The sequence below is a fragment of the Lepisosteus oculatus genome, chromosome 14 (genome assembly GCF_040954835.1).
Source record: "Lepisosteus oculatus isolate fLepOcu1 chromosome 14, fLepOcu1.hap2, whole genome shotgun sequence".
In the NCBI taxonomy this organism is placed as follows: Eukaryota; Metazoa; Chordata; class Actinopteri; order Semionotiformes; family Lepisosteidae; genus Lepisosteus; species Lepisosteus oculatus.
This window is the reverse complement of record NC_090709.1, coordinates 55,621,353-55,741,575: the sequence shown is the minus strand read 5'-3', so window position 1 is coordinate 55,741,575 and position 120,223 is coordinate 55,621,353. Positions and strand designations below refer to the sequence as shown.

Below are 120,223 nucleotides of genomic sequence, written 5' to 3'. Positions count from 1 at the left end.
TCAGAGCATTACCCACCTTCTTTTTCTTCTGTCTCACAGGAGGTGGTGATTGGACCTCCTCCAGCTGGAGTCCAAAGAGGGAGAGAGGGGGCAGGAGAGGGACAGCACAGGGAGAGAAAGAGAGAGACAGGTGAGTCAAGTGTCCCAAGAGCACAGAGACTCTGCTGAGATCACACTCGCAGTGAGCCTGGGTGTAGCCCACTAATACTGACCCACTGGAAACCACAGGACAGAGAGGAGGAGAGAGACACACTGAGGACAGAGAGGAGGAGGAGAGAGACACTGACAGACAGGGCTGAAAGAGAGAGAGACAGAGAGGCAGGGACAGGCAGACAGCAGGACGAGAGAGACACTGACAGACAGGGCTGAAAGAGAGAGAGACACTGAGACCCAGGGACAGACAAGACGGCAAAACTCCACCACAGACAGGACAGGGGGCAGGGTGGGACCAGGACTGACCTCCTTCCTCTCTCCTGCCGGAAGAGCTGTCTCCACCTCCTCTTCATCCTGCAAGTTAAGAGACAGGCTGAGAGAGAGACGGGCTGGCGGGACATCGGCGAACAGAGCTGAAGTCAGAGAGCAGAGGAGACAGGCCCAGCTGGGACAACGCAGGACAGACAGAGAGACAGACAGGGAGACACACGGAGAGACACAGGGAGAGAGACCCAGCTGGGACAACGCAGGACATACAGAGAGCAGGGAGACACACGGAGAGAGAGAGGAGGGAGGGAGACCTAGCTGGGACAACGCAGGACAGACAGAGAGACAGGCAGGGAGACACACGGAGAGACACAGGGAGAGAGACCTGGCTGGGACAACGCAGGACAGACAGAGAGCAGGGAGACACACGGAGAGACACAGGGAGAGAGGCCCAGCTGGGACAACGCAGGACAGACAGAGAGCAGGGAGACACACGGAGAGACACAGGGAGAGAGACCCAGCTGGGACAACGCAGGACAGACAGAGAGCAGGGAGACACACGGAGAGAGAGAGGAGGGAGGGAGACCTAGCTGGGACAACGCAGGACAGACAGAGAGACAGGCAGGGAGACACACGGAGAGACACAGGGAGAGAGACCCGGCTGGGACAACGCAGGACAGACAGAGAGCAGGGGGACACACGGAGAGACACAGGGAGACAGACCCAGCTGGGACAACGCAGGACAGACAGAGAGCAGGGAGACATGGAAAGACACAGGGAGAGAGACAGGGAGAGAGGGACAGACACAGAGAAAAAGAGAGACTCAGACAGAAGGACAGAAAGACAGAAAGAGAGAAGTACAGATGGACAAAAAGACAGAGAAAAGGACAGAAAGACAGAAAAGGACAGAAAGACAGATGGACAGAAGGACAGATGGACAGAGAAAAGGATAGATAGAGTGATGGATAGAAAGACAGAAAAAGACAGAAAGACAGATGGACAGAAGGACAGAGAAAAGAACAGAAAGACAGAAGGACAGAAGGACAGAGAAAAGGACAGAAGGACAGGACAGAGAAAAGGACAGATGGACAGAGGGACAGATGGACTGAAGGATAGACGGACAGAAGGACAGATGGGCGGACAGACTCTGCCCCACTTGCCTCGTCAGACATCTCCGCCTCTCTCCTTGCCCTCCGCACCGGGGAGCCCCAGGCGGGGCCTGGCGGGGCCGGGCGGGCGATGGGGGGCAGGACGGGTGGGGGCAGGGGCAGGGGCACCGCCCCAGGCAGCAGGGGGGGCTCGAGGGGCATGGCGGCGAGGAAGGGGGGGCGGCGGGGCGGGGCGGGCAGGGGCCTGAGGGGGCCGGAGGGGGGGGCGGGGGGCAGGGAGCGGAGGGGGCTCTCGGGCGAGGAGGGGGGGGACACCGAGCGGAACGAGTTGGGCGAGCTCGAGCGGGACGAGCTGGGTGACCCCGGGAGCTCCAGCTGCAGCTCGGCCGCCCTCTCCAGCTTCTGGACGAGCTCGGGGAAACAGGAAGACACCACAGGATTCTGTCCAGCGGGGAGAGGGGGAGACACAACGCAGGGGGGATGAGGAGCAGAGATTACGCCTGGACAGGTGAGTGTGTACAGTGTGTCCAGTGAGAGTGTGGACAGGTGAGTGTGTACAGTGTGTCCAGTAAGAGTCTGGACAGGCGAGTGTGTCCAGTGTGTCCAGTAAGAGTCTGGACAGGCGAGTGTGTCCAGTGTGTCCAGTAAGAGTCCGGACAGGTGAGTGTGTCCAGTGTGTCCAGTAAGAGTCCGGACAGGCGAGTGTGTCCAGTGTGTCCAGTAAGAGTGTGGACAGGTGTGTCCAACAGTAAGAAGCTGTCTTACCCTGTAACCCAGCTCAGGGGTGTTAGGGGGTGCTCTGTCTCCTCCCCAGATCTCACCTTCAGGTCGTGTGAAATGCCGGACCACTAGGAGACGCTGGAAACGAGGACACAAGACAAAGGTCAGGTCCACAGAGCTCACTCAATCACTACAGCAAGCAGAGACCTCTCGGCCATCAGGACTGTGGGGCTCAGTGTGGGGAGCTGTAGGGTATCGGGAGTTTAGGGGTCAGTGTGGGGAGCTGTAGGGTAACGGGAGTTTAGGGGTCAGTGTGGGGGGCTGTAGGGTATCAGGAGTTTAGGGGTCAGAGTGGAGAGCTGTAGGGTATCGGGAGTTTAGGGGTCAGTGTGGGGAGCTGTAGGGTATCGGGAGTTAAGGGGTCAGTGTGGGGAGCTGTAGGGTATCGGGAGTTTAGGGGTCAGTGGGGGGAGCTGTAGGGTAGATGTGGGGCACCGGGCCCACCACAGGGCGGCCGGTCCAGTCTCGCGGATGGCGATCGGGTCAGACTTACGGAAAAGCACCGGGACTTGGGCCGGGACCTCTCCCGCTGCCAGTCTGGGTTCGGCCTGACCGGTGTGACCTGTGAAGACGCCAAACAGCCCATCTCCGAGACAGCTCTGACCACATAGCCCAGCCCAGTCGTGTCGAGACTAGGGGCCTTGGGCAGTCTCTACAGTGTGTCCGGTGAGAGTGTGGACAGGTGAGTGTGTACAGTGTGTCCAGTGAGAGTGTGTACAGGTGAGTGTGTACAGTGTGTCCAGTGAGAGTCTGGACAGGTGAGTCTCTACAGTGTGTCCAGTAAGAGTCTGGGACGTTCAGAGGCAATCTGTGCTCTCAGAAGGCTATAATGGACCTGAGACCCTGTCTCTTGAGCCGAGGCGTGTCCTCAGTCAAGATCACCACTGGAAGTGTCTCTCCTCGTCTGGAGGTGTTACCGTGAGACCTGGTCTGTCAAGCACTTTGCGCTGCTATGTGTATGAAAGGTGCTCTATCAGTGAAGTTTATTATTATTATTATTATAATACAGCGAGCGCTGCTGGGGGCGGAGAGGCCAGTCGGAGGAGGGCTGGACACTGGACACTGGACGGCGGGCGGGAGGGGTGGACTTACGACGCCTCGCCGGGCCCGGGTCCTGCTGCGACCGCGCACGGCCGTGCGGCATCTCTGTCGGTCCATCGTCCTGCCGAGACAAGCAGAGTCACAGAGCGGAGGGGAGGGGGCGGAGCCACACAGCTGGGCGGCTTGTTCCCCACCCCCGCCCCCCTCTGTGTACAGAAGAGCCTCCTGTCCTGACTGGAGGACCTCACCCAGCTGTGTCCTGAGAGAAGCCAGGGTATCAGCTTTGTTCCGCACCCCCGCCACTCTCTGTGTACAGTAGAGCCTCCTGTCCTGACTGGAGGAGCTCACCCAGCTGTGTCTGGAGAGAAGCCAGGGTATTGGCTTTGTTCCCCACCCCCACCACTCTGTGTGTAGAGGTGCACCTCCTCTCAATATCTTTTTACAGCACGATCACACCCATAAGAGTTGAGTAACGGTAAAAAAAACGTATTATTATTTCTCCACTTATTTTGTTATTTCTCACCAGCGGCACTTTTGACTGACTTACCGATTTCACGGGGATTCTGAAAAGCGATTCTGAAGATGAAACTAACGATCTAAGTCGAAGTAACTTTATTGGAAGAAACACGTGTTTAGAAAAGACTATATAGCGCTTTCCTCCTCTTCTCTCTTCACTCCTCTGAGCTCATGGGGCTCCGGCGCCGCCCCCCGCTAGAATCCGCCGCTCTGTGACGTCAGGCGGCTCATTGTGACGCCCCCGTGACGTCGCCCCCGACGCGCTCACGGCTCGGCCGCGAAACAAAAATGGCCGACATTTTTCACGGTTGCTGTTTTTTTTTGGGTGGACATTTTATTTTTCCAACTGTCGGTGGCCAGCCGGGTGTCCCTGTACGACCCCGGTAGTCGCCACCTCGGACAGGCAGGGGAAACGGGTCCAGCTGTTTCCGGCCCAAGGGTTACAAAAGCTGCACTTGAATTTAAAGACAACATCACGTCGAGGGCGCATTCAGCACCCCCACGTCCAACACGGGTTTCCGTGGGGTTTGGTTCAGTGAAATTAGACCCCCCCCCCCAAATCAAAGAAAGACCAACCTCCACCCCCCTCTAGCGCCCAAGGGCGGACATTTCGGGCCACGCCACTTCCAAAAAACACGGGTACACCCCTGTCCTGCGGGGAAAAGAAACGCCATTTTCTTTTCCGAGCGCTGCGTGGGACCTCACGACCCCCCCCCCCCCCCAAAAAAAAAAACGGGCTTCGCAGACGAGGAAGACCAGGCACGTCGACCTCTCTACAACACCACCCGGTTGTTTCTGTTTCAGACCGTGGGAAAAAAATAAATAAAATTTCGCCCCTCACCGACCGCTGCGCAAAAAAACACAACTTCACGCTACAGAAACGGCCTGTGTGAGGGGGGGCACGGGAAAAAAATAAAACCTGCGTGTTTTCGGCAGAGTAAGCTCAGCGGGGAAACTCCCTGAATCTCGGGGTTGCTTCTTGAACCCCGAAAACGACCTTTTTTCTCTCTCTCGTTTTCTTGGTGTCTGGGACGTTCACGAACTCCGCCGCGTCGGTGCGATTCCCAGCGGGACTTGAACATAACCCCCCCCCCGTGGAGCCACAGCGCCCCCGTGTGGCCGAGAGGACCACCACCCGCAGGGCTGAGCTTTTACTGCCGTGTCCCGCTTTCACTCTGGCGATGAAGGAGGGAATCAAGGAGGAGAATTAATATTGTGATCCACCAGTCCATCACAGTACACACACACACCCTGGACAGGACAGCAGTCCATCACAGGACACACACACACTCACACACCCTGGACAGGACACCAGCCCATCACAGGACACACACAGACTCACACACCCTGGACAGGACAGCAGTCCATCACAGGACACACACACACTCACACACCCTGGACAGGACACCAGTCCATCACAGGATGTTCAGTGCCTCTCTCTAATAAAGTAGAAACGCAACATTAAACTCCGTTCAAAACGGGAGAAGTCACCAGGACACGATACACCTTGCTCCGGCCGAAGGGAGAAGACCTGTACCTTCATGAGTCCGGGTTGTGAAAACTTCTTCTGGCAGTTCAAAACGTTTCGAAGAGACTACAGCGCTACCCTGTTTCCATTTCTATTGTGTATTATTATACAGTCATAAGTATCTGTACTGATCACAGAGTCCCCCTCTCACTGCCAGGACTGAAGCCCAGTGCAGCACGAATAATAATAATAATTAATAAGTCTGGACCCTCCCCTCAGAGCTCTTCCCAGGTCAGGGGGATCCCCTCCAGCCCCCCCAGTGTGCAGCCCCCACCTGGATGATGCTCCAGTCCGCTCAGCACACAGCAGCTCTCAGTGGGGAGGAGAGCAGAGGGATGGAGCCAGTTCAGAGAGGGGGGGTGATTAGGAGGCCATGATGGGTCAAGACCAGGGGGGGAATCAGGCCAGGACACTGGGGTAACACCCCTACTCTTCTCCAGAGACACCCCGGGATTGTTAACGAGCACAGAGAGTTGGTTTGACGTCTCATCCGAAGGACGGCGCCTGTTTACAGTCCAGTGTCCCCCGTCACTATACTGGGGCATCAGGACCCACACAGACCGCAGGGTGAGAGCGCCCCCTGCTGGCCCCACTCACACCTCTCCCAGCAGCAGCCTTGGGGGGGGGGGGGGGAGGGAAAAAACCAAAAGCTAAACAGATTTTTTTTAATTTTTTTTTTATTGATCCTTAACAAAAGAATAAAAATTACAAGCTTCAGTCCAGTCCAGTCTGGTGTCTCTCAGCTCCAGTCCAGTCTGGTGTCCCTCAGCTCCAGTGCAGTCCAGACTGGGGTCCCTCAGCTTCGGTCCAGACTGGGGTCCCTCAGCTTCGGTCCAGCACAGTCTGGGGTCCCTCAGCTCCAGTCCAGTCCAGTCTGGGGCCCCTCAGCTCCAGTCCAGTCCAGTCTGGTGTCCCTCAGCTTCAGTCCAGTCCAGTCTGGGGTCCCTCAGCTTCGGTCCAGCACAGACTGGGGTCCCTCAGCTTCGGTCCAGCACAGTCTGGTGTCCCTCAGCTTCGGTCCAGACTGGGGTCCCTCAGCTTCGGTCCAGCACAGTTTGGGGTCCCTCAGCTTCGGTCCAGCAAAGACTGGGGTCCCTCAGCTTCGGTCCAGCACAGTCTGGTGTCCCTCAGCTTCAGTCCAGACTGGGGTCCCTCAGCTTCGGTCCAGCACAGTCTGGGGTCCCTCAGCTCCAGTCCAGTCCAGTCTGGTGTCTCTCAGCTCCGGTCCAGTCCAGTCTGGTGTCCCTAGGCTCCTGTCCAGTCCCGTCTGGTGTCCCTCAGCTCCAGTCCAGTCCAGTCCAGTCCAGTCCAGTCCAGTCCAGATCTTAGCCGGCACAGAACCAGGAAAGGAACCTGGAAAGAATATTGTTATTGCAGGTGTGAGGGACACAGACACAGACGTCACCATGACATCAAACAGCAAGAGGAGACTCCTCCTTGAATCACAGACACGACCAGGCGGCGCCCCCCTGTCTGCTCACCTGCACCTCCTCTTCCTCCTCTTGTCCTTCCCGGCAGCCAGCTCCTCCTCTCCCTCGCTCTTCCTCTCCTGAGCTACGGTCGCCACCTCCATCGGCTCGTCCTGGTCTTCTGTCTCCACCGACACGCAGCTCAGGGACTTTAAAAAGGCGCATCGGCGCTTCTGAAGCAGAGACAGGAGAGTCACGTTAAGAGTCGGACTGGACACTCCAGTACATGAACACTGCACTGAGAGAGAGAGGGGTTCATACAGACACACTGACTGGACACTCCAGGACATGAACACTGCACTGAGAGAGAGAGGGGTTCATACAGACACACTGACTGGACACTCCAGTACATTAACACTGCACAGAGAGAGAGAGAGGGGTTCACACAGACACACTGACTGGACACTCCAGTACATGAACACTGCACTGAGAGAGAGAGGGGTTCATACAGACACACTGACTGGACACTCCAGTACATGAACACTGCACTGAGAGAGAGAGAGGGGTTCATACAGACACACTGACTGGACACTCCAGGACATGAACACTGCACTGAGAGAGAGGAGTTCATACAGACACACTGACTGGACACTCCAGGACATGAACACTGCACTGAGAGAGAGAGAGAGGGGTTCATACAGACACACTGACTGGACACTCCAGTACATGAACACTGCACTGAGAGAGAGAGGGGTTCATACAGACACACTGACTGGACACTCCAGTACATGAACACTGCACTGAGAGAGAGGGGTTCACACAGACACACTGACTGACTGGACACTCCAGTACATGAACACTGCACTGAGAGAGAGAGGGGTTCATACAGACACACTGACTGGACACTCCAGTACATGAACACTGCACTGAGAGAGAGAGGGGTTCATACACACACACTGACTGGACACTCCAGTACATGAACACTGCACTGAGAGAGAGAGAGAGAGAGGGGTTCACACAGACACACTGACTGGACACTCCAGGACATGAACACTGCACTGAGAGAGAGAGGGGTTCACACAGACACACTGACTGGACACTCCAGTACATGAACACTGCACTGAGAGAGAGAGAGAGGGGTTCACACAGACACACTGACTGGACACTCCAGTACATGAACACTGCACTGAGAGAAAGAGGGGTTCATACACACACACTGACTGGACACTCCAGGACATGAACACTGCACTGAGAGAGAGAGAGGGGTTCATACAGACACACTGACTGGACACTCCAGTACATGAACACTGCACTGAGAGAGAGAGAGAGGGGTTCATACAGACACACTGACTGGACACTCCAGGACATGAACACTGCACTGAGAGAGAGAGGGGTTCATACAGACACACTGACTGGACACTCCAGGACATGAACACTGCACTGAGAGAGAGAGGGGTTCATACAGACACACTGACTGGACACTCCAGGACATGAACACTGCACTGAGAGAGAGAGGGGTTCATACAGACACACCGACTGGACACTCCAGGACATGAACACTGCACTGAGAGAGAGAGAAGGGTTCATACAGACACTGGACACTGGACAGGAGTAAAGAGAGGATCAGAGCATCACCCACCTTCTTTTTCTTCTGTCTCACAGGAGGTGGTGATTGGACCTCCTCCAGCTGGAGTCCGAGGAGGGAGAGAGGGGGCAGGAGAGGGACAGCACAGGGAGAGAAAGACAGAGACGGGTGAGTCAAGTGTCCCAAGAGTACAGAGACTCTGCTGAGATCACACTCGCAGGGAGTGAGCCTGGGTGTAGCCCACTAATACCGACCCACTGGACACCACAGGACAGAGAGGAGGAGGAGGAGAGAGACACACTGCCTGGACACCACAGGACAGAGAGGAGGAGGAGGAGAGAGACACACTGCCTGGACACCACAGGACAGAGAGGAGGAGGAGGAGAGAGACACACTGCCTGGACACCACAGGACAGAGAGGAGGAGGAGAGAGACACACTGAGGACAGAGAGGAGGAGGAGAGAGACACTGACAGACAGGGCTGAAAGAGAGAGAGACAGAGAGGCAGGGACAGGCAGACAGCAGGCCGAGAGAGACACTGACAGACAGGGCTGAAAGAGAGAGAGACAGAGAGGCAGGGACAGGCAGACAGCAGGCCGAGAGAGACACTGACAGACAGGGCTGAAAGAGAGAGAGACAGAGAGGCAGGAACAGACAGACAGCAGGCCGAGAGAGAGACACTGACAGACAGGGCTGAAAGAGAGAGAGACACTGAGACCCAGGGACAGACAAGACGGCGAAACTCCACCACAGACAGGACAGGGGGCAGGGTGGGACCAGCACTGACCTCCTTCCTCTCTCCTGCCGGAGGAGCTGTCTCCACCTCCTCTTCCTCCTGCAAGTCAAGAGACAGGCTGAGAGAGAGACGGGCTGGCGGGACATCGGCAAACAGAGCTGAAGGCAGAGAGCCGTGGAGACAGGCCCAGCTGGGACAACGCAGGACTGACAGAGAGCAGGGAGACACAGGGAGGGAGACCCAGCTGGGACAACGCAGGACAGACAGAGAGCAGGGAGACACACGGAGAGACACAGGGAGAGAGACAGGGAGAGAGGGACAAACACAGAGACTCAGACAGAAGGACAGAAAGACAGAAAGAGAGAAGTACAGACGGACAAAAAGACAGAGAAAAGGACAGATGGACTGATGGACAGAAAGAGAGAAAAGGACAGAAAGACAGATGGACTGAAGGACAGATGGACAGAGAAAAGAACAGAAAGTCAGAAGGACAGATGGACAGAGAAAAGAACAGAAAGACAGAAGGACAGTGAAAGGGACAGATGGACAGAAGGAAAGATGGACAGAGAAAAGGACAGAAGGACAGAGGGACAGACGGACAGACAGACAGATGGACGGACAGACAGATGGACAGAGAAAAGAACAGAAAGTCAGAAGGACAGATGGACAGAGAAAAGAACAGAAAGACAGAAGGACAGTGAAAGGGACAGATGGACAGAAGGAAAGATGGACAGAGAAAAGGACAGCAGGACAGATGGACAGAAGGACAGACAGACAGACAGACGGATGGACAGACAGACAGACAGACGGACAGACGGACAGACAGACAGACAGACAGATGGACAGACAGACGGACAGACAGACAGACAGACAGACAGACAGACAGATGGACGGACAGACAGACGGACAGAAGGACAGACGGACAGACTCTGCCCCACTTGCCTCGTCAGACATCTCCGCCTCTCTCCTTGCCCTCCGCACCGGGGAGCCCCAGGCGGGGCCTGGCGGGGCCGGGCGGGCGATGGGGGGCAGGACGGGTGGGGGCAGGGGCAGGGGCACCGCCCCGGGCAGCAGGGGGGGCTCGAGGGGCATGGCGGCGAGGAAGGGGGGGCGGCGGGGCGGGGCGGTCAGGGGCCGGAGGGGGGGGCCGGGGGCGGGGGGCGGAGGGGGCTCTCGGGCGAGGACGGGGGGGACACCGAGCGGAACAAGCCGGGCGAGCCCGAGCGGGACGAGCCGGGCGACTCTGGGAGCTCCAGATGCAGCTCGGCCGCCCTCTCCAGCTTCTGGACGAGCTCGGGGATACACGAAGACACCTCTGGATTCTGTCCAGCGGGGAGAGGGGGAGACACAACGCAGGGGGGATGAGACTACGCCTGGACAGGTGAGTGTGGACAGTGAGAGTCTGGACAGGTGAGTGTGGACAGTGTGTCCAGTGAGAGTCTGGACAGGTGAGTGTGGACAGTGTGTCCAGTGAGAGTCTGGACAGGTGAGTGTGGACAGTGTGTCCAGTAAGAGTCTGGACAGGTGGGTGTGTCTCTACAGTGTGTCCATTAAGAGTCTGGACAGGCGAGTGTGTCCAGTGTGTCCAGTAAGAGTGTGGACAGGTGTGTCCAACAGTAAGAAGCTGTCTTACCCTGTAACCCAGCTCAGGGGTGTTAGGGGGTGCTCTGTCTCCTCCCCAGATCTCACCTTTAGGCCTGCTGAAATGCCGGACCACTAGGAGACGCTGGAAACGAGGACACAAGACAGAGGTCAGGTCCACAGAGCTCACTCAATCACTACAGCAAGCAGAGACCTCTCGGCCATCAGGACTGTGGGGGTCAGTGTGGGGAGCTGTAGGGTATCGGGAGTTTAGGGGTCAGTGTGGAGCTGTAGGGTATCGGGAGTTTAGGGGTCAGTGTGGGGAGCTGTAGGGTATCGGGAGTTTAGGGGTCAGAGTGGGGAGCTGTAGGGTATCGGGAGTTTAGGGGTCAGTGTGGGGAGCTGTAGGGTATCGGGAGTTTAGGGGTCAGAGTGGGGAGCTGTAGGGTATCGGGAGTTTAGGGGTCAGTGTGGGGAGCTGTAGGGTATCGGGAGTTTAGGGGTCAGTGTGGGGAGCTGTAGGGTATCGGGAGTTTAGGGGTCAGTGTGGGGAGCTGTGGGGTATCGGGAGTTTAGGGGTCAGTGTGGGGAGCTGTAGGGTAGATGTGGGGCACCGGGCCCACCACAGGGCGGCCGGTCCAGTCTCGCGGAAGGCGACCGGGTCAGACTTACGGAAAAGCACCGGGACTTGGGCCGGGACCTCTCCCGCTGCCAGTCCGGGTTCGGCCTGACCGGTGTGACCTGTGAAGACGCCAGACAGCCCATCTCTGAGACAGCTCTAACCACACAGCCCAGCCCAGTCGTGTCGAGACTAGGGGCCTTGGGCAGTCTCTACAGTGTGTCCAGTGAGAGTGTGGACAGGTGAGTGTGTACAGTGTGTCCAGTGAGAGTGTGGACAGGTGAGTGTGTACAGTGTGTCCAGTGAGAGTCTGGACAGATGAGTGTGTCTCTACAGTGTGTCCAGTAAGAGTCTGGACAGGTGAGTGTGTACAGTGTGTCCAGTGAGAGTCTGGACAGGTGAGTCTCTACAGTGTGTCCAGTGAGAGTCTGGACAGGTGAGTGTGTCCAGTGTGTCCAGTGAGAGTCTGGACAGGCGAGTGTGTCCAGTGTGTCCAGTAAAAGTCTGGACAGGCGAGTGTGTCCAGTGTGTCCAGTAAGAGTCTGGACAGGTGAGTCTCTACAGTGTGTCCAGTGAGAGTCTGGACAGGTGAGTGTGTCCAGTGAGAGTCTGGACAGGTGAGTGTGTCCAGTGAGAGTCTGGACAGGTGAGTGTGTACAGTGTGTCCAGTAAGAGTCTGGACAGGCGAGTGTGTCCAGTGTGTCCAGTGAGAGTCTGGACAGGTGAGTGTGTCCAGTGTGTCCAGTGAGAGTCTGGACAGGTGAGTGTGTACAGTGTGTCCAGTAAGAGTCTGGACAGGCGAGTGTGTCCAGTGTGTCCAGTGAGAGTCTGGACAGGTGAGTGTGTACAGTGTGTCCAGTGAGAGTCATGACAGGTGAGTGTGTACAGTGTGTCCAGTGAAAGTCTGGACAGGTGAGTCTCTACAGTGTGTCCAGGAAGAGTCTGGACAGGTGAGTGTGTCCAGTGTGTCCAGGAAGAGTCTGGGACGTCCAGAGGCAATCTGTGCTCTCAGAAGGCCATAATGGACCTGCAGCTTGGTGTTCCTCGGACCCGCGACCCTGTCTCTTGAGCCGAGGCGTGTCCTCAGTCAAGATCACCACTGGAAGTGTCTCTCCTCGTCTGGAGGTGCTACCGTGAGACCTGGTCTGTCAAGCGCTTTGCGCTGCTATGTGTGTGAAAGGTGCTCTATCAGTGAAGTTTATTATTATTATTATTATTATAATACAGCGAGCGCTGCTGGGGGCGGAGAGGCCAGTCGGAGGAGGGCTGGACGCTGGACGCTGGACGCTGGACGCTGGACGGCGGGCGGGAGGGGAGGACTTACGACGCCTCGCCGGGCCCGGGTCCTGCTGCGACCGCGCACGGCCGTGCGGCATCTCTGTCGGTCCATCGTCCTGCCGAGACAAGCAGAGTCACAGAGGGGAGGGGAGGGGGCGGAGCCACACCGCTGGGCGGCTTGTTCCCCACCCCCGCCCCCCTCTGTGTACAGAAGAGCCCCCTGTCCTGACTGGAGGAGCTCACCCAGCTGTGTCTGGAGAGAAGCCAGGGTATCGGCTTCAACCACACGGACTGGGCGGCCTGTTCCCCACCCCCACCACCCTCTGTGTAGAGGTGCAGCTCCTCTCAATATCTTTTTACAGCACGATCACACCCATAAGAGTGGAGTAACGGTAAAAAAAAAACAACTTATTTCTCCACTTATTTTGTTATTTCTTGCCAGCGGCGCTTTTGACTGACTTACCGATTTCACGGGGATTCTGAAGAGCGATTCTGTTTATTAAGCGCTATATAGTTCTTTCCTCCTCCTCTCTCTTCACTCCTCTGAGCTCACGGGGCTCCGGCGCCGCCCCCCACTAGAATCCGACGCTCTGTGACGTCAGGCGGCTCATTGTGACGCCCCCGTGACGTCGCCCCCGACGCGCTCACGGCTCGGCCGCGAAACAAAAATGGCCGCCATTTTTCGCGGTTGTTTTTTTTGGGGGGGCGGACATTTTATTTTTCCAACTCTCAGCGGCCAGCCGGGTGTCCCTGTACGACCCCGGTAGTCGCCACCTCGGACAGGCAGGGGAAACGGGTCCAGCTGTTTCCGGCCCAAGGGTGACAAAAGCTGCACTTGAATTTAAAGACAAAATCACGTCGAGGGCGCATTCAGCACCCCCACGTCCAACACGGGTTTCCGTGGGGTGGGGTTCAGTGAAAGTAGCACCCCCCCCGACCCCCAAGTCAAAGAAAGACCAACCTCCACCCCCCTTTAGCGCCCAAGGGCGGACATTTCGGGCCACGCCACGTCCAAAAAACACGGGTCCCCCCCGTCCTGCGGGGAAAAGAGACGCCATTTTCTTTTCCGAGCGCTGCGTGGGACCTCACGAGCCCCCCCCAAAAAAAAAACGGGCTTCGCAGACGAGGAAACCCAGGCACGTCGACCTCTCTACAACACCACCCGGCCGTTTCTGTTTCAGACCGTGGGAAAAAAATAAATAAAATTTCGCCCCTCACCGACTGCCGCGCAAAAAAACACAACTTCACGCTACAGAAACGGCCTGTGTGAGGGGGGGCACGGGAAAAAAATAAAACCTGCGTGTTTTCGGCAGAGTAAGCTCAGCGGGGAAACTCCCTGAATCTCGGGGTTGCTTCTTGAACCCCGAAAACGACCTTTTTTCTCTCTCTCGTTTTCTTGGTGTCTGGGACGTTCACGAACTCCGCTGCGTCGGTGCGATTCCCAGCGGGACTTGAACATAACCCCCCCGTGGGGCCACAGCGCCCCCGTGTGGCCGAGAGGACCACCACCCGCAGGGCTGAGCTTTTACTGCCGTGTCCCGCTTTCACTCTGGCGATGAAGGAGGGAATCAAGGAGGAGAATTAATATTGTGATCCACCAGTCCATCACAGGACACACACACACCCTGGACAGGACAGCAGTCCTTCACAGGATATAAGTCCATTACAGTACACACACACACCCTGGACAGGACACCAGTCCATCACAGGACACACACACCCTGGACAGAACACCAGTCCATCAAAGGACACACATACAAACCCTGGACAGGACAGCAGTCCATCACAGGACACACACACACTCACACACCCTGGACAGGACACCAGTCCATCACAGGACACACACACACTCACACATCCTGGACAGGACACCAGTCCATCACAGGACACACACACCCTGGATAGAACACCAGTCCATCACAGGACACCAGTCCATCACAGGACACACACACCCTGGACAGGACACCAGTACATCACAGGACACACACACCCTGGATAGAACACCAGTCCATCACAGGACACCAGTCCATCACAGGACACACATACAAACCCTGGACAGGACAGCAGTCCATCACAGGACACACACACACACTCACCCACCCTGGACAGGACACCAGTCCATCACAGGACACACACACACACTCACACACCCTGGACAGGGCAGCAGTCCATCACAGGACACACACACACACTCACCCACCCTGGACAGGACACCAGTCCATCACAGGACACACACACACACTCACACACCCTGGACAGGACACCAGTCCATCACAGGACACACACACACTCACACACCCTGGACAGGCCACCAGTCCATCACAGGACACACACACACTCACACAACCTGGACAGGACACCAGTCCATCACAGGATGTTCAGTGCCTCTCTCTAATAAAGTAGAAACGCGACATTGGACTCCGTTCGAAACGGGAGAAATCACCAGGACACGATACACCTTGCTCCGGACGATGGGAGAAGACCTGTACCTTCACGAGTCCGGGTTGTGAAAACTTCTTCTGGCAGTTCAAAACGTTTCGAAGAGACTACAGCGCTACCCTGTTTCCATTTCTATCGTGTGTTATTATACAGTCATAAGTATCTGTCCTGATCACAGAGTCCCCCTCTCACTGCCAGGACTGAAGCCCAGTGCAGCACGAATAATAATAATAATTAATAAGTCTGGACTCTCCCCTCAGAGCTCTTCCCAGGTCAGGGGGATCCCCTCCAGTCCCCCCAGTGTGCAGCCCCCACCTGGATGATGCTCCAGTCCGCTCAGCACACAGCAGCTCTCAGTGGGGAGGAGAGCAGAGGGATGGAGCCAGTTCAGAGAGAGGGGTGATTAGGAGGCCATGATGGGTCAAGACCAGGGGGGGAATCAGGCCAGGACACTGGGGTAACACCCCTACTCTTCTCCAGAGACACCCCGGGATTGTTAATGAGCACAGAGAGTCAGGACCTCGGTTTGACGGCGCCTGTTTACAGTCCAGTGTCCCCCGTCACTATACTGGGGCATCAGGACCCACACAGACCGCAGGGTGAGAGCGCCCCCTGCTGGCCCCACTCACACCTCTCCCAGCAGCAGCCTTGGGGGGGGGGGGGAGGGAAAAAACCAAAAGCTAAACAGATTTTTTTTTATTTTATTTTTATTGATCCTTAACAAAAGAATAAAAATTACAAGCTTCAGTCCAGTCCAGTCTGGTGTCTCTCAGCTCCAGTCCAGTCTGGTGTCTCTCAGCTCCGGTCCAGTCCAGTCTGGGGCCCCTCAGCTCCAGTCCAGTCTGGTGTCTCTCAGCTCCAGTCCAGTCTGGTGTCCCTCAGCTCCAGTGCAGTCCAGACTGGGGTCCCTCAGCTTCGGTCCAGCACAGACTGGGGTCCCTCAGCTTCGGTCCAGACTGGGGTCCCTCAGCTTTGGTCCAGCACAGTCTGGGGTCCCTCAGCTTCGGTCCAGCACAGACTGGGGTCCCTCAGCTTCGGTCCAGCACAGTCTGGTGTCCCTAAGCTTCGGCCCAGCACAGACTGGGGTCCCTCAGCTTCGGTCCAGCACAGTCTGGGGTCCCTCAGCTTCGGTCCAGACTGGGGTCCCTCAGCTTCGGTCCAGCACAGTCTGGGGTCCCTCAGCTCCAGTCCAGTCCAGTCTGGTGTCTCTCAGCTCCGGTCCAGTCCAGTCTGGTGTCCCTAGGCTCCTGTCCAGTTCCGTCTGGTGTCCCTCAGCTCCAGTCCAGTCCAGTCCAGTCCAGTCCAGTCCAGATCTTAGCCGGCACAGAACCAGGAAAGGAACCTGGAAAGAATATTGTTATTGCAGGTGTGAGGGACACAGACACAGACGTCACCATGACATCAAACAGCAAGAGGAGACTCCTCCTTGAATCACAGACACGACCAGGCGGCGCCCCCCTGTCTGCTCACCTGCACCTCCTCTTCCTCCTCTTGTCCTTCCCGGCAGCCAGCTCCTCCTCTCCCTCGCTCTTCCTCTCCTGAGCTACGGTCTCCATCGGCTCGTCCTGGTCTTGTGGCTCCACCGACACGCAGCTCAGGGAGTTAAGAAGGGCGCACCAGCGCTTCTGAAGCAGAGACAGGAGAGTCACGTTAAGAGTCGGACTGGACACTCCAGTACATGAACACTGCACTGAGAGAGAGAGGGGTTCACACAGACACACTGACTGGACACTCCAGTACATGAACACTGCACTGAGAGAGAGAGGGGTTCACACAGACACACTGACTGGACACTCCAGTACATGAACACTGCACTGAGAGAGAGAGGGGTTCATACAGACACACTGACTGGACACTCCAGGACATGAACACTGCACTGAGAGAGAGAGAGAGGGGTTCATACAGACACACTGACTGGACACTCCAGGACATGAACACTGCACTGAGAGAGAGAGGGGTTCATACAGACACACTGACTGGACACTCCAGGACATGAACACTGCACTGAGAGAGAGAGGGGTTCATACACACACACTGATTGGACACTGGACAGGAGTAAAGAGAGGATCAGAGCATCACCCACCTTCTTTTTCTTCTGTCTCACAGGAGGTGGTGATTGGACCTCCTCCAGCTGGAGTCCGAAGAGAGAGAGAGGGGGCAGGAGAGGGACAGCACAGGGAGAGAAAGAGAGAGACAGGTGAGTCAAGTGTCCCAAGAGCACAGAGACTCTGCTGAGATCACACTCGCAGGGAGTGAGCCTGGGTGTAGCCCACTAATACTGACCCACTGGACACCACAGGACAGAGAGGAGGAGGAGGAGAGAGACATACTGCCTGGACACCACAGGACAGAGAGGAGGAGGAGGAGAGAGACACACTGCCTGGACACCACAGGACAGAGAGGAGGAGGAGACAGACACACTGAGGACAGAGAGGAGGAGGAGAGAGACACTGACAGACAGGGCTGAAAGAGAGAGAGACACTGAGACCCAGGGACAGGGAGACAGCAGGCCGAGAGAAAGACACTGACAGACAGGGCTGAAAGAGAGAGAGACAGAGAGGCAGGGACAGACAGACAGCAGGCCGAGAGAGAGACACTGACAGACAGGGCTGAAAGAGAGAGAGACACTGAGACCCAGGGACAGACAAGACGGCGAAACTCCACCACAGACAGGACAGGGGGCAGGGTGGGACCAGCACTGACCTCCTTCCTCTCTCCTGCCGGAAGAGCTGTCTCCACCTCCTCTTCCTCCTGCAAGTCAAGAGACAGGCTGAGAGAGAGACGGGCTGGCGGGACATCGGCGAACAGAGCTGAAGGCAGAGAGCCGGGGAGACAGGCCCAGCTGGGACAACTCAGGACAGACAGAGAGCAGGGAGACACAGGGAGAGAGACCCAGCTGGGACAACGCAGGACAGACAGAGAGCAGGGAGACACAGGGAGAGAGACAGGGAGAGAGGGACAAACACAGAGACTCAGACAGAAGGACAGAAAGACAGAAAGAGCGAAGTACAGACGGACAAAAAGACAGAGAAAAGGACAGATGGACTGATGGACAGAAAGAGAGAAAAGGACAGAAAGACAGATGGACTGAAGGACAGATGGACAGAGAAAAGAACAGAAAGTCAGAAGGACAGATGGACAGAGAAAAGAACAGAAAGACAGAAGGACAGTGAAAGGGACAGATGGACAGAAGGAAAGATGGACAGAGAAAAGGACAGAAGGACAGACGGACAGAAAGACAGACGGACAGAAAGAGATGGACAGAAGGACAGATGGACAGAGAAAAGAACAGAAAGTCAGAAGGACAGATGGACAGAGAAAAGAACAGAAAGACAGAAGGACAGTGAAAGGGACAGATGGACAGAAGGAAAGATGGACAGAGAAAAGGACAGAAGGACAGACGGACAGATGGACAGACAGACAGATGGACGGACAGACAGATGGACAGAGAAAAGAACAGAAAGTCAGAAGGACAGATGGAAAGAGAAAAGAACAGAAAGACAGAAGGACAGTGAAAGGGACAGATGGACAGAAGGAAAGATAGACAGAGAAAAGGACAGCAGGACAGATGGACAGACAGACAGACAGATGGACAGACGGACAGACAGACAGACAGACAGACAGACGGATGGACAGACAGACAGACAGACAGACAGACGGACAGACGGACAGATGGACAGACAGACAGACAGACGGACAGACGGACAGACGGACAGACGGACAGACAGACGGATGGACAGACAGACAGACAGACAGACAGACGGACAGATGGACAGACAGACAAACAGACAGACAGACGGATGGACAGACAGACGGACAGACGGACAGAAGGACAGATGGACAGACAGACAGACGGACGGACAGAAGGACAGAAGCACAGACGGATGGACAGACAGACAGACAGACAGACAGACAGACAGACAGACAGACAGACAGATGGACAGACAGACAGACAGACAGACAGACAGACAGATGGACGGACAGACAGACAGACAGACAGACGGACAGACTCTGCCCCACTTGCCTCGTCAGACATCTCCGCCTCTCTCCTTGCCCTCCGCACCGGGGAGCCCCAGGCGGGGTCTGGCGGGGCCGGGCGGGCGATGGGGGGCAGGACGGGCGGGGGCAGGGGCAGGGGCCGGAGGGGGCCGGAGGGGGGGGCCGGGGGCGGGGGGCGGAGGGGGCTCTCGGGCGAGGACGGGGGGGACACCGAGCGGAACGAGCCGGGCGAGCCCGAGCGGGACGAGCCGGGCGACTCTGGGAGATCCAGATGCAGCTCGGCCGCCCTCTCCAGCTTCTGGACAAGCTCGGGGAGACACGAAGACACCTCGGGATTCTGTCCAGCGGGGAGAGGGGGAGACACAACGCAGGGGGGATGAGACTACGCCTGGACAGGTGAGTGTGGACAGTGAGAGTGTGGACAGGTGAGTGTAGACAGTGTGTCCAGTGAGAGTGTGGACAGGTGAGTGTGTACAGTGTGTCCAGTAAGAGTCTGGACAGGTGAGTGTGTCCAGTGTGTCCAGTGAGAGTGTGGACAGGTGAGTGTGTCCAGTAAGAGTCTGGACAGGTGAGTGTGTCCAGTGTGTCCAGTGAGAGTCTGGACAGGTGAGTGTGTCCAGTGTGTCCAGTGAGAGTCTGGACAGGTGAGTGTGTACAGTGTGTCCAGTGAGAGTGTGGACAGGCGAGTCTGTACAGTGTGTCCAGTGAGAGTGTGGACAGGTGAGTGTGGACAGTAAGAGTCTGGACAGGTGAGTGTGTACAGTGTGTCCAGCAAGAGTCTGGACAGGTGAGTGTGTCCAGTGTGTCCAGTAAGAGTCCGGACAGGCGAGTGTGGACAGTGTGTCCAGTAAGAGTGTGGACAGGTGTGTCCAACAGTAAGAAGCTGTCTTACCCTGTAACCCAGCTCAGGGGTGTTAGGGGGTGCTCTGTCTCCTCCCCAGATCTCACCTTCAGGTCTTGAGAAATGACGGACCACTAGGAGACGCTGGAAACGAGGACACAAGACAGAGGTCAGGTCCACAGAGCTCACTCAATCACTACAGCAAGCAGAGACCTCTCGGCCATCAGGACTGTGGGGGTCAGAGTGTGGAGCTGTAGGGTATCGGGAGTTTAGGGGTCAGTGTGGGGAGCTGTAGGGTATCGGGAGTTTAGGGGTCAGTGTGGGGAGCTGTAGGGTATCGGGAGTTTAGGGGTCAGTGTGGGGAGCTGTAGGGTATCGGGAGTTTAGGGGTCAGTGTGGGGAGCTGTAGGGTAGATGTGGGGCACCGGGCCCACCACAGGGCGGCCGGTCCAGTCTCGCGGAAGGCGACCGGGTCAGACTTACGGAAAAGCACCGGGATTTGGGCCGGGACCTCTCCCGCTGCCAGTCCGGGTTCGGCCTGACCGGTGTGACCTGTGAAGACGCCAAACAGCCCATCTCCGAGACAGCTCTGACCACATAGCCCAGCCCAGTCGTGTCGAGACTAGAGGCCTTGGGCAGTCTCTACAGTGTGTCCAGTGAGAGTGTGGACAGGTGAGTGTGTACAGTGTGTCCAGTGAGAGTCTGGACAGGTGAGTCTCTACAGTCTGTCCAGTGAGAGTGTGGACAGGTGAGTGTGTACAGTGTGTCCAGTGAGAGTGTGGACAGGTGAGTGTGTACAGTGTGTCCAGTGAGAGTCTGGACAGGTGAGTGTGTACAGTGTGTCCAGTGAGAGTGTGGACAGGTGAGTGTGTACAGTGTGTCCAGTGAGAGTCTGGACAGGTGAGTGTGTCCAGTGTGTCCAGAAAGAGTCTGGACAGGTGAGTCTCTACAGTCTGTCCAGTGAGAGTCTGGACAGGTGAGTGTGTACAGTGTGTCCAGTGAAAGTGTGGACAGGTGAGTGTGTACAGTGTGTCCAGTGAGAGTGTGGACAGGTGAGTGTGTACAGTGTGTCCAGTGAGAGTCTGGACAGGTGAGTCTCTACAGTGTGTCCAGGAAGAGTGTGGGACGTCCAGAGGCAATCTGTGCTCTCAGAAGGCCATAATGGACCTGCAGCTTGGTTTTCCTCGGACCCGCGACCCTGTCTCTTGAGCCGAGACGTGTCCTCAGTCAAGATCACCACTGGAAGTGTCTCTCCTCGTCTAGAGGTGTTACCGTGAGACCTGGTCTGTCAAGCGCTTTGCGCTACTATGTGTGTGAAAGGTGCTCTATCAGTGAAGTTTATTATTATTAATATTATTATAATACAGCTAGCACTGCTGGGGGCGGAGAGGCCAGTCGGAGGAGGGCTGGACGCTGGACGCTGGACGGCGGGCGGGAGGGGTGGACTTACGACGCCTCGCCGGGCCCGGGTCCTGCTGCGACCGCGCACGGCCGTGCGGCATCTCTGTCGGTCCATCGTCCTGCCGAGACAAGCAGAGTCACAGAGGGGAGGGGAGGGGGCGGAGCCACACAGCTGGGCGGCTTGTTCCCCACCCCCGCCCCCCTCTGTGTATAGAAGAGCCTCCTGTCCTGACTGGAGGACCTCACCCAGCTGTGGCTGGAGAGAAGCCAGGGTATCGGCTTCAACCACAGGGCTGGGCGGCTTGTTCCCCACCCCCACCACCCTCTGTGTACAGTAGAGCCTCCTGTCCTGACAGGAGGAGCTCACCCAGCTGTGTCTGGAGAGGAGCCAGGTTATCAGCTTTGTTCCACAGCCCCGCCACCCTCTGTGTAGAGAAGAGCCTCCTGTCCTGACTGGAGGAGCTCACACAGCTCTGTCTGGAGAGGAGCCAGGGTATCAGCTTTGTTCCACACCCCCGCCACCCTCTGTGTACAGAAGAGCCTCCTGTCCTGACTGGAGGAGCTCACCCAGCTGTGTCTGGAGAGAAGCCAGGGTATCGGCTTCAACCACAGGGCTGGGCAGCTTGTTCCCCACCCCCACCACTCTCTGAGTAGAGGTGCACCTCCTCTCAATATCTTTTTACAGCACGATCACACCCATAAGAGTTGAGTAACGGTAAAAAAAACAACGTATTTCTCCACTTATTTTGTTATTTCTCACTTTTGACTGACTTACCGATTTCACGGGGATTCTGAAGAGCGTTTCTGAAGTTGAAACTAACAATCTAAGTCGAAGTAACTTTATTGGAAGAAACACGTGTTTAGAAAGGACTATATAGCGCTTTCCTCCTCCTCTTCTCTCTTCACTCCTCTGAGCTCATGGGGCTCCGGCGCCGCCCCCCCGCTAGAATCCGCCGCTCTGTGACGTCAGGCGGCTCATTGTGACGCCACCGTGACGTCACCCCCGACGCGCTCACGGCTCGGCCGCGAAACAAAAATGGCCGTCATTTTTCACGGTTGTTGTTTTTTTTGGGTGGACATTTTATTTTTCCCAACTCTCGGCGGCCAGCCGGGTGTCCCTGTACGACCCCGGTAGTCGCCACCTCGGACAGGCAGGGGAAACGGGTCCAGCTGTTTCCGGCCCAAGGCTTACAAAAGCTGCACTTGAATTTAAAGACAAAATCACGTCGAGGGCGCATTCAGCACCCCCACGTCCAACACGGGTTTCCGTGGGGTTTGGTTCAGTGAAATTAGACCCCCCCCGCCGACCCCCAAATCAAAGAAAGACCAAACTCCACCCCCCTCTAGCGCCCAAGGGCGGAAATTTCGGGCCACGCCACGTCCAAAAAACACGGGTTCCCCCCCCCCCGTCCTGCGGGGAAAAGAAACGTCATTTTCTTTTCCGAGCGCTGCGTGGGACCTCACGACCCCCCCCCCCCCCCAAAAAAAAAAAAAACGGGCTTCGCAGACGAGGAAAACCAGGCACGTCGACCTCTCTACAACACCACCCGGCTGTTTCTGTTTCAAACCGTGAGAAAAAAATAAATTAAATTTCGCCCCTCACCGACCGCCGCGCAAAAAAACACAACTTCACGCTACAGAAACGGCCTGTGTGAGGGGGGGCACGGGAAAAAAATAAAACCTGCGTGTTTTCGGCAGAGTAAGCTCAGCGGGGAAACTCCCTGAATCTCGGGGTTGCTTCTTGAACCCCGAAAACGACCTTTTTTCTCTCTCTCGTTTTCTTGGTGTCTGGGACGTTCACGAACTCCGCCGCGTCGGTGCGATTCCCAGCGGGACTTGAACATAACGCCCCCCGTGGAGCCACAGCGCCCCCGTGTGGCCGAGAGGACCACCACCCGCAGGGCTGAGCTTTTACTGCCGTGTCCCGCTTTCACTCTGGCGATGAAGGAGGGAATCAAGGAGGAGAATTAATATTGTGATCCACCAGTCCATCACAGGACACACACACACCCTGGACAGGACAGCAGTCCATCACTGGACACACACACCCTCACACACCCTGGACAGGACACCAGTCCATCACTGGATGTTCAGGGTCGAGCTCTGTCGGCTCAAAAGCAGCGCAGGACCTGCAAGAACAACAGAAAGATTAGCATCCAGCGGGGGCCTCTTAGTGAGCCCAAGAGCTCATCAAGAATCGGCTCCAGCAACAGGGCTGGGCGCATTGTTCCATTCTCCGCCCACTCTCGGTGTAAACAAGTCCCTCCTGGTCTCTGCTTGAAATGCACTTTCCTGCGTTTGCTTTGGTGTAACTGGCTTCCCCTGCATGGGCGAATGTGAAGAAGATCCTTAGTAAGTCATTGAAGAAAACCGAGAAGAGGTCGGAGTGGCCTCTGTCGTTCATCAACGATCCAGTCAGGCAGTACTCCTCTGTAAAGCGCCGTTCGTTCACATCGATTGGCTTTTTTTTTGCCTTCATTCGTGCGAGTAGTAAAAGCGGACGCCCTTATTCTGCCGTGACCCGGATTCGAACCGGGGTTGTTGCGGCCACAACGCAAAGTACTGACCACTATACGATCACAGCGAGTTACCGAGACACACGCGGCAGGGCGGAAAGGGCTGTGCTCTCTTCGTGTGACATAATTCGGAAAAATCCTGACGTTGCATTTCAACTGAGCCCCAGTATACATCGACCCTTCGACACTCTGAGTGACAACTCTCTTGCGTGTTTTCTCATATTTATGTAGTTTGCTTGCATGATGCCGGTGAAGTGGAAATCTAATAAGTAAATTGATTCTTAAAAATGTAGAGAGCTTTGAAAAAATATATTGGTGCTTTTAGATAATATATTTCAAGGATGTAACTGCTGTGCTACAGTGCGTGCAGAATTTTAGAAAACAGTTCGTCAACAAAGTACACTGTTTAGGTTAGTTTAGAAGACAATGTACCAAAACAATATATGCTGTCTGGGTCATTAGAATTAGCTGAAAGTAACTGATAAGCTTTGAATAACAAATCTAGTTTTTCTTCTCTCGCTCTATGATGTAATCTGTTTTCTCTTAGAGAAAGGGGAAGTTTTAGAAGGGACCAAGTGCTGAACTTTTTTACAGCGCAACGTCTTATAAAAACCCTGTACTGCTTGTAACAAATTGAGTCTCTGGTTGCACTTTGCAGGGCTCCCAATATTGCAATATTGAAATAAAGACCTTACTCAGGTGAGAACTCTCTCTTGTGGCTTCCTTGATAGTTATATTTCCATGACAATTTGGGGGCTCGTCCGGGATCACAAACCTGAGCGCGAACGGCTGCTGAAACTCCATCCGGACCCGGACAATTTTAGCAAATTGGACGAACCTCGGAGGATAAACTGTTTATCCTTCCAGAGACGCGTCTGGAGAATTGGCAGCTGTCTGACGTCAGTAAGTGATCCTTTAAAATTAATAGTTATATTTCCATGACAAGAGAAAAACCATCAACACCCCTACCACCTCCACCAATCCTAACCTTGTTTTTACTATACCCTCTGACCTTTCCCTTTCACCCCTTTGCATCCTCAGCTAACATATTTTAAAATTACAATAGACTGTATAGTATTTATGTTTAAAATTAAGGTAAATATGTCAAAATATCAAAATCCAACTGCACAGTGCTATTGTAAGAATGCTTGTCAAGTTCTCAAACAAACCTGCATTGTATTTTTAAAATATTTCAGCAGAGGATTCAACTGGAGTGTAAATGAAGATTCGACGATAATTTTTTTTGAGTGAATATGGTTTTCTGGGGAGTTGCAATGTTGGGCATTATTGGACATTTCCCGGTGACCCTGACACGTGTTAAACACTCGCATTTCCTGCAAATATTAAAATGGTTAAGGTTTCGCTGAGAAATCCAATCGACTGAAGACAATGTTTATATCGCAAATGAACCCCGTCCCTGGGTGGACTCGAACCACCAACCTTTCGGTTAACAGCCGAACGCGCTAACCGATTGCGCCACAGAGACTGATTGGTAAGGTCATTTCTCGAATCACAAGTTTTCGGTTAAAAAAAAATCTCTTCCCGTTTATTTTGCCTCCTGTAATATTTCTTCTGCACTGATAACCAAGAATTGAATTTCATTTTTCGCAAGCTGTGTGAATTTCATCAAAAACAAGTTTTCCAGAAAGGAAATGAACACATGCATTTAACGAAATCAAGCCCTTTGTGATTGCCCGAAATGAAACGTTCTGTACTACAAGATAGGAAGAAAGACACGGCTGGGATTTGAATCTCGGTTCTTTTGTTTAATAGAGAAGCGCTTTAACCAACTAGGCTACGGTGACAGGACAACCTTCACCTTTTACAGCCGCTTGGACACACCGCTCTGAGACATCTGCGTTCAGTAAGCGCTGAACCTGCTCTCAGAGCAAATTGCCTCTTTTACATAGCAGCCCCGACACTGAGAAACGAAGAGAACTGGCTTTTATCTGCCATTTTCATGTCCAATGCGTTTGACATCTCCCAAGGGCGACAGAGTTCTTTTGCGACACTATTTCTTCTTCTTTTTTATTTCTGTACGCTTTGATAAAAAACGAGAAATCGTGCAACGGAAAAATGTCTTTTTTTTCATAGAGAAAACGTGCACCAGGAAATGTTGTGTTGAGAAGAAATGATTTAACATGATACGTGACCTAATTTATCGGAGCAATTGCTCGACCAGCAAGATCTGGAGAGGTTGGAGAGTCTGGTGGATGTGATAATTATACGGTGTTGTGGAAGAAAACAGTCTTTCTTTGAATTCTCAGTCAATCGGAATTTCAGTGCGAAACATAAACCCCTTGTCTGATTTAAAGAGATTATATTTTAAAACTCATAAAAATTCAGAAAACACATGTTTCTCACTTTGAAATTTTAGACGGAGCGGTGCATTACTAGTAGCGGCGCTGAGCACACTATGGGGGAATTCGGGTCATGTGAAATGCCAGCAGTTTAATAAACAACGCGTCTGATTTCAGATCATAAGATTGTAGGTTCGACTTCGACCTGGCTCGTGTAAATTTTATTCAAGCTCCTCAGTAATAGATGTATATTATGTAATGAACCGCACCTGAAAGCAAACGTTGGGTCTGTTTCCTTTGTTTTCCAGCATGAAATAGCAAATCGTTACAAAAAGCACCTGCTAATGTCCAATAGCGGGCTTTGTTTTCAAATTACAGTTTCAGGCTTCAGGCACTTTTTAATAAAACAAAAGTGTCCGGAAACTCATTAACTTTCAGGTTTGCTTGAACCTGTATTAAAAAAAGTTATCTGAAACTTCGGGGATTCCATTATCTGATGTAGCTGTCTCTAAAGTTGGGCGTGATGTTAAGCAGATGTGAACTGTGCCTTTTCTCTTAAAAAAAAAAAAGTTATTTTTTCCCCTCCACTCCAATGCTGGAGACTGTAAGCCTGTGTGAGCTCCACACTGCGTGTCCTGTACTGCTCTATTTTGTTTTGATTATCTATGTGGTGTACAGATAGAATTCAACTGCATGGGGTGAATTCCGTGTTCAGGACCAGCAGAACCTGAAAAAGTAACAGCTGACCTCGACATGATTTGAACACGCAGCCTTCTGATCTGGAGTCAGGCACGCTAACATTGCGCCACGAAGTCACGGTTGTCAGTGCTGTTGAATTTCCCAAAGGAGACAAATCAGCTTCACAAAAAAAAAAATCTCCTGTGAAGAGCGCAGCTCTCCGAAGAGAGTCTCTTCTTCACAGACCACATTTTATTCTTCCTGCGCAGCTCTTGTGCAGGTGTTGTTCTCAATTACAGATCCAGGAACACTGATTTTTTTTCTATTTTTTTTTTAATTAAGTACCCCATGGTGCAACGGTAGCACGTCTGACTCTAAATCCCCAAGTTCATTTTCAAAGTATATCGGAGTCAACTGATACTGATCAGGTTCTGCTGCTACTGAACCCGCAGTCTTCACCTTAAGGTTCAATTCCTCAAGCCTTTTGACCTTATATGTCCATCCCTTCTCGTCAAAACTCGTATTTTCACAGAGTACCCTTCAGAAATCGCAGTATAGAATGAAAAAACTCCAGTAGATCTCGGCCGCTGTTGGTGATTTTCCTTTAAAAATAAATGAATCTCTGGAAATTTTACGGAGTGTATCACTTTCACTGAGACCGAGAAGTGTTAAGCTGTACATGAGTCTTTATGGTTCGGTTGTTAACCAAAAGGGTGGTGGTTTGAGCCCTCCCAGGGACACTATGAGCCTTTTAATGTACACACCCGTCTCACTTTATCTCCACGGCCGGTCTTGTACCGCAATCAAATACAGAGCCCGTAGGAGGCAGTAAGCTCGCATATATAGCTCACTGTGTATATAATGAAGAAGCAGAGGTTAGTTTCTCATCTGCGCGTTACAGAGCCTTACGCAACTCGTACTGTACCAACAGTTAGGGTTTGATCCCTGCACGGGCTATTAGTTGAAAAGCCATTGTAAATGACGTGTAAGAGATTTATAGATACTGTAGATCAGTAGTTCTCAAACTGTGGTACGCGTACCGGCAGTGGTACGTGGAATGCCACCAGGTGGTACGCCAAATGACCCTGGAACTGTGTAGTGTGCACTGAAAAATCGGGACGGGTTTTCATATTTTGTATTTTAATACTTGTCGAATACGCAGGCTACATACTACGATACAGTGCGTGCTAATACTTCAGTGGACACAAGAGATACTCTGTAATTCTATACCACTCTATAGGAATGCGTGCTACGGATGCAAGTGACCAATTGTATTTAAAAAAAGCTATTGTATCTCCAGCAAATAGGGAGAAAGGAGAATTAGCGTGATTTTGGAACAATGCCAACATTGTAAACACAGGAATGCATAGAAATACGTGCTACGAACGCAGGCAATCTTGTGAGCACACGAAAGCGTGATAGAAAAATATTTAAGAACTGTTCGAATTTGAGAAAAATACACCGAGCGTCTCTGTGTTTCGCTCCCATGCGCATGAAATAAAAACTTTAAATAAATACGGAAATAAAAACGGAAACGCGGAAAAAGCTTGCGGATTGCTAAAGCAGGTAAGCTACACTATTTTTGAAGAACCTTATTTACCGTTGGCAAAAGAGCTGACACGTATTATGTGTGGAAAAAAAGCTGCTAAACAGCTCGACCTGCTGCCCCCCTCCCCCTGAAAGACACAGTCATTCTAAGAATTATTGAAATGAAGGATTATATCAAACGTACACTGATAGAGCGCGTTAAGATGAGCAGATGTTTTTCACTGCAATTAGATGAGTCTGTAGTTGATTTGGCCAATTTGCTCGTTTACGTTAGATACGAGTTTGAGGGTATGTCCCATGAAGACTTTCTGTTCTGTAAACCGCTACCAACAGGAACTACAGGAGAGCACATATTTCAGCTTCTGAATGAATTTATCGAAGAGAATGACCTCGACTTGATAAAATGCGTCTGAGTTTGTACAGACGGTGCTAGAGCAATGACAAGCCGACATAACGGTGCAGTTGCACGAATTAGAGAGGTTGCTCCAGAAATTAATGTACGCATTATAACATCCACCGCGAGACCTTTGCCGTCAAGAAAATGCCTGACGATTTAATATCTGTTAGACTCTGTTGTGAATTGTATCAAGGCTTGAAAAATTAATTCACATCTCCTTTGCTCAACTAAATAGGCTCACTCCTCTCACTGAAATGGTGCTTTTTTATTAGTTGTTGTTAATGTTTTTTTTTCTGTAAAATACTTTGAGAAGCCACCTTTAAAGGCGCTATATCAAATAAAGTTCATTATTATAATATTTATTATATGTATGTGTGAGTATGTGCACGTACACTCATGTTGGTCATTGAGAATTTCTGGGGTTCCTATGAGATGATGACTTGTAGGTGGTACTTGGATGCTTTGGTTGGATTAGGGATGGTACTTGGTCCAAAAAGTTTGAGAACCACTGCTGTAGATACTTTATTGATCCCATGAGGGAAATTAATAAAGCTTATCCAGCTGGCTTTTATGTTTCACACTAAATTGCGATCTTGAAACCAAAATAATTAGAAATATGGAACACAACCATTGTTCTCCAAGAAGGAAAGCTGTTTAACACTGACGTCACTCCTTTTTATTTAACCCAGATTGTGAAGACAACTCCACCCTATCAAAGGAAAATGTTGCACAAAAGTTGGAAAGGACACTCTGAATCCATCTGTACTCTATATTTGATTTCCGCGATCCGTTCAAGGCTGCTTGGTGCTTCGCAAGCAAGTCATGTTCAGGGAAGAAACTCAGCTTAGAGAACTACTGGTGCATTTTCACTCATTGAATTTGATCTTTGTACTCTCTTTTCATTCTCAGCTATAATATTTCAAAATTACAGTTTGGATTTGTTGGAAAACTTCACAGGCATTATTAAGTTAGGACTGTACAATTGTATTTTAATATCTTGGTATATTAACCTTCATTTTAATATGGATGTAACCATAAATGTTGTACTTTTGTCGTACATTTTAACTGAGGACGCACGACGACTATTATACCTTGTGATACATGCAAGACATCTGTAAACGAAGATGTAATTAGTCAAATTGGCAATTAACAGAAAACCACAATTGTATAATATTATTTCTCTATGTCGATGATCAGTTGAAGGATTTGAAGAAACTATATATTATTCCTCGATATCGATGATCAGTTGAAGGATTTGAAGAAACAGCAGCGATAGCAGGTGATTTTGGTTTTGAACCCATCTTTACACCTCAATAATCCATTTGTCCTCGAAAAAAGAAAAGACAGGCATGTTTTGAGTCTCATAATGATCATCTTCTCGATCCAAAGAAACATATAAATTTGATTCCTTCCGTAGTATTTTGGATTTTCTTACGAAGATCTCACGAAGTATTGCCAGGATCTATATTTAGCGTTCGGTAGTGATAACACTGCTGATATTGATTGAGTAGAAATCTATGATGTATTGACAACTTTATCTGAAGCGAGAAGTCCTAGAACGCTGTCTATGAAGTGTTAGGATTCATACCAAGATATGCTTTTTGTTTTCAACCCAAAATGCTGCTATTGCATTAATCATTATATGAACTATACCCGTTTTGGTAGCTTCTCTGCATGATTTTTCAAAACTGAAACTAATTACAAAATTATTTAAGATCAACCATGACAAAAAATTATAAATCAGGACTAATATTAATATCAACTGATGTTACTACAGAAAAAAAGATTTAACTGAAATATTAATAAGACTATTTGTGATTATGTCACTTCTCTGCTTCAGCAAGGTCAATATAAGACTCTGAAAGTAGTAAAGCAAAACTGAACTCAAAATCATATTAGGAATTCTGAGTGATATCTCCATACAGGTAATCCAACAGAACATTGAAATATTTGAATATCATCTCTCTGTATATTGCGCTGCTTTTAACCTAGAGTAAAACTATTGGATTGAAGGAATGCTAACCGCTGGGTTGAAATGTATAGTTGTTATTTGGAGAAATCTGTAAACTCGTGATCTTATATGTTTTAAAAGACAGCACAGGAAAAAACAGTGCTGATTATTTTCCGGAGACGGAGCACTGATGACCTATCCGAGCTTATCGATAAAACCCACCCAGTGGATACTCTAGCAGAACGTCAAAGAACATTCACCTTTGTATCCAAAGAAACCACAGGAACAACATCAGGTAGCACAATCAATTCCCCTTTTAAATCTTTCCTGTAAGGTATGCTATGTGAATTCATGAAGTTAATCCTCTGATCTCTTTTGAGCACGAACAAAGTATTTCTGATGGAGCGCTCTGTTCAAAGATAAGCTATTACCCCTGCCAACGATTCGGCGTGAAGAATTAAAAGTTTCACAGACAAAAGCAGCTCACCACCACAGCCAATATTAAATTTACTTGCTGGTACACTATCATGTGCACTGCCTCAAAAGTGATCTCGGCAGATGTTGTTCCCTACATAAAGCTGAACGTGCCAAAAATAATTTTTGTTGAGAAAACAAAATATTTTTTCTGCCTTGATGTTAAGCCTGTCTTTTAGAAAGTCTATCTCTAAACACCTCCCGCAGCCTAACAAAAAGTGGTTTTACTGATCGTATTGCAGGTCTTAAAACACTAACATTTGGCAGCGGTGGGATTCGAACCCACGCCCCCAGAGAGACTGGAGCCTAAATCCAGCGCCTTAGCCTGCTCGGCCACGCTACCTTCCTCCATGCCCATCTTCCTCACATTCCTGGCTTGGAAAATGCCGGGGGCTTCAGCTCTTGTCGTCGGATCTAATGATATCATGACATGTGGATGTGACTGCACCTTCATCTTCCGAGATGCTTTCAATAGGACAAACGCTACTTTCACCGGCACAAACATAGCAATAACGAAAGAGGTGGGTTTCATCCTTTGTGCTGTTTGTAGGGGCGCAACTCTACGTCGATCTACTGACTTGAAGAGCAAAAATCAAAATCCTCTGCTATTACTGTTGCTTTTTTCATAGTTTCTTTAAATCCTTCATTTGAACATAGATTTTGAAGGATATTGATGATAATACCACTTAAATTGTGGTTTTCTTGTGATCGCCAATTTTTTTCAAATACCAGCCTTTTTTACAGTTCCTTGCGTGTTTCACAAGGTATAATAGTCCCCCTCACATCCTCAGCTAACATATTTTAAAATTACAATAGATTAAGCATGCATGTTTACATTTATATTAAAATTAAAGTAAATATACCAGAATACATACAGTGCTAACCCAATAATTCTTGTCAGGTTCTCCAACAAATCTGCGTTGTTATTTTAACATGTTTCAGCTGAGGGTGCAACAGGAGTATAAATGAATTTTCCCGCCAGCCGTTCAAAGACCAAATTCCATGAGTGAACATTATTTTCTCAGAAGTTGCCGGTATTGGACTTTGCCGGTGGTAATGAATTATATCCACAACTGTTGTAGTAGTTCCTTCTTGAAATTCGACACGTGCAAAGCACTCGTAATATCATAGGTGTTAAAGTTCGCTGAGTCTATTCGAGTCATGGTGTGTATCCCTGCCTATCATTGGGAGACGGGTAGCTTTTTTACACTCAGATTCCAATTTTCAATGCTTTGTGTGAGAGCTTACATAACTTTCATTTTCTCACATTTTCTGACGACTGTTCCAAAGGGGGACCCTGTCAATTCCGAATACTTTTCAAAAATCTGCCTGCATGTTTGATTATTGTCATTTCATTTCGAAAAAGTTCAATATTGATTATAACTAAAGAAAATAATGATCACGAACAAAAAAGGGATAAAGATGCGAGTCGATCTTGAATCACAGCTGGGTGACACGGTCTTCTGTTCTGATATGGTTGTACGAGAAACAGGAGGAATCGCCAATCTCCTATAGAACATGAGTTGAATCAGGAGTGAGACATTTCGTATACTCGTGCATATGTCAACGCCTGACCTACATCGTAAAACTAACATTAAGTTGTCAGAGACATTCATTTATATACAAACAAGAGACAGACCAAGTAATAATTCTACATTAGTTCAGGTGGGTAAACCTGAACTAACTAACTAATAAGCCTATTAATAATTCTACATTAACGTGTCCTACACTGATCAGACTGATTGACATGGTCTGATTCAGAGCCTGTGCAGTTCGTGCTAATTACAACAAGGACAGTTCTGAACCCTCATCACCAAACTGAGCACAAGTTCAGCTGTTCTCCAGTTTTGTTACGCATGGTTTTTCATTGCAATTGAGTTCAGAGCTGGAGCTGAACTCCAGACAGTACAGTGTTTTGGGTAAGTTGTCGAAATTCGCATGAGGCTGCAGACAACTTACCTAAAGTGTGTTCTATAGCTTTCAGGTGGAGTTCATTTATATAAAAGAATGTAAGTGGTATAAACGAAACAAGCCAGACGGCAGTCCAACCTACAGTATAATTTTCTGATGGAAGTCCTGACGTGTTATTCATTACGCCACTGACCCTGCTATTGTAGTGCTAAAATAAAACACGTTTTCTACATTTATATCTGTTTAAAAATCACTATCTAAAAAAGACAAAGGGTTTGTGTGTCAAGCTAAAATTCCGCTTCATTTCGAATGCAAATAAAAACCATTTTGTTCCAAGAAATCATAAATTTGTCACATCCTTCATACTACTAATAAGTATACGAATAAATACTCGGAAGAAGCCGCTCAGGTATTAGAGAGATTTAAAATCGGATCGGAGGATTTAGAGTCCAGACTGCAAACCAACAGCTGACACAGGTCTTTTATAGAACCGTTTTGATTTCCTCTACTTTGTCCCCGTGACGTCATTGTCCTGCTCACAGCCGAGCCCGACACACGTCTGGTTTCTGTCGCTGGGCACATACCCTGCGGTCCATGCGGGTCCTGATACCCCAGTACAATGACGGGGACACTAAACTGTAAACAGGTGCCGTCCTTCGGCTGAGACGTAAAACCGAGGTCCTGTGATCATTCAGGAGAATGGTGGTGGTGGAAGGGAGTCCCCATTACCTGTAAAGCGCATTGAGTGGAGTATCCAGAACAGCGCTATATAAGTGTAAGCAATGATGATGATGATTATTATTATTATAATGTAAAATGCAATAAAAAAATCAAACTTTGATTCAAAATAGATTAATTTAAAAACTGATAAAGCTAATGCTTTTTTCAGGGCTATATCTACTTTTTTTTTTAAAAGCGAAGTCTGTCGCGATTGTGAAAGTTAGAGAATGTATTCCGGCGGGTGCTTTCATATCATGATCGTCAGTCTCGCCCGTAGCTGCGAGAAGGTTAAAAGCGCACAAGTGATCTGTAGACGATGTTCGGGGAAGAAATAATTCTGTTTTCAGCACAGGGAGTGAGAATGAGCTCAGCCCGGCTCCCAGCAGAATCCATTCTGGTTTGGTTACTGTTAGACTGTGCGTCTGAGGCTCTTTGGATCGCAACGTAAAAAAAAACAATTGCTCACATCGTGTGACTTTCACGACAGGAAGGAAAGATATCACTTTAAAAAATCAGAACTGAAGATTTGGATCCTGGGCCTCAACTTAAAAATAAACAGAGTTTAACGACAGGAAATTGATTCCAGTTGTCAGATCACGTATACGCATACCTTAGCTTTGTGCAACAACCTGAAACTTTCAGGTACCATAAATAATATTATTGCTAAACATATGCCATTCTAATCTGCAAGCGACCAGAATATAGAATACAAATTTTTGTATAAAAATGCATTAAGTCCTGTTCTACACCTGCATGCTTTGGAAGCGCTGGCCTACCTGTATCAAAATATCAGATTGTGTTTCTGCAACATTTCGCGCATAGTACGCCATTTTATCTAAAACAGTCACAACGAGGGCTTTACATGCAGTCTGGGGTATTTTCCCCTTTTATATTTTTGCCACTTTATATCGAACCTGTTATACTCCCAGAAGTGCACAGTAGCTTGTACTTAATAAAAATGTACAATTCACCGCTGGTATAAACAGATGTGTGCCGTCTTTGCCTTTGTAAGCATTTGTTTAAAAAATAAGTTCACAATACGATAAAAACACAGAAAGCACAAACTTTATAATACAAGGATACAAAATCAATACCAAATCATTATGCCAATTAAGTAACTATCCTTTGAAAACAGAGAACACCTTTATATCTACAAAAACTTGACATTTGTATGTATTTTTGAATTACAAAGCAGACAGTGTAGTCCCTTAATTCAAAGATCAGATCTTGGCCAAAACAAGACAATCAGACGTGGGCTGAATTCCGAACAGGAGCCTTTGCTTAGTCGATTATTGAGCTTTTGATCAATGTCTGAATAAAACAGAGTCGCTTTTTTAACTCTTTGATTAAATTACACGAAAAGCACCTTCCTTCGAGCCGGAATCGAACCAGCGACCTAAGGATTCCCTGTTGACTCCACTACAGTCCCCCACTCTACCAACTGAGCTATCGAAGAGATGCTGTAGCATTGCTCTCTGGCACATACTGCCCAATGAAGTAAAATGTGAAATGGGTGATTTAAATCCCACTTCGACATCAAGTTTCCAACTCGTTTCCTTAGTCTCATTTACCTTGAATTTAAGCCACGAACCAGGATTCTACTGTATAAACTTCCAGGGATATTACAAAATGTTTGATGGGGCATCAATCATTCCAGGCGGAAATTGATTCCTTTTTTTTCTCGAGGGATCATATTAAACATTTCATTAGTATCGAGAGGAGGATCACCATGAGACACAAAACAAACAGTTTCTTTCTGTCTTTATTAGAAAGTAGCGTTTGTGCTACATTAATAATATTTTCGTGGAAATAAAGAAGTTGTAAATTTTAAAAATTTATATTTGAATCGAAATGTGGTTTTGAGTTAAATATTAGCGTGTTCATGTAATTAGTTTGTGTTTGTCATTACTATATATTGCCATGTTACTAGAATTTGTAACTGAAGTTTACTAGTTGTGTTTTTTATGATGATTAGACATTTGAATACAATATTGTATATAATGTATAATTTGAACTACATATTGTTCAGGTGTGAATAATTGTATATTTTAAGAATACATTTCTAAAACAAATCATTGGCTTTATTTACTAGTTTCTACACCTATAAAAATCTTTCTTTTATGTATAATAGACATCAAAGAAAGATGTCTATTATACATCAAAGATGAGCAGTGTGTGTCGTGTTCACAGCTAATAACTAGAAGATGTCTGGAAGAGGCAATGGCGGAAAGGGACTCGGGAAAGGAGGTGCTAAGCGTCACCGTAAGGTTCTCCGCGACAACATCCAGGGAATCACCAAGCCCGCAATCCGCCGCCTGGCTCGCCGTGGGGGAGTGAAGCGGATCTCCAGGCTGAACTACGAGGAGACCCGCGGGGTGCTGAAGGTGTTCCTGGAGAACGTCACCTACACCGAGCACGCCAAGCGGAAGACCGTCACTGCCATGGACGTGGTGTACGCGCTGAAGCGCCAGGGCTGCACCCTGTACGGCTTCGGAGGCTAAACAGGAGCGGAGCTTCACTACCGGACCCTGACGTATAAACCCAAGTGACCCAGTGACATTTGTCACTGCTGAGGTTGCTTTATGGGTCTATTTTCTATACTGTGCTGATCAATTGGAAATCAAATGGCAAAAAAGACCCGTTCCCGCACCTAAGGTCAAATATTAGGAATCAAAACTGCTTGAGTGTATGGAAGCACACAGCTTTATCAAGATTTCCAAGTGCAAGATCTTTTTATTCATAAAAGACCCTATTTATGTTGTATGAGAAATATTAATATTAATACAGAATCCTTTTTCACCAAATAAATGGGGTTCCTGACTTCAGAAAGCCTTCTAGACAAATACTAAAAGAGCAAAAATTCAATTTGGTAAATGAAATGAAAACACATACCCTACCAAACCTTGAGTACAGGCCATTCAGGATGATAATACAAAACCATTTATAATTCAACAAATAAAACCTGTCAACTGGTAATCACCACTTATCATAAAAAAATAAGTAGCAATACACAGTAGGGGACTCTTGGGTGCAAGTTAAATCCATGCAAGAAGGGGTTTAGTGTTATATTTCCAAATCAGATATGCAAATGAGAGATCTGGCCCAGCCAATCTCAAAGCTCCCATGGTATGGAATGGAGCTGCTCCCCTCTTCTAGTTATTCACACTGGAGTTAGGTTACATATTAGCACAATTCATCTAACAGTTGAAAAGTATGAGGCCCCGGATCCAAATCTTCAGTTCTGATTTTTTTAAGTGATATCTTTCCTTCCTGTCGTGGAAGTCACACGATGTGAGCAATTGTTTTTTTTACGTTACGATCCAAAGAGCCTCAGACTCACTGTAACCAAACCAGGATGGATTCTGCTGGGAGCCGGACTGAGCTCATTCTCACTCCCTGTGCTGAAAACAGAATTAGCTCTTCCCCGAACAGAATTAGCTCTTCCCCGAACATCGTCTACAGCTGCTGGATTGTGCTCTGCATCTTACTGCTCCGGCAGTTACTTTGACGAAAGACAAATCACTTGTGCGCTTTTAACCTTCTCGCAGCTACGGGCGAGACTGACGCTCACACCGGGGTAAAGTTAGCTCGAAGTTCGAAAACGATTTTGGCACGCCTGTAGCGCTTTCACGAAATCTCTTAGAGTTACAAAAACACTTGCTTTGTGTATAAAATACATTGTGGATGCTTTCTCATCCTTTACTTTTTCGTTTTTATGACATTTTTTTGACCAAGCACGAATATGCTTTTGTCCATATCTCCGCAATGGAAGCACAGAACGCCTTCAAACCAAAAGCATTTTAAAGACCACGACTTGTGGATATTTCCACAGCCTTTACATCAATCTATCGGTGAGCTAATTATCTTTTTTTAAACCTCCGGTTTTTCATCGATGCATAATTACGCACGAACTGGAACCCGGGGGACCGCTGTGTGCACACATTCACAAAGCAAGAAATACTGTTCAATACGGCTTCATGCGAAAAACCCGTATATGACCATAGGAAGCAGAACAGCGCGGCCTCCAATTACCCAGACTGTAAGCACGGGAATAAAGCTTTGTTTGATTTCTGAAACCCTTCCTTTACGTCCTGTTTTCATTCAGGTAAGGGTCAACTATATTCACAATACTACTGACAGCAGGAAGATTAAAATATTCTTTACTCAGCAGCTTATTAAAAACAGCTCCCATGATGTTCAAACCGATTTTTTACACAGAACACTGACACAGCTTTGTGTTCTGAATCTCTTTTTCTCTTGCTTTTATTTAATGTGGCACAATGCACTGGTTCACAAACCAATAGCATTTAAACCACAGCACCCACAATGCTGAAGGTAAGTGTTTTGCACACTAAGCAGGTCATCTGACTATTCCCAGCTTTGTTTTGGGTTATGGAACCTTTATTTTTTTATGATTTTCTGAAGATAACACTACAGGTGGGATGGGTGGGTTGTCTTCATGGCTCAATAGCATTTCAAATACAGCACCCACACTGCTGAAACCAAGTGTTTTACACACCAGACAGACCCCCGAACCTCATACAACCTTACTGTGGCTGTGGCCCCTTTATTTTGTAATGAGTTTCTGAAGGTAACACTACAGGTAATACACTGGGACGGGTGGGTCGTCTTCATGGCTCAATAGCATTTCAAATACAACAGCCACACTGCTGAAACCAGGTGTTTTACACACCAGACAGCCCCCAGAACCTTATACAACCTTGCTGTGGTTGTGGCCCCTTTCTTTATTTTTTTATGAGTTTTTCAATATGGCACCATTAGACAGGCGGTACATGGGGATAGTACATCGTGCTCTTCACGAGTCAATAGCTCTTCAAGCACAACAGCCACAGTGCTGCAACCAGGTGTCTTACACACCAGACAGCTCCCCTAACTTTATACAACCTCGCTTTGAGTTGTTTAACATTTCTTTCAAATCACTTGGGTTCATCAATCATTTGATCATTTTTCAGCGTGGAATAAACCTATTACTTGTTCCTTGGAGATTACCATCTGCTGATAAGATATGATCGCTATATTGACCATATACAATTTCTTGCATAAGGAATTCATATTTTGCATACACCGATCCCCCCGGAGTCCCAAGTGATTCTGGTTTTGGAAAGCTAAAGGACAATGAGCTTCACGATACCAGGGGGACAGTGGGTGGTCAAGTCTCCCCTAAACAATGGATCTTGTCAGATTATGATGTCAGTGCATTTAATAAATGTTGTTGAACTCTCTTTAGCCCAAATACAGAGGAGCCCAGACCCAGAATGTTACACATACTGACAGAGAGTGATCTCATTATGTGTGTTTGGATTTTAACAACTATTTTTATTGTTTGCTAGAACCAAAACAATCTATGTTAGACATTTTCATCTTCAGCCAAAAATACAAACCTGTGTACGTAGTGTGGTGCAGGTTCTTGTCCCATCCTGCTCTTGGTCCAGGTTGGAGGGTTGCACCGATTCTGAATCTTGTTAGCTGGTATGGATGGGTTTGGGGGTGTTGATACCAGAGTGGTCCAGGAGGGGGATTCAGGTGTCTCGGGGGCATTCTTGTTTTTCTATGAGTTCAGGTTGATTCTGTTGGTTCTGTCATGAATCTCCCTCACGCAGGCAAGCGCTCCCGCATTCCCTCGAGCTCTCCCCATACCAAACGTGCACATGTCAATCAGTCCTCTACTTAAACCCTCATCTGTCCCCCGGTCATTGCTCACTATTGAGATTCTCTCCCGGAGCTTACCTACTAACTACGCTTTTGCCTTACTATGACTTCTCCCCTGGACCTCGACCCCGCTTTTCCGACAACTGCTTTAGCCACTCGATTTTGTACCTTCGCCTGTTTTACGCTTTCTCGGATCCTGACCCCAGCCTGTCTCTTCATTTACGCCTCTGCCTACCGACGCAACTTCTACGCCTTCCCGGACTCGGGCCCCTGCATGTTTACTCCGACTACGACTGCGTCTCGCGTCAACCCTACCAAGGGCACCGCATTGGATCCCTATCCCTAAGCTATTGAAGAGCACCCCCACACCCCCCACCCGTCTCGGTGGAAGTTGCCATGTTCAAAAAATCCTAAAAAGATAATTAAAGTTGCACACAACAAAGCATGACTGTGAAAGGTCAGGAGGCCTGCCTAGTGAGCACAACACTTGATTACAGTCAAAAAAAACATTAAAAAATAAAGAAATGTTCCACAACTCAAAGCGAGGTTGTATAAGGTTAGGGGAAATGTCTGGTGTAAAACACCTGGTTGCAGCACTGTGGCTGTTGTGCTTGAAGAGCTATTGACTCATGAATAGCACCCCCCAATCCCCATGTACCGCCTGTCTAATGGTGCCATATTGAAAAACTAAAATTCTTATTAAAAAAATAAAGAAAGGGGCCACAACCACAGAAAGGTTGTATAAGGTTAGGGGACCTGTGTGGTGTGTAAAACACTTGGTTTCAGCAGTGTGGTTGTTGTATTTGAAATGCTATTGAGCCATGAAGACTACCCACCTATCGCACTGTGTTACCTGTAGTGTTATCTTCAGAAAATCATAAAAATATAAAGAAAGGGGCCACAGCCACAGCAAGGTTGTACGAGGTTCTGGGGCCTGTCTGGTGTGTAAAACACTTGGTTTCAGCAGTGTGGGTGCTGTATTTGAAAAGCTATTGAGCCATGAAGATGACCCACCTGTCCCAGTGTATTACCTGTAGTGTTATCTTCAGAAACTCATTACAAAATAAAGAAAGGAGCCACAGCCACAGTAAGGTTGTACGAGGTTCTGGGGCCTGTCTGGTGTGTAAAACACTTGGTTTCAGCAGTGTGGGTGCTGTATTTGAAATGCTATTGAGCCATGAAGATGACCCACCTGTCCCAGTGTATTACCTGTAGTGTTATCATCAAAAAATCATAAAAAATTAAAGAAAGGGGCCACAGCCACAGCAAGGTTGTACGAGGTCCGGGGGCCTGTCTGGTGTGTAAAACACTTGGTTTCAGCAGTGTGGGTGCTGTATTTGAAATGCTGTTGAGCCATGAAGACGACCCACCTATCCCAGTGTATTACCTGTAGTGTTATCTTCAAAAAATCATAAAAAATTAAAGAAAGGGGCCACAGCCACAGCAAGGTTATATAAAGTTAGGGGGCCTGTCTGGTGTGTAAAACACTTGGTTTCAACAGTGTGGGTGCTGTATTTGAAATGCTATTGAGCCATGAAGATGACCCACCTGTCCCAGTGTATTACCTGTAGTGTTATCTTCAGAAACTTATTACAAAATAAAGAAAGGAGCCACAGCCACAGTAAGGTTGTACGAGGTTCTGGGGCCTGTCTGGTGTGTAAAACACTTGGTTTCAGCAGTGTGGGTGCTGTATTTGAAATGCTATTGAGCCATGAAGACGACCCACCTATCCCAGTGTATTACCTGTAGTGTTATCATCAAAAAATCATAAAAAATTAAAGAAAGGGGCCACAGCCACAGCAAGGTTGTACGAGGTCCGGGGGCCTGTCTGGTGTGTAAAACACTTGGTTTCAGCAGTGTGGGTGCTGTATTTGAAATGCTATTGAGCCATGAAGACGACCCACCTATCCCAGTGTATTACCTGTAGTGTTATCTTCAAAAAATCATAAAAAATTAAAGAAAGGGGCCACAGCCACAGCAAGGTTGTACGAGGTTCTGGGGCCTGTCTGGTGTGTAAAACACTTGGTTTCAGCAGTGTGGGTGCTGTATTTGAAATGCTATTGAGCCATGAAGATGACCCACCTGTCCCAGTGTATTACCTGTAGTGTTATCTTCAGAAACTCATTACAAAATAAAGAAAGGAGCCACAGCCACAGTAAGGTTGTACGAGGTTCTGGGGCCTGTCTGGTGTGTAAAACACTTGGTTTCAGCACTGTGGGTGCTGTATTTGAAATGCTATTGAGCCATGAAGACGACCCACCTATCCCAGTGTATTACCTGTAGTGTTATCTTAAAAAAATCATAAAAAATTAAAGAAAGGGGCCACAGCCACAGCAAGGTTATATAAAGTTAGGGGGCCTGTCTGGTGTGTAAAACACTTGGTTTCAACAGTGTGGGTGCTGTATTTGAAATGCTATTGAGCCATGAAGATGACCCACCTATCCCAGTGTATTACCTGTAGTGTTATCTTCAGAAAATCCTAAAAAATATAAAGAAAGGTTCCACAACCCAAAACAAAGCTGGGAAAAGTCAGAGGACCTGCTTAGTGTGCAAAACACTTGCTGCATTGTGGGTGCTGTGGTTTAAATGGTATTGGTTTGTGAACAGAATACCCCTATCCCAGTGCATTGTGCCATATTAAATAAAAGCATGAGAAAAAGAGATTCAGAATGCAAAGCTGTGTCAGTGTTCTGTGTAAGCAATCGGTTTGAACATCATGGGAGCTGTTTTTAATAAGCTGCTGAGAAAAGAATATTTTAATCTTCTTGCTGTCAGTAGTATTGAGAATATAGTTGACCCTTACCTGAATGAAAACAGGGCGTAAAGGAAGGGTTTCAGAAATCAAACAAAGCTTTATTCCCGTGCTTACAGTCTGGGTAATGGGAGACTGCGCTGTTCTGCTTCCTATGGTCATATACAGGTTTTTCGCATGAAGCCGTATTGAACAGTATTTCTCGCGTTGTGAACGTGTGCACACAGCGGTCCCCCGGGTTCCAGTTCGTGCGTAATTACGCATCGATGAAAAACTGGAGGTTTAAAAAAAGATAATCAGCTCACTGATAGTTTGATAAAAAGGCTGTGGAAATATCCACAAGTCGTGGTCTTTAAAATGCATTTAGTTTGACGGCGTTCTGTGCTTCCATTGCGAAGATATGGACAAAAGAATATTCGTGCATGGTCAAAAAAATGTCATAAAATCGAAAAAGTAAAGGCTGAGAAAGCATCCACAATGTATTTTATACACAAAGCAAGTGTTTTTGTAACTCTAAGAGATTTCGTGAAAGCGCTACAGGCGTGCCAAAATCGTTTTCGAACTTCGAGCTAACTTTACCCCGGTCTTTTTTTCAGCATGGAATAAACCTATTACCTATTCTTATACAGCCTCTTGGACACACCGCTCTGAGACATCTGAGGTCGATGTGCGCTGAGCCTGGTCGCCGAGCAAAATCATGCCCAAGGGGGGAGGCTCTTGTGACGAGGTGGCCGAGTGGTTAAGGCGATGGTTTGCACGCGTGGGTTCGAATCCCATTCTCGTCAGTTTATGTTTTTGACTTGTGATCCGTTTCTAAGTCAGACTTGCTTTCTTTAGCTACTGTAGTAGAGCAGTAATATTTCTAGCGTTGGCTGAACATGGCTTACAGCAGTAGCTGACAGATATAGTCTCTTAATATTTAGGTTAAATTTATGCTTTGTACTGCTTTCACCTGATATTAATAGTAGTCCTGATGAACGATTTAGGGACATGGCGCATCTTGAAAATGTTCTTGTTAATTTCAGTTTGGAAAAGATGCACTCACCAGAAGCAGAAACTGGTCGTATCTGCAAAATGCGCAATGCAATAGCAATGTCTTGCTATGAGTCCTTACCTGTTACAGGAGGCGTTGTAGGACTTTTTTAGTTCAGAAAAAGCTATCAATTCATCTTACATTTCTACTCCATCAATATTAGCAATGCTATCTTTACTAAGCTCTAAATATAGCTCTAAATAAATGCAGATTTTAAAATACATTTTAAAATAAATGCTATTCCATATGTTGTAACTTTGTGGTATTTAGAAATTGTATCTGAGGATGCAAGGGAAAGTATTATACAACTGTGAAAGAGGCTTGTATTTTAATACAATTTTCGATCAAAAGAAAACCAAAGTCCCTATGATATTACCGTCAATATCTCTTGATATCAACGTTCAGTTGAAAGATTTGAAGAAACTCTCAAACAAGCAACTGCAGTAGCAGAGAGTTTTGATTTAAACCGATGCTTGCAGCTCAATACTCCATTCATCCTTGAAAGAAGCAAAGACAGGGATATTTTGAGTGTCTCCATGATCCTCTTCTCAATCCAAAAGAAAGGTTTTATATGATCCTGATCCCACTAGAAAAAGGGTCAATTTCAGCCTGCACTGATGTCCCTTCAAACGTTTTATAAGAACTCTGGACGTTTATACAGTGGAAGCCTGGTCCATTTCTTCTTCTGAACGAGACTATGGGAGTGAGTATTTTGACGTCGAACTGGGATTTAAATAGAGGAACACTACACTACATTGGGCTACACGTGTGACAAAGCGTTTGCTTTCCGACCTCTCGATAGCTCAATTGCTAGATCTTAAGACTATAGACAAAAACAGTGGGCATTTCTTATGTCCCTGGTCTGAATCCAGCTCGAAGGATGGTGTTTTCTTGTTCCTTAATCAAAAGGTGAAAATTGCGAATTTGTCTTTCACTTTGACGTTCACCCGAAAGCTCAGTATATAAAGAAGTAAAGGCTCCTGTTCTGGATCCTAATCCTAATCCTCACGTCTGATTGTTTTGCTTAGACCTTTAAAATGTACACTGTGGACTGTTTGCTCTTCCTAACACAATTAAAAAGCCGCCGACAAACTTATCGATCGGGAGTTTAGTTCAGTGATAGCGCGCACTTAAGACGCTCCCCAGTGGGCAAAAGACGTATAATATACGTCTATCAAACGTATACCTTAGACGTCTAAATGTGGTCTACAATTCGTCTAGAATGAAATTCTAATATACGTCTAAAGTTATACGTCAATTATACGTCTATGTTTAGACGTTCATTATACATAAATGGTTGGAGTTCTATTATACAGATAAATTTAGAGGACTATTATACATATATGGTTGGAGTTCCGGATAACTTTAGAGGTCTATTATACGGATAACTTTAGAGGACTATTATACGTATATGGTTAGAGGTCTATTATACGTATAACTTTAGACGTCTATTATACGTATATGGTTAGAGGTCTATTATACGGATAACTTTAGACGTCTATTATACGTATATGGTTAGAGGTCTATTATACGTATAACTTTAGACGTCTATTATACGTATATGGTTAGAGGTCTATTATACGGATAACATTAGAGGTCTAATATACATCAAAGATAGATTTTATAGGTGTAGAAACAAGTAAACCAAGCCAATGATTAGGTTTAGAAATTTATTCTGAAAATACACATTCACACCTGAAACATACGTATTTCAAATTATACATTGTATACAATCAATCAACAATCAACATATGGGCAATAATCATAAAAAACACAACTAGTCTTAAACTTCAGCTACAAATTCTGGTAACATGGCAATATACAGTATAGTAATGACAAACACAAACTAATTACATTAACACACTAACTCAAAACCACAGTTTGATTCAAATATACATTTTAAAATGTACAACTTCTATATTTCCAAGAAAAAAAATATTACAATGGAAGTTAAGACGATTTTTGTCCACTATTTGCAAACCCTGTCTAATTGTCCTAACAGTTAGAACCAAAAACCTATTATTTTCAGAGTCCAGATCTCCTGGCCCCCTGCCTTGCATATGCATTCTTCAAGTAACACATTGCGTGCTCCTTTATTTCTTTTTCTGTTGATGTAGGGTGGGACTTCAGCACCGCAGCTAGGAGAAAATTATATAATATTACTTCCCAAATAAATGATGATTAATATCTTCTTTAGTATAATCTAAAAAATGAACGGTTTACTAAGCTCAAAGCTGAAATAAATGTATAGAATTTGGCTTGCATCATAGCAGTTGAGCAATAAAGTCTGTCCTAATTACCCAAAGTTTGAAAGTACAACATAGAATAAGAATAAGAGAAACGGCAAAACGATTTTGTGTCATCTTCCCCATTCACACTATTTTATGTGCCATTAAGAACGCACATAATATTAAGAAAGATCTGTATGTATTCAGATAGTATTATTATTGTTCATACTTACTCGTCAAAAGAGGATTGCTGAGATATTTGCAGATATACTTCTACGTTTGAAAAACGTGTCCAAAATGGTGACCAACGAATACTAGCAATGCATTGTGGTATATAACCGGAAAATATGCTGGGTTCGATATTTTCACCGGGGTAAAGTTAGCTCGAAGTTCGAAAACGATTTTGGCACGCCTGTAGCGCTTTCACGAAACCTCTTAGAGTTGCGAGAATGCTTGTTTTGTGTATAAAATACATTGTGGATGCTTTCTCAGCCTTTACTTTGTCGTTTTTATGACATTTTTTTGACCAAGCACGAATATTCTTTTGTCCATATCTTCGCGATGGAAGCACAGAATGCTGTCAAACCAAATGCATTTTAAAGACCACGACTTGTGGATATTTCCACACCCTTTATATCAAACTATCAGTGAGCTAATTATCTTTTTTAAAACCTCCGGTTTTTCATCGATGCGTAATTACGCACGAACTGGAACCCGGGGGACCGCTGTGTGCACACGTTCACAACGCGAGAAATACTGTTCAATACGGCTTCGTGCGAAAAACCCGTATATGACCATAGGAAGCAGAACAGCGCGGTCTCCAATTACCCAGACTGTAAGCACGGGAATAAAGCTTTGTTTGATTTCTGAAACCCTTCCTTTACGTCCTGTTTTCATTCAGGTAAGGGTCAACTATATTCACAATACTACTGACAGCAGGAAGATAAAAATATTCTTTACTCAGCAGCTTATTAAAAACAGCTCCCATGATGTTCATACCGACTTTTTACACAGAACACTGACACAGCTTTGTGTTCTGAATCTCTTTTTCTCTTGCTTTTATTTAATGTGGCACAATGCACTGGGATAGGGGTATTCTGTTCACAAACCAATAGCATTTAAACCACAGCACCCACAATGCTGCAGGTAAGTGTTTTGCACACTAAGCAGGTCATCTGACTATTCCCAGCTTTGTTTTGGGTTTTGGAACCTTTATTTTTTTATGATTTTCTGAAGATAACACTACAGGTGGGATGGGTGGGTTGTCTTCATGGCTCAATAGCATTTCAAATACAGCACCCACACTGCTGAAACCAAGTGTTTTACACACCAGACAGGCCCCCGAACCTCATACAACCTTACTGTGGCTGTGGCCCCTGTCTTTATTTTGTAATGAGTTTCTGAAGATAACACTACAGGTAATACACTGGGACAGGTGGGTCGTCTTCATGGCTCAATAGCATTTCAAATACAGCACCCACTCTGCTGAAACCAAGTGTTTTACACACCAGACAGGCCCCCAAACCTCATACAACCTTACTGTAGCTGTGGCCCCTTTCTTTAATTTTTTATGATTTTCTGAAGATTACACTACAGGTAATACACTGGGACGGGTGGGTCGTCTTCATGGCTCAATAGCATTTCAAATACAGCACCCACTCTGCTGAAACTAAGTGGTTTACACACCAGACAGGCCCCCAAACCTCATACAACCTTACTGTGGCTGTGGCCCCTGTCTTTATTTTGTAATGAGTTTCTGAAGATAACACTACAGGTAATACACTGGGACAGGTGGGTCGTCTTCATGGCTCAATAGCATTTCAAATACAGCACCCACTCTGCTGAAACCAAGTGTTTTACACACCAGACAGGCCCCCAAACCTCATACAACCTTACTGTGGCTGTGGCCCCTGTCTTTATTTTGTAATGAGTTTCTGAAGATAACACTACAGGTAATACACTGGGACAGGTGGGTCGTCTTCATGGCTCAATAGCATTTCAAATACAGCACCCACTCTGCTGAAACCAAGTGTTTTACACACCAGACAGGCCCCCAAACCTCATACAACCTTACTGTGGCTGTGGCCCCTGTCTTTATTTTGTAATGAGTTTCTGAAGATAACACTACAGGTAATACACTGGGACAGGTGGGTCGTCTTCATGGCTCAATAGCATTTCAAATACAGCACCCACACTGCTGAAACCAGGTGTTTTACACACCAGACAGCCCCCAGAACCTTATACAACCTTGCTGTGGTTGTGGCCCCTTTCTTTATTTTTTTATGAGTTTTTCAATATGGCACCATTAGACAGGCGGTACATGGGGATAGTACATCGTGCTCTTCACGAGTCAATAGCTCTTCAAGCACAACAGCCACAGTGCTGCAACCAGGTGTTTTACACACCAGACAGCTCCCCTAACCTTATACAACCTCGCTTTGAGTTGTTTAACATTTCTTTCAAATCACTTGGGTTCATCAATCATTTGATCATTTGTCAGCGTGGAATAAACCTATTACTTGTTCCTTGGAGATTACCATCTGCTGATAAGATATGATCGCTATATTGACCATATACAATTTCTTGCATAAGGAATTCATATTTTGCATACACCGATCCCCCCGGAGTCCCAAGTGATTCTGGTTTTGGAAAGCTAAAGGACAATGAGCTTCACGATACCAGGGGGACAGTGGGTGGTCAAGTCTCCCCTAAACAATGGATCTTGTCAGATTATGATGTCAGTGCATTTAATAAATGTTGTTGAACTCTCTTTAGCCCAAATACAGAGGAGCCCAGACCCAGAATGTTACTGACAGAGAGTGATCTCATTATGTGTGTTTGGATTTTAACAACTATTTTTATTGTTTGCTAGAACCAAAACAATCTATGTTAGACATTTTCATCTTCAGCCAAAAATACAAACCTGTGTACGTAGTGTGGTGCAGGTTCTTGTCCCATCCTGCTCTTGGTCCAGGTTGGAGGGTTGCACCGATTCTGAATCTTGTTAGCTGGTATGGATGGGTTTGGGGGTGTTGATACCAGAGTGGTCCAGGAGGGGGATTCAGGTGTCTCGGGGGCATTCTTGTTTTTCTATGAGTTCAGGTTGATTCTGTTGGTTCTGTCATGAATCTCCCTCACGCAGGCAAGCGCTCCCGCATTCCCTCGAGCTCTCCCCATACCAAACGTGCACATGTCAATCAGTCCTCTACTTAAACCCTCATCTGTCCCCCGGTCATTGCTCACGATTGAGATTCTCTCCCGGAGCTTACCTACTAACTACGCTTTTGCCTTACTATGACTTCTCCCCTGGACCTCGACCCCGCTTTTCCGACAACTGCTTTAGCCACTCGATTTTGTACCTTCGCCTGTTTTACGCTTTCTCGGATCCTGACCCCAGCCTGTCTCTTCATTTACGCCTCTGCCTACCGACGCAACTTCTACGCCTTCCCGGACTCGGGCCCCTGCCTGTTTACTCCGACTACGCCTGCGTCTCGCGCCAACCCTACCAAGGGCACCGCATTGGATCCCTATCCTCAGCAGTCAGCCCCTGCGTGACAGGTTCTGAGTGTCTTGGTTACATCCGTTTGTGTGTATAGATGAAAAAGCTATTGAAGAGCACCCCCACACCCCCCACCCGTCTCGGTGGAAGTTGCCATGTTCAAAAAATCCTAAAAAGATAATTAAAGTTGCACACAACAAAGCATGACTGTGAAAGGTCAGGAGGCCTGCCTAGTGAGCACAACACTTGATTACAGTCAAAAAAAACATTAAAAAATAAAGAAATGTTCCACAACTCAAAGCGAGGTTGTATAAGGTTAGGGGAAATGTCTGGTGTAAAACACCTGGTTGCAGCACTGTGGCTGTTGTGCTTGAAGAGCTATTGACTCATGAATAGCACCCCCCAATCCCCATGTACCGCCTGTCTAATGGTGCCATATTGAAAAACTAAAATTCTTATTAAAAAAATAAATAAAGGGGCCACAACCACAGAAAGGTTGTATAAGGTTAGGGGACCTGTGTGGTGTGTAAAACACTTGGTTTCAGCAGTGTGGTTGTTGTATTTGAAATGCTATTGAGCCATGAAGATGACCCACCTGTCCCAGTGTATTACCTGTAGTGTTATCTTCAGAAACTCATTACAAAATAAAGAAAGGAGCCACAGCCACAGTAAGGTTGTACGAGGTTCTGGGGCCTGTCTGGTGTGTAAAACACTTGGTTTCATCATTGTGGGTGCTGTATTTGAAATGCTATTGAGCCATGAAGATGACCCACCTGTCCCAGTGTATTACCTGTAGTGTTATCTTCAGAAAATCATAAAAAATTAAAGAAAGGGGCCACAGCCACAGCAAGGTTGTACGAGGTCCGGGGGCATGTCTGGTGTGTAAAACACTTGGTTTCAGCAGAGTGGGTGCTGTATTTGAAATGCTATTGAGCCATGAAGATGACCCACCTGTCCCAGTGTATTACCTGTAGTGTTATCTTCAAAAAATCATAAAATATTAAAGAAAGGGGCCACAGCCACAGCAAGGTTATATAAAGTTAGGGGGCCTGTCTGGTGTGTAAAACACTTGGTTTCAACAGTGTGGGTGCTGTATTTGAAATGCTATTGAGCCATGAAGATGACCCACCTATCCCAGTGTATTACCTGTAGTGTTATCTTCAGAATATCATAAAAAATTAAAGAAAGGGGCCACAGCCACAGCAAGGTTGTACGAGGTCCGGGGGCCTGTCTGGTGTGTAAAACACTTGGTTTCAGCAGAGTGGGTGCTGTATTTGAAATGCTATTGAGCCATGAAGATGACCCACCTGTCCCAGTGTATTACCTGTAGTGTTATCTTCAAAAAATCATAAAAAATTAAAGAAAGGGGCCACAGCCACAGCAAGGTTATATAAAGTTAGGGGGCCTGTCTGGTGTGTAAAACACTTGGTTTCAACAGTGTGGGTGCTGTATTTGAAATGCTATTGAGCCATGAAGATGACCCACCTATCCCAGTGTATTACCTGTAGTGTTATCTTCAGAAAATCCTAAAAAATATAAAGAAAGGTTCCACAACCCAAAACAAAGCTGGGAAAAGTCAGAGGACCTGCTTAGTGTGCAAAACACTTGCTGCATTGTGGGTGCTGTGGTTTAAATGCTATTGGTTTGTGAACAGAATACCCCTATCCCAGTGCATTGTGCCATATTAAATAAAAGCATGAGAAAAAGAGATTCAGAATGCAAAGCTGTGTCAGTGTTCTGTGTAAAAAATCGGTTTGAACATCATGGGAGCTGTTTTTAATAAGCTGCTGAGAAAAGAATATTTTAATCTTCCTGCTGTCAGTAGTATTGAGAATATAGTTGACCCTTACCTGAATGAAAACAGGACGTAAAGGAAGGGTTTCAGAAATCAAACAAAGCTTTATTCCCGTGCTTACAGTCTGGGTAATGGGAGACTGCGCTGTTCTGCTTCCTATGGTCATATACGGGTTTTTCGCATGAAGCCGTATTGAACAGTATTTCTCGCGTTGTGAACGTGTGCACACAGCGGTCCCCCGGGTTCCAGTTCGTGCGTAATTACGCATCGATGAAAAACCGGAGGTTTAAAAAAAGATAATTAGCTCACTGATAGTTTGATGTAAAGGCTGTGGAAATATCCACAAGTCGTGGTCTTTAAAATGCATTTGGTTTGACGGCGTTCTGTGCTTCCATTGCGAAGATATGGACAAAAGAATATTCGTGCATGGTCAAAAAAATGTCATAAAATCGAAAAAGTAAAGGCTGAGAAAGCATCCACAATGTATTTTATACACAAAACAAGCATTCTCGCAACTCTAAGAGGTTTCGTGAAAGCGCTACAGGCGTGCCAAAATCGTTTTCGAACTTCGAGCTAACTTTACCCCGGTATATTTTCTCAACGTATGCGTTTATTAATGTTGTCGATATTATGGTTGAAATTTAACATTGATAATACATCGCGGCTATGTGCCCCCTGCTATGAGCTGATGTGCAATTTTAACGCATGCAGTTAGTAAGGATCGGTCACTGTTGTATGGTATTGTATATAATGACATTATGGAATAGGATGGGGACACATCACGGGGGGAGGGGGGAATGTCGCCCCTTCAGTTTTGGGCAAAAAGATTTACCTAACTTAATTTGCGCCCTAAAAAAATAGTTGTACTTTGTCAATGGTCAGACAACACTAAATGACACGAACAGTCACTCAGTCTGTTTGATGGGCAGGAGGGCTATCCGTCCAGGAACTGCACATATCAGTGTCGTTATTGAGTGTCAACATTACGATCCTGTTTGCTCAGGTGGACCGATTCCTTGCAGTAGTTTATCATTATACTTAAAATCGTTATATAACTAGGACTAGTTATAGCAGTCTGTGCTTTCTGTTGGTTTTACAACATTTTTTTCTTAACGATTCAGAACGTCCATGTAGCTGCAAAAATGAACGCTTATGGTACTTTTCGCTCCAGGCAATACAAAACGTGAGAGTGACGAAAAATGTGAAACTGAACTTCATCGCAAATAGCAGATTGCTAGTCGTTATCTTCTATCATGAAGCACTAATCAATGGCATAGCTGCGAGATTTCATTTGGGTAGCTGCACCGTACAGCTCCGTTTCAACCGAAATATCACTCCCCCCTCAGAATTTCAGACGCCCCCCTACAGATTTTTCCCCGGGCACCGCGCACTGATGGGGGACGGGGTGTCCAGGAAATGGTATCAACTTTTGTCAAGAAAATAAAAATAGAAACTCTATAGGCACTCAAACATTTTACTGTTTTTTTTCAGGCAGGTGGCAAGACCCCCTCAGCAAAACCCTTGTATGCCAAGCTGTGGGCATTGATTCGTCGAATATACGTATATGTACGGCGAAATTACGTCTATACGTATATATACGTCGCCTCGACGTATAATCAACGTCGAATTGCAACCGTAAAATTGACGACATGAATAAACGCATATATAACGTCGAAAACACATCTAACACAGTGCCTGAGGCTTTTTACTGTATGTATCGTGTGTGCCGCAACTAGGAGTATACGGCACTCTGCACAGTGCACGAAGTAAATTATTTTGGCAGTAATTCATTTATTATATTTACTATATTTATTATACACGTGTAAATTAATTACTGCCAAAATAATTTACTTCGTGCACTGTGCAGAGTGCCGTATACTCCTAGTTGCGGCACACACGATACATACAGTAAAAAGCCTCAGGCACTGTGTTAGATGTGTTTTCGACGTTATATATGCATTTATTCATGTCGTCGATTTTACGGTTGCAATTCGATGTTGATTATACGTCGAGGCGACGTATATATACGTATAACCGTAATTTCGCCGTAAATATACGTATATTCGACGAATCAATACCCACTGGGTCCGCACGGCAGTCGACTCGACATCAGGAAGCACATTGAAGTGAAAGCAGGAAGCGCTGCGACATGCACTGTGCAGATCCCGCCACACTAAGAGGTGAGTGGGTCTGTTCGATGCACAAAGAACGCTTTGAGAAGCGTCAAAGGCAAGTCATTCCGAGTTGGTCGTTTGTGTTTTCCGTTCAGACGCGAAATGCTGAAATGATCTCTCGGCTCCTCGGTTGTCATTTCTGCTCCGTAAAGGAATCACAGCACGCGTCGGCTTCCAGCACGGTGGGTCGGGACACGATGCCGGGGGTCGGAGAGAGCGATGTCTTCCTCGTTAGTATAGGACCTGTCACCTGTCCCCACCTGTCACGCGGGAGACTGGGGTGCATCAGGACGCGCCTTGAAGTGAAAGCAGGATGCGCTGTGACATGCACTGTGCAGATCCCGCCACACTAAGAGGTGGGTCCAGTGGGTCTGTTCGATCACAGCGCTAGGTGAATCCCCAATCCCCTTTTGTGCCTGGCGACAAAAGATGTCTGTTTCCGCCCGGTTTCGAACCGGGGACCTTTCGCGTGTGAGGCGAACGTGATAACCACTACACTACGGAAACGGTGGTAAGACGTGCCCAGCGGCCCAGCCCTGAGCTTCGCCAATGCGATTCAGCTGCTTCCAGTGCCTTTATTGGAGTGCGCTGATGGACCGTGCTCTCTCTCCAGAGACCAGCACGCCTGTCATGGACGGAGCAGGAAAGGCGGCGCCACATTCTACAGCCCTCTCCACGCAATCGACGAAATCGGGCTACTGAAGTGGAGAAAATCGCCTCTCCAGAAAGTGCAAATATCATCTTGGAGACTCTAAATCCTATTGCCGAAGGTCAGCCCTGTCTACCAGAGTAACCCTCCCACAGCGATGATCAGCTCGTCTCACACGCGAGAAGTTTCGGTTGGAAACAAGCGCCCCCTCTTCTCGCACGTTTTGCACGTTCGAGTAGTTTTAATGCGGCTCTTTCGTACACGGTGCTGATCTTTTGGAAAGCAGGAGGCAAAACCGAGTCGAACCGCCTGGGTGAAAACCAGGAACCCTAACCGCTAGACTATATGGCAGCGAACAACCATGCTGTTCCCGGCATCATGCAAGCAAACTACATAAATATGAGAAAACACGCGAGAGAGTTGTCACTCAGAGTGTCGAAGGGTCGATGTATACTGGGGCTCAGTTGAAATGCAACGTCAGGACTTTTCCGAATTATGTCACACGAAGAGAGCACAGCCCTTTCCGCCCTGCCGCGTGTGTCTCGGTAACTCGCTGTGATCGTATAGTGGTCAGTACTTTGCGTTGTGGCCGCAACAACCCCGGTTCGAATCCGGGTCACGGCAGAATAGGGGCGTCTGCTTTTACTACTCGCACGAATGAAGGCAAAAAAAAGCCAATCGATGTGAACGAACGGCGCTTTACAGAGGAGTACTGCCTGACTGGATCGTTGATGAACGACAGAGGCCACTCCGACCTCTTCTCGGTTTTCTTCAATGACTTACTAAGGATCTTCTTCACATTCGCCCATGCAGGGGAAGCCAGTTACACCAAAGCAAACGCAGGAAAGTGCATTTCAAGCAGAGACCAGGAGGGACTTGTTTACACCGAGAGTGGGCGGAGAATGGAACAATGCGCCCAGCCCTGTTGCTGGAGCCGATTCTTGATGAGCTCTTGGGCTCACTAAGAGGCCCCCGCTGGATGCTAATCTTTCTGTTGTTCTTGCAGGTCCTGCGCTGCTTTTGAGCCGACAGAGCTCGACCTGGTCTGTCGGCACAGCCCAATTGCAAATGATCGGCTCCGCGTACAGAAGGAACGTGCGTTTGGTACAAGAGTGCACGAAGGCACTGGAAATACATTGGGAACAAATGACCGGTCGCTCAAGACCTCTGTGAAGTACAGGAGCGTGCAAAACGAGGCTGTTTCCGCCCGGTCTCGAACCGGGGACCTTTCGCGTGTTAGGCGAACGTGATAGCCGCTACACTACGGAAACCTGTAGGGACTGCTGCTGGTGTCTCGCTTGCGTTTCGGGCTGAGAAAGGGACGCGTCACTTTAGGCAGGTGGCGCTGGAGAGAGGAACAAAGGGCGCGATGAAACAAAGTGCCGAAACCCGGGATCGAACCAGGGACCTTTAGATCTTCAGTCTAACGCTCTCCCAACTGAGCTATTTCATTAGTGCGCAAAGCCCACAGCCCCCTGCTCCAGCCTTCCTGTGTTGTGGCATGAGCGCACCAAGAGTAGCGGGAGAGTGTTGCAGGAACGTCACTCAGAAGGAAAGCCACCCAGCTGCGCCCTCTGAGCTCTGTCCAGCGCATCTTCCTCGCATGGACTCCTGCCTGCGACGGGCAGGAAACAATTAGCAAGAACGGAACGACACCCCATGGGTGTCTCATGACCGCACCTTAGGTTGTGACACGTGCAGGTGTGAGGGGTTGCCGGGCTACTTTGGAGCAGAGCTTGGGCGGAGGGGGGGCGGGAAAGCAGACAAAGAGGTGACACCTCAAGGTCTGCACGATCACAGCTCTCCGCCGCCCCAGGCTTCCGCTCGATAAGCTACTGGACACACCCGCCCCTCCTCACACAAGAGGGCTCGCTCTTCCTCCCAGGAGCTCTTGGACACGACGCCCAGACAGGGCGCGGGGAGCCGCCGCCTGCAAACACGGCTCCAGGCAGGACTCCACTCCGCAGGAGCCGCAGAGCAGAGGAGATGAGGGCAGCTTAGCTCCTGTGCAGAGACCTGAGCTGTTGTTGCTGTGGATGCTGTCTTTTCTGCACTCGGGGTAGGAGTGAATGTTGAGTTGCACTTAGAAATGAAGCAGAGCACTTTTAACGGCACGGGTGTGTGTGTGTGTGCGCCCTGGTGATTCTGGGAGACAGATCGAACCTGGGCTAAAAGAGAGGGGGCTTAGCCCTCTTCCATTTGCTAGTTCAAAGTTGTACAACCCCTTTGTATCTGCTAGGCGGCGCAGTCGTCGTGCACAAAGAACACTTTGAAAAGCGTCAAAGGCAAGTCATTCCGAGTTGGTCGTTTGTGTTTTCCGTTCAGACGCGAAATGCTGACATGATCTCTCGGCTCCTCGGTTGTCATTTCTGCTCCGTAAAGGGATCACAGCACGCGTCGGCTTCCAGCATGCTGGGTCGGGACACGATGCCGGGGGTTGGAGAGAGCGATGTCTTCCTCGTTAGTATAGTGGCAAGTATCCCCGCCTGTCACGCGGGAGACCGGGGTTCGATTCCCCGACGGGGAGTAGCTTTTCTTTCACCTCCTTAGAGAAATGACTGCCTTTCACTTCTCTGTTTTCTTTCACAGCGTCGTGCACCTTTTCATTGCTCTCGCTTTCAGAGCCTCCGCACGGCAGTCGACTCGACATCAGGAAGCACATTGAAGTGAAAGCAGGAAGCGCTGCGACATGCACTGTGCAGATCCCGCCACACTAAGTGGTGAGTGGGTCTGTTCGATGCACAAAGAACGCTTTGAGAAGCGTCAAAGGCAAGTCATTCCGAGTTGGTCGTTTGTGTTTTCCGTTCAGACGCGAAATGCTGAAATGATCTCTCGGCTCCTCGGTTGTCATTTCTGCTCCGTAAAGGAATCACAGCACGCGTCGGCTTCCAGCACGGTGGGTCGGGACACGATGCCGGGGGTCGGAGAGAGCGATGTCTTCCTCGTTAGTATAGGACCTGTCACCTGTCCCCACCTGTCACGCGGGAGACTGGGGTGCATCAGGACGCGCCTTGAAGTGAAAGCAGGATGCGCTGTGACATGCACTGTGCAGATCCCGCCACACTAAGAGGTGGGTCCAGTGGGTCTGTTCGATCACAGCGCTAGGTGAATCCCCAATCCCCTTTTGTGCCTGGCGACAAAAGATGTCTGTTTCCGCCCGGTTTCGAACCGGGGACCTTTCGCGTGTGAGGCGAACGTGATAACCACTACACTACGGAAACGGTGGTAAGACGTGCCCAGCGGCCCAGCCCTGAGCTTCGCCAATGCGATTCAGCTGCTTCCAGTGCCTTTATTGGAGTGCGCTGATGGACCGTGCTCTCTCTCCAGAGACCAGCACGCCTGTCATGGACGGAGCAGGAAAGGCGGCGCCACATTCTACAGCCCTCTCCACGCAATCGACGAAATCGGGCTGCTGAAGTGGAGAAAATCGCCTCTCCAGAAAGTGCAAATATCATCTTGGAGACTATAAATCCTATTGCCGAAGGTCAGCCCTGTCTACCAGAGTAACCCTCCCACAGCGATGATCAGCTCGTCTCACACGCGAGAAGTTTCGGTTGGAAACAAGCGCCCCCTCTTCTCGCACGTTTTGCACGTTCGAGTAGTTTTAATGCGGCTCTTTCGTACACGGTGCTGATCTTTTGGAAAGCAGGAGGCAAAACCGAGTTGAACCGCCTGGGTGAGAACCAGGAACCCTAACCGCTAGACTATATGGCAGCGAACAACCATGCTGTTCCCGGCATCATGCAAGCAAACTACATAAATATGAGAAAACACGCAAGAGAGTTGTCACTCAGAGTGTCGAAGGGTCGATGTATACTGGGGCTCAGTTGAAATGCAACGTCAGGACTTTTCCGAATTATGTCACACGAAGAGAGCACAGCCCTTTCCGCCCTGCCGTGTGTGTCTCGGTAACTCGCTGTGATCGTATAGTGGTCAGTACTTTGCGTTGTGGCCGCAACAACCCCGGTTCGAATCCGGGTCACGGCAGAATAGGGGCGTCTGCTTTTACTACTCGCACGAATGAAGGCAAAAAAAAGCCAATCGACGTGAACGAACGGCGCTTTACAGAGGAGTACTGCCTGACTGGATCGTTGATGAACGACAGAGGCCACTCCGACCTCTTCTCGGTTTTCTTCAATGACTTACTAAGGATCTTCTTCACATTCGCCCATGCAGGGGAAGCCAGTTACACCAAAGCAAACGCAGGAAAGTGCATTTCAAGCAGAGACCAGGAGGGACTTGTTTACACCGAGAGTGGGCGGAGAATGGAACAATGCGCCCAGCCCTGTTGCTGGAGCCGATTCTTGATGAGCTCTTGGGCTCACTAAGAGGCCCCCGCTGGATGCTAATCTTTCTGTTGTTCTTGCAGGTCCTGCGCTGCTTTTGAGCCGACAGAGCTCGACCTGGTCTGTCGGCACAGCCCAATTGCAAATGATCGGCTCCGCGTACAGAAGGAACGTGCGTTTGGTACAAGAGTGCACGAAGGCACCGGAAATACATTGGGAACAAATGACCGGTCGCTCAAGACCTCTGTGAAGTACAGGAGCGTGCAAAACGAGGCTGTTTCCGCCCGGTCTCGAACCGGGGACCTTTCGCGTGTTAGGCGAACGTGATATCCGCTACACTACGGAAACCTGCAGGGACCGCTGCTGGTGTCTCGCTTGCGTTTCGGGCTGAGAAAGGGACGCGTCACTTTAGGCAGGTGGCGCTGGAGAGAGGAACAAAGGGCGCGATGAAACAAAATGCCGAAACCCGGGATCTTTAGATCTTCAGTCTAACGCTCACCCAACTGAGCTATTTCGGCGGTGCGCAAAGCCCACAGCCACCTGCTCCAGCCTTGCTGTGTTGTGGCATGAGCGCACCAAGAGTAGCGGGAGAGTGTTGCAGGAACGTCACTCAGAAGGAAAGCCACCCAGCTGCGCCCTCTGAGCTCTGTCCAGCGCATCTTCCTCGCATGGACTCCTGCCTGCGACGGGCAGGAAACAATTAGCAAGAACAGAACGACACCCCATGGGTGTCTCATGACCGCACCTTAGGTTGTGACACGTGCAGGTGTGAGGGGTTGCCGGGCTACTTTGGAGCAGAGCTTGGGCGGAGGGGGGGCGGGAAAGCAGACAAAGAGGTGACACCTCAAGGTCTGCACGATCACAGCTCTCCGCCGCCCCAGGCTTCCGCTCGATAAGCTACTGGACACACCCGCCCCTCCTCACACAGACCGTGGAAAAGCCCCCGAGTGGGAGGGCTCGCTCTTCCTCCCAGGAGCTCTTGGACACGACGCCCAGACAGGGCGCGGTGAGCCGCCGCCTGCAAACACGGCTCCAGGCAGGACTCCACTCCGCAGGAGCCGCAGAGCAGAGGAGATGAGGGCAGCTTAGCTCCTGTGCAGAGACCTGAGCTGTTGTTGCTGTGGATGCTGTCTTTTCTGCACTCGGGGTAGGAGTGAATGTTGAGTTGCCCTTAGAAATGAAGCAGAGCACTTCAACGGCACGGGTGTGTGTGTGTGTGCGCCCTGGTGATTCTGGGAGACAGATCGAACCTGGGCTAAAAGAGAGGGGGCTTAGCCCTCTTCCATTTGCTAGTTCAAAGTTGTACAACCCTTTTGTATCTGCTAGGCGGCGCAGTCGTCGTGCACAAAGAACACTTTGAGAAGCGTCAAAGGCAAGTCATTCCGAGTTGGTCGTTTGTGTTTTCCGTTCAGACGCGAAATGCTGACATGATCTCTCGGCTCCTCGGTTGTCATTTCTGCTCCGTAAAGGGATCACAGCACGCGTCGGCTTCCAGCATGCTGGGTCGGGACACGATGACGGGGGTTGGAGAGAGCGATGTCTTCCTCGTTAGTATAGTGCCAAGTATCCCCGCCTGTCACGCGGGAGACCGGGGTTCGATTCCCCGACGGGGAGTAGCTTTTCTTTCACCTCCTTAGAGAAATGACTGCCTTTCACTTCTCTGTTTTCTTTCACAGCGTCGTGCACCTTTTCATTGCTCTCGCTTTCAGAGCCTCCGCACGGCAGTCGACTCGACATCAGGAAGCACATTGAAGTGAAAGCAGGAAGCGCTGCGACATGCACTGTGCAGATCCCGCCACACTAAGAGGTGAGTGGGTCTGTTCGATGCACAAAGAACGCTTTGAGAAGCGTCAAAGGCAAGTCATTCCGAGTTGGTCGTTTGTGTTTTCCGTTCAGACGCGAAATGCTGAAATGATCTCTCGGCTCCTCGGTTGTCATTTCTGCTCCGTAAAGGAATCACAGCACGCGTCGGCTTCCAGCACGGTGGGTCGGGACACGATGCCGGGGGTCGGAGAGAGCGATGTCTTCCTCGTTAGTATAGGACCTGTCACCTGTCCCCACCTGTCACGCGGGAGACTGGGGTGCATCAGGACGCGCCTTGAAGTGAAAGCAGGATGCGCTGTGACATGCACTGTGCAGATCCCGCCACACTAAGAGGTGGGTCCAGTGGGTCTGTTCGATCACAGCGCTAGGCGAATCCCCAATCCCCTTTTGTGCCTGGCGACAAAAGATGTCTGTTTCCACCCGGGGACCTTTTGCGTGTGAGGCGAACGTGATAAGCACTACACTACGGAAACGGTGGTAAGACGTGCCCAGCGGCCCAGCGCTGAGCTTCGCTAATGCGATTCAGCTGCTTCCAGTGCCTTTATTGGAGTGCGCTGATGGACCGTGCTCTCTCTCCAGAGACCAGCACGCCTGTCATGGACGGAGCAGGAAAGGCGGCGCCACATTCTACAGCCCTCTCCACGCAATCGACGAAATCGGGCTACTGAAGTGGAGAAAATCGCCTCTCCAGAAAGTGCAAATATCATCTTGGAGACTATAAATCCTATTGCCGAAGGTCAGCCCTGTCTACCAGAGTAACCCTCCCACAGCGATGATCAGCTCGTCTCACACGCGAGAAGTTTCGGTTGGAAACAAGCGCCCCCTCTTCTCGCACGTTTTGCACGTTCGAGTAGTTTTAATGCGGCTCTTTCGTACACGGTGCTGATCTTTTGGAAAGCAGGAGGCAAAACCGAGTTGAACCGCCTGGGTGAAAACCAGGAACCCTAACCGCTAGACTATATGGCAGCGAACAACCATGCTGTTCCCGGCATCATGCAAGCAAACTACATAAATATGAGAAAACACGCAAGAGAGTTGTCACTCAGAGTGTCGAAGGGTCGATGTATACTGGGGCTCAGTTGAAATGCAACGTCAGGACTTTTCCGAATTATGTCACACGAAGAGAGCACAGCCCTTTCCGCCCTGCCGCGTGTGTCTCGGTAACTCGCTGTGATCGTATAGTGGTCAGTACTTTGCGTTGTGGCCGCAACAACCCCGGTTCGAATCCGGGTCACGGCAGAATAGGGGCGTCTGCTTTTACTACTCGCACGAATGAAGGCAAAAAAAAGCCAATCGACGTGAACGAACGGCGCTTTACAGAGGAGTACTGCCTGACTGGATCGTTGATGAACGACAGAGGCCACTCCGACCTCTTCTCGGTTTTCTTCAATGACTTACTAAGGATCTTCTTCACATTCGCCCATGCAGGGGAAGCCAGTTACACCAAAGCAAACGCAGGAAAGTGCATTTCAAGCAGAGACCAGGAGGGACTTGTTTACACCGAGAGTGGGCGGAGAATGGAACAATGCGCCCAGCCCTGTTGCTGGAGCCGATTCTTGATGAGCTCTTGGGCTCACTAAGAGGCCCCCGCTGGATGCTAATCTTTCTGTTGTTCTTGCAGGTCCTGCGCTGCTTTTGAGCCGACAGAGCTCGTCCTGGTCTGTCGGCACAGCCCAATTGCAAATGATCGGCTCCGCGTACAGAAGGAACGTGCGTTTGGTACAAGAGTGCACGAAGGCACCGGAAATACATTGGGAACAAATGACCGGTCGCTCAAGACCTCTGTGAAGTACAGGAGCGTGCAAAACGAGGCTGTTTCCGCCCGGTCTCGAACCGGGGACCTTTCGCGTGTTAGGCGAACATGATAGCCGCTACACTACGGAAACCTGTAGGGACTGCTGCTGGTGTCTCGCTTGCGTTTCGGGCTGAGAAAGGGACGCGTCACTTTAGGCAGGTGGCGCTGGAGAGAGGAACAAAGGGCGCGATGAAACAAAATGCCGAAACCCGGGATCGAACCAGGGACCTTTAGATCTTCAGTCTAACGCTCTCCCAACTGAGCTATTTCGGCAGTGCGCAAAGCCCACAGCCACCTGCTCCAGCCTTCCTGTGTTGTGGCATGAGCGCACCAAGAGTAGCGGGAGAGTGTTGCAGGAACGTCACTCAGAAGGAAAGCCACCCAGCTGCGCCCTCTGAGCTCTGTCCAGCGCATCTTCCTCGCATGGACTCCTGCCTGCGACGGGCAGGAAACAATTAGCAAGAACAGAACGACACCCCATGGGTGTCTCATGACCGCACCTTAGGTTGTGACACGTGCAGGTGTGAGGGGTTGCCGGGCTACTTTGGAGCAGAGCTTGGGCGGAGGGGGGGCGGGAAAGCAGACAAAGAGGTGACACCTCAAGGTCTGCACGATCACAGCTCTCCGCCGCCCCAGGCTTCCGCTCGATAAGCTACTGGACACACCCGCCCCTCCTCACACAGACCGTGGAAAAGCCCCCGAGTGGGAGGGCTCTCTCTTCCTCCCAGGAGCTCTTGGACACGACGCCCAGACAGGGCGCGGGGAGCCGCCGCCTGCAAACACGGCTCCAGGCAGGACTCCACTCCGCAGGAGCCGCAGAGCAGAGGAGATGAGGGCAGCTTAGCTCCCGTGTAGAGACCTGAGCTTTTGTTGCTGTGGATGCTGTCTTTTCTGTTCTCGGGGTAGGACATCAGGAAGCACATTGAAGCGCTGCGACATGCACTGTACAGATCCCGCCACTACTGGGCCCGATTTCCCCGGATCGAAACCGGGCGGACACAGGCCCGTTTCGTTTGTTGCCACGCACACTGTTTGGGGATTCGCCTAGCGCTGTGATCGAACAGACCCACTCACCTCTTAGTGTGGCGGGATCTGCACAGTGGATGTCGCAGCGCATCCTGCTTTCTCTTCAATGCATGTCCTGATGTACCCTGGTCTCCCGCGTGACAGGTGGGGATACTTGCCAGTATACTAACGAGGAAGACATCGCTCTCTTCTTAGTGTGCAAAACACTTACTTGCAGCATTGTGGGTGCTGTGGTTTAAATGCTATTGGTTTGTGAACAGAATACCCCTATTCCAGTGCATTGTGCCACATTAAATAAACACACGAGAAAAAGAGATTCAGAACGCAAAGCTGTGTCAGTGTTCTGTGTAAAAAATCGGTTTGAACATCATGGGAGCTGTTTTTAATAAGCTGCTGAGTAAAGAATATTTTAATCTTCCTGCTGTCAGTAGTATTGTGCATATAGTTGACTCTTACCTGAATGAAAACAGGACGTAAAGGAAGGGTTTCAGAATTCAGACAAAGCTTTATTCCCGTGCTTACAGTCCGAGTAATTGGAGACTGCGCTATTCTGTTGCCTATGGTCATATACGGGTTTTTCGCATGAAGCCGTATTGAACAGCATTTCTCGCGTTGTGAACTTGTGTATACAGCGGTCCCCCGGGTTCCACTTAGTGCGTAATTACGCATCGATGAAAAACCGGAGGTTTAAAAAAAGATAATTAGCTCACTGATACTTTGATGTAGAGGCTGTGGAAATATCCACGTCGTGGTCTTTAAAATGCATTTGGTTTAAAGGCGTTCTGTGCTTCCGTTGCGAAGATATGGACAAAAGAATATTCGTGCTTGGTCCAAAAACTGTAATATAAACGAAAAAGTAAAGGCTGAGAAAGCATTCACAATGTGTTTTATACACAAAGCAAGTATTCTCGCGAATCTAAGAGGTTTCGTGTAAACGCTACAGGCGTGGCAAAATCGTTTTCGAACTTCAAGCTAACTTTACCCCGGTATTTTACGCTGCTCCTTTCTACACTGAACTGGTCATTTGGACACCGTAAGACAAGAGAGACACATTTCTATGTAATCAGGAAACCAGGAATCCTAACCGTTAGCCCCACAGAAAAAAAAAAACGTTTCAGCAAGATAAAATTGCAGGATAAACACATTTTTTTCTTTTTCGTAGCGCTTGTGTTTTGTTTGATTTCGCGAATTTTATACACTTTATTTCTGACACATGAGTTAAAAGGCTGGTAGAGTATATTTAATGCAAGAGCGCTGAACAACAATTTTTATCTACCGTATTGTCATGTTTTTTAAAAAAAGCAAGTTAAATGCATATATAGTAAATGTTTTTTTTTCATATAATAGTGTTTATGGTCTGATAAACGTAATTCATTATTTAACGGACATTTGGTATAATTAAAAAAAAATACTCATTCACGAATGTAAACATTTTTTTACAATAACGTGTTCTATTGTGATCTTGCGCCCCATGCAGCAATATCACCAGACAGTTTAATGGTCTGTCGTCCTTTTACAGTTCTGGGTTTTATTCTGTCTTCAGATGCACCAGATGTATTTTTAAAATACGTAAATAACAATTCTGGTGCAGCAAAGCATTCTGATTAATTCAGATTCACTCTTCACGTGTGTTATAGATATCATATAATGTTTTTGTATCCACGCAAAATCTCGCATGAAGTTGATAAACTTTGCTTGTAACATATTTAACAAGGCACAGTGCCAAACTATTAAAATACATCAGAAAAGAACCCGAACTCATCTAATTGATGTATTTGAAACGAACGGATGGGAGACTTTAATATGGCTTTCTGGAAATTCACTTTTAGGAGTTTTCGGAAGTCTGGACCCAGATATACAGTGAGGGAGGAGTGCTTTGACTTCCTGCTTTCAGCTCGTGCATTGTTTCTACTTGTGACCACCAACAGAGAGAGCTTTACCGGTTCACAGAAACGTCCCAGGAGTTTTCTGGGTTAAGATGGAAGAATAAATTTAATAAATGGAGATGTTATTGCCGCTGGGGAGTATGAAGGCGGTTTAGCGAGGCGGTGGCGTGTGGAGGGAGGAGACGCGCATTCCGCATGGGCAGCGCAGAGCAATGAGTCACACCTGCTGCGCGCTGAGTCCTGTCCTATATAACCGCTGAGCCCGGACACCCACAGCCTCTCCAGCCAGTGCTGGTGTTTTTTTTTTAAATAATACTTCAGAAGGTGCAGAAACGGACTCTTTTGCTCAGTTGAGGCTATAGGAATCTGTGTTTCTTTTCAGGCTGTCAGGAATAGTGCTTATTATATTTTTTTTTCTCAGACTAAACAGTATCATTGGGCTGAATTTCAGTTAAACGCCTAGTTTAGGAAGATCAAGAATGAGTTAGGGAAGACAGAGGTGGAGACTAATGGAAGTTATGAAAGCCATTAATGGGTTGTCTCTGCTTGAGCTTGATTTACACCTTCATAGTGCAAAATCGAGGGGTTAATTGCAACAAACTGAAAGTGAAGTACTAACAGGCGTTCAACCCGTGTTTAGTACGCAGCTGTGGTCTGAAGTTGTGCTCCACCTTAAGTCCAATTGCAACGAACGTTGCTGCTGTGCTTAGTCCAGCACCGTACTAAACCTGTTCTCAATTGCAACGAACACAGAGTAATAGTTGTTGCCCTCTAGAAGTGACTAAACTAGTGAATTATTTTAAACCACCTCTTAATATGGCTTGAGCAACTTAGTACCGTACTTGGTGTAACGAAGAATCGCATTAGAAGGCTCCAGAATATAGGGGAAATAATATCGTTACCACGTACTGAATTTATGCGTCCGTCGCTTGGAAACATTGTAATATTTAATTAAAATTGCTTAACACTCATACCACATTAATCAACTTCGTTATTAATAAATGTGGGTATTTACAAAAGTGACACTTACTTATTATGTTGAATGTTAATCATTACTAGTAGCTGTGAAGTTTAAGGTGCTAGGGAGTGAAGAGAACAGAACTTAAGCTATTATTTATATAAATGTAGCGTGAGGCTTTTATGTGTTCTATAAAATCGAGGAGTCAACTGGATAGATTTGTTAAATATTTTAGTGATGGGTCTCCGTATTTGTGGTTATCGGAGGAAAGCAGGGATGAGGAGGAAATAGGTGGCACCCAAGTATGTTAAAGGAAAAAACTCGGCATCTTAAAAGTGATTTATGATGGTTTACAGTCCCTTTTCTGTCCTGTGGCTGTGATCCAATGACTGTGTTGAAACAGCCAGGGTTGTGCTAGCTCTTGATGGACTGGTATGCAAACCAAATGACAGACAAGCAAAGCGTTGTTTTACAATTCTGAAAGCTCGTTCAATGTGGCTTCTTGTGTTTTTATGACTCCTGTTATAGTGCTGGTCTTGTAATGTTGTTGGATTGTGCACAGGTGTCAGAAGATACCGTTATAAAGGATAAGCATGAGTTAGCAAAACAACACGCCAGCAAGCACTTCCCCACTTTGAAAGGAAGATGCTGGAACTGATTCTGAGAAGGTCAGACGAACAATAATTGTTGTATATATTTGCTCAGGTAGTTTTATAAGTTTAATTTTCAGTTAAGTTCTGTTAAAAATAAATGAATGTCAAATTAATACAGTAGTGTCCTGTCTCAAGCCCACAGCTGCAGTTCTCATTTGTTTTGTGACTTATTGCAATTGAGTATCCCTCATTTGGTGAATTGTAGCCTCAATGCAATTCTTACATTTAAAAACTATATTTAAACTAAATTTCTTGACTAATTTTAAACAAGAGACAAAGTAATTAGCGTGGCCTATGAATTAACCTACTAATCAGATGCAATGTTCTGATGCACAGTCCCCTGCAATTCGGGCTAAATAGTACAACAACAATGCTGAGCCCTGTGAACTGGATTAAGCACAAGATGAGCTGAGCTCCAACTTGGTTCTAAATGTTTATTAAGCACAAGTTGAGCTGAACTGAAAGGAAGACATTGGAACTGACTAAAAAATAACTTAATTTGAAATGTACGCTCCTACTGATACAGGAGAGAGAGAAAATCAAAGTTCTGAAAAGTAAGCACAAGGCACACCCTGCTAAAGAAATGTATTGCCTTAAAAAAAAAAATGCTTAGGTCAGAGGAACAATTGTTTTTTTTTGCACAAGTTTAATTTCCAGTTCTGTTAAAAATTAAACTTAACTTTACTGGTTATTAGTCGGTGTGTTTTGTAATGATTTAGCTATAACGATGTGTCCACTTATTCATCTGGAGTGTTAAACAAAATTAATGCTGCAATAATACAGTAGTGTTTAATTTCAAATGCACAGCTGCGGTTCTCATTTGTTTCATGACTAATTACAATTGGGTATCTCATTTAATAATGACGTAGCCTCATCAGGTGAATTGTAGCCTAAATGCAATTCTTAAATTAAAAACTAACTGATTTGTCAGGAAATTTAGTTTGAATATAAAGAAGAAACAGAAAAGTAATTGTATATTAATGTGGCCTATGTATTATTCTACTAATCAGAAGTGTTCTGATGTACAGTCCTCTCCAGTTCGGGCTAATTAGTTCAACAAGGCCAAGCCCTTGGAACCGGATTAAGCACAAGTTGAGCTGAGCTCCAGCTTTGTTCCACATGTTTTTGCTGCAATTGAACTCGGAGCGGGAGATGATCTCCAGAATGTACCGTACTAACTTAGCACGCGGCTGTGTTTTAACTTGGGATGTCCATTGCAATTGACCCTGTGGGTTTATATACATGGGTTTCTCTGCATACACTACCATAAGGGAGGAATGGTGAGTTGGAGGGAGGGCACCAGTTTGGTTTATCAAGAATACACCAAACTGAGTAGAACTACAGATCCAACCATTCAAAATGTGCAGTAAATAGCAGTGCTTGTTCTGCAAAGAACTGTAGGATATCGCATGATGTATCAAAGTAGGGTGAAATATCTTGTAAAACCGCCAGGCGGAGCTATGAAAGCTTAATGTCTCATGTGCAGCATTTGCGCTGTTGCTAGAAAATGTATTTCTAAATATCACAAGATGTTCAAAGTTAAGTGATTTATTAATAACAACTAATAATTTCAAACTGCTTGTATTCTAAAATTGTATTTTGTTTGCGGGTGATTTGTCACTGTTTTCACAAACTTCAATTTATTAAACATCTTAGATATGGTGTTCCAGACCTCTGTTTACTTTCTGAAACTCCATCGATATTTCCTGTTTTCACACAGATAAGAATAAACTGCACGTGCAAATCTTTTCACAAGTGTAAAGATGTTCTGTGCTCAATAGCTCTTTAACACAGTACACATTATGTCATATCTTTAAGCATCAGTTGAAGCATTCTGAAGTCTGACAATCGTAAAAAGTTACCAAATAATATTGGTGAAACTGTTACCTGTCCTGGATAAAGCAATTAGAAAATAGTTGGATTTACACTTGTAAGAAAATTTCTGATTTTAATGGGACATGTTGAGTCTTTTCTTTTCAGCTTGAAATTAACTCTTGCCTACTATGTATATTCCATTGCAGCCATTTTAATGCAATGCAGCTCCATACTTCTCACAAAGTCTAGGCTAGGTGTTACACCCCACTGTGTTTATGTAGATTAGACAGTTCTACTTGGGGAGGGGAAGGAACTTTCAGTTTTCTGATGTCATTGTTGGCCTTTAACATAAGGCAATCAGCAATCAAATGTCCTGTTTTTTCTTAAGTTGAACAAAGATGTGCCACATGCATACAGTGTCATGTTGTATATTTTTAATGCTACTACAGTACAGCTTGTGGGAAATACATTTGTCCTGTATCAAAGTTTAACTTACCCTACATTACAAACTGAGTGAATTCAACAGAATCGACGGCTAAAAGCAACATGTCAAAATGTTCCCAAAATAACAAAAAGTGAACGAGTTGAGGATTCGATAATAGAGTAATCATAACAATAACTCCCGAGTTGTTTAATGCAATCCAAATGAAAGAAGGACACTTAAATAAACATGAAAAGACTATTTGTTCATTGACGAAAAGTAATGTCGCACTCTCTCTTGTTTAATCTGATTGTTTTATTGCTGCACAGACTAAAACCAGAGGAAAAATAGCACCTCTTTCTTTGAAGCATTTTGTTTATCCTATCATGTATCGGTTTCCAATCATACAAAGTAAGTTCTGAGAATCTCCAATTCACCATTCCTATGTTTCCCTGGAGAATGCAAAGCCCTTTTGCCTCTGGACGAGTCAAAATTTATGGATGTGGTTCACCCCCAGTCCCAAAATTGCGAAACGGAAGAGCAGCGTAGCGGTCGGCTCTGGCTGTCCCCTCTGTGCCGACACACTGCACATTCAATCCCTCCTTCTCTTGACTGATGGGCAAAAGGTGACATCTGGGAGAACTGTATGTGGCATTGGTATCTGTGAGTTCTGCTGTGTAGATGGTGCTTCCTGAGGGGAGAGAGACAGTGGGGAAGGCACCAGCCAATTCATTAGTGGTGGTGAGCAGAGAGGACAGGATGGAGTGTCCTGAGGGGGTGTGCTCTGCTGGGGGTGGAGGGTTGTATGGAGATACGCATTGCATCAGGTACAGCAACCTGTGTGGCAGGGAGGGGCACTTTTCAGGAGATGAAGGTCTGTTTGGAGACGGCTGACACCCTAGTGTTTGACTGCTGGAACATACAGATGCAGCCATTCAAAATGCGTGGGCGATACCGCATTATTTTCTGGTACGCTGTACGCAGTCTACCGCGAGTTACCGGTAAATACCGCTAGTTACCGTAAATTCTCCTATAATACGGCAAGCAAAATAATAGTATCCGGAATTTCCGCAAGGTGGAGCTAATAAAGCTCAACCTCTCATGTTTGAGCTGTCGCCATCAAAGTCTTTAACGAAGATATTACTAATAGTATTAATAATGAATGACCTTGGACAAGCTGTAAGTGTAAACTCAAAGTATTGCCCTGGTCAACATTCTTTTTTTCATTAACCCTCTTTGTAAAAGTAACACCACAGCATTTCGCAATCACGCATTTGTTTCCAATCATGCAAAGTACAGTAATTTTTGAGAATCAATTCACCATGCCTTTCACATGCTCATAAAAGAGATTGATTTAGGAACATAAACATATTACCGTATGCAAACTGTACTGTATACAGTATGTATATGTATATTTAATGTCTTAACTGTGCCCTTTAAGTATTGAATATTTATATGGAATTTTACCACTGAAGGGAAATCTTAGTGCCTGAGCATAAAAAGAATAGGAGCATACTGCAACGCGTGTGAAGGCCATCAACGATATTAATTTTGGAACTTAAACATACAGTATATGGCTGGTCTCGGTACTTTAAAGAAAACATACACACCAGTATTCCATTTCTCCCTAAACATTTTAAGCATCGAAGTCTTTAACTAACGTGATACCGGAGTCAACAAGCATACTTTTAGAATTTGATTAAAAGGGAATATAATATGGAATCGCGTATCTCAAGAAATTAATAACGATATGATTATAGTCGTGTACTGCGACAGGGCTGTGTAGGGCTGTATCGCCTCTCTCTTAATGCGACTTCCCTTGTAGCCCACTGGTCTACGTGCCCGATTACCAACTCACGTGTTGTGTGTTCAAATCCAGCTGGTGCTGGACTTTTCTTTTAACAAACATTTCTTCGAAAAAATAGAATAGCAATATTATGGACAATCAATTGACTTTTATATTTCAAAATATCACAACATGATCGATTCTAAGTCATTTTTGACAACAATGAATAGTCACCTTCTTCCCTTCTGACAACGGTCCCTGCTTCTGCTTCCTGCTTCTATTCTGTGTAGAGAAAACCGGTTCAGGGACGCCAAATATGTAGATTATAGTGGCTCTCTGAAGGCACCAGTTCTGTAGGGTTTGGGCATTTACTGAGACAATTATTAATTGTAGCAGTAAATCACAAAGTTGATTCTTTTGATGGCTTTAGAATCCAACCATGCGACATAACTCAAACAACGCGCACACACAGGTACTAATACACGAGGATACATTTATTAATACATAGAATATGCATATAAACCTAACAGATCTTATCGAGAGGGTTATCAGAATACAAAAGATATATATTCAATCAGTTACAAAGAGTTACATATATCAAGAGGACATACGTTCAGTATATCATTCATTTAGACCGTTTCGTAAAGTGAACTTGGTTACAACTTCTACATTAGATACTCAAACAAGTACATAACTCTTACGAATTAAATTGATATCAACTGGTTGGGATAACAATTGAATTCTCGAGCTGTAATGCATTGAAGTTGAATACTCATCCAATCTTTGGGGATTCAGATCTCCTGCGGGCACAAAGGAACAGTTGCAGGCTGTTGCTGTCCAATCCGCGCTCTCTGGCTCGGTGCCAGGCTGTGCTGTGCGGCTTGCGACGGTGCGCTGCTGATGTTCACTGTTGGCTTTAACTAGCAAAGTTTGTGCACAGGAGAAAAGATGACTGTGGGTCCCAGCAAGTCAGGAAGAGGACCGGTTCGTTCCTGATGAAGAGCTAGTTCTGAATAGTGATTCAGCTTTCCACAGTTCCGACCTGTTCACGAGGCCTGCTGCTGGTTACTCTCTGGCAACCTCCACTCTAGACTCTTAGAACAAAGGAAAGTTCTGGCACTCGGACACACTGGCCGTTCCGTGGTTGTCCGGGCTGAGTCTCAGGATGGTCAGGAGGCACGCTGCGAGAATGTCCTGCCCTTGGGATTCTCCTTTGAATTCCCTTTAGAATTGTTGAATCTGAATCTGAATCTTGTCTTGTTGAATCTGAATCGGAATCTCAGTCTGAAAACTCCAGGCTCTCTGTGTTGCCTGTTTTTACCTGGAGGAACTTCAGCTCATTGATTGGCTGAAAGTTCCATGGGCATCAGAGTCCCACGTGGGTTACTCGGCCCTACCAGTCCCTGATTGGTTGATTAAGGTGAGATATGAGTCACTTAGTCCTGACACTTAGTAATGCAGTCCAGATGTCCAACTGGCACTCCCTAGACAGATAGGCGCCAATGGGTGACCATTGATCATGATAGCCAGGCTTAGCTAAGTGCATCCCCCTTTGGGAGCTGTCCTTGGACCTTAAATCACCTTGCATGAATGGTTTCTCTGTGGCTGCACCACAGAGATGAACAGAGAAATGAGGCCTAATTTGGGAAAGCTCAGAAACACTTAATTCTGTCTTATTATTAAGCCTCACCGCTACATGTGTGTGTGTGTAATAGAGTAAATTTTTATAGAGAAATGGAGGCTGGACAGTATGCGTTACAATATAAACATTTATATTGATTTAAATCGTGTTTTGATTTAAATCGCAAACGCATGTTTAATTATATGTGTTTTTGTAATCATAATCAGACTAATGCAACATAAATTGATACAGTATCTTTGTCTTCTAAGTATCTTAATAAACTTTCAGCATAGCTTTCTACCCGTTTAGATTTATTTTTCTTGGGATTTTGGGATCAAACGTGGAAGGATTAGATTGTAATCGTTTTTATTTTTCAAATACGTTTTAGAAAAGTGTAATCTATACCTGCCCAGACTGTACGCCTTCCTAAACCCCGCCCTGACCACTTTCACTCCTGTCCTGCTCTTCCCCGCGCACCCCAGCCGGGCACTCTTCGGCCTCTGCCCGGGACGAATGTATATTTTGATCTTTACACCCGGCATGGCACCGAGGGAGTGTCTGCATTTATAACTTAGTTTTTAAAATTAGTCAAGCAATATGAAGCATCTCCTTTTACTTTTAAGTCCCTTAAATACATTGAGCACAGCTTTCTCACCACTTAAGATTACTTTTTGATACCATCCTTACACAAAGCAGAAACTTTCCGATGGCATACAGTACAAGTGGAAAGATTACAGATTTTAATCGTCTTTAATTTTGTTACGTTATACGTTTTAGGAACATTTCATCTAAACAAACACCACAAAACTATTCTCGATTGTATTTCTGAATGTTATGTTACATCTACAGTAGTTCACTGCTTTAAATACATTGAATTAAGAAAGTTAGATGTGGCACTTTAGATCTTTTTTTCTGAACCAGGGAAAACCTGATCATGTTTCTCTATAACAATAATAAAAAACATTATTTTACATATCACCTTTAAAAGTGGCATCTCAAAGCAAAAAAGTAGATGGGAAAAACAGTTAAAAGGGACCAAAGTAAATACCAGACAAACGCAAACGCGTTTTTAATAAAAAAGCTTTTATTCATCCAGCAGAGAGAGACACACACACACAGGTTTCCATTGACAAAAGTAATTGTTTTTTTACATTCCTCTTGTCTAACAGGAATGTTTTGTTTGTGGACAGACTGTTAGACAAGAGGAAAAGAGCACCTCCTTCTACAAAGCATTTCGTTGATCCGATCACGAATTATTTTCCAGTCGCACAAAGTAAGGGTTGAGAATCTCCGATTCACCATGCTACTAATGGTTTCCCGGAGATTGCAAGGCAAGGCACTTTTGCCTCTGGACCCATCGAAATTTACAGACGTGGTCCACCCCCAGTAAATTTCAAAAGTCACAAGATTTCGAAACATGAGGGCGGCGTAGCGGTCGGCTCTTGCTTTCCCGTCTATGCCGATGCACTGCAAGTACAACCCCCCCTCCATCTCCTGATTGATGGGTAGCAGTTGGACATCTGGGAGAATTATTCGTCCCACTGGCGTCTGTGAATTCCGCTGTGCTTCCTGGGGGGAGATAGACGGCGGGGACAGCATCAACCAATTCCCATGCGGTGGTAAACGGAGAGGCCGGGATGGAGTGTCCTGAGGCGGTGTGTGCTCTGCGGGGGGCAGAGCTTCCGCCAGGCATTGCAACCTGCGCGGCGGGGAGAGGCACTTTTCGGGAGACAGCTGCTCAACTGTTTGACTGCTGGAACATACTGTCTCCTTCCTCTGCATTTTCAGGAGTGTCTCTAGCCTCCCAGTCCTCCCCAGTAATGCATCGTACTGCTCCCGCTGCTGCCAAAATGTCTCCACACAGATGCTGCTTCTACAGGTTGGCACCCTGGCCAGTGGCCGAGAGCAGAGACCCACGGCCTGTGGCAAAATAACATAATTCATGTAAGAAATAAAGTCACACAGTAGTATTCATCAGTCGCGGAACAGAAGTCAAAATAAACTTTTCTTTTTTTCCGTCTTACCGCTTTCTTTTTTACTGTCCTGGTGGTAGATCGTTTCGCCCGTGCGGTGTTTTCTTGAAGAACAGGCTACGAAGAAATAATTATAATTGAATTTAAAATTCAAAACGGCAATAATACCTTGTAATATACGTTGTAATCACATATTTCAGATGAAGTCTGCTGTATTTGCTTACCCTTCGCTCTTTGGAAGCTGGGGCGGCAGAAGCACCTCGTCTCTTCCCGTAAAAGGTCTTGGTCTCCATACTGTACTGTGGTCGCTGTAGTGCAGGTTCGCAGTTTTTTTTGTGATGGGAGCTCACCCAATCCCTTTGTGTATTTATGCAATATTCACATGTACGGCTAGAATGTTCATTGTCTTCCAATGAAAGGCGGGTGCCTGTTGCCGAAGTCTGGAGACATTAGAGGCTTGCCACACCCGGACTGTTAAACCACCGCATTAGCACGTCAAAGCCCATTGAGGAGCCGGGCGCAATAATTGTTTTGTCCCTTGATTTACTGATCTGCATTAATTATGGAAATCGAGTTCCTGCTCTTTGCAGACGACCTGGTCCCGCTGTCGCCCACAGAACAGAGGCTGCACCAGAACCTGGCGCTGCTGGAGCAGCACTGTCAGACCTGGGCGCCGACAGTCAATCTGGACAAGACCAGAGTTATGGTTTTCCAGAAAAAAAGCCAGACCTCAGGGAAACAGGTACAAATTCACACTTAACAACACATTAACACCTAACAACAGGAGCAGGGACGAATAAGGCCAGTACCCACTATTGTTAAACATACAGAAAAGAATATTAAAGTATTGAATATTAGTATTGGCTTTAGTACTAGCCATACAGAACATTAAAGTGCCCCTTTTCCATTCAGCAGGTGCCTGAGCCGCTGTGTCCTATCTTCTGACAGTCGCCGTTGTGAATGTCTGTAGAGTGTATCTTATTTTTAGTACTAAAATAAATACTTAGTACTTTAGTACTAAGTACTAAAATACTAGTACCGAGGGAGCGTCTGCATTTATAACTTCGTTTTTAAAATTAGTCAAGCAATATGAAGCATCTCCTTTTACTTTTAAGTCCCTTAAATACATTGAGCACAGCTACTCACCACTTAAGATTGCTTTTTGATACCATCCTTACACAAAGCAGAAACTGTCCGATGACATACAGTACAAGGGGAAAGATTACAGATTTTAATCGTCTTTAATTTTGTTACGTTATACGTTTTAGGAACGTTTCATCTAAACAAACACCACAAAACTATTCTCGATTGTATTTCTGAATGTTATGTTACACCTACAGTAGTTCACTGCTTTAAATACATCGAATTAAGAAAGTTATGTGTAGGACTTTAGATCTTTTTTTCTGAAGCAAGGAAAATCTAATCATGTTTCTCTATAACAATAATAAAAAACTTTATTTTACATATCACCTTTAAAAGTGGCATCTCAAAGCAATACAGTAGATCGAAAAACAGTTAAAAGGGACCAAAGTAAATACCAGACAAACACAAACGCATTTTTAATAAAATGCTTTTATTCATTCAGCAGAGAGTGAGAGGGACATCCAGCAGAGAGAGACACACACACCGGTTTCCATTGACAAAATTGTTTTTTTTCAATTCCTCTTGTCAAACAGGAATGTTTTGTTTGTGGACAGACTGTTAGACTAGAGGAAAAGAGCGCCTCCTTCTACGAAGCATTTTGTTGATCCGATCACTAATTCTTTTCCAGTCGCACGAAGTAAGGGTTGTAAAGCGCGAAGTAAAGCGCTGATTCTTATGGAATGTGTTCCGCCGGGGATTCAAAAAAAGTATTTGACAAAATTTGTTTTTTTTCAATTCCTCTTGTCTAACAGGAATGTTTTGTTTGTGGACAGACTGTCCACAAACGTGAGACTGTCTTTCTCAGACTTACATTCCCGAATGTCCCCCGCCCCGGTCAACAATCCTAGGAAGAACACGAAACAGCCTGTTAATACAATTTTTACAATTTTGTTCGGTCAGTTCTTCCTCCCAGAATTTATAGATTGCATTGATCAGTTCCTGCTTTGTGACGGGCTTAGCAGTTTTCCGAACGTAGTCTTTCAACGAATGCCAAACCATCTCTATCAGATTTAGATCTGGGGATTCGGCTGGAGTTTTCACCCAGTTCACTCCTTCTGCTATAAGCCTCGCCCTTGCTGCTGTGTGTTTCGGATCGTTGTCTTGAAAGAGACGGTGCCTTGATCCAAACTGCTCCCTGATATATGGGGCAGCATGCTGTGTGACCACAACTTCCTCGAAGAATACACGGTCCATAATTCCTTCGAAAATAAGAAGTGGTCCCGGGCCTCTTCTAGATATACCCCCCCAGACGTGAACCTTCAGTGGATGTTTGGGCTTTGGCTTGTCCACATATCTCCCCTTTTTGCAAAATGCCATTGTTGAAAACTGTTCCAGAGCCACTGTTGTTTCGTCGGTGAAAAGTACATCCTGAAATGCCTCCCCCTGTTCAATCCATTGGAGCGCTTGCTTGAGTCTTTCCTCTTTGTTTTTTTGCCTTATCATGGGGCTTGTGTTGGTTTTTCTGTATCTCCATCCAAGCCTCCTGCGTACTCTTTTTATCGATGTCGGGCTAATGTTCGCACCGAGGTCAGCCCATAGCCGTCTTTGGACTTGCATCGCCGGTAGCTCATCATTTTCATCAGTCAGTTTGTCGATAGCTCGCACAATAAGACTTGAAAAAAAAGAGATCAGCAGTTAGTTTTAAAAATAATGTGCGTAGTTGTATTTACATGCAAGAAAGGTATTTTTAAAAATTTATTTACCTTTGAATCGTCCTCGGTTTAGATTCTCTTTGCCTCCTCTCCCCTTTATAATGCCATCTCACTGTGCTTTCAGAAACGAAGATGTCCATCGAAGCCAACTGCTGTACAATGTCCCGTGTTGACTTCCCGTTTCTTTTCATCTTCATTATTTGGTGTGAGAGAGTCTTCGTGATTTTATTCATTGTCCGTCCCCTTACCAAAGCGATACAGTGGTGCAGCTTGAATTCTGTACCTATATACTGTATGGTATGGTACAGATAAAACTTACACCATACCGATGAGCTAATGCCAGGGAAAGACACTCCTATTTTATTTAAAACACAATACGCAAGGAAATGTGTCTGATGCATTAGCAAGTTAAAACAATTGGGTCGAAAACCTGGGCGTAACACCATTTCCTTTTTCTGATCATTCGCTTTCTGGATACACATTTCACCTGTCCTGTTCTTTGTTTTCCTGGTTTGCTGATTATGCCTGCTGTGGTCCACTCCTACCCTCACACCTAAAGAATACTATTTTAAATTTCTTGGTGCAGTTCATTAACCCTTGTATGTGCTGTCCGCGCCCAAAATGCAATTTAAAAAAAGTCAAAAACCGCGCTCAAAATGCAATTTAGAGCTTAATAAGATACACTCCACAGGCATTCACAACAGCAACATATGAAACGTTTATTTTTTAATCGCTGTCTAAGGAAATCTCAGTATAACTTTGTTCATGAACAAACAGTGGCATGTTACATTATTATTAGTTTTTTTGTTAACAAGGCTCGCCAGCTAATGTGAATTGAAACCTGTCTTGCTAGCTTTTAAAGTCGTGCATGTGTAAACGACAATTGAAATAGAGAAAAAAGACCTGACTGACAAGCCGATACATACTCTTAGAGTTTGATTAATAGGGAATATAATACAAAAATATAGTACTAAAAAAGGTACTACCAATTTTAAAGGTGATTTTACTTTTAAATAAAAATTTGAATCCCCTGCGGAACACATTCCATAAGAATTAGCGGTTTTACAGTATATATCGCCTTTAAAGGTGGCTTCTCAAAACGCTTTACAGGATAAAAACAACCAGAACAGCAACAACAACAATATTGTATTTCATTGCACTTTGAAAACCAAGTAATAACTTAACTATACGTGCAAACGTTTCATATGTTGCTGTTGTGAATGCCTGTGGAGTGTATCTTATTTGCCTTGAGTCCTAGTTATCTCTCTCCCCCTTCCCCCCTCTCTCCCTCAATTCAATTCAATTCAAGGTGTTTTATTTGCATGACAGATGGGTACAATCAGTGTTGGGTATGTATATTTTGATATTTACACCCGGCGCGGCACCGAGGGAGCGTCTGCATTTATAACTTCGTTTTTAAAATTAGTCAAGTAATATGAAGCATCTCCTTTTACTTTTAAGTCCCTTAAATACATTGAGCACAGCTTTCTCACCACTTAAGATTGCTTTTTGATACCATCCTTACACAAAGCAGAAACTGTCCGATGACTCACAGTACAAGTGGAAAGATTACAGATTTTAATAGTATTTTATAGTACTAAACTAGCACTTCGTAGAAGGAGGCGCTCTTTTCCTCTAGTCTAACAGTCTGTCCACAAACAAAACATTCCTGTTAGACAAGAGGAATTGAAAAAAAACAATTTTGTCAATGAAAACCAGTGTGTGTGTCTCTCTCTGCTGGATGTCCCTGTCACTCTCTGCTGAATGAATAAAATAATTTTATTGAAAACGCGTTTGCGATTGTCTGGTATTTACCTTGGTCCCTTTTAACTGTTTTTACGGTCTACAGTATTGCTTTGAGACGCCACTTTTAAAGGTGATATGTAAAATAAAGTTTTTTATTATTGTTATAGAGAAACATGATCAGATTTTCCCTGGTTCAGAAAAAAAGATCTAAAGTGCTGATTCTTATGGAATGTGTTCCGCAGGGGATTCAAATTTTTATTTATTTATTTTTTAATTGCGTATCTAAGGAAATCTCAGTATAACTTTGTTCATGAACAAACAGTGGCATGTTACATTATTATTTGTTTTTTTGTTAACAAGGCTCGCCAGCTAATGTGAATCGAAACCTGTCTTGCTAGCTTTTAAAGTCGTGCATGTGTAAACGACAATTCAAATAGAGAAAAAAAGACCTGACTGACAAGATTTAATTAATGCACATCAGTAAATCAAGGGACAAAACAACTATTGCGCCCGGGTCCTCAATGGGCTTTGACGTGCTAATGCGTTGGTTTAACAGTCCGGGTGTGGCAAGCCTCTAATGTCTCCCGACTTCGGCAAAAGGCACCCGCCTTTCATTGGAAGACAATGAACATTCTAGCCGTACATGTGAATATAGCATCAATACACCAAGGGATTGGGTGAGCTCCCATCACAAAAAAAACTGCGAACCTGCACTACAGCGACCATAGTACAATATGGAGACCAAGACCTTTTACGGGAAGAGACGGGGTGCTTCTGCTGCCCCAGCTTCCAAAGAGCGAAGGGTAAGCAAATACAGCAGACTTCATCTGAAATACGCGATTTCAGCGCATATTATAAGGTATTATTGCCGTTTTGAATTTTAAATTCAATTATAATTATTTCTTCGTAGCCTGTTCTTCAAGAAAACACTGCACGGGCGAAACGATCTACCACCAGGACAGTAAAAAAGAAAGCGGTAAGACGGAAAAAAAGAAAAGTTTATTTTGACTTCTGTTCCGCGACTGATGAATACTACTGTGTGACTTTATTTCTTACATGAATTATGTTATTTTGCCACAGGCCGTGGGTCTCTGCTCTCGGCCACTGGCCAGGGTGCCAACCTGTAGAAGCAGCACTTGTGTGGAGACTTTTCGGCAGCAGCGGGAGCAGTACGACGCATTACTGGGGAGGATTGGGAGGCTAGAGACACTCCTGAAAATGCAGAGGAAGGAGACAGTATGTTCCAGCAGTCAAACAGTTGAGCAGCTGTCTCCCGAAAAGTGCCTCTCCCCGCCGCGCAGGTTGCAATGCCTGGCGAAAGCTCTGCCCCCCGCAGAGCACACACCGCCTCAGGACACTCCATCCCAGCCTCTCCGCTCACCACCGCGCAGGAATTTGTTGATGCTGTCCCCGCCGTCTATCTCCCCCCAGGAAGCACCATTTACAGAGCGGAATTCACAGACGCCAGTGGGACGAATAATTCTCCCAGATATCCAACTTTTACCCATCACTCAGGAGATGGAGGGGGGGTTGTACTTGCAATGCATCGGCATAGACGGGAAAGCAAGAGTCGACCGCTACGCCGCCCTCGTGTTTCAAAATCTTGTGACTTTTGAAATTTACTGGGGGTGGACCACGTCTGTAAATTTCGATGGGTCCAGAGGCAAAAGTGCCTTGCCTTGCAATCTCCGGGAAACCATTAGTAGCATGGTGAATCGGAGATTCTCAACCCTTACTGCGTGCGACTGGAAAAGAATTAGTGATCGGATCAACGAAATGCTTCGTAGAAGGAGGCGCTCTTTTCCTCTAGTCTAACAGTCTGTCCAGAACAAAACATTCCTGTTAGACAAGAGGAATTGGAAAAAATCAATTTTGTCAATGGAAACCGGTGTGTGTGTCTCTCCCTGCTGGATGTCCCTCTCACTCTCTGCTGAATGAATAAAAGCATTTTATTAAAAACAAGTTTGTGTTTGTCTGGTATTTACTTTGGTCCCTTTTAACTGTTTTTCCCATCTACTTTTTTGCTTTGAGATGCCACTTTTAAAGGTGATATGTAAAATAAAGTTTTTTATTATTGTTATAGAGAAACATGATCAGATTTTCCCTGGTTCAGAAAAAAATATCTAAAGTGCTACACATAACTTTTTTAATTCGATGTATTTAAAACAGTGAACTACTGTATGTGTAACATAACATTCAGAAATACAATCTCATATTTGAAAAATAAAAACGATTACAATCTAATCCTTCCACGTTTGATCCCAAAATCCCAAGAAATATAAATCTAAACGGGTAGAAAGGTATGCTGAAAGTTTATTAAGATACTTAGAAGACAAAGATACTGTATCAATGTATGTTGCATTAGCCTGATTATGATTAAAAAACACATATAATTAAACTCGTGTTTGCGATTTAAATCAGAACACGATTTAAATCAATATAAATGTTTATATTGTAACGCATACTGTCCAGCCTGCATTTCTCTATAAAAATTTACTCTATTGCACACACACACACTAGAAGCAGGAAGCAGAAACAGGGACCATTGTCAGAAGGGAAGAAGGTGACTATTCATTGTTATCAAAAATGACTTAGAATCGATCATGTTGTGATATTTTGAATTATAAAAGTCAATTGATTGTCCATAATATCGCTATTCTGTTTTTTAGAAGAAATGTTTGCACAAGCTGGATTTGAACACACAACCCGTAAGTTGATAATTGGGCACGTAGACCAGTAGGCAACAAGGTAAGTTGCATGAAGAGAGAGGCGAAACAGCCCTACACAGCCCTGTCGCAGTACACAAATATAATCATATCGTTATTAAATTCTTTAGAAACGTGATTCCATATTATATTAGCAGAAAAGCTTAAAACTACCACTTTTTTTCACGCTATTTCACATGCTAGTTATATACTTCGATGCTTAAAATCGTTAGGGAGAAATGGAATACCGGCGTGTATTTTTCCTTTAAAGTACCGATTCCTGGAATCTGACTGGCTGACACCCCTCTGAAGTGGTTCCATAAAATCTGGTATACGGAAAAGAAAGCGTTGCTACATACAAGTATCTTTTAATACAGTCTTTGCTGTCTTCTTGAGTATCCATGTGATATTTTGAGCTCTAGTTGAATGATAAGTGTCGCATTTTAAATCATTTTCGTAGTTAGAAATTATGAAACGCCCTGTTAAAAGCAAGGGAGTTTTTATGCCTGTTGAAGTAAAACAAAATGCCTGACAAAGTATGGCTTGGACAGATTCCAAGTGCTTGTACAAATGTGCTAATGAAATTATACTTTGAGTATACAGCTTGTCCAAAGTCATCCATTATTAATACTATTAGTAATATCTTTGGTAAAGGTTTTGATGCATAAATATTTCTGATAAAGGTAGGTTGTGTACTTTTGTCCAACTGAGCAATCTTGCTTTCATAAAATATACCAACATTTTAATGACTGATGATTAACATGCTGTTATACAATTCAAAATTAAAAGCACAAATGCTGTACATGAGAGGTTAAGCTCCCCCTGGCGGTTTTACAAGGTGACGCCGGATAGTTTCCGGGATGACGCAATTAACCGCGTGATACTGCATGACACCGCGACACGCCCACCGGGGTATGCCGCGAAATACCCCACCCATTTTGAATTGCTGCATCTGTAATACCTTGTGATACATGCAAGACATCTGTACACGAAGATGTAATTACAATAAAATTGGCAATTCACAGAAAACCACAATTTGTATAATATTATTCCTCGATATCAATGATCAATTAAAGGATTTGAAGAAACAGCAGCAATAGCAGATGATTTTGGTTTTGAACCCATCTTTACACCTCAATAATCCATTTGTCCTCGAAAAAAGAAAAGACAGGCATATTTTGAGTCTCATAATTAAATCTTTCGTGTAAGGTATGCCATGTGAAAGCATGAAGTAAATCCCCTGATCTCTTTTGAACATGGATAAGGTATTTCTGATGGAGCGCAATGAGCAAAGATTTAATAAGCTACTCCTGCCGATGATTCAGCTTAAAGAAGTAAAGGCTTCACAAACAAAAGCAGCTCGCTACCACAGCCAATATTAAATATACTTGGTGGCACATTACCATTTGCACTGACTCAAAAGTTGTCTCGGCAGACGTTGTTCCCTACGTAAAGCTGAAAGTGCCAAAGAGCATTTCCATTGAGAAAAAAAAAATCTTTCTTGATGTTAAACATAGAGAGCCTCCCTTTTAGAAGTTCTCCCTCTAAACACCTTGTGCAGCCTCCCGACAGACTAACAAAAAGCGCCTTTTCACCAACTCAATTTATAATACGCCCCTAAAAACTCCCAACCGAATAACAATCCATCCGTATATTTGATTTCCAAGATCCATTCAAGGCAACTTGGCTCTTCGCAAGCAAATCATTTCAGGGAAGAAACTCAGTTTAGTCAACTACTGGTGCATTCAGCACACCACTTGCTTGTGCTTGTCAGGGTGGCCAAGTGGTCTGTAGGGAAAACCGGTTCAGGGACGCCAAATATGTAATCATAGTGGCTCTCTGAAGGCACCAGTTCTGTAGGGTTTGGGCATTTACTGAGACAATTATTAATTGTAGCAGTAAATCACAAAGTTGATTCTTTTGATGGCTTTAGAATCCAACCATGCGACATAACTCAAACAACGCGCACACACAGGTACTAATACACGGGGATACATTTATTAATACATAGAATATGCATATAAACCTAACAGATCTTATCGAGAGGGTTATCAGAATACAAAAGATATATATTCAATCAGTTACAAAGAGTTACACATATCAAGAGGACATACGTTCAGTATATCATTCATTTAGACCGTTTCATAAATGAACTTGGTTACAACTTCTACATTAGATACTCAAAACAAGTACATAACTCTTAGGAATTAAATTGATATCAACTGGTTGGGATAACAATTGAATTCTCGAGCTGTAATGCATTGAAGTTGAATACTCATCCAATCTTTGGGGATTCAGATCTCCTGCGGGCACAAAGAAACAGTTGCAGGCTGTTGCTGTCCAATCCGCGCTCTCTGGCTCCGTGCCAGGCTGTGCTGTGCGGCTTGCGACGGTGCGCTGCTGATGCTCACTGTTGGCTTTAACTAGCACAGTTTGTGCACAGGAGAAAAGATGACTGTGGGTCCCAGCAAGTCAGGAAGAGGACCGGTTCGTTCCTGATGAAGAGCTAGTTGAGAATAGTAATTCAGCTGTCCACAGTTCCGACCTGTTCACGAGGCCTGCTGCTGGTTACTCTCTGGCAACCTCCACTCTAGACTCTTAGAACAAAGGAAAGTTCTGGCACTCGGACACACTGGCCGTTCCGTGGTTGTCCGGGCTGAGTCTCAGGATGGTCAGGAGGCGTGCTGCGAGAATGTCCTGCCCTTGGGATTCTCCTTTGAATTCCCTTTAGAATTGTTGAATCTGAATCTGAATCTCAATCTGAAGCTCCCAGGCTCTCTGTGTTGCCTGTTTTTACCTGGAGGAACTTCAGCTCATTGATTGGCTGAAAGTTCCATGGGCATCAGAGTCCCACGTGGGTTACTCGGCCCTACCAGTCCCTGATTGGTTGATCAAGGTGAGATATGAGTCACTTACTCCTGACACTTAGTAATGCAGTCCAGATGTCCAACTGGCACTCCCTAGACAGATAGGCGCCAATGGGTGACCATTGATCATGATAGCCAGGCTTAGCTAAGTGCATCCCCCTTTGGGAGCTGTCCTTGAACCTTAAATCACCTTGCATGAATGGTTTCTCTGTGGCTGCACCGCAGAGATGAACAGAAAAATGAGGCCTAATTTGGGAAAGCTCAGAAACACTTAATTCTGCCTTATTACTAAGCCTCACCGCTACAGGTCTAAGGCGCCAGACTCAAAGACATGTGTTTTTCCAGCTGGCTTGGGTGTTCTGGTCTCCAAATGGAGGCGTGGGTTCAAATCCCACTCCTGACAGCTTCTGCTTTTACCTCTCTTGAATTGTTCCAGTGCTACAGTGAATGACTGAAATATAAAAGCAGCAGAAGAAAGCAAGCAACTCAGTGCAATTTGTGAGTATTCTGCACTGTTAAAATGCACAGGTTTTCATACTTTTTGGAATTCGTAGCTCAAGAAGTGACTCCTGTTTCATTTTCTATTCACCAACTCGATTTGCATTCCGCCCCTCACACCTCACAACAGAATAACAAACGGCTTCATGTGCCACAGCATTCCCCTGTAGATTCGGTTTGCACTATGAATTAGGCGACCCCGAATGAAATATTTTAGTGTTGGCTCAAATGTGAGGAATTTCATGAACCCTCAAAAAGGAACGCTTGCAGAAAATGCCAGCAATTCAAAGTGTGTAGGCAGCATGAACAGACCAATTCTGCAATTTCTTTTATCGCGGGCGGTGCTTTCCGAGTCGATGGCTCTGCATTAGAAATGAGAAGTGCTGAACTCTAAACACGTTCTTGCCATAACTGCTACTCCTGCTGCTACTCCTTCGTCCTCGAAAAAAGAAAAGACAGGCATGTTTTGAGTCTCAAAATGATCATCTGGATCCACAAGAAACATGTAAATTTGATTGATTCCGCAGTATTTTGGATGTACTGTACTTATAACTTCCATTGAAGAGAGATTTCATCAGTTGCATGAAATTGAAACTTTCGACATTTTGTCTGGTATTGAAAATATGTTTAAAAAAAAAAACATAAACAATTTTCTTACAAACAACTCATGAATTATTGCCAGGATCTATATTTAGTGTTCGGTAGTGATAACACTGCTAATATTGATTGAGTAGAAATCTATGATGTATTGACAGCTTTATCTGAAGCGAGAAGTCCTAGAACGCCATCTATGAAGTTTAAGGATTCATACCAAGAAATGCCTTTTGTTTCCCACCCCAACTGCTGCTTTGGCATTACACATTATGTGAACATTACCAGTTTTGGTAGCTTCTGGGCTTCTGGGATTTTCCTAAACTGAAACTTATTCCAAAATTCTTGTAAATCAGTACTAATTTTAATATCAAAGGAAATTACTACAGAAGAAAAGGCTTAACTGAAATATGAATAAGACTATGCAAGCCTAAAAAGTAGAACAATTCAATTTCTATAACTTATTTTTTAATGTTTTGAGAAATTGGCTCACACACCGGAAGACACTAACGTTTCTCTTTGTTAGAGTATGTGAATAACAGTTTAACCCCAAATATTTGTAATTGTGATTCTGTTAAAATTCAATAAATCGTCTATCAACAGTAAGAAATTATAAAGAAAGTAAAAAATTGTTTTATTACATAAACTATAAGACAATGAAGAGAGTTTACTTCGCTTTTGTTCTTTTGACTTAAGCGTTCAGGATCCGAACCCATCTGCGGACGGTTGTGTTTCTTGAATCTCTTGTAATCATCAAAAGTCGCTGTTTTGTGCTTCACTTTTTTCTCGAGTTGTACCACGGATATTTTATATGATCAATACTTTACATGCTCTTTTGCATTTTCCTTCACATACAGAAAAAGTTCAAGTTGTTCATATCACTGTGCTGCACATTTACGCTGGACCACCTGTAACAGTACAGGACACACAGTGAGGAATTCGTGCAGCTTTCAGCTCAATGCCGTGTCCAGAGGGAGGACTCGCTCGCTGAATGATCTCTCAGGAAATCCCGGGTGAGATTCAAAAGGTAAACCTGGCTCTCTATGAACACGAGCAAAGAGTTCTCACTCAACAGAAGATTTCGATGTGAGTACAGTTATAAAAAAACACCTGAAGATGCCAGGGATTGAACCCCAGTCCTGTGGAGCAGTAAGTGACTTGTAGCGCTGACATAAGAGATACTTACATAAAGTGCTTTTACTGACCATATTACAAATCACAGGAAGTAAGGTCTTGAAACATTGGGCAGTAGTGGGATTTAAACCCACGCCCCTGAGAGAGTGGAGCCTAAAATCCTGCATATTAGACCATTCAGCCACACTACCTCTGGCCCCTTCTCCTTTCCTCTCGTTGCTGAGTATAGGTGCCTTCATGCAATTGAGCCAGGTTTGAATCCCAGCCAATGCATCTCCAAATCTTTTCAAATGAATCTGTGATCTTGTAGCACATCCTCTGAAACCAGCAATCGAAATTGGAAACGTCTTCTTCAACACTGAAAAGCTCAATTAGGATGAAGCAGTAATACACTGGACAGCAGTACCATATGTGTTCTTGATTGATTCAGACTCGTTCTCAGTGGTTCTTGCTCACCAAATAACTAAAAAGCTGAGGAAGAACGCTACAAAAAATACTAATCAAAATACAAAATAATAATCAGTATTAACCAGAAACAGCAGAAAAACTGGTCACAATTGTGATTATGTCGCTTCTCTGCTTCAGCAAGGTCAATAAAGGACTCTCTGAAAGTAGTAAAGCACTAAAGCACTGCAAAACTGAATTCAAAATCATATTAGGAATTCTGAGTGGTGCCTGCTTACATGCAATCCAATACGGATGTTGTCTTTAAATAAGAATTCTCTATGTTTCCCTGCCTTTTCCCTGGAGTGAAACTATTGGATTGAAGGAATTCTTCTGACAGGTTTACAAGGTCCCGTTGATATTTGGATAAGTCTATGAACTCGTGATTTTTAGATACTTTAAATAACTGCCATACACACAGAATAAAATGACAGTACTGATGATTTTTCCTGAGATGAAGCACAGCTTATCTTTCCAAGACTGCTTATAAAGGCAAGCGAGTGGATACTCTAGCAGAACATGGACAAACGTTCAGCTTCGTAACCAACAAATTCCCCATTTAGAACTGACATGTGAGGTATGCTTTGTGATTGCTTGAAGTGAAACCCACAATCTCTTTTGGACTTTGACAAGTTATTTCTGATGGAGCGCTATGCGGAAAGACATAATCAGCTCTACCCCTGAGGATGACTCGACTTGAAAATGCAGAACATTAACGTTTCACAGATAAAAGGAGCACAACCGACATTAAAATTGAGGGCGCACTGTGATTTGCACTGACTCAAAAGTGATCTTGGTAGACAAACTTCCCTGCTGAAGGTGGAAACGATAAATTGTATTGAGAAGAAGAAACACTTTTTTCTCCCTGCTTTGATTTTAAGCTGATAAAGTAGCTTTTAACACATTGCTCCATTTGGTGGTTGTAACACAAAAACTCCTAGCAGCAGTGGGATTCAAGCCCACGCTCCCAAAGAGAATGGAGCCTTAATCCAGCACCTTAGACTGCTCGGCCACGCTACCCACTGGGCCCTCTTTTTTTGTCTCTACTTGCCTGGAGGAAGCCGGGTGGGTTTTGCTCTTGTCGCCCAACTTAGGGGCGTTATGACCGTGGAACCGACTGCACCTGCTTTTTCTGAGATGCTTCCCCTCTCATGGCGAGATCTCGACTTCTTTAACACCTCTGGATAAAGATCTTCTGTGGAGCAGGTTTCAGACCTCTGCGTACAGCACCCTTGATGTCATTTTATTTTTAAAGCAGCCGCATCTGGAAAGTTGTGTCTTTTACTTTTTATTTGAACAACAAAACTACATACAATACAAACAAGAGCACATATAAAGTATCAAGAAAATCGTCAGGGGCACATGCTATAATTCAATAACACTTAAAAAACGATTACACAAGGTAAATAAAGATGATGTCCACACAGCTTGTTCTTACATTTCGAAAGAGTCTGTAAATATACCCTTACGTCTATTTTGAACTGTTCAAACGTAGGACTCTTCGCAGACCATTTCACTTTATACCACATTCCTAAACGAGGATGCATCTCCTGTTTTAGAACTATTTTGGGTGGTATGGCTTATACAACACACCCACAGTATTCTAATGGTGGACTGCAGATCTGTGCTATAGTTCAGTCGAATTCAAAGGATTTGACTGGGATTCTGAAATGTCTCTTGCAAAGGTATTCGGGTTTGCTTGATCCTTTAATAAAAAAGTGATCTGAAACTACCCAGCTTTACAATCTCTGAGGTAGTTGTCACTAAACTCGGACGTGATGTGCCATACATGTGCCGTGTGCCCGTGTGATTTGCACTGACTCAAAAGTGATCTTGGTAGACAAACTTCCCTGCTGAAGGTGGAAACGATAATTTGTGTTGAGAAGAAGAAACAGTTTTTTCTCCCTGCTTTGATGTTAAGCTGATAAAGTAGCTTTTAACACATTGCTCCATTTGGTGGTTGTAACACAAAAACTCCTAGCAGCAGTGGGATTCAAGCCCACACCCCCAAAGAGACTGGAGCCTTAATCCAGCGCCTTAGACCACTCGACCACGCTACCCGCTGTGTGTTGTCTCTTTGTCTCATTACTTGCCCGGAGGAAGCCGGGTGGGTTTTGCTCTTGTCGCCCGACTTAGTGGCGTTATGACAGTGGAACCGACTGCACCTGCTTTTTCTGAGATGCTTCCCCTCTCATGGCGAGATCTCGACTTCTTTAACACCTCTGGATAAAGATCTTCTGTGGAGCAGGTTTCAGACCTCTGCGTACAGCACCCTTGATGTCATTTTATTTTTACAGCAGCCGCATCCGGAAAGTTGTGTCTTTTACGTTTTATTTGAACAACAAAACTACATACAATACAAACAAGAGCACATATAACGTATCAAGAAAATCGTCAAGGGCACATGCTATAATACAATTACACTTTATGAAAAACGATTACACAAGGTAAATAAAGATAAGGTCCGCACAGCTTGTTCTTACATTTCGAAAGAGTCCGTAAATACCCCTTGACGTCTATTTTGAACTGTTCAAACGTAGGACTCTTCCCAGACCATTTCACTTTATACCACATTCCTAAACGAGGATGCTTCTCCTGTTTTAGAACTATTTTGGGCGGTATGGCTTATACAGCACACCCACAGTATTCTAATGGTGGACTGCAGATCTGTGCTATAGTTCAGTCGAATTCAAAGGATCCAGCAATCGTACTGGATTTGACTGGGATTCTGAAATGTCTCTTGCAAAAGTATTCGGGTTTGCTTGAACCTTTGATACAAAAAGTGATCTGATCTGAAACTACCCAGCTTACAATCTCTGAGGTAGTTGTCACTAAACTCTGACGTGATGTGGCACACATGTGCCATGTGCCTTTACTTTTGTAAAAAACTGGTATCGGGAAAAGTTTCTTAATATTTCTTTTGATTAGCATGCAAGAAAATGTGATCATTACCTATGGAATTTCCCGCCAGCGTGGAGCTTGAATTCACAACCTTGAGACTCAGTGTTCAAGAGTCACAGAAGAGGTCAGCCTGGTCTTCAGTTTGCCAACGATAAGCTCCGGCAGTGCTCCTCTGTAAAGCAGATTGTTCGGATCGGTTATGTGGGACGGCACTTCGATACTAAGATCGTTTGCAGCACACGCATGGTTTCCCCCTTCACGCAAAAAACATAGACGAAGGAAGCTCTATTGTCTTGGGCTGCTGACTCCCGGATTTAAAGCGCTCTGGGTGCCAGCTAAGTCTCTAACAAGCACACTATAAAGACAGGAATTACACTTTGCGCACGTCACGCATGGAATGGCGAGGCTACTTGATCCAATATTATCTAGTCTCACCTCATATGGTGCCGATTCCTGGTTTTCATTTAAGAAAGAGCACTGCAAACACCGTAAACAGTGCAAAACGTGTGATGAAAGAAGTCTTTTCCCCCCTTTGTCTAAAGCAGAACACAGCGGAGTCATGCCGAGGGTTGTGAGATCAAGATTTCAGTGGAGCACTGTCGTCTACGTCTTTAGCTACATGAGTTGGACATCCTCTTGTACACGGAAAGCAGATTGAGATCCTCTGACATGAAAAGTGCCAGATAAAAGCCATTTCTCATCCTTTCTCTTAGTGGTGGAGCTATCGCATGTAAATGAGGAAACTTGCAAGGCGAGCAGGCTCGGTGCACACCGAATGCAGATGTCTCAGAGCAGTTGAGACGTGTCCATGTGGCTGTCAAAGGACAGCACTTTGCCGGCGCCGTGGCTTAGTTGGCTAAAGCGCCTGTCTAGTAAACAGGAGATCCTGGGTCCGATTCCCAGCGGTGCCTTTCTTCCTGTCTTACTGTACAGAATTTATCCTTACGGGAAAATCCCATGCCTTTTAATTCAGGTGAATGCAAGTGTTCGTTTCCTTTCTGGAACAACTTGTTTTGAAAGAAATCTATACAGCTTGAGAAAGATGAAACACAAATCTTGCTTATCAGTGAAGAAGAGGTGCTCCCAGCAGGCCAGCTAATACCAGCAAGTTTTTTTTCACCCTGACCCAGAGAATGGAGAAAAGCGAGGCGCCTGTGGCTCTGCAGTGTAATCAGTTCGGGAGTTCGGCGGTTAGCTGAAAGAGTGGTAAATGGAGCTCGCCCCAGCCCGTCCTTATTCTTTTAAAGAGGATAAAAAATTAACTTCGCCGCCACTACTACCAGCTTTAAAAGACTGCCATGGGCACGGAAAAAAACACACCACAGATGACTTTTCTGGAACCGAAGCAGAGATTCCTTTACGAACCAACTGATAAAGCTCAGCCAGTGAATACTGTTAACAGAATGTGAAAGCACGATCAACTTTGTAACTGCAACCACAGGAAAAACAGCAAGAAGCAGGCTCCATTCCCCATTTAAATCTGTCGTGCGAGGCATGCTTTTTTGCACGCATGAAGTAAATCCCATGATCGCTTTTGAACTTGGACAAAGTACTTCCAAAGGAGCGCTATGCGCAAAGATTTAACAAGCTCAACCCCCACCGATGATTTGGTGTGAAGAAGCAGAACATTCAAGTTTCACAGACAGAAGCAGCACGCCAGCACAGCCAACATTAAAACGGAGGGCACACTACGATTTGCATTGACACAAAAGTGATCTGGGCAGACGTCGTTCCCTGCATAACGCAAAAAGTGGCAAAGCGCTTTTGGGTTGAGAGGACGCAAGAAGGTTTTTGTTTTGTGCCTTGATGTCAAGCTGAGAAAGTATCTTTAAACACTTTGCTTAATTTCTCGAGAGACTGCCAAAAAGCAGTTCCCTCCCTTTCGTCTGAAGCCAGCTGAAAGGGGGTCTTGACAGAAGCACCTGGCAGCAGTGGGATTCGAACCCACGCCCCCGAAGAGACTGGAGCCTTAATCCAGCGCCTTAGACCGCTCGGCCACGCTACCCGCTGTGTGTTGTTTCTTTGTCTCATTACTTGCCCGGAGGAAGCCGGGTGGGATTTGCTCTTGTCGCCCGACTTAGTGGCGTTATGACCGTGGAACCGACTGCACCTGCTTTTTCTGAGATGCTTCCCCTCTCATGGCGAGATCTCGACTTCTTTAACACCTCTGGATAAAGATCTTCTGTGGAGCAGGTTTCAGACCTCTGCGTACAGCACCCTTGATGTCATTTTATTTTTACAGCAGCCGCATCCGGAAAGTTGTGTCTTTTACGTTTTATTTGAACAACAAAACTACATACAATACAAACAAGAGCACATATAACGTATCAAGAAAATCGTCAGGGGCACATGCTATAATACAATTACACTTTATGAAAAACGATTACACAAGGTAAATAAAGATAAGGTCCGCACAGCTTGTTCTTACATTTCGAAAGAGTCTGTAAATACCCCTTGACGTCTATTTTGAACTGTTCAAACGTAGGACTCTTCCCAGACCATTTCACTTTATACCACATTCCTAAACGAGGATGCTTCTCCTGTTTTAGAACTATTTTGGGCGGTATGGCTTATACAGCACACCCACAGTATTCTAATGGTGGACTGCAGATCTGTGCTATAGTTCAGTCGAATTCAAAGGATCCAGCAATCGTACTGGATTTGACTGGGATTCTGAAATGTCTCTTGCAAAAGTATTCGGGTTTGCTTGAACCTTTGATACAAAAAGTGATCTGATCTGAAACTAGCCAGCTTACAATCTCTGAGGTAGTTGTCACTAAACTCGGACGTGATGTGGCACACATGTGCCGTGTGCCTTTACTTTTGTAAAAAACTGGTATCGGGAAAAGTTTCTTAATATTTCTTTTGATTAGCATGCAAGAAAATGTGATCATTACCTATGGAATTTCCCGCCAGCGTGGAGCTTGAATTCACAACCTTGAGACTCAGTGTTCAAGAGTCACAGAAGAGGTCAGCCTGGTCTTCAGTTTGCCAACGATAAGCTCCGGCAGTGCTCCTCTGTAAAGCAGATTGTTCGGATCGGTTATGTGGGAGGGCACTTCGATACTAAGATCGTTTGCAGCACACGCATGGTTTCCCCCTTCACGCAAAAAACATAGACGAAGGAAGCTCTATTGTCTTAGGCTGCTGACTCCCGGATTTAAAGCGCTCTGGGTGCCAGCTTAGTCTCTAACAAGCACACTATAAAGACAGGAATTACACTTTGCGCACATCACGCATGGAATGGCGAGGCTACTTGATCCAATATTATCTAGTCTCACCTCATATGGTGCCGATTCCTGGTTTTCATTTAAGAAAGAGCACTGCAAACACCATAAACAGTGCAAAACGTGTGATGAAAGAAGTCTTTTCCCCCCTTTGTCTAAAGCAGAACACAGCGGAGTCATGCCGAGGGTTGTGAGATCAAGATTTCAGTGGAGCACTGTCGTCTACGTCTTTAGCTACATGAGTTGGACATCCTCTTGTACACGGAAAGCAGATTGAGATCCTCTGACATGAAAAGTGCCAGATAAAAGCCATTTCTCATCCTTTCTCTTAGTGGTGGAGCTATCGCATGTAAATGAGGAAACTTGCAAGGCGAGCAGGCTCGGTGCACACCGAATGCAGATGTCTCAGAGCAGTTGAGACGTGTCCATGTGGCTGTCAAAGGACAGCACTTTGCCGGCGCCGTGGCTTAGTTGGCTAAAGCGCCTGTCTAGTAAACAGGAGATCCTGGGTCCGATTCCCAGCGGTGCCTTTCTTCCTGTCTTACTGTACAGAATTTATCCTTACGGGCAAATCCCATGCCTTTTAATTCAGGTGAATGCAAGTGTTCGTTTCCTTTCTGGAACAACTTGTTTTGAAAGAAATCTATACAGCTTGAGAAAGATGAAACACAAATCTTGCTTATCAGTGAAGAAGAGGTGCTCCCAGCAGGCCAGCTAATACCAGCAAGTTTTTTTTCACCCTGACCCAGAGAATGGAGAAAAGCGAGGCGCCTGTGGCTCTGCAGTGTAATCAGTTCGGGAGTTCGGCGGTTAGCTGAAAGAGTGGTAAATGGAGCTCGCCCCAGCCCGTCCTTATTCTTTTAAAGAGGATAAAAAATTAACTTCGCCGCCACTACTACCAGCTTTAAAAGACTGCCATGGGCACGGAAAAAAACACACCACAGATGACTTTTCTGGAACCGAAGCAGAGATTCCTTTACGAACCAACTGATAAAGCTCAGCCAGTGAATACTGTTAACAGAATGTGAAAGCACGATCAACTTTGTAACTGCAACCACAGGAAAAACAGCAAGAAGCAGGCTCCATTCCCCATTTAAATCTGTCGTGCGAGGCATGCTTTTTGCACGCATGAAGTAAATCCCACGATTGCTTTTGAACTTGGACACAGTACTTCCAAAGGAGCGCTATGCGCAAAGATTTAACAAGCTCAACCCCCGCCGATGATTTGGTGTGAAGAAGCAGAACATTCTAGTTTCACAGACAGAAGCAGCACGCCAGCACAGCCAACATTAAAACGGAGGGCACACTACGATTTGCATTGACACAAAAGTGATCTGGGCAGACGTCGTTCCCTGCATAACGCAAAAAGTGGCAAAGCGCTTTTGGGTTGAGAGGACGCAAGAAGGTTTTTGTTTTGTGCCTTGATGTCAAGCTGAGAAAGTATCTTTAAACACTTTGCTTAGTTTCTCGAGAGTCTGCCAAAAAGCAGTTCCCTCCCTTTCGTCTGAAGCCAGCTGAAAGGGGTTCTCGACAGAACCACCTGGCAGCGGTGGGATTCGAACCCACGCCCCCGAAGAGACTGGAGCCTTAATCCAGCGCCTTAGACCGCTCGGCCACGCTACCCGCTGTGCACTGTCTCTTTGTCTCATTACTTGCCCGGAGGAAGCCGGGTGGGTTTTGCTCTTGTCGCCCGACTTAGTGGCGTTATGACCGTGGAACCGACTGCACCTGCTTTTTCTGAGATGCTTCCCCTCTCATGGCGAGATCTCGACTTCTTTAACACCTCTGGATAAAGATCTTCTGTGGAGCAGGTTTCAGACCTCTGCGTACAGCACCCTTGATGTCATTTTATTTTTACAGCAGCCGCGTCCGGAAAGTTGTGTCTTTTACGTTTTATTTGAACAACAAAACTACATACAATACAAACAAGAGCACATATAACGTATCAAGAAAATCGTCAGGGGCACATGCTATAATACAATTACACTTTATGAAAAACAATTACACAAAGGTATTCGGGTTTGCTTGAACCTTTAAAAAAAAGTGTCTGAACTACCCAGCTTACAATCTCTGAGGTAGTTGTCACTAAACTCGGACGTGATGTGCCACACATGTACCGTGTGCCTTTACTTTTGTAAAAAACTGGTATTGGGAAAATTAAAGTCGAAACCCAAAACAGTAACATATTTAAGAGTAAATGCCTCCTAATAGCTAGCAAGCGCTCCTAGTTAGTAAAGTTGTTTGTGTTCCTGCCTGTCATGCGGGAAACCGGGGTTTGTTTACCGACGGGGAGACAGCTAGTTTTTTTATGATCAGATTCCAGTCTTTAATGCTGTGTGTGAGAGTTTATGTAACTTTCCTTTTCTCACATTTTCTGACGACTATTCCGAAGGAGCGCCCTGTCAACTCCTAATACTTTTCAAAAATCTGCCTGCATGTTTGATTAGTTTTGTTTTACTTAGAAAAAGTTCAATATCGATCATAACTAAAGAAAATTATGATCAGAAACAAAAACAAAATGTTGAAGATGCAACTCGATCTTGAATCAGAGATGGGTGACATGGGCTTCTGTTCTGATATTGTTGTACGAGAAACAGGAGGAATCTCTTCTTTCCTATGGAGCATGAGCTGAATCAGGAATGAGACATGTCATATATCAACGCATGACCTACATCGTAAAACTAAAACTAAAATAAAAACTAACATTAAGTTATCAGAGACATCCATTTATATACAAACAAGAGACAGACAAAGCAATAATTCTACATTAACTTGTCTTGCACTGATCAGACTAATTGAAATGGTCTGATTCAGAGCCTGTGCAGCTTGTGCTAATACAACAACGCCAGTATTGAACCCTCAGCACCATACTGACTACTGAGCACAAGTTCAGCTGCTCTCCAGCTTTGTTACACGTTTTTTTATTGCAAATGGAGCTGATCTCCAGACAGTACAGTGTTAGTCAGCAGCCTCTACTAGTAATACATCGCCCCTGTCCAAAATCTCTAGGTAAAAAAAAACACATTTTATACATTTGTCTGTTTAAAGATATAATCTCTTTAAAAAAGACAAAGGGTTTGTGTGTCAATTGTTTCGAATTAATTTTTAACGCAAAGAAAAGTAGTTTTCTTCCAAGAAATCACACATTTGTCGCAACCTCCATACTATACTTCTCTCTTGTAGTATTAAAGCATTTTGATTTAAACTGAACAATATATTAAATGTTTCATCTATACACTTACGATTAACATAGGCAGCCTTGAACGGATTGCGGAAATCAAATATACAGATGGATTCAGAGTGTGCTTTCCAACTTTTGTGTAACATTTTCCTTTGATAGGGCGGAGTTGTTTTTAAAATCTGGATTAAATAAAAAGGAGTGACGTCAGTGTAAAACAGCTTTCCTTCATGGGGAACAACAGTTGTGTTCCATATTTCTAATTATTTTGGTTTCAAGATAGCAATTAAGTATGAAACATAAAAGCCAGCTGGATAAATCTGTTACACGTCATTTACAATGGTCTTTCAACTAATAGCCCGTGCAGGGATCAAACCCCAACTGTTGTTGTGAGTTGCATAAGGCTCTGCAACATGCAGATGAGAAACTAACCTCCGCTTCTTCATTATATACACAGTGAGCTATATTTGCGAGCCTACTGCCCCCTGCGGGCTCTGTATTTGATTGCGGTACAAGACCGGCCGTGGAGGTAAAGTGAGACGGGTGTGTACATTAAAAGGCTCATAGCGTCCCTGGGAAGGCTCAAACCACCACCCTTTTTGTTAACAACCGAGCCACAAAGACTCATGTACAGCTTAACACTCCTCGGTCTCAGTGAAAGTGATACACTGGAGTGAAAGTGAAAGTGATACATTTCTGGAGAATCATTTGTCAGTTTCCCTACGGGACTAATAAAGTATTATCTATCTCTCTTAAAGGAAAATCGCCAACAGTGGCCGATATCTATTGGAGTTTTTTTCATTCTATACTGCAATTTCTGAAGGGTACAGGCTTGGGGAATTGGACCTTATGGTGAAGGCTGCGGGCTCAGCAGCAGCAGAACCTGATCAGTATCGGTTGACTCCAATATACTTTGACAACTTAACTTCTGGATTTAGAGACATTTACCTTAGTGTCGGTATACTAAGATGTTTTGGTATCGAGGAAGGAGGGACAAAGCAAATTGGCAGAATGTGTGCTACTTTGTTGACTACAAGTCCTCACATGCCAGAGGGTCAATATTAAAAAAAAAACGTAACAGTATAATCTCTTGTACTTCAAAATTTAATAGTGTCTGTTACATTGTGTCTCACACCTCAGTCTCAGAATTGTGAGACGAGTTTGTAATCAGGAGGGAGGGCCATAGCAATTCAGCAGAAATTGCATTCACCTTTTCCCAATGCATTCTCACATGCCATTTTCTCACATGCCATGCTCAGAGGGTCATATTTTTAAAATGGTATCATAAAATGTCCTGAAGTTCAGGATTTTGACAGTCTGTTATATTGTGTCTCACACCTTGATGTCAGAAATATGAGATGATTTTAAAATCAGGAGGGAGGGCCCTAGAAATATAGCAAACATTGCATTTACCATTTGACAATGTATTCTCTTGTGCCATGTTCAGAGGGTCGTATTTAAAAAAACGGTACAGTACAATGTCCTGAAGTTCAGGATTTTGATAGTCTTTTCCATTGTCTATCACACATCTGTGTCAGAATTTTTAGACATTTTTATAACCAGGAGGTAGGTTCGATCACCCTCTGCTCATCCTCAGTTAACCATATAGTCTCATATGCCATGTTCTAAATGTCCCATTTAAAACTGCTATATTAAAATTTCTTGTAAAATGCAAGAGTTTGAGACTTTTTATGATCAGAAGGCAAGGTCGTGGAAAATATGCAGGAAGTGCCAGTGAATTTACGTTTTGCCTTTGTCTTATTTACTCGTGGTATAACATGCCAGTTTGTTTTATTGTGAGTTGTGTTTCTGAAATGTGTTTCATACAAAAATGCAATTTGGACAGTCTCTACTTACATATTCCCCTTTACTGAGGAAATGTACAATAATACATCCGGATAAGTATTTTTAAAAATGACTGTAGAGAGCCATCTACAGGCGAAAGACGACATAACATCACAGCAGTAGCATTTAAGATGGAACGAAAAACACAAAGCAGCAGCTGGCGAATAAGAAGCCAACTTCAGCCTCGTTAATGCAATAGCATTAGGTGAGGTGGAAAAATATTTCTTGCTCTGAATCTTAACATTTTTATAGGAGGTGTTCTAGGACCTCTTGCCTCAGAAAAAAAACTGCCAGTACATCACTTATTTCTACTCCATCAATAGCAGCAGTGTTATCAGTACTGAGCCCTAAATGTAGGTCCTATCATCATATAAAAAGTCGAAAGTATCGACTGCATTCAACTGATAAAATGTAACTTCTATGAGAGTTATATCTTTATCCAAAATACATCGGAAACAAATTTGCACGTTTTTTGGGGGGGATCCTGAAGACTGAGACTCAAAACTTTTTTTTCCTTCTTTCCAGGAGGAAGGATTATTCAGATGCAAACATTGTCCCAAAATCGATATACTCTTCAATGATATTCAAATCCTCCATCTGAATGTCGATATTGAAATATGATATCGTACAAATTGTGGTTTTCTTTTTAAAGCAAATTTTATGCTTTAAATTAAATAAATTGTATTTATTATGAATGTGCCGGAATTTTTTCAGTACTTTAGAGGGTTCTGCCATTTTAGATGTTATGCTGTTCCTGTCTGATTTATCAAATGTGTCATTTAAATCTCCCGTCATTTCTATATCAGCATGGAGGCCTTGAAGTAAAGATTGCAATTCATCCAAAAATGCAATTCATCCAAAAAAAGTTTCCCACTGATGATACATACAAGGAAATGAATGTACATTTTCCCCCCAAATCAACAAATTTAAAATCAAATACCTCCCTCATCTGCAGGTGGAGAGAATAATGTCAGAATAAATACAGGTTTAAAAGTCAGAAGCATTGATAGTGCTATTTTAAAATGACACTAAAATGCTCACAATATATTAAAAAGCTCTGTAAAATAATAAAAAAAATAAAACAAGGTAAAAAGAAATAATACACAGTTATAAAGCTCAGGAATTATCAATGGGAAGTTACAATGGGTTGATATGATTTAAAAAATAAAATGTTTGAAAAAATCCACTTACAATATGCTAAAAATGGCAAGAATGCTTAAAACAGGTGTGTAAAATTTTAAAAAAATAAATAAAACAAGTTAAAAATAAATACTAAATGGGTTTAAAATTCAGGAATGTGATTGGTCAGATGGTTACAATGAGTGTTGCTGGTGTTTCGTGTGATTTACCGAAATGAAAAAAATATTCAATTTAAAAACGGCAAGAGCTCAAAACGGCAAGAGCTCAAAAAAAAGATCTGAAGTATCTTTGTTGTAACAGCTGCGCCAGAACTAGTGTATTCATATACATCAGAAAAGTAGCTGAACTTGACTGGTTTATATTCAGTTATATGCATTGGGGACGAAAAGGAGACTTACATGGATTTTATTAGGTTTGAGGAATCAGAAAATTAATTTTTACATGTTTATGCCTACGAGCAGAAATAACTTCCTGCTTTCAGCACTTTTATTGTTTCTGCTTGTAACCTCGAACAGAGTAACCCAGTACTGACTCATAGAAACGCCCTGGAGTTTCTGTGTTTCTGGGATTTAAGAGGGATGTACTGTATGAAGACAGTAAAGGGAGTTTTTTTTTCCCGCTGTAGCTTATGAAGGTGGTTTGATGAGTCTGGAGGGAGGAGACACGCATTCCGCACGGGGAGCGCAGAACAACGAGTTTCACCTGCAGCTCGCCGAGTCCTGTCCTATATAACCGCTGAGCCTGGGACACACTGAGTCTCTAACCAGTGTTCGAGATGTAAAGGGTTGAACCCAGAAGTCGAGAGTGGAGTTTTTGTATAAGTGGGAATAAGGTTTTGGTGGGTTTGGTTAAGGGAATAGGGTTTTGGTGGGTTTGGTGCACAGATGAGGTTTCGGTTTAGGTTTAGTTTGCTTTTGACACATTTGTAACGGCCATGGCGGCCTGTAGAGTCGGCATGCGCTGTTACTTTTGCGCACGTTTGGTGTATAAGGGTGGTGAGGTTTCGGCTCACTCGGGTGATATTTCATGGTTGGACTTTTCAAGGAAGGTGTTACAGAAAGGATTAAGGCATTCGATGTCAAATGCTTAATCACTTTGCTGAAGGGAATTGGTTTTGACATTAGTTTCAATCGGCGAAGTTACTGGAAGAGTTTTGGATGAAAATAGAGGAGGAAAATAGAGGAGGAAAAAAAGATGTGGGCCTGATTAGAATGTTTGAATGGATGGGAGACCTCCTGGGAAAAACCAAGGTTGCTGCTGGAAGAGGTGTTAGTGGGGCCAGCAGGGGGCGCTCACCCTGTGGTCTGTGTGGGTCCTAATGCCCCAGTATAGTGACGGGGAAACTATACTGTAAACAGGCGCCGTCCTTCGGATGAGACTTAAAACCGAGGTCCTGACTCGCTGTGGTCATTAAACATCCCAGGGCGTTTCTCGAAAAGAGTAGGGGTGTAACCCCGGCGTCCTGGCCAAATTTCCCATTAGCCCTTACCAATCACGGCCTCCTAATAATCCCCCTCTATGAATTGGCTACATTACTCTGCTCTCCTCCCCACTGAAAGCTGATGTGTGGTGAGCGTTCTGGCGCAGTATGGCTGCCATCACATCATCCAGGTGGATGCTGCACACTGGTGGTGGTGGAGGGGAGTCCCCATTACCTGTAAAGCGCTTTGAGTGGAGTGTCCAGAAAAGCGCTATATAAGTGTAAGCAATTATTATTAATTAATAGGACTGTGATTGTTCGCATGTTTAATGAGATGGTGATGAAGGAAGATGTTGTGACATGGTTGTCTAAGTATTGTTTAGTGAAAGGTGAGCTTCAGAAAGTCTTGGATGATAATGGCATCTGGAACTGTGCATGGAGAGTACCTGTTTCATTGCATGAAGACAAAAAATGGTTATGGTGGATTTAAACACATTCCTTCTTTGATTGGATTAGGTGAAAATAGAGGCCTTGTGTTCTACCAAGGGCAGCCAAAACCGTGCAGGAGATGTGGGGAGCTGGGTTACTTTGTGGATGCCTGTACAAAAGTGGTGTGTGGTATGTGCAAGGAAATTGGACATGCATATACTGAATGTACAAGCGTGAGGAAATGTAATCTCTGTGAGTGTGAAGGTCATGTGTTTAAAGACTGTCCAAATTCCTTTGCAAATAAAACAAAACTGGGAAGACCAATGCAAAAACGGGAAGAGTTTGAAAAGGCATTTAGGGCTGGAGCAGTGGTTATGGATCAGGAACTGGATGTGGTTGATGTTGAAGAAAGTGGTGAAAAAGAGAGCGAGGGTTCAGAATGGAGTGAATGGGATGAGGGGGAGGTAAAAGAGAATGATGATGTTGCAAAAAGTGAGGTGGAATCTGAATTGATTGGTAGCATCTCTTCCAATAGCCTGCCACCTGTGGAGACTGAAAGTGCTCAAATGAAATGTACAGAACAGAGGGTGCAGTCTAAAAGAGACATTAGATTTAGAAAATGATTTAACTCTGAGCAGAAGAGTGAGGGAAGATCATTTTCCGAGTCCTCAGGTAGGTTCTCCCATGGGTTTAGATGTCTCCAATATATGTGATCTTACTGACCAAGCTTTAGAACCAGAGACTCAAGGAAGGCAGGTGGAGATATATCCTATGGATTGTGGGGGTGGTGGAGGAGGAGACAATTAAAGCAAAAGGGGGTGGAGGCCTGTATAGTAGGTGTCACCTACTGAATGATTGTAGCCGAGCTTTAAGTCTCCCCTGGTCCTACTTAAGTATGGCTCTTAATATTGTGTCAATAAATGTGAGAAGCATTCGCTCCAAGTTAAGGGCAAGGAATATACTATCATTTGTGAGGAAGGTAAATGCTGATATTGTGTTGTTACAGGAGTGTGGGTTACCCTTTAAAAACTGCCATAAGGATATGGAAGAACTGGGGACATCGGGCCCATCAATCTGGAGTGGGTCCAAAGAAAATAAATCTGATGGTATAGCTGTTCTAATTAAAAATAAGATGGTAGAGGTACGTCAGCACCTTGTAGTGAAACCAGGGAGAGCACTGGTGGTGTATCTGGGTTTCATGAATGTCTAATTTAAACTCTTAAATATATATTGTCTGAGTTGCTCACATGACAGATATGTCCTAATTCAGGAACTGAGTATATTTATTGGGATGGGAACCAGTGGTTTTAGCTGGGGATTTTAATTCTCTTTTAGAAAGAGAAGGCAGAATGAGGGGCGAGAGACGGGTCCAATTTGATAAATCATCAATATTATTGCAAACATTATGTAAAGATTTTAAACTGAAAGATGGCTTCAAACTTCATAGTCAGGGGAGGGCAGGTTTCACATGGGACTAGTCTAATGGGACCCAAGCCTCACGCATTTTGTTTGATACGTGATTTTACTTGCACGACCGCAGGCCTAACCCCTGTTTTTTTTTCTCTGACCATTGTCTGCTGTCATGTACAATTTCTATTCCAACAGCTGTTACTGTGGGGAAGGGTGTGTGGAAGCTCGATATTTTGCTTCTGGAAGGTGAGGAAGTGACGGACAGGTTCAGGGAAAGATATAAGGAATGGCGGTCTTTGTATGACCTGTTTGACACAAGAGCACAGTGGCCGACCCTGCGCTCTGACCCCCAGCTTCTCTCCCTGTCTGTGTGTCTCATGGAGTTAGAAAGACTACAAGCTGTGCAAACTTCCAAATCTTTAACATCATTTCAAGGGTGTATGATAGATCATTCACAAGATCAAATGGCTGTTTATTATTGTAAGAACTGTAGTTCACTACTGTTCTTTTTACTCTTTTGCTTGCATTATACAGCCGTTAAGTGCATTTAGAACCTAAGAGATATCCAACTGATTAACCTGTCTGATGAATGTTAAATGGGTTGTGACATTTGGCAAAGTTTTTTGCAACATTATTTGTTTCATGAATACCATTCATCTCTATAACAACTTTCCTGTACCCTGAACATATGTTTTAAATTGCTTGATCCCATTTGGTGCAACCTTTCCGTTGTACTCGTAATGTGTTGTTTGCATTAGGAGTGTGTTAAATAAGCAGAAAAGAAGCCTGTTTCTTCTACTGCTTCTGATCTTATACAGTGGTCAGAATCTCTCATCCAAAAGCTGATGAGTGGGAGGGGGGGAAATTAGTGCGTAAAAAAACATTAAAGAGCATAAGGGTTTTCATCACATGGACTTGTTTGACTGTTTAGGATTAATGTTTTGGTGCCAGATCAATTAAAGGACAACAACCAGAAACACTGGTTCTCACACTGAACGCATTCTCCTTCAATAATCTTTTTTACCAACAGGTGAGTGGAGTTGCCATGGGCACCAGAATGGGACCCAGCTATGCCAATATCTTTGTTGGCTGGGTAGAAGAACGCTTCTTCGCTTCCTACACTGGCTATGTCCCTGACCTCTACAAGCGATATATTGATGACTGCGTCAGTGCCGCCACATGCTCCAACGATCAGCTTAAGTGTTTCCTGCACCATTTCACCAACTTCCACCTGTCCCTCAAATATATGGTTAACATATCTTCCACTACTCTTCTGTTTCTGGACATCAACTTCTCCATCAACTACCCCAGACTCTCCACTTCTGTTTATTACAAACCCACGGATTCACACAGCTATCTCTTGTTTTCACCCCAAACATACTAAAAATTCTCTCCCTTTTTCACAGTTCCTTCGGCTACAACAAATATGCAGCAACGACATCGACTTCCAGAATCAAACCCTCAAAATCTACTCCTTTTTCATCAACAGAAGATACCCCAGCAGTGTTATTGACAGGGCCCTTGCCCGAGCCAAAAACACCCCTCGGACCATCAACCCAATCAGGAACTCCCACCATAACAACCGCATTCCTTTGGTGCTTCCCTAACACACTTCCTATACCCAGGACTGTTAACGACAACTTTTCCATCCTACAGGATGATCCCTCCATTGGGGCCCTCTTTTCTGACCGCCCCATCATCTCATATCGCCAATCACCTAATCTGCGCAACCTTCGTGTTCACAGCTCCCTTGACCGCTCTTAGCAACCATCCACACCAGGTACTTTCCCCTGCAACAGAGCTCGCTGTATCGCCTGCAAGTACACATCCAACACCACACTCATTCAAGGCCCCTCAGGACAATTCTGGATCACCCAGATGGCATCTTGTACCTCCAGCAACCTTATTTACTGTATCTCTTGCAGTAAATGCCCAGTTTCTCTCTATATTGGAGAAACAGGAAGGAGACTTGGAGACCGCTTCAGAGAACATGTCAGGGCTGTGAAGATTGAAGATCTCTCCAAAAACCACTGTTTCTCATTTCACCTCTGATGGGCATGACCACTCTAATCTCTCCATCTGTGTTCTCAAAGATGGTTTTCTGAACTCATACATTAGAAAGACTACCGAAACCAAACTTATCCTGCAGCTAGGATCACACCTTCCCCCTTCTCTAAACAACAGACTACTATTCTACTAAATTTTCTCCATTCATTGGAAGTTGTATTTCACACATCTCAACACCTATTCTGACTTCACACCTCTTGATTGCCCTTTCTTTCTGTCCCCTGCTCCCATCTCTCACTCCTCCTCCCTCCCAGCCTTTGTTCTCCCACTACATTACCTTTGCCTACTGCCTTCTCTCTCTCACACCTGAAGAAGGCTCCACAGCCGAAACATTGTTTTCTCTCTTCTTTTTTTTTCAGCCTGGAATAAACCTATTACTTGTTCCTTAACAACCGGAAACAATTTCTTCGGTCTTTCCAGAGCTGTAAGTAGTCATTCCAAGTTTATTAACTTGTCTCTGTGCTTGTATGTACTCTTCAATAGCCACTGATGTTATTTACAGCAACTATTTTTAAAAATAAATTAGCATTTTTTTGGACTTCCTTTAAAGAATTGGCACATTTGGCAGAGCGGTGGCTCTGTGGCTAAGGATCTGCACTTGTGGCTGGAAGGTTGCTGGTTTACATCCCACAGTCGGCAGAGGAATCCTACTGTCACGGACGTCCAAAGGGACTCACCGTGGGGAGCAGGAGAGCGGAAAAAGACCCATATGCGTAGCGGCAAGACGGGAAAAAGGCCCGGGCTCATTAGTGCAAAGAGTTCAGGAATGCCGTATAGAAACCTATGCCCTCAGGGAGCGGACGTGGGGCGCCCTGGTGCTAGGCGGGTCTCAGGACATCCGAACGTCAATGCTGAGTGAGGACAGAGTGCAAGACCCGGAAATATATAGCCCAAGGGAAAGAGAAAGACCGGAAGGACAGCAGACCGGAAACTAGGGACGGGACAGAGAAGGAGCGCCCTCTGGCTGCAGAGGGCGTGACACCTACTCCATTGGGCTCCTGAACAAGGCCCTTAACCCCAACTGCTCCAGGGGTGCCATATAAATGGCTGACCCTGTACTCTGACCCCCAGCTTCTCTCCCTGTATGCGTGTCTCAAGGAGAGCAAGCTGTGGTATGCAAAATAGGAATTCCTAATGCAAGAAATTGTATATGGTCAATACAGTGATCATATCTTATTGGCACATGGTAATCTCCAAGGAACAAGTAATAGGTTTATTCCATGCTGAAAAGAGAAGAAGAAAACACAATGTTTTGACCATGGAGCCTTCTTCAGTTATGATTTGATTTTTTACAATCATACCCACACAAACTTTGCAATTTTTAAAAATCTTGCAAACACAACCCAGATATGTTGACTTTAAAAAAAACAAAAACAATTCGGGGGGTATTTTTTTTTTAAGAAACACATACTTCTTTTCTAGTTTTTTATGTGGCTGTAACTGTCAGAAATCCTCAGTGAAAAGGTATGCAGATCCTGTGCAGATGTAAGTAGTTATTGAGACAGGCGAACAATCCAGAACGTCAGGCGAGGTCCAAGGTTGAGAGGCAAAAGAGAGTCCATAACCAGTAAGCGAGATTCAGAGTAAACGCGAGGTAGAGCTCTCAAAGAGAAGACTCAATACCGAGTAGCGGGAAGCGGGTTTGAATGGTTAAAACAGTGCTGCTTGCCGCACAGTAGAGCATGTGCTGGTGGATTAACACATGTTGATCTCCACCAGTTGGCTGGTGGTCGTGACATTGACAGAATGCTGTTTTGTGATTGATGCTATATCAAAATATAGGGTCCCTCAAAAATTAAACACAGAAATAAAAATATTGAATGGATTTGTACATCTGTTGCACTCCTACACTATTAACATCCATTGGGAGTTGAATTTCAATTATGTTTCCACTTCATTCAGATGTGTTCCCTATTTTTCAGATTGTTGGCAATGCCACATGTTAAAGGAGGACAGAGAAGTAGGAGGCCAGACCTGTGGCTGGTGGAGTAGGGAGTGAGATCAAAGAATTTCTGAAGTTTTTTAAGCTAGAAAAAAAAATTAGGTGGCATGACAATATGTGGTCAACACTGTCAAACAGAGTCCTTGGAGAGGATTGCTCCAGCAACAGGAAATGGTTATCAGTGATTTGGCATGAAGATAGAAAAAAAGTAAGAATCCAAGTGCTTAGGGTGCAGAAGGAGGTGAGTATTGGTAAGGATTCACAACCAGATGACAGTACACAATCTATAGTTAATATTTCAAGTCAAAGTGAGGGACATAGTTTGGAAGGCAACACAGAGCTCAGAAGTTCATCAGGAGATACAGAAGATGCATGGGCTGCACACGGCAGCACAGACAGTGGTGACATGTTAGAGGGAGAAAAAATCTGTGTAGAATCAGAAAAAAAGCCTGAAGAGCACAGTGAATATTCCCAGGGGGCAAGCTTACCTGGGACGTCACCTCAGGATAAAAGGGGATTAAGAAAGATTATGTCTGTGCCTAAAACTTTCCAAGTATGTCTGAAGGCTGAACGATGGAGAAAAATACCATCTTTAAAAGGTACATCTAAACTAAGATGACCATGGACCCATATGTTATATAGCGAGTTCAGGAAGATTAATCATTGCTGCCCAATAGCCTTCAAATACCAATACATCAGGAAAGAGAACAGCAGAAAAAAAACTTTCTTATAATTAAAGCAGTCTGTACTTTCAGTTCCTACCTTCAGTACCTTCAGTTCAGTACTTTCAGTTCCTGTAATGTAAAATACACAATGACAACAAGACAAACCAATGGGCAATGATGACATCACAATTGATGTTGTACGAGTAGGGCAAATACAACACAGTGAAAGGGAAACACAATTTCGACTGGCACGTCAGCCTTATCGTTGAAAGATTGCCCGTGCCCTCACAAAAGGAATCAGCAATGTGTACTACAGGCAGCTGAACAGAACTCCGCTTGCTGAAATTGCAGCAGCCAATTTATCTAGGGCTCACAAGCAAGTATTAAACTTGCTCGGCAAGTTCGGCATTTCATTTATTCTGCGGAAACATCGTATCGGAATGAACTGCCCGAGATAAAAGAGTAATTGCGGCTTCGTTTTTACAGAGCATTGCGTTGTTCTGTTCATGCTGACTACACGCTTTAGATAATAAAAAATTTATATCTTTATGTTTGAAGCCTGAAATGTGGCAAAAGGTTGAAAAGTTCAAGGGGGCCGAATACTTTCGCAAGGCACTGTATGCACACACACTCACACATTATCACACACTGAAAGACCCACATCCAAATATTCACACACAGACACTACACACACTCACAGACACACACATAGACACTACGAATACTTATAGACACACATCCACAAACACACACTCACACACTGACGGACACCACACACTCCTCACAAACACCACACACAAACAGACACATACACTCATAACTACAAATACACTATAAATAACACTAATACAATTACAATCATTAATATTAAAACTACCGATTGCACTCACACTAATATTAACATGAAGACACTAATATTAGTATTAGTTGCTGTCGGTGACGTCACACCGCTCATTGTGACGAAGGCGAGACACCTAGCCGTGGACAGTGACGTGGCGCCTGTTGCTGTGGTTACCATACTGATGATTTGTAAACAGTGGAAAAATGCATTTAAACTGTTACCTACACAAATTTAGCACCTTGGAACATACTTTTTAAGCTCTAGCATACAATTCCTAAACAATCATTTGAATAATAATTCTTTAATTTCAGATTGAACATTATTTACACTAAAGGCACTATGGTCGTGCACCTTTTCACGATGCCGGGGGTCGGAGAGAGCGATGTCTTCCTCGTTAGTATAGGACCTGTCACCTGTCCCCACCTGTCACGCGGGAGACCGGGGTACATCAGGACGCGCATTGAAGTGAAAGCAGGATGCGCTGCGACATACACTGTGCAGATCCTGCCACACTAAGAGGTGAGTGGGTCTGTTCGATCACAGCGCTAGGCAAATCCCCAATCCCCTTTTGTGCGTGACGACAAAAGAAGTCTGTTTCCACCCAGTTTTGAACCAGGGACCTTTCACGTGTGAGGCAAACGTGATAAACACTACACTACGGAAACGGTGGTAAGATGTACCCAGCGGCCCAGCGCTGAACTTCGCCAATGCGATTCAGCTGCTTCCAGTGCCTTTATTGGAGTGCGCTGATGGACCGTGCTCTCTCTCCAGAGACCGGCACGCCTGTCATGGACGGAGCAGGAAAGGCGGCGCCACATTCTACAGCCCTCTCCACGCAATCGACGAAATCGGGCTACTGAAGTGGAGAAAATCGCCTCTCCAGAAAGTGCAAATATCATCTTGGAGAGTATAAATCCTATTGCCGAAGGTCAGCCCTGTCTACCAGAGTAACCCTCCCACAGCGATGATCAGCTTGTCTCAAACGCGAGAAGTTTCGGCTGGAAACAAGCGCCCCCTCTTCTCGCACGTTCGAGTGGTTTTAATGCGGCTCCTTCGTACACGGTGCTGATCTTTTGGAAAGCAGGAGGCAAAACTGACACGTTCTCATACCGGGAGTCAAACCCGGGCCGCCTGGGTGAAAACAAGGAACCCTAACCGCTAGACTATATGGCAGCGAACAACCATGCTGTTCCCGGCATCATGCAAGCAAACTACATAAATATGAGAAAACACGCAAGAGAGTTGTCACTCAGAGTGTCGAAGGGTCGATGTATACTGGGGCTCAGTTGAAATGCAACGTCAGGACTTTTCCGAATTATGTCACACGAAGAGAGCACAGCCCTTTCCACCCTGACGCGTGTGTCTCGGTAACTCGCTGTGATCGTATAGTGGTCAGTACTTTGCGTTGTGGCCGCAACAACCCCGGTTCGAATCCGGGTCACGGCAGAATAGGGGCGTCTGCTTTTACTACTTGCACGAATGAAGGCAAAAAAAAGCCAATCGACGTGAACGAACGGCGCTTTACAGAGGAGTACTGCCTGACTGGATCGTTGATGAACGACAGAGGCCACTCCGACCTCTTCTCGGTTTTCTTCAATGACTTACTAAGGATCTTCTTCACATTCGCCCATGCAGGGGAAGCCAGTTACACCAAAGCAAACGCAGGAAAGTGCATTTCAAGCAGAGACCAGGAGGGACTTGTTTACACCGAGAGTGGGCGGAGAATGGAACAATGCGCCCAGCCCTGTTGCTGGAGCCGATTCTTGATGAGCTCTTGGGCTCACTAAGAGGCCCCCGCTGGATGCTAATCTTTCTGATGTTCTTGCAGGTCCTGCGCTGCTTTTGAGCCGACAGAGCTCGACAGAGCTCGACCTGGTCTGTCGGCACAGCCCAATTGCAAATGATCGGCTCCGCGTACAGAAGGAACGTGCGTTTGGTACAAGAGTGCACGAAGGCACCGGAAATACATTGGGAACAAATGACCGGTCGCTCAAGACCTCTGTGAAGTACAGGAGCGTGCAAAACGAGGCTGTTTCCGCCCGGTCTCGAACCGGGGACCTTTCGCGTGTTAGGCGAACGTGATAGCCGCTACACTACGGAAACCTGTAGGGACTGCTGCTGGTGTCTCGCTTGCGTTTCGGGCTGAGAAAGGGACGCGTCACTTTAGGCAGGTGGCGCTGGAGAGAGGAACAAAGGGCGCGATGAAACAGAATGCCGAAACCCGGGATCGAACCAGGGACCTTTAGATCTTCAGTCTAACGCTCTCCCAGCTGAGCTATTTTGGCAGTGCAGAGAGCACACACCCACCTGCTCCAGCCTTCCTGTCTTGCGGCATGAGCGCACCAAGAGGAGCGGGAGAGTGTTGCAGGAACGTCACTCAGAAGGAAAGGAACATGTGACCGGTCGCTCAAGACCCCTGTGAAGTACAGGAGCGTACAAAAAGAGGCTGTTCCCGGACGGTTTCGGACCGGGGATTTTTCGCGTGTGAGGCAAACGTGATAACCGCTGCACTACGGAAACGGTGAGAAAAGGAGGCCACCGGCAGTGAGTATTCAACCTTATTACATTACTGCTCCCAACCAGTTGATATCAATTTAATTCCTAAGGGTTATGTTCTTGTTTTGAGTATCTCATGTAGAAGTTGTAAACAAGTTCAATTACGAAACGGTCTAAATGAATGATATACTTATGTCCTCTTGATATGTGTAACTCTTTGTAACTGAATGAATTTATATCTTTTGTATTCTGATAACCCTTACGATAAGATCTGTTAGGTTTGCATGCATATTCTATATATTAACAAATGTATCCTCGTGTATTAGTACCTGTGTGTGCGTTGTTTGAGTTATGTCGCATGGTTGGATTCTAAGACCATTAAAATAATCAATTTTGTGATTTACTGCCACAAAAATAATTGTCCCAGTAAATGCCCAAACCCCTACAGAACTGGTGCCTCGTGAGAGAACACTACAACAGTGTGTAATATCCTGTCCCAGCCTGAGGAGCAGACAGCGAGCCTGTCTCTTAATAATACTAATAATACAGTGTGTGATTCCCTGCCCCAGCCAGAGGAACAGACAGTGAGCCTGTCTCTCAATAATCATACAGTGTATGATCTCCTGTCCCAGCCTGGGAAACAGTGAGTCAGCCTCTCAATAATTATAATACAGTGTGATCTACTGTCCCAGCCAGAGGAACACACAGTGAGCCTGTATCTAAATAATAATAATACAGTGCGTGATCTCCTGTACTAGCCTGAGGAACAGACAGCGAGCCTGTCTCTCAATAATGATAACCTAGTGTGGAATGTCCTGTCCCAGTCTGAAGGACAAACAGTGAGCATGTCCCTCAGTAATAATAGAACAGTGTGTGATCTCCAGTCCCAGCAGGAGGAACAGACAGTGAGTCTGTATCTCAATACTAATAATACAGTGTGTGATCTCCTGTCCAAGCCTGGGGAACACTGAGGCTGTCTCTCAATACTAATAATACAGTGTGTGATATCCTGCCCCAGCCTGAGGAACAGACAGTGAGCCTGTCTCTCAATAATAATAATACAGTGTGTGATTTCCTGTCCCAGCCTGGGGAACAGTGAACCAGATACTCAATAATAATAATACAGTGTGTGATCTCCTGTCTCAGCCTGGGGAACACTGAGCCTGTCTCTCAATACTAATTATACAGTGTGTCATTTCCTGCCCCAGTCAGAGGAACAGACAGTGAGCCCATCTCTCAATAATAATAATACAGTGTGTGATCTCCTTTCCCAACCTGAGGAACAGACAGGAGTGAGCCAGTCTCTCAATAATAATAATAGAGTGTGTGATTTCCTGTCCCAGCCTGAGGAACAGACTGTGAGCCTGTCTCTCAATAATAATAGTGTGTGATTTCCTGTCTCAGCCTGAGGAACAGACTGTGAGCCTCTCTCAATAATAATAATCCAGTATGTGATCTCCTGTTCAAGCCCAAGCGAAGACACAGTGAGCCTATCTGTCAATAATAGTAATACAGTGTGTGATCTCCTGTCCCATTCTGAGGAACAGTCAGCCTATCTGTCAATAATAATAATACAGTGTGTGATCTCCTGTCCCAGCCTGAGAAACAGACAGTGAGCCTGTCTCTCAATAATAATAATACAGTGTGTGATCTCCTGTCCCAGCCTGAGGAACAGACAGTGAGCCTGTCTCTCAATAATAATAATACAGTGTGTGATCTCCTGTCCCAGACTGAGGAACAGACAGTGAGACTGTCTCTCAATAATTATAATAATACTGTGTGAGCTCCTGACCCAGCCTGGAGAACATACAGTGAGCCAGTCTCTCTATAATAATAATTCAGTGTGGGATCTCCTGTCCAACTCTGAGGAACAGACAGTGAGCCTGTCTCTAAATAATAATAATACAGTGTGGGATCTCCTGTCCCAGCCTGGGGAACAGTGAGCCAGACTCTCAATAATAATAATACAGTGTGTGATCTCCTGTCCCAGCCTGAGGAACAGTGAGCCTGTCAATCAATAATAATACAGTATGTGATGTCCTGTCTCAGCTTGAGGAACAGAGAGTAAGCCTGTCTCTCAATAATAATAATACAGTGTGGGATCTCCTGTCCCAGCCTGGGGAACAGTGAGCCAGACTCTCAATAATCTTAATAATAATAATACAGTGTGATCTACTGTCCCAGTCTGAGGTACAGTGAGCCTGTCTCTCAATAATAATATAGTGTGTGACCACCTTCTGTGGTCTGTTTCAAATCCGCCCGCGATGAGACACCGAGGAGAAATGAAGAGCCCCAGTCGCGCTAGAAAATCACCCGGGAAAGAGACTTTCAATGTAGGAAAAAAAAGTAGTTAGTAACAGACATAATATGTTTGTTTTGTTTTTTTAATCGCTGCGATGTGTGACTAAGCTCATACGACTAAGAGTTGCCCCCTTTGTCTAGATCTGGTAACCTGCTTGTCGCTGGTGGGCCAGATCGTGTCCCCCGTCACTACACTGGGGCATTAAGACCCACACAGACCGCAGGGTGAGTGCCCCCTGCTGGCCCCACTGAGAGGTCGTATCCCACCTCCTCCTCTCTCTGCGAAAAGCAGTATCTTCAGGCCCTGACATCCCACCCCTGCCACTCTTTGCGTAAATAAGTATCGTCAGGCCCTGACATCCCACCCCTGCCACTCCCTGCGTAAAGAAGTGTCGTATGGCCCTGACATCACACCCCCACCACTCTCTGCGGAAAGCACTGTCGTATAGCCCGGGCACCCAACCCTCCACTCTCTGCATTAAGCACTGTCATATAGCCCTGACACCCACCCCTCCACTCTTTGAATAAAGCAGTGTTGTCAGGCCCTGACATCCCACCCCCGCCACTGTCTACGTAAAGTAGTATCGTCAGGGCCTGACATCCCACTCCCGCCACTCTCTGCATAAAGCAGTGTCTTATGGCCCTGAAACCCTCCCCTCCACTCTCTACATAAAGCAGTGTTGTCAAGCCCTGACATCCCTCCCCTGCCACTCTCTGTGTAAAGCACTGTCGTATGGCCCTGACATCACACCCCCACCACTCTCTGCGTAAAGCACTGCCGTATAACCCTGACACCCACCCCTCCACACTCTGCGTTAAGCTGTGTTGTCAGGCCCTGATATCCCACCCCCACCACTCTCTGTGTAAAGCACTGCTGTATGGCCCTGACATCACACCCCCACCACTCTCTGCGGAAAGCACTGTCATAAAGCCCTGACACCCACCCCTCCATTTTTTGCATAAAGCAGTGTCGTCAAGCCCTGCCACTCTCTGCGTAAAGAAGTGTCGTATGGCCCTGACATCCCACCCCCACCACTAACTGTGTAAAGTAGTATCGTCAGGCCCTGACATCCCACCCCTGCCACTCCCTGCGTAAAGAAGTGTCGTATGGCCCTGACATCACACCCCCACCACTCTCTGCATAAAGCAGTGTCGTCAAGCCCTGACATCCCACCCCCACCACTCTCTGTGTAAAGCAGTGTCATATGGCCCTGACATCCTAGCCCCGCCACTCTCTGTGTAAAGCAGTGTCATATGGCCCTGACATCCCACCCCCACCACTCTCTGTGTAAAGCACTGTTGTATGGCCCTGACATCACACCCCCACCACTCTCTGCGGAAAGCACTGTCATATAGCCTTGACACCCACCTCTCCACTCTCTGTGTAAAGCAGTGTCATCTAGCCCTGACATCCCACCCCCTCCACTCTCTGAATAAAGAAGTGTCGTATGGCCCTGACATCCCACCCCTCCACTCTCTGCGTAATGCGGTATCGTCAGGCCTTGACATCCAACCCCCGCCACTCTCTGCGTAAAGCAGACATGTTACAGACATTTACAACAAAGACATATTATAAAATATTGACATATACTGTAGGCGGCTGGAGCATTATTGGGAGACAGACTCACTGTTCCTCAGGCTGTGACAGGAGATCACATACTGGGCTGCCAGATCAACTGAGTTCCCTCCTCCCTCTCCCAGTAGGATTGGGACCCGTTGTGATTCTGGCAGTTGTGGGAACTCTGGGATTAGATTTCTGAATTTCGGGAAGAATGTTTCTCTAATCCCAGAGTATCTGTCACAGTGCAGTAGGAAGTGCACCTCTGTCTCTATTTCTCCCCGCTGGCAGTGGGAGCACAGCCTGTCCTCTCTGGGCAGCCAGGTCTGCCTGTGTCGCCCAGTTTCTATGGCCAGGTTGTGGTCACTGAGCCTGTACTTCGTCAGGGTCTGTTTCTGTTTGTTATTTTTTATTTTGGTCAAATATTCAGCTAGTGTGTATTGTCTGTTTAAGGTTCTGTAGCATTCCAGTTTATGTTGTGTTTGTGTGTGTGTGTCCCAGTGTGTGAGATATTGCTGTTTGATCTGTGCTGTGATGTGGTTGAGTCTGGGTTGTGGTGCTCTAGCAGTGCTGTCCTGAGGCTGGTTAGTGTCGGTGTCACTCACTGCGAGTGTGATCTCAGCAGAGTCTCTGTACTCTTGGGACACTTGACTCACCTGTCTCTCTCTTTCTCTCCCTGTGCTGTCCCTCTCCTGCCCCCTCTCTCCCTCCTCGGACTCCAGCTGGAGGAGGTCCAATCACCACCTCCTGTGAGACAGAAGAAAAATAAGGTGGGTAATGCTCTGATCCTCTCTTTACTCCTGTCCAGTGTCCAGTTAGTGTCCAGTCAGTGTCTCTGTATGAACCCCTCTCTCTCTCAGTGCAGTGTTCATATACTGGAGTGTCCAGTCAGTGTGTCTGTATGAACCCCTCTCTCTCTCAGTGCAGTGTTCATGTACTGGAGTGTCCAGTCAGTGTGTCTGTATGAACCCCTCTCTCTCTCAGTGCAGTGTTCATGTACTGGAGTGTCCAGTCAGTGTGTCTGTATGAACCCCTCTCTCTCTCAGTGCAGTGTTAATGTCTTGGAGTGTCCAGTCATGTGTCTGTATGAACCCCTCACTCTCTCTCAGTGCAGTGTTCATGTCCTGGAGTGTCTAGTCAGTGTGTTTGTATGAACCCCTCTCTCTCTCAGTGCAGTGTTCATGTCCTGGAGTGTCCAGTCCGACTCTTAACGTGACTCTCCTGTCTCTGCTTCAGAAGCGCTGGTGCGTCTTTTTAAACTCCCTGACCTGCGTGTCGGTGGAGAGAGATGATCAGGACGAGCCGATGGAGGCGGCGGAGACCGTGGGTCAGGAGAGGAAGAGCGAGGGAGAGGAGGAGCAGGCTGCCGGGAAGGACAAGAAGAGGAAGAGGAGGTGCAGGTGAGCAGACAGGGGGGCGCCGCCCGGTCGTGTCTGTTATTCAAGGAGGAGTCTCCTCTTGCTGTTTGATGTCATGGTGACGTCTGTGTCTATGTCCCTCACACCTGCAATAACAATATTCTTTCCAGGTTCCTTTTCCTGTGCCTGCTAAGATCCGGACTGGACTGGACTGGACTGGAGCTGAGGGACACCAGTCTGGACTGAAGCTGAGGGACCCTAAACTGTGCTGGACCGAAGCTGAGGGACCCCAGACTGTGCTGGACCGAAGCTGAGGGACCCCAGACTGTGCTGGACTGAAGCTGAGGGACACCAGACTGGACTGGACCGAAGCTGAGGGACCCCAGTCTGCGCTGGACCGAAGCTGAGGGACCCCAGTCTGGACTGGACCGGAGCTGAGGGGCCCCAGACTGTGCTGGACTGAAGCTGAGGGACCCCAGACTGTGCTGGACTGAAGCTGAGGGACCCCAGTCTGCGCTGGACCGAAGCTGAGGGACCCCAGTCTGGACTGGACTGGAGCTGAGGGGCCCCAGACTGCGTTGGACTGGAGCTGAGGGACACCAGACTGGACTGGACTGAAGCTGAGGGGCCCCAGACTGCACTGGACTGAAGCTGAGGGGCCCCAGACTGGACTGAAGCTGGGGGGCCCCAAACTGGACTGGACTGAAGCTGAGGGACCCCAGACCCCAGTCTGGACTGAAGCTGAGGGACCCCAGACCCCAGTCTGGACTGAAGCTGCGGGGCCCCAAACTGGACTGTGGAAAACTTTCACATTATCTCCACCTGAGTCCTCAGACCGTCTGCATGACCTTGTATTATTAAGTATTATTTTAAGGTCCTGTGATGATCGTAAGATGGGGGGGGGGGGTCACTAAATAAACCCTTGACATTAATCTGTATTGTAATTTTTGTTCTTTTGTTAAACATCAATAAAATGTTTAACAAAAAATCTGTTTAGCTTTTGGTTTTTCCCTCCCCCCCACCGAAACGAACGAACAGAGTCTGTCCTTCTCTTTCATCCCGGAGAGTTTGTGGTTGACGGATTGAGGCCGAGAGCCCTCGTCGTCGGTGTGCCACCAGTTGGCGGGGATATAGCAGGGGGGGCATCGTGTCCAATACTCCTTGAAACGAGACAGATTTCAAGCCACCTCCGTCTGAAGAGCAGGAAGTCGACCACGAAGTCCAGGGTGTCCTAGGAAGCTCTTTAGCCATCGTTTGCCCAGCAGCCATCTCACCCTGCAGCTCCCAGCTGGCAGCCCCCTCCCCACTGGAGCCCAGCAGGTGGGAGCCTGGTCAGTACCTGGAGGGGAGACTCCTGGGAAAAACTAAGATTGCTGCTGGGAGAGGTGTGAGTGGGGCCAGCAGGGGGCGCTCACCCTGCGGTCTGTGTGGGTCCTGATGCCCCAGTATAGTGAGGGGGGACACTGGACTGTAAACAGGCGCCGTCCTTCAGATGAGACGTCAAACCGAGGTCCTGACTCTCTGTGCTCATTAACAATCCCGGGGTGTCTCTGGAGAAGAGTAGGGGTGTTACCCCAGTGTCCTGGCCTGATTCCCCCCCTGGTCTTGACCCATCATGGCCTCCTAATCACCCCCCCTCTCTGAACTGGCTCCATCCCTCTGCTATCCTCCCCACTGAGAGCTGCTGTGTGCTGAGCGGACTGGAGCATCATCCAGGTGGGGGCTGCACACTGGGGGGGCTGGAGGGGATCCCCCTGACCTGGGAAGAGCTCTGAGTGGAGGGTCCAGACTTATTAATTATTATTATTCGTGCTGCACTGGGCTTCAGTCCTGGCAGTGAGAGGGGGACTCTGTGATCAGGACAGATACTTATGACTGTATAATAACACACGATAGAAATGGAAAACAGGGTAGCGCTGTAGTCCCTTCGAAACGTTTTGAACTGCCAGAAGAAGTTTTCACAACCCGGACTCGTGAAGGTACAGGTCTTCTCCCATCGTCCAGAGCAAGGTGTATCGTGTCCTGGTGATTTTAATGTCGCGTTTCTGCTTTATTAGAGAGAGGCACTGAACTTTGGGGAACGTGACATCCACCCAGTATTACTAGTAGGTTGATAAATATAATTGTTTTTTTTCCACCCGTATTATACCTTGCGAAATATAATATGTGTGTGTGTCCTGTGATGGACTGGTGTCCTGTCCAGGGTGTGTGAGTGTGTGTGTCTGTGTGTCCTGTGATGGACAGATGGTACCCAGCCTGGACACCCATGAGACACTGGCTGTGATGGACTGGTATCCTGTGAAGGAGTGGTGTCCTGTCCAGGGTGTGTGTGTGTCCTGTGATGGACTGGTGGATCACAATATTAATTCTCCTCCTTGATTCCCTCCTTCATCGCCAGAGTGAAAGCGGGACACGGCAGTAAAAGCTCAGCTCTGCGGGTGGTGGTCCTCTCGGCCACACGGGGGCGCTGTGGCTCCACGGGGGGGGGTTATGTTCAAGTCCCGCTGGGAATCGCACCGACGCGGTGGAGTTCGTGAACGTCCCAGACACCAAGAAAACGAGAGAGAGAAAAAAGGTCGTTTTCGGGGTTCAAGAAGCAACCCCGAGATTCAGGGAGTTTCCCCGCTGAGCTTACTCTGCCGAAAACACGCAGGTTTTATTTTTTTCCCGTGCCCCCCCTCACACAGGCCGTTTCTGTAGCGTGAAGTTGTGTTTTTTTGCGCAGCGGTCGGTGAGGGGCGAAATTTTATTTATTTTTTTCCCACGGTCTGAAACAGAAACAACCGGGTGGTGTTGTAGAGAGGTCGACGTGCCTGGTTTTCCTCGTTTGCGAAGCCCGTTTTTTTGGGGGGGGGTCGTGAGGTCCCACGCAGCGCTCGGAAAAGAAAATGGCGTCTCTTTTCCCCCCAGGACGGGGGGGAACCCGTGTTTTTTGGACGTGGCGTGGCCCAAAATTTACGCCCTTGGGCGCTAGAGGGGGGTGGAGGTTGGTCTTTCTTTGATTTGGGGTTCGGGGGGGTTGCTAATTTCACTGAACCAAACCCCACGGAAACCCGTGTTGGACGTGGGGGTGCTGAATGTGCCCTCGACGTGATTTTGTCTTTAAATTCAAGTGCAGCTTTTGTAACCCTTGGGCCGGAAACACCTGGACCCGTTTCCCCTGCCTGTCCGAGGTGGCGACTACCGGGGTCGTACATGGACACCCGGCTGGCCGCCGAGAGTTGGAAAAATAAAATGTCCACCCAAAAAAAAACAGCAACCGTGAAAAATGTCGGCCATTTTTGTTTCGCGGCCGAGCCGTGAGCGCGTTTGGGGCGACGTCACGGAGGCGTCACAATGAGCCGCCTGACGTCACAGATCGGCGGATTCTAGCGGGGGGCGGCGCCGGAGCCCCGTGAGCTCAGAGGAGTGAAGAGAGAGGAGGAGGAAAGCGCTACATAGTCTTTTCTAAATACGTGTTTCTTCCAATAAAGTTACTTCGACTTAGATCGTTAGTTTCAGCTTCAGAATCGCTCTTCAGAATCCCCGTGAAATCGGTAAGTCAGTCAAAAACGCCGCTGGCGAGAAATAACAAAATAAGTGGAGAAATAAGTTTTTTTTTTACCGTTACTCCACTCTTATGGGTGTGATCGTGCTGTAAAAAGATATTGAGAGGAGGTGCACCTCTACACAGAGAGTGGTGGGGGTGGGGAACAAGCTGCCCAGCCCTGTGGTTGAAGCCGATACCCTGGCTTCTCTCCAGACACAGCTGAGTGAGCTCCTCCAGTCAGGACAGGAGGCTCTTCTGTACACCGAGGGTGGCGGGGGTGTGGAACAAAGCTGATACCCTGGCTCCTGTCCAGACAGAGCTGGGTGAGCTCCTCCAGTCAGGACAGGAGGCTCTTCTGTACACAGAGGGTGGCGGGGGTGTGGAACAAAGCTGATACCCTGGCTTCTCTCAGGACACAGCTGGGTGAGGTCCTCCAGTCAGGACAGGAGGCTCTTCTGTACACAGAGGGGGGCGGGCGTGGGGAACAAGCCGCCCAGCTGTGTGGCTCCGCCCCCTCTGTGACTCTGCTTGTCTCGGCAGGACGATGGACCGACAGAGATGCCGCACGGCCGTGCGCGGTCGCAGCAGGACCCAGGCCCGGCGAGGCGTCGTAAGTCCACCCCTCCCGCCCGCCGTCCACAGGGTCGCAGGTCCATTATAGCCTTCTGAGAGCACAGATTGCCTCTGAACGTCCCAGACTCTTACTGGACACACTGTACACACTCACCTGTCCACACTCTCACCTGTCCACACTGGACACACTGTAGAGACTGCCCAAGGCCTCTAGTCTCGACACGACTGGGCTGGGCTATTTGGTCAGAGCTGTCTCGGAGATGGGCTGTTTGGTGTCTTCACAGGTCACACCGGTTAGGCCGAACCCGGACTGGCAGCGGGAGAGGTCCCGGCCCAAGTCCCGGTGCTTTTCCGTAAGTCTGACCCGGTCGCCTTCCGCGAGACTGGACCGGCCACCCTGTGGTGGGCCCGGTGCCCCACATCTACCCTACAGCTCCCCCCACTGACCCCTAAACTCCCGATACCCTACAGCTCCCCACACTGACCCCTAAACTCCCGATACCCTACAGCTCCCCACACTGACCCCTAAACTCCCGATACCCTACAGCCCCCCACACTGACCCCTAAACTCCCGATACCCTACAGCTCCCCACACTGACCCCTAAACTCCCGATACCCTACAGCTCCCCACTCTGACCCCTAAACTCCCGATACCCTACAGCTCCCCACTCTGACCCCTAAACTCCCGATACCCTACAGCTCCCCACTCTGACCCCTAAACTCCCGATACCCTACAGCTCCCCACACTGACCCCTAAACTCCCGATACCCTACAGCTCCCCACACTGACCCCTAAACTCCCGATACCCTACAGCTCCCCCCACTGACCCCTAAACTCCCGATACCCTATAGCTCCCCACTCTGACCCCTAAACTCCCGATACCCTACAGCTCCCCACACTGACCCCTAAACTCCCGATACCCTCCAGCTCCCCACACTGACC

At 46.3% G+C, this 120,223-nt stretch overlaps 1 protein-coding gene and 23 non-coding genes across 24 annotated transcripts; 8 read left to right on the top strand and 16 right to left on the bottom strand.

Annotated features, from left to right (window-relative positions):
* Nucleotides 1-23,794: 23,794 nt before the first annotated feature.
* Nucleotides 23,795-23,866, bottom strand: trnah-gug (transfer RNA histidin (anticodon GUG)). The gene has a single exon. It is a non-coding gene; the product is annotated as a tRNA-His (tRNA).
* Nucleotides 23,867-25,210: 1,344 nt separating this feature from the next.
* trnan-guu (transfer RNA asparagine (anticodon GUU)) lies at nt 25,211-25,284 on the bottom strand. The gene has a single exon. It is a non-coding gene; the product is annotated as a tRNA-Asn (tRNA).
* Nucleotides 25,285-31,407: 6,123 nt separating this feature from the next.
* trnal-uag (transfer RNA leucine (anticodon UAG)) lies at nt 31,408-31,489 on the bottom strand. The gene has a single exon. It is a non-coding gene; the product is annotated as a tRNA-Leu (tRNA).
* A 3,655-nt stretch (nt 31,490-35,144) lies between these two features.
* Nucleotides 35,145-35,233, bottom strand: trnay-gua (transfer RNA tyrosine (anticodon GUA)). Its single transcript is given in 2 exon segments — nt 35,145-35,181; nt 35,197-35,233. It is a non-coding gene; the product is annotated as a tRNA-Tyr (tRNA).
* A 738-nt stretch (nt 35,234-35,971) lies between these two features.
* Nucleotides 35,972-36,278, top strand: LOC138242700 (histone H4-like). The gene has a single exon (XM_069198260.1). It carries the CDS (start codon nt 35,982-35,984, stop codon nt 36,276-36,278), a length of 297 nt encoding a protein of 98 aa, XP_069054361.1. The 5' UTR covers nt 35,972-35,981.
* A 306-nt stretch (nt 36,279-36,584) lies between these two features.
* LOC138243865 (U7 small nuclear RNA) lies at nt 36,585-36,640 on the bottom strand. Its single transcript, XR_011192483.1, has one exon. It is a non-coding gene; the product is annotated as a U7 small nuclear RNA (small nuclear RNA).
* A 16,722-nt stretch (nt 36,641-53,362) lies between these two features.
* trnav-cac (transfer RNA valine (anticodon CAC)) lies at nt 53,363-53,435 on the bottom strand. The gene has a single exon. It is a non-coding gene; the product is annotated as a tRNA-Val (tRNA).
* Nucleotides 53,436-54,129: 694 nt separating this feature from the next.
* Nucleotides 54,130-54,201, top strand: trnah-gug (transfer RNA histidin (anticodon GUG)). The gene has a single exon. It is a non-coding gene; the product is annotated as a tRNA-His (tRNA).
* Nucleotides 54,202-54,775: 574 nt separating this feature from the next.
* Nucleotides 54,776-54,848, bottom strand: trnav-aac (transfer RNA valine (anticodon AAC)). Its single transcript has one exon. It is a non-coding gene; the product is annotated as a tRNA-Val (tRNA).
* Nucleotides 54,849-54,957: 109 nt separating this feature from the next.
* On the bottom strand, nt 54,958-55,035 carry trnaf-gaa (transfer RNA phenylalanine (anticodon GAA)). Its single transcript has one exon. It is a non-coding gene; the product is annotated as a tRNA-Phe (tRNA).
* A 997-nt stretch (nt 55,036-56,032) lies between these two features.
* Nucleotides 56,033-56,104, top strand: trnad-guc (transfer RNA aspartic acid (anticodon GUC)). Its single transcript has one exon. It is a non-coding gene; the product is annotated as a tRNA-Asp (tRNA).
* Nucleotides 56,105-56,725: 621 nt separating this feature from the next.
* On the bottom strand, nt 56,726-56,798 carry trnav-cac (transfer RNA valine (anticodon CAC)). Its single transcript has one exon. It is a non-coding gene; the product is annotated as a tRNA-Val (tRNA).
* A 694-nt stretch (nt 56,799-57,492) lies between these two features.
* trnah-gug (transfer RNA histidin (anticodon GUG)) lies at nt 57,493-57,564 on the top strand. The gene has a single exon. It is a non-coding gene; the product is annotated as a tRNA-His (tRNA).
* Nucleotides 57,565-58,138: 574 nt separating this feature from the next.
* On the bottom strand, nt 58,139-58,211 carry trnav-aac (transfer RNA valine (anticodon AAC)). Its single transcript has one exon. It is a non-coding gene; the product is annotated as a tRNA-Val (tRNA).
* Nucleotides 58,212-60,854: 2,643 nt separating this feature from the next.
* trnah-gug (transfer RNA histidin (anticodon GUG)) lies at nt 60,855-60,926 on the top strand. Its single transcript has one exon. It is a non-coding gene; the product is annotated as a tRNA-His (tRNA).
* A 574-nt stretch (nt 60,927-61,500) lies between these two features.
* On the bottom strand, nt 61,501-61,573 carry trnav-aac (transfer RNA valine (anticodon AAC)). The gene has a single exon. It is a non-coding gene; the product is annotated as a tRNA-Val (tRNA).
* Nucleotides 61,574-61,682: 109 nt separating this feature from the next.
* On the bottom strand, nt 61,683-61,755 carry trnaf-gaa (transfer RNA phenylalanine (anticodon GAA)). Its single transcript has one exon. It is a non-coding gene; the product is annotated as a tRNA-Phe (tRNA).
* Nucleotides 61,756-90,139: 28,384 nt separating this feature from the next.
* trnat-agu (transfer RNA threonine (anticodon AGU)) lies at nt 90,140-90,213 on the top strand. Its single transcript has one exon. It is a non-coding gene; the product is annotated as a tRNA-Thr (tRNA).
* A 1,012-nt stretch (nt 90,214-91,225) lies between these two features.
* Nucleotides 91,226-91,307, bottom strand: trnal-aag (transfer RNA leucine (anticodon AAG)). Its single transcript has one exon. It is a non-coding gene; the product is annotated as a tRNA-Leu (tRNA).
* Nucleotides 91,308-92,985: 1,678 nt separating this feature from the next.
* trnat-agu (transfer RNA threonine (anticodon AGU)) lies at nt 92,986-93,059 on the top strand. The gene has a single exon. It is a non-coding gene; the product is annotated as a tRNA-Thr (tRNA).
* A 1,011-nt stretch (nt 93,060-94,070) lies between these two features.
* Nucleotides 94,071-94,152, bottom strand: trnal-aag (transfer RNA leucine (anticodon AAG)). The gene has a single exon. It is a non-coding gene; the product is annotated as a tRNA-Leu (tRNA).
* Nucleotides 94,153-108,840: 14,688 nt separating this feature from the next.
* trnah-gug (transfer RNA histidin (anticodon GUG)) lies at nt 108,841-108,912 on the top strand. The gene has a single exon. It is a non-coding gene; the product is annotated as a tRNA-His (tRNA).
* Nucleotides 108,913-109,496: 584 nt separating this feature from the next.
* Nucleotides 109,497-109,569, bottom strand: trnav-aac (transfer RNA valine (anticodon AAC)). The gene has a single exon. It is a non-coding gene; the product is annotated as a tRNA-Val (tRNA).
* A 109-nt stretch (nt 109,570-109,678) lies between these two features.
* On the bottom strand, nt 109,679-109,751 carry trnaf-gaa (transfer RNA phenylalanine (anticodon GAA)). Its single transcript has one exon. It is a non-coding gene; the product is annotated as a tRNA-Phe (tRNA).
* Nucleotides 109,752-120,223: the final 10,472 nt, after the last annotated feature.

Bases quoted from the DNA above. Each gene is read 5' to 3' on its own strand.
- LOC138242700 (XM_069198260.1), top strand. From the start codon at position 35,982: ATGTCTGGAAGAGGCAATGGCGGAAAGGGACTCGGGAAAGGAGGTGCT.